Raw genomic sequence first — 144,179 nt, forward strand, 5'->3', positions numbered from 1 at the left:
GGCCCGAAATTCTGATTTCTAAATCTAGTTTAGTAATAAACTAGGTAACTTTTACAATTAGATATACATGTTGTGAGGCCGGCGCAGTGGCACACTTGGTTACTCCTCTGCCTGCGGCACTGGCATCCCATATGGGTGCCGGGTTCGAGTCTTGGTTGTTCCTCTTCCAGTCCAGCTCTCTGCTGTGGTCTGGGAGGGCACTCTAGGATGGCCCAGGTGCTTGGGCCCCTGCACCTGCATGGGAGACCATGAGGAAATATCTGGCTCCTGGCTTCAGATTGTTGTAGTTCTGGCCAAGGCAGCCACCTGGGCGGGGGGCGGGGGGGGGGGGGTTAACCAATGGAAAAAAGACTTTTCTCTATGTCTCTCTCTCTCTCACTGTCTAACTCTATTTGTCAAATAAAAAAAAAAATAGATATGCATGTTGTGTAGGGAAATACAGAGAAACATTTGACAAACATAAAACATACTTTTTAATTACCTACTCATAGTAGATTGAGAGCAAGTACTCCTTATTGAACTCAGACTTTCCAACCATTTGCCTCTGGTTTTTTTCCTCAATAACTTTGTTATAGTCTGCTGCATTTGAATAGCATCAGATTCCAGTGAGAATTCCAATAATGAATGACTTTATATTTGGACAATATTTTTTTTTTTTTTTTACTTGTCAGAGTTAGTCAGTGAGAGAGAGAGACAGAGAGAAAGGTCTTCCTTCCATTGGTTCACCCCACAAATGGATGCTAAGACTGGTGCTGAGCTGATCCAAAGCCAGGAGCCAGGTGCCTCTTCCTGGTCTCCCACGCAGGTTCAGGCGCCCAAGCACTTGGGCCATCCTCCACTGCCTTCCCGGGCCACAGCAGAGAGGTGGACTGGAAGAGGAGCAGCCAGGACTAGAACCCAGCGCCCATATGGGATGCCAGTGCTGCAGGCGGAGGATTAGCCAAGTGATCCATGGCGCCGGCCTGGACAATATCTTAAAGATCTATCATTATAATGTTTTTCAGGGAAGAGAAAAATATTGTAAAAACTAGATTTTGAATGTTGTATTTTTAAATGCTGCCATAATAAATCTATTTAAAGGAATAAAGTATGTTCTGCTGTTTTTGGCCACTATTCACTTGTTTTGCTCATTCATGCATTACATGCCTATGGAATTTGGCATGGATTTAATATTTAATGAAAGAAGCGATTACAAAATACTAAATAGTCAGTGATGTGCTTATAAGGTTTAACAGCCAATTCTATGGGAAAGCGGCTGATTTGTAGTATTTACTGAAATTTCTGATGATATGATAGTCACTGTGGCCAGTGGGAACCTACCAATGTGACATCAACCAGCTGATACCTGATAAAATTTATCAATCAGCTATCACAGGGTTGTCTAAGCTATATGCAGCTAAAATTTATATCTGTTCATACTTGGTTGAAAGTAAAAAACAAGGGGAAGAGTTTGGTATACCTGTTAAGATGCCACTTGGTTTACCTGTGTCCCAAATCAGAGAGCCTGGGTCTGACTCGTTGCCCTGCTTTCAATTCCAGATTCCTGCGATTGCACAGGATGGGAAACAGTAGGTGATGGTGTGAAAGCGTGGGTCCCTACTTTCTATGTGGGACATCTGGATTGACTTCCAGCCTGTTGGCTTTGGCTTGGCAAAGCCTGAGCTATTCTGCTCATTTGGAGGAGAACCAGCAAGGAGATCTGTCTCTGTTTGTCTCTCTCTCTCTGTTGTGCGTGTGTGCGTGTGCGTGTGTGTGTGTATCTTTTGCTTTCAATTAATAAATGAAAATAAATAAATAAAACTTTTAAAAGATGTCAAAAATAGATGCCACTGTTTATTTAGAGATTCAAATTATAATTGTAAATGTTGCTAGACTATACACCTTCCAACCAGGAAGTCTCAATTTAAAGAATAAAAATTTTCTTGAACAGTTAAACTTAATGCTCATAGCAAACCAGTGAGGTATGTTCCAAAGTTTTGTCTATTTTACAGATGAAGAAACTAAGGCATAGAGTGGTTAATTGATTTGCTTTATGTCACAAAGCTAATAATGATTAAATTGGAATCTCAATCATAGTGTCTGGCTCTAAAGTCTGAACCCATCATCATTAAGTCATGTTGCCTCTTCAATGAGTGATAAAATATACACTATTGTTTCTGTTCAATCCTACACACAACAGTGAAAATCTGACTGTTGATAAACACCTTGTTACTTTAATCTGTCTTGTATTTAGTTAGTTTTTGATGTTGTTGTTAAAATATATTAATAATTAGGTGATATAGTCAGAGCCAAGAGGAAAACTAGAGGTAGTGGAGACTTTGGAAAATCGACTCTGAAAATGTTGTAATACTTTCTTGTCTAGTGGAGAATCCAGTTAAATATCTAGCAGCCTAGTAATATAGTATAAATTGATTTTACAGACTGAGAATTCAGTTATATCATAGGCCAATTAGCTTTTTGACAATTCTTACCTAATAACCAAACGTCTCACATATACAGGGGAAGTTTTTCATCTCTGTTACTCAACATTTAATTAAAGGGAGCTTATAATAAACCTCCTGCAATAATTACCAAGTTCTAAATTTAAAATTTTTAAACATGCTCTTTCAGATTCTTCTCTTTCATTTTGCCTTTCTGGTAAGTGAATGATAATTTTTTCCACATGCCTTAAATCTGACTCCTCTTTAGAATTTCTGTTCTTCTATACTGAACTGACTTTTTTATCTGTTAACAGCCTGAGAGAACTTACTACCCACGCATTTGCAGAATGTTCATCATAAAAAAGACCTTGGTAGTTTGGGGAAATACAGTAGCTCGTGAAAAAACATATATGTTAAGCTTATTAGCTTGATTCTCCAGAGTCTCTCTCTAGCTTTATAGTAAAATTCTTACTGCTAGTTAATATCATTTCATTGCCTCAAATTAATCATAATAGAAGCTTTTTTCCACATTACCACCTGGTAAGTTGCAAATCCTAATATATGATATCCTAATATATGATACCAAAATGGTTGAAACTTTAAATGTCTGTAATATACTAGTTGTTGTTACAAGAGCATCTACACACTTACAGTGGAACCCATGTGTGAGTGGCCTTCTCAAGATTGCAAAGGTACCAACAAACTAATCAAACCTTGCACAGTATTATTTGTGAATGCATCTCTTACATTCTCACTGTCTGATTCATTTTGCTAAGAAGTCTGTGAGCAGAGGGGAGAGGGGTTGAAAAAGCAGACAGAGCCAGGCAATTGCCTGGAGATGATTCAAAGGTACTTAGAATTCAAATCTTGGCAGGTTTGCTAAGGTTAAATTAAGCTGGAATCAAATCCCAAACAATATGCCAAAAGTATAAATATGAGAGTGGAGGCCAAATATTCTAGAACAGAGATGTGAGAGAACTAGGAAGAAGCAAAAAATTAAGAATAGCATAGCACATACCTGGGCATTTGTGAGATCCTCTGTGAGATATTGTCTAGGATGAGGTAGGTATGTGGAAAAGGGGCAACCTTCAGCAGACACCGTTCTCAGCAAAGACTCAGGGTAGAGGACAACAGCATGTACCTGAATATGTGTGGGGCAATAAGATTTCCAATGGGAAGATGGTAATGTGAATCGACGTCTTTGCTTCTCCCTCCCTAGCTTCGAAGGTTAACTCTCCCTGGAAGCTCGATTAAATCTGATAGCAGTGTCTGTAGTTTGTTCCTGGTGAACGAAGTTTTCCTGGGATGCAGATGGAAAGGGCCAGTCGTCAACTCTTGCCATCTCAGGGTTGTCGAGAGAGCTTTGGCCACTTAGGACAACCTATCTCTGAGAGATTGAGAGTGTCCTCTCTGAGGACAGGTTGGTTTTCAGTATTTGGCTAAGTTCTAATTGATAAAAATAGAAATTCATGTACAAGTATAAGTTTTATCAGCAGAGCCTAAAAATGGGAAAGACAGGGAGAGCAGTGTTGTAAAATTTTCTGAAGTTCTGCTGGAGAATTTCATGGAGAAGAAAAGGAAATCAATTATTTTAAAAGTCTTATCATTTTGAGGATTCCAATGAGAGAAGAGACCACTGCAGTGCTGGTAGAATTTCTCTCTCTCCCTCATCTGCTCTGTCTCCTTATCTCTCTGTTTCTCATTTGCTGCCTGTCCCATAATGGACTTCACATTATCAAAATCATTCTGCTGACCAACAAGGAAATTATGCAGAATTTCACTGCCAGAGTCCCTCTCTGGAGAGAGACAGTTTTCATGCAACTACAGAGAGATATGTATTCACATTTACATGTTGAGAATATGTGGTTAAATACCAGTGGAATTGAAATTACTATAGAACATACAGGTCTACAAATTTCTATTTTACTTTCTCAGAGAAACCCGTTTGAAGGAAAAACAAAGAAACAAACATGAATATAAAACACTAATCACTAAGTAAGAATCAAAACAGAAGGGGAGCCAGATTCTGAATGATTAAACTTAACTGCCCCAGTCAATGAGAACTTTAGACTGTAGAGAACAGCGGATGGCAGAACTGTTTGACCAAGGAGTCTCCTCTCTTTTAATTATCAATTTGCTCTCATCCTTGTGTTTTACCTCAAATTAATCCTGTTGTTTCTCACCTCCGGCTGTGTAAATTTTATTCTCCTTTCAATCTACAGTTCTATCTGGATTAAAATTATGTCATGGCAGTAAGAATACAAGTAAGGCTATCTGAGTTTCAATATTTGTTCTAGTAGTGGATAGCTATCTATCCTAGCTAAATAGCTTTGAATCAAATGAATTATTCAACCACAGTGTTTCTCAATTTCCTCATATATTGTAGGTGGATAATTATGAGTTGATATATGTGAGATGTTTTGAAGAATGTTTAGCACTGAGTATGTGCTATGTGTTAACTATCAATCTTAATCTCATTATTACTGCTGTTAGCACACCACTTCCTCTGGAGATTGAGATGAGAATTCATAGTTGATTATTGTATGTCTGCTTTCACTGAAGAATCATAAGAGAAAAGATTCTACAGGTGTTAGCTGGTTGAAAGTGCCCACATCCCTAATGCTTTTTAACATATTGGGCTGCCCTGGGTGAACATCACTGGCATAAGCATGTGTCTTGTAGGGTTTTATTCATGCATTATGTTTTCTCTGAATAACAAGTTCACACCACACGACGTGACACTTAATTCTTTCTCTCTTATATTGTCTATTGTTATTTTGCATATTACAATCAGTGAAAATTACTGTTTATGCTTTTTAAACTAATTGTAAAGATTTCAAGTGCAGTGCTATATTTAATGAAATACATCTCACTGCTTGAAAGAAGTGAGAATCAGAGATGCAGATTAATGGGCTCATGATTCCTAAGTGGAAAGGCAGGGGAGGCAAAGTTCAAGTCTGCCTGGCCAATGAAAGCTTTGTCCAGCACTCCTGGCAAGATCACTGTGTCCCAAGACCTAAAGTTCCTAATTGGGAGCATGCCTTCTAATTCACAACTTTATTGACTGAAAAAGTCAGGCAATGTTTACTAATTTAGTTTTTAATCCATGTATGTGTAACATTTACCACGATCAATTCTCTGCCAGTTGAAGAACTTCAGCATCTGAAATGTATTCTTACATGAAGATACAGAGTTGTATATCCTCAGCTGCCCTCTCTAGGAATAAATTTTTATGAACCTGGGGTTGTTTAGATATGATCTGAAGGCATACACCAACAGTTACAGAGAAAAAACAGTTTCTGTGAATTCACTGCTTGCTTGACATGATCATCATCAAAACAGAAAAGTGCTATGCAGTGCTTTCTTTCATTCTATGTATTATCGTCATGCCTAGAGGTGCACCTAGAGGTACCCATCTGATGACCAAATAGAGCTTGTGTCTCTTTGCTTAATATCTGATCTGCTGGTTCCCCACTCAATTTCCCTGTGGACACGCTCACAGTCCAATGCTCCAGCACTGATTCTCCACCCACCAGATGACTCTCCATTGATGTCTTTATGTGTCCTTTCCCTAGGCCAGGTTGATTCTCCTTTGCTTTGTTCACTCTTCAGCTTGCTTCCATATAATTTGTATCCATGGACTATATGAGGCATAGAGATTATTCTAAAATCAGGTGAATATTTTGATTTAATATTCTTGAAACTTAATTGTGCATAGCCATTTATTTTGACATTTTTATTAAGGTGGAAATTTTTCTCAGCACTGGCTAAGAAAGAGGTTTTTGCTTTCCTATGAGATTCACATTTTTTCTCCCAAAGAAAAAGGTGCTGAAATTATCTACAATATGCAGTTTCTGCAATTTTGCTTAAATCCACTGAGAATTACATTTCTCACAGGTATACTTTTTGCCTGTAATTTTAAATATAGTCAATATAGACTTTTTGTTTCTGCTGAAGAGGCTGATTTCAAAACCTCAGTTATTTCCAGGGAATATGTTGAAAATATTAGTACAATCTGTACTCATGTCCCATCCAGATCAGTACAGGAGAGCCAACAGTTATTAGTCATGGACTACAACCCTATATTTGTCTTTAGTAATTTAAATGTCATATTCTCATTTACTCCAAACAACATATTATTCAGGTACGCTTATCACTGGGGTCATTGTTTTAGACCACTCCAGTTCAAGATTCCACATAAGCATTAATTTTATTATACCTCTAGAAATAATTCATTAAAAAATGGTTAGTTGAACGTTTTTGCACAAGTGATTCAGGTTTACCCATGATTTTGGAAAGTAGAATAATCTTAATCCTTGATTTTTAGTATCTAAAATTCATCATAAATATCAAGTGAAGTTATTATTTTAAAATTTTATTTAATTAACTGCAATGTTTATTCTTTTGCCTTTCCTATTTGATAAACATATACTGTATCAAAAAAGGCAAAAGAAGAAAAATATAGTGACAAAAATTTCTACACTATCATTTATATGCTTTAGTTGTGAAAAAACCAAAAACCAAAATACCATAAAACAAACTTAATTATTTATAACATTTGTCTAGTTTAAAAAGAAAGAAAATTAGTTTTATCCTGATAAAGGATTATATCTATTGATTTGTTTCTACGGTATGTACAATTCAAACAAAATAGAGGCGTGAAAGAACATTCTAAAAAAGAAAAATTATTTAGGAGCAAAATGAAAATATGGTCTTATTTTCCTAATGTCCTAATATTCAAATTTTTCAAAAAGTTTTTGCTTATTTAAATGGTAGTGTGACTGAGAGAGAGAGAGAACTTTCCATCCATTAGTTCATTCCACAAAGGCCTACAACAGTGGCAACAGGCTGGGCCAGGCAGAACCCAAGAGCCTGGAATTTAATAGGGTTCTCCCATGTTGATGGCAAGGACTCAAGTATCTAGTATCTAAGCAGTCACCTGCTGCCTCCCATGGTGCACATTAGCAGGAAACCAAACGGAAAGCAGAAGTGGGGTTTGATCTCAGGCACTCTGATATGCGATACAGGCATTTCAAGCCATAGCATAGTCTCTGCACCACAATGCCCACCAGATCCTAATTTCTAATGGGTTAAAAGATGCAATAAGAAAGGTAAATTTTCATTACATAACACATAGAAAGCACAGGAAGCAACAACTTAATCACAATTGTTATTTACTTGCTGTTTATTCTTTTTTGCAAATATTAATAAATAAGGAAACACTTTAGCCCTCACACTTTTAATACCAATGCCTTATTTTGGACTGTTTGATCTTGCTCTTTAACATTTGTCATTATATAATGTAATACATATTTTATTTATGCACATTTTTATTGTCTATTTTTCCACTAGAATGAGGTTTTTTTTTTTCTGACTTACTACTGGATTCTAATGCAGGTATCTATAACAAAGTCTGGCCCTCATCAGATGATCAAGTGGTCAATAAACAGGAACTGAATGAATGGATGTGCTTACATCAGGAATCATAAGTTTAGAAATAAGTTTTTAAATATTACAAAAATCAGAATAAAAGAAATTGTTTGTGTCCTTGTATATATAAAGTAAAATGAAGACTATGAATAGAGATTCATGAATAAAAATAAAGCATTTTAGTGATAAAAAAGCACAAGGAGGCCAATTTGTATGTAAAAACAGTTCTTAGCTGTCCAACATTCTGGGCAGTTTATAGGGATTCCCCATTGCTTCACACTCTTCCCTCAGGAACCACAGGGGGCCAGCTGGTATCAGCTGTTTTATCCAGCAAGTGTGAATCAACAGCTCTTTCCTGTAAGGCATGGGCAACTGAGATATTTTCTTTTTTATTATAAGAAATTTGAATTTAATTTGTATGTGATTTTATTTACAAAATTTTAATGCTTGGATCTATCATGCTGATCATCATTGCTATCAATGCAGTTTTTTGAGAGGAAAGGAGCTTTCACTATCATAAATGTCCCTGTTACTGAAAAGAAAAGTAGAAGGAGCATTCAGTTCTGATTGTCTTTCCTCCTGTTATCTTTAATTTCCTATTTAATTATAATCTAATCTAAATCTAATGAGCCCTTAAATGTGTATAGTTAACTTAGGAGTGTTGCTTTTGGAATGGAGAGAGCTTCAGTTTAGATCTAGCTATGCTGATTATTGCCATGTAAAGATCATCTCTAGTGATCAAAGTCTGTGCTTGCTCCCTTCCCACCCTTCTCAGTGCGCCTAGAATCTGAGTTCCATGGAATGCTCTCCAAGGTCCAGTCAGGTACCCTCAATAGGAAGCACTGGATGAATCCTGGAGAGTGCTTTAGCTCTTGCCCAGCCTCACAGCAGTTCTGATAGTAGCTGTGTTCCTCTGAGTCATTCCCATCACGTAGGTATCCCCTCTTCTCAGGTTCACAAGGTTCAGGTAAATGTGTTTCCTCCCCTTGCTCTTTCGGAATAAGACAGCTTCCTGTTATTGTTGCTATTTGGTTCTTAAACAATCATTTATTAGTTCCCTTAACCACGTACATCAAGCTGTAAATAGTCCCTTCTCTAACAAATGACAGACACCAACCAAAGCATGTTTTTTTTGTTGTTGTTTTGTTTTGTTTTGTTTTGTTTTGTTTTTTTGACAGGCAGAGTGGACAGTGAGAGAGAGAGACGGAGAGAAAGGTCTTCCTTTTGCTGTTGGTTCACCCTCCAATGGCCGCCACGGCTGGCATGCTGCGACCAGTGCACCACACTGATCCAAAGGCAGGAGCCAGGTGCTTATCCTGGTCTCCCGTGGGGTGCAGGGCCCAAGCACTTGGACCATCCTCCACTGCCTTCCCGGGCCACAGCAGAAAGCTGTTCTGGAAGAGGGGCAACCAGGAAAGAATCTGGCGCCCCGACCGGGACTAGAACCCGGTGTGCCAGCGCCGCCAGGTAGAGGATTAGCCTATTGAGTCACGGCGCTGGCCAGCATGTTTTCTTTAACAGTAGGTGGAAGGCAGTGTTTATATTTTGGTTTACTATGTTCATAAAATGGTGTCACATATGTAACTTATCTAACACGGTGCCTGGAATATACTAGAAAATCTTGGTTGTGTCCATGATGGCCAAGCTAGTAATATTGGTAGTTGTTATTATCTACCCTAATTAGTAATGATTTTCTAAATTCTTCTTATTATATGCATTTCTCAAGTATAGAACACAGATGAGCTGGATTTGATTTCAAATGAAAAAGGAACCAGATTTTTTGTAGCTGTTCTTATAATAACAGCTACTGTTACAAACACAACATCTTTACTCCTAAGGAGAGTAACACAGCAATCTATGTCCACAATGTCACACAGCACCTTTCTGAGCTCATTGATTGTGTCTATGCTTCTCATCACTGATCATAATGACAAATATTTTCTCCTGAAGCTCCTTGCATCTGTATATGGTCTCTTAAAACTGGACTAGTACGTGGGCTGGCACTATTTCCTGAAATGTAAATTGATGCTATGGCTTCTAAAGCCACTCTGGCACTGAGGACACTGAGTTGATCACTCTTCAACTCAAGATTCTTGCACTTAGAGAAGGACAGTCCACACAACAGGCTACTGAATGTCAGCAATGTTTTCTTCTGTGTTATCCAATGTCTTCACTTTTGTGATCTGGGTTAGGGTGTTGATATATTTCCATCAGAATTGCTATTGAAATTAGGCTCTATGTTCACAGCCATCAGAACATCCCTGGGTCTGTGGACTTAAGTAGCGAAATTTTTGAAAATGGCAATTATAAGTTTAAGTTTAATTTAGAAATTGATATATTTTACATAAACAAACTAAAATTTGAAAATTTCCACTTAAGTGGAAACAGTGTACCCATAAGAATTGACATATTAAAAAGAGCACAGTTGTGATGCAAAAATAATGAGAAAGGTAAATGCATGAAAAGGCAAGCAAATGAAATAAGATGTTTCAATAAACATATTGGCACATAGACAATCAACTATCATTTGCATCCTATTTTAAAAAGCAATGATAGTGACTCAGTATTAGAGATAAAAGCTACTTTAGAAAATAGATTTGCAAATGAGTTTCAAAATTCTCCCTCTTGTAATAGAAGAAAGGATATATTTTGAGAAAATTTGATTTCTTATGTAAATAATCATTTTTGACCAGGTGCGACAAGAATTATGCCAACAGTTTTTGCCAAAGAAAAGAGGCAAAAACTGCAAAGATATTATCACAATATAACAAGGAGTCTTCAAAAAGTTCAAGGAAAATATACCTTGTGAAAATGCTATCCATGGATTTCCTAATTTTTCTACACCAAAATAAACTTAATGTTTAATTCAATTTTTCTTGAACTTTTAAATACTCTCATAGAAGTCACACAGTTTAGCAGGAATATTTCTTAAGTAAAATTGTACTTTCTTACCATGTGAATGATTTTTCTTTAATTTATTTCTGTTTTTAGCCACAAAACATGGAGGACTTTTTTTCCTCTTCCAGAAGGGCACGATAGGTGATGAGGTCAAGATGAAAGGAGTAAGACTAAATATTGCATTGCCTCGCATATCCACAGCTTACAGAGTGATGTGCTCTTCTGTTTTCATAAAGGCTAGATGCAAGGGAATTTAGGACAATATTCACATAATTTAATAGAAATATAATTAAGCAGAGATTTTTTTAACTTTTATTTAATGAATATACATTTCCAAAGTACAGCTTATGAATTACAATGGCTCCACCCCCATAATTTCCCTCCCACCCGCAACCCTCCCCTTTCCCTCTCCCTCCCCCCTTCCATTTGCATCAAGATTCATTTTCAATTCTCTTTATATACAGAAGATCAGTTTAGCATATATTAAGTAAAGATTTCAACAGTTTGCACCCACATAGAAATACAAAGTGAAAAATACTGTTTGAGTACTAGTTATAGCATTAAATAACAATGTACGGCACATTAAGGACAGAGATCCTAGATGAGGAGTAAGTGTACAATGACTCCTGTTGTTGACTTAACAAATTGACACTCTTATTTATGGCCTCAGTAATCACCCTAGGCTCTTGTCATGAGTTGCCAAGGCTATGGAAGCCTTTTGAGTTCACCAACTCTGATCATATTTAGACAAGGTCGTAGTCAAAGTGGATGTTCTCTCCTCCCTTCAAAGAAAGGTACTTCCTTCTTTGATGACCTGTTCTTTTCACTGGGATCTCACTTGCGGAGATCTTTCATTTAGGCTTTTTTTTTTTTTTTTTTTTTTGCCAGAGTGTCTTGGCTTTCCATGCCTGTAATACTCTCATGGGCTTTTCAGCCAGATCTGCGTGCCTTAAGGGCTGATTCTGAGGCCAGAGTGCTGTTTAGGACATCTGCCATTCTATGAGTCTGCTGTGTATCTCGCTTCCCATGTTGGATCATTCTCTCCCTTTTTGATTCTATCAGCTAGTATTTGCAGACACTAGTCTTGTTTATATGCTCCCTTTGACTCTTAGTCCTATCATTATGATCAATTGTGAAGAGAAATTGATCACTGGGACTAGTGAGATGGCATTGGTACATGCCACCTTGATGGGATTGAATTGGAATCCCCTGGTATGTTTCTAACTCTACCGTTTGAGGTAAGTCAGCTTGAGCATGTCCTGAATTGCACATCTCTTCCCTCTCTTATTCCCACTCTTATATTTAACAGCGATCACTTTTCAGTTAAGTTTCAACACTTGAGAATAACTGTGTATTGATTATTGTATTCAACCAAAAGTATTAAGTAGAATAAACAAAAAAAATACTAAGAGGGATAATGTATTAAGTTGTTCATCAACAGTCAGGGCAAGGGCTGATCAAGTCATCATTTCTCATAGTGTTCATTTCACTTTAACAGGTTTCCTTTTTGGTGCTCAGTTAGTTGTCACCGATCAGGGAGCACATATGGTATTTGTCCCTTTGGGACTGGCTTATTTCACTCAGCATAATGCTTTCCAAATTCCTAACAGGGATCACTTTTCAGTTAAAATTTAAGCTGAGATTTTAATATCCATCTAAAGTGTAAATGTCAAAAAATCACATCTTATGTTGGTGAGTAACCTTTTTTTAAAAAACTTTTATTTAATAAATTTAATTTCCAAAGTACAGCTTTTGGATTACAGTGGCTCCCCCCCCCCTCCATAACTTCCCTTCCACCCTCAACCTTCCCATCTCCAGCTCCCTCACTTTTTAAAAATCATTTTCATTAATAATAATCTTAAGTATTATACTCCATTTATTAAAAATTAAATCTAAGATGTAATTACATAGAAAAAAAGATGGAATAATGTCACATACTCAATATAGACGTTTTCTGCTATCTTATAAACAAAGTTTTAATTAATGTAAATAAATGAACTTTGGATATTCTAAAATAAAATTATTCTGCAGCAAAAGAAGTTCTAGAAAACTGAATCTCTTTCCTTTTAAAACAGTTCTGGAATGGTATTTAGCATAATGCTTATGATGTCTATTGGAGCTCCCTCATTCCATGTTAGAGTGCCAAGTTCCAATCCTAGCTCTGCTCTTGATTCTGGCTTCCTCCTGTTAATTCACACTCTGGGAGGCAAAAGGTGTTGGCTCAGTACATGATTCTCTTGACACCTTCCTAAGTGAATTGTGTTCAGTTCCAGGTTCCCTGCTTCGGCCTGGCTCAGCCCTGCTTTTGGGAGGTGAACCAGTGTTCCTTGCTCACCCCCTCTCTCTCTCTGCACCCCTCAAACCCTCAAAAAATAGGTACAAATTTTAAAAATGGTTGTAATTATATTCGCAGCTATCAGTACTAGTGTAGCTTTGTGAAAGTTATAACTTAAATGTTTCCTTTGTGTTCAATTTCATTTTATTTACTGCATCTTTAAAAGACATGTAGAAATGTTCTGTTTCTCAGAATAAAGTGCAACTAGTAGTTTATTTATTTGTTTTTAAAAGGTTATTCAACTTACAAAATGTGACTTAAAACCTATTTATATGTGCAATTCTCCTCCTATGAAATAAATCTTATAAGACTGTGTGCATGCTAATTTCTTTGTGTGTTGCAAAGTAATTTGTCCATGAAATTAAAGAAAAATGCTTTAAATCTCTTTCAGTGCATTTACTTCTAGAATAAATGAGTTAAACAGTATCAAGCACCTACTCCCTAGTAATAATTCATTTCCTCTAGAAAGAATTAGAATTCAACTTCTTACAAAGTTTAAAACACATTTTCTCAGCTCAGTAGAGTTTGAAAGAACAATGGATACTGAAACACAGCAATATAACCCTAAAAAATTAAGTTATACGGCTGCATGTGACTGGACAGATTCCACAATTTCCCAGAATAAATTTTTTATTAAAGATTTATATTATTTATTTGACAGAGTTACAGAGAGAGGTAGACACACACACACACACACACACACACAGAGTGAGGTCTTCCATCTGCTGGTTCATTCCCCAAATGGTTGCAATGGTCAGAGCCATGCCGATCTGAAGCCAGGAGCCAGGAGCTTCTTCCATGTCTATCCACGCGGGTGCTGGGGCTCAAGCACTTGGGCAATCTTCTACTGCTTTCTCAGTCCATAGCAGAAGCTAGATAGGAAGTAGAGCAGCCAGGACTTGAACAGGCACTCATATGGAATGCCAGTGCTGCACACCAGAGATTTAACATGCTGCGCCACAGTGCCAGCCCCAAAATAAAATTTTAAATTTTTAAAACATTACAAGAACACTTTAGTTATTTTAATAACTCAAAACAAGATACCCCCCCCCCTTATTTTTAGAGAGAGACAGAGAGAAAGGTCTTCCTTTTCCATTGGTTTACAACCCAAATGGCCACTATGGCCGGCACACTGCCAATCCAAAGCCAGGAGCCAGGTGCCTCCTCCTGGTCTCACATGTGGGTGCAGGGCCCAAGCACCCGAGCCATTCTTCACTGCCTTCCTGGGCCACAGCAGAGAGCTGGACTGAAAGAGGAGCAACCAGGACAGAATCCGGCGCTCCAACCTGGACTAGAACCCAGGGTGCCAGCACCGCAGGTGGAGGATTAGCCAAGTGAGCCGCGGTGCTGGCCCACGATATTTCTAATTGACATAAACTGATACTCCAGTTGCTTCATTGATATGAATTTGCAATAGCCAAAGGTATTTTTGTAAACTATAATCAAACCATTTCTTCCATGAATAAATAACATTGAAAAGCATTATTTTTTATAGTCACTAGGTTGGAGCACAATATTTTACTCAATATGGCAAAGATATGACACATGAATTTCTGAAGATTAATAAAATCTTTTTTCTTACACACATGGCATTTGAACACCTTCTGCAGCAGAAAATGTCAAAAATTTCATTTTTCTACTATATTGCAATACTCTGCTTCTTGGATAAAGTACATGGTTGGGAATGATTAATGTAAGATTTTCACTGAATATTTGTATATATATTTTGAAATTAAAATTAAATCAATATATTGTTGATCCAAAAAATTTAAATCCTCAATATTTTCTTTTTAAAGTAAAAAAAAAATTACCTATTTGAGAGTAAGAGTGATGTGAGCTGGAGCTCATATCTGCTGATTTCTTCCATAAATGCCCACCACTTCATGGGTTTGGCAAGGTCAAACAGGAGCCAGGAGCCAGGGACATAATCCATATCTCCCATGTGGGTAGTAGGTACATAATTACTTGGACCATCAATGCTGACTTCCCAGGCCTGGGTTAAGAAGCTGGGGTCAGTGACTGGCGCTGTGGCTCATTGGTTAATCCTCCACCTGCGGCACTGGCATCCCAGTGGGCAACGGGTTCTGGTCCCGGTTGCTCCTCTCCCAGTCCAGCTCTCTACTATGGCCCGGGAGAGCAGTGGGGGATGGTCCAAGTGCTTGGGCGCCTGCATCCATGTGGGAGACCAGGAAGAGTAACCTGGCTCCTGGCTTCTGACAGGTGCAGTGCTGGCCGTGGTGGCCATCTGGGGAGTGATCCAACAGAAGGAAGACCTTTCTCTCTGTCTCTCTGTCTCTCTGTCTGTCTCTCTCTCTCACTGTCTATAACTCTACCTGTCAAATAAAAAAAAAAAAAAGCTGGGGCCAGGAGCCACAGCCAGGAAGTTAGACAAAGCACTATGATGTGGGGCTCCGTCTTAATTGCCAAGGCAAACACCTTCTCTTTTGAATACATTTTTTAAGCATCTGAAACAGTCTGAAAATAAAAATTCTGAGAACTGCTACTCTAGAAAATCTCAGTTGAATATTGTACCATTGGGCTGGTGCTGTGGTACAGTGGGAAAAGCCGCTGCCTGCAGTGTCAGCATCCCCTATAGGCAATGGTTTGAGTCCTGGCTGCTCCACTTCTGATCCAGCTTCCTTCTGATTTACTTGGGCGAGCATTGGAAGATGACTCAAGTGTTTGTGTCCCTGCAGATTCATGGGAGACCTGAAAGAAGCTCCTGGGTTCCAGCTTTGGATCAGCTCAATTATGGCCTTTGAGGTCATTTGGGGAGTGAACGAGCAGATGGAAGATCTTGCTCTTTTTGTCTCTACCTCTCTCTGTAACTCTTTCAAATAAATAAAATAATACATCTTTAAAAACTGTAATATATTTGAAAATAACTATCAAACTGAAATTGTCCTTACAATAAATCAATCATTGTACATTAACTGATAAAGAACAGGCTATCTCTGAAATTCAATTTGCTTAAATTTAATGAACTGATATTTGCTAATTTCTTTGAAAATATAAATAGGGCACATAGCTCTAATATTATTCCATATTAATTGAAAAATGACTATTTTCCCAGAAAACATTGGTTTATCATCATTTGGTGGTGTTATTAACATTGTTACATTTCTGAACTTCATTATTGCTTTTTTCTTTCAATGTTAGAGAAGAATGAAACTATTAATTTGCATGTTTGCATATACTTGTACATAGTGCTTCAAAAAATCAGTCCCAGTATGGTAAATTATAAGAAAAAGATAAATGCAACTTACGTGATTATATTCATGGCTGGTGTTCTGGCATCTGTAAGTTCTTTTAAGATTAAGTAATATAGAATTTGAAGATGAGAAAAGTGGACATGTATACGTATTTACTTATTTGAAGGCAGAGTTACAAAGATAGATAGGGAGAAACATAGAGAAAGAGTATCTTCTTCCATCCTCCATCCTCTGGTTCACTCCCCAAACAGCCACAACAGGAAGAGCTGGGCCAGTTCACTTCCAGGAACCATGAACTTCTTCTGGGTCTCCCATAAAGGTGCAGGTGCCCATGCAATTGTGCCGTCCTTTAGTGCTTTCCCAGTCACATCAAAAGGGAACTGGATTCGGAATGGAGCAGCTGAGACTCAAACCCTTCGTACGGGATGCTGGTGCCCACAGGTAGCAGGCTTTATTTGATTCACCAGAGCGACAGCCCCAGATATGATTTATTTGTTATATATTTTATGGTATATAGTATAATACTTCAGTACAGGTATACCACATGTAATAAGTAAATCAGACTAATTAGCATTTCCATCCTTAAATGTTTTCCATTAATTTTTTATAAACATGTAATAGCTGTGTATATATATATATATATATATTTATTTTTCAATATATGTGTGCAATGTGCTATTATCAAATCCAAGCAATCACCATTTCTATCTGCTTATCACACTTCATGTTTGGATACTTTGCTTTTCCCTCCTCTAGACAGTCATAAAATATATAATAGGTTATTGTGAGCTGTAGTCATCCACTGTATGTAAAACAATGGAGCGGCTTTCTTTCATCAACTTGAGTTTTTCTACCTATTATCCAGCTTTCACCTAAACCTCTTCTTCTCCAAACTTCCCAGTCCCTAATAATTACTGGTCTACATTCTGATTGCAACCCCTATCCGTTTTTGACAGATTTCCTTTTTTTTAAAAAAAATTACTGATGCATTTATTTGAATGCCAGAGTTAGAGAGAGAGAGATCTTCCACCTGCAGGCTCACTCTCCAGATGGTCACAACAGCCAGCACTGAGCCAGACCGAACTCAAAAGCCAGGAGATTCCTCTGGGTCTCCCACATGAATGCAGGAACCCAAGCACTTGGGCCATCCTCTGCTGCTTTCCCAGGTACTTTAACAGAGAGCTGGATTGGAAGTGGAGCAGCTGGAACTTGAACTAGTGCCCATGTGAGATGCCAGTATTGTAAAAGGTGACACCCCTATGCTGCAGCGCTGGCCCTAGGATTCCATTTTTTATTACTGAATAATATTCCATTGTGTATGCATATACCACATTTTTCTTACATGTTTTTATTAATATAAAGAGAATGGATTTCTAGTTTCAAAATTATATGTATTTTGTGGTACTATGTGATGTTTCATACACATATACACTGCATCATTTTCAAATCAGGATCTCTTCAAACATTCATTGTTTTAGAATTATTATATATTAATTTATTATTTGAAAGGCGGAGAGATAATGAGAGAACAGGGTCAGAGAGAATTCTTTCACTCACTTGTTTACTCCCCAAAGTCCACAACAACCAGGGTTGAGTTAGGCTGAAGTCACAGGCCAGGAGCCCAGAACTCCAAGTCATGCAAATATGTTGAGGAAACCCATATATTCAAGCCATCATTTGCTGCCTCCCAAGGTGTACATTAACAGGAAGCTGGATCAGAAACTGGCAGCACCAAATCCAGGCACTCTACTGCACCAAAGTCTCACCCCAATTTATAATTTTTTATGGTAAAAATACCCAGAACCTTTTTTTTCTAGCTTTCACTAAAATATATAGTTCATTATTACCTAGATACAATTTTAACATTAAAAAATTACCCACTTACAGTGCATAATTACAAATTTTTGTTATGGAAAATTATCATGACTTTTTAAGGAAATCCAGTACCCAAGAGAGCCTTTGTATAGAATGGCGCAAAGGTAAACCACTGATCTACTTTCTTTCTCTATTGATTCCAGATTTTTATATAAATGAAGTCATACATGATGTATTCATTTGTGATTGACTTTTTTATAAAATTATTTATTTTAATTAACTTATTTACTTCTTTAAAAATATAAATCTTTGGAAATATATAAAGAAGGTACTAGACAACAGATAGTTTGAAAAATATTATTTTCATAAACATTTATATATTATCAAGTGGTTGATTAACAACTGGATATTTAGGTAATAATTAGAAGTTTTTTAAATCTTTAGATACGTGATTAAAACCAATCTTACCACTTTGTACATTTGAATTTCAGGTAAGTCTTCAGAAACCAATGACAGGTAAGGAGACCCAAGAAGGCCAGTCCACACCTAGGTAGGACCTGTTATTGATGTGGAAAGCCAAGGCATTGCTCAATTAACTGTTGTGACAGAGGCCAGTTTCCAAAGAAGCCCTGTCTGCTCGGTCAAATCTGGCCACTAGAAATAGACTTGCCCTAGAGTCGAAGGACTCTCAGGTCAGAACCACAGAGCCTGTTGGCCCTAAGCTAAACGAAGCCTTTAACTTCTCCCAGCTTCCAAAAAGTAACCTTCACTATTCTGAGCATGGCCTAAGTTCAGTGACATTCAAGTAGGACCATAAATTTACTTTTAGAGACATTGTCCATTCTGTACTAACTTTCTATTCTGGCCAGCCTTCTTCTCAGTTCAGACAGGTGATGGGAGTCAATAGGGTGCCTTCCCTAAGGAGGGTCTCACATTGTAGTAACTCTTCCAGGACCCCATGTAAGAGATGGATAAGTCTATGCTTCATGCATTCCCAGCCAGGCCTTAACACCTACACAAATATTATGAAGTTTAAAACCAACTCTTGTCCATTCTGATTTACTTTTTTAAAAAAAAGATTTATTTGTCTATTTGAAAGTCAGAGTTACACAAAGAGAGGAGAGGCAGAGAGAGGTCTTCCATCCGATGGTTCATTCCCTAGTTGACTGCAAAGGCTGGAGCTGTGCTGATCCGAAGCCAGGAGCCAGGAGTTTCTTCTGGGTCTCCCACGTGGGTGCAGGGGCCCAAGGACTTGGGCCATCTTCTACTGCTTTCCCAGGCCATAGCAGAGAGCTGGATCAGAAGTGGAGTGGCTGGGTCTCGAACCCGCATCCATATGGGATGCTGGCACTTCAAGCCAGGGCATTAACCCATTGCGCCACAGAGCTGGCCGCCTAATTTACATTTAAATGGATTAGCAAGCAGGGAATAAGTTAACAGCTAATTTGGACAGTATTTCCAAACAAGGAGTTATAGGTAACTCTCACCTATTTGGACCAGTCCTGTAGGACCAGAAGGACCAATTTCTTGATGGATGTAGACAGATGATTTAAAAATGTAGATTGTTTACTAGACTGTTTCCACCTGAGACTCCAATTTTGGGCATTTGACTAACACTTTTTTTTTTTTTTTTTTGACAGGCAGAGTGGACAGTGAGAGAGAGAGACAGAGAGAAAGGTCTTCCTTTTGCCGTTGGTTCACCCTCCAATGGCCACCGTGGCCGGCGCCTTGTGGCTCGCGCACCGCGCTGATCCGATGGCAGGAGCCAGGTACTTATCCTGGTCTCCCATGGGGTGCAGGGCCCAAGCACTTGGGCCATCCTCCACTGCACTCCCTGGCCACAGCAGAGAGCTGGCCTGGAAGAGGGGCAACCAGGACAGAATCCGGTGCCCCGACAGGGACTAGAACCCGGTGTGCTGGCGCCGCAAGGTGGAGGATTAGCCTAGTGAGCCACAGCGCCGGCCTGACTAGCACTCTTAACTTTCTAGTGCAGCATGGCTACTGAGTATCCAAGAGAAAGCACAACTCATCTATTATAAATTAACCTATTCTAGGAGTTGATCAAACCAGATAGGCGCAAAACCAGATTTGTGCTTTCTTGGACAAGAGCAGATAATTCCAGGACCAGCCTGAATAAGGCTGGAATTTTTGGCCTAATATCAGGTCATGGAACTCCTAGCTATTGCCCATCCTTGATTCCATACCTTCCATATTCTTGGTGCTTCTCTGTGGGCCATGTGTCATTAATGCTCTCACACATTTTTGTCTCTAACAGAGTATAAGCTATCCAGCTCCAGATGATCATGATGCAGGGTTTCTAGCCTTTCCTTCTGGATGATATGATCAGTTCTCGGACTGCATAAGACTGCATAAGTGATGTCCCAGGCCTCCTCCTAACACCATATGACAGACAGCAAGAGAAGTACATCCATAACCAGCTCTATACCCCTATGTTAGCTCTGAAGAAAATGTAGAAGATGGACCTTCACACATGCTGCCCCGTAAGATTGTGAGTTACTTCTCTTGAGGGAAAATATTAGGGTATATAGGTAGACATATGTGCTCGAGGTTCCAAAGAAAAATTGGAAATTCTATGCAGCAGAATGAGGAAGAATATACACACAAGACATCAAATTGCATATCTAAAATATAGCTCTCTAAGTAACCTGGTTGGGTGAATCCCAGCTTTCTCCCTAGGGAGAGCTTAGGGGAATCTCATCTGCCCTCCACCAAGGGGTCAAGTACGAAGTTCTGGAAGGGATTCCACACTCAGAAAGCCCTGCATCCAAAAATATTTCAGAAAAGGTGTACTGGGAGGAGAAAGAAGGCCCACACACAATATCCATAAAACTCCATTCTGAATAGAGACTGGGCTGTCTGTACTTTACTGAGATGCCTGCCTGGTCTGTCAGATGTACTTTCTGTGTTATTTCCCTTCATTCAACTTCCTAGCATGTTTACTGCTAAAAACAATAACAGCAACCAAAGAAACAAAAACCCAACCCAACCAAACCAAACAACAACAACAAAAAACCCTACTAAATGGATGTTTGCAGGCTGAGAGGGTGGCAAATGACATAGCTTCTATGATAAATTCCTCCTCCCTCATAGCACTAATTATGCAAATGTTTATCACTAAAACTGATGAGTCATTCTAATTAAAAGTGTGTACATAGTAGTTTTTTCTGGATTTTTTTAAAGGATTTTGTTTGCTCTGATAAAGAAAGTTTGCTCTTTTAAAATATGTCTAACCACATTTATGTGAAGGGCTTCAAGAGTTCATGGAAAATGGACTTTAATGACTCATTTATTTTGGCACAGATTCTTTAAAATCTGTATATATACACATACATATGTATATATGGTATTAAAAAGTTCATGGAAAATGTGTATTATGAAAAAACAACTCTTTGTGGATTTAAACTTTTAATTACATTTTCCATGAACTTTTTTGAAGTACTTTGTTACAGACAACAGAGCAAAGAAAGCAAACATCACTTGGGACTTTTGGGAGGAAAGGCCCACAGTTTATTATTACTCACGTGGACTTACAGGACACCTGTCCCAGTGTCAAGCCCTGAACCTTAACTCTTCTTTTTTATAATCTCAGATCAGAAAATTATGGTGACAGGGCTGTTCCATGAGACACCTAAGTGTATAGATAACCATCTTAAGCACGTAGCTGGACTTTCTGTAAAAACCTCCTATTCCAGGAATTGCTGATGTGCGGGGCTGAACAGCGAATCAACAAAAATATTCCTAAAAAGTCCCAGAACAGGCTGGCGCCGCAGCTCACTTGGCTAGTCCTCCACCTGCGGCGCCGGCACCCCAGGGTTCTAGTCCCAGTCGGGCTCTGGATTCTGTCCCGGTTGCTCCTCTTCCAGTCCAGCTCTCTGCTGTGGCCCGGGAAGGCAGTGGAGGATGGCCCAGGTGCTTGGGCCCTGCACCCGCATGGGAGACCAGGAGGAAGCATCTGGCTCCTGGCTTCAGATCAGTGCACGGCTGGCTGTAGTGGCCATTTGGGGGACGAACCAACGGAAGGGAGACATTTTTCTCTGTCTCTCTCTCACTGTTTAACTCTGTCTGTCAAAAAATTTTTTAAAAAGTCCCAGAACAGACATTCCTTGAAGTTGGCTGTATCCTGTCTGAGCTGATGTGGGTAGAAGGGGGCTGGGGCTCCACCCCTAGTAATGGGCACTGTACCCTTTTAATGCTAACATGTAGGAGCATGTCAAAGATAAAACAAACAAACAAAAAACAACTCCTATTGCAATTAGCATTAGCAGGATATTTCACATAAAGCCCATAGCAAGCCTCCAAAACTTTCATGTCATTTTTTAATGTATTACTTTTTAAATTTTTAAATGTATTTATTTATTTGAAATTCAGAGTTGCGTAGAGGGAGAGGGGTAGAAAAAGAGAAGAGAGACTATTTTCCCAGGAGCCAGGAGCTAGGAATATCTTCCAGTTCTCCCACATGGGTACAGGAGCCCAAGCACTTGGACAAACTTCTGTTGTCTTCCTAGGCTCCTTAGCAGGGAGTGGATCAGAAGGAATTGGCTCCCATAATGCATAATAAGACTTCTTCAACTAAACTTCTCTCTTCATTGAAAGCATAGATTTTTGTTGACTACTTTTGAAACTGAAATGACCATATAATTTGGGCTCTTTAAATGCAACTACAAATACTTTAAGAATGTCATGGGGACCGGTGCTCTGGCATAGCGGGTGAAGCCTCTGCATGCAGGGCCTGCATCCCATATGGGTGCTGTTCACATCCCGGCTGCTCCACTTCCGATCCAGTTCTCTGCTGTGGCCTGGGAAAGCAGTGGAAGATGGCCCACATCCTTGGGCCCCTGCACTCACGTGGGAGACCTGGAAGAATCTCCTGGCTCCTGGCTTTGGATTGGCTCAGCTCAGGCCGTTGAGGGCAATTGGGGAGTGAACCAGAGGATTGAAGCCCTCTCTCTCTCTCTCTCTCTCTCTCTCTCTCTGTGTGTGTGTCTCTCTGCCTCTCCTTCTCTCTGTGTAACTCTGACTTTCAAATAAATAAATAAATCTTTAAAAAAAGAATGTCATGATTTTTACTTTACTGAAATTATATTATTTCTATAATATAAGCAAGGTATATTAAAACCAATGTTGAAAGTTTTTAATTAAGAATGAAATGAAACAAAGCATATCAAGAATATTTATCAAGGTCAAAGCTTATATTTGTATTATGAAAATATAATTTTGATTCTATGCATATTTAGATATGAAATATCTTTTCTGCAATGTTAAACAAATTAAATGCCCTACTAAAACCTTAATAGTCACACTTCACAAAGACTGATCAAAGCTGTCAAAAGAAAACAACAGGAGATTTTGAACTGATTAATACACTGGGTCAGGCATTGTGTTGCAGTTGGAAAAGCCACCTCTTGGGGCACCCACGTGCCATATCAGAATGTGTGATTTGAGTCCCTGCTACACCACTTTCAATCCAGCTTGTGGTTAAGGGTTACTAGGAGACATCACAAGATGATTTTTATACCTGAGCCCTTGGCACCTATGTGGAAGACAGACATGAAGTTCCAGGCTCTCACCTTCAGTCTGGCTGTGGGAATTGGGAAGTGAACCAGAAGATGGAAGAGTCTCGCTCTCATTCTCTCTGTCTCTTTCAAGTGATAAGACAAAATAAAACATTTAAAAAAATTTAAATGTGCTTCAGGTTACAAGAAGACAAAGATTCACTCTGAAATTATCTTATAAAGAAAGCTAGCCTTTCCACAAGGCTTAAAAGCTTCAATCTACTGGGCATATGGAGAAATCTTTAAACTCTTCAGCATGAGCTATTTTTATTGATGTTTTGCTTTGGTCATGCCAATTAACTATCTTTTCCTCAGGCTAAACTTTACATAAATAGTTAATTAAGCCTAAATTACTGTCACATGAGGTTTTTTTTCCATTATTTGCAGACATTTTTTGTTATTACTCAAGAGTGGGCTAAATAAATAGCCCAATATTGTTTAGTTTGGTAATAATATATTTTAATTATTTTTGAAGACTCTGCAGTTTCTGAAATTTACAGGAACATTACAGAACATGTAATGGTATCTTCTCTGGTCATACATATATCATTGAATTATTTGATCAATACAATAATGGCATAAAATGTGTTAGATATACATATATGCTAAACACTGCTTATCAAGCAGGAAAAAGGAATATTTCTTACTAATTTTAGGAAAATAGAACAAAAATCTATATGTAATTAGATATTTTTTCTCCATAGTCTTATCATCATCACAGTTATTGCTCTGTTGGTTCTTCACTATCTATCAGAAATACTTTAAAAAGAGATGAAACTTTACCTGCTACTCAACTACAAATATAGCCACTCCAAATTCTAATTTGCATTTCTAAGTTTTGGAAGAATCAGATTTTTCTCCCTGTATCTTCCTTTCTCTCTCTCACTCTCTTCCCACCTTCTTCTCTCTCCATCTACCATCTATCTATATCATTGACAGATTATAATGTACACATATGGAATCCTAAGAAAAGGCAAGTCCTCTTTCCTCCTGCTAAACAACTATTCAGCTTCTTTATCTCTATCTTTCCAATTAGGAATTGAGATTTAGAGCCTCTTTCAGAGATACTAATTAGTAGCAAGAACCCACGTCCTGCTGATGAAAACTGAGAGCCCTGGATGGGGCCAACAGGGCACGCTATGTCATAAATTTTCCAGAGAAGGGCCAGCACTAGCAGGAACTGGAGTATCAGCATCCCATGTGGATGCCTTTTTTTTTTTTAAGATTTATTTATATATTTGAAAGGCAGAGTTACAGAGAGACAGAAGCAGAGAGAGAGAGAGAGGTCTTCCATCTGCTGGTTCACTCCCCAGATGGCTGTAACAGCTGGACCTGGGCCGATCTGAAGCCAGGAGCCAGGAGCTTCCTGCAGGTCTCCCATACCGGTGCAGGGGCCCAAGGACTTGGATCATCTTCTACTGCTTTCCCAGGTCATAGCAGAGAGCTGGGTAGGGAGAAGAGCTGCTGAGACTCGAACAGGCGCCTGTATGGGATGCTGACACCACAGGAGAAGGCTTAGCCTACTACGCCACAGTGCCAGCCTGTAAACAAGCCTCTTTTCTAGAATTGTGTCCCACATTTTCTGCAGAAGAGAAACACCACACCCTCTTTAATCAAAAGTTTGTATCCGCCATGGGTCAGAAGTAAAGCCTAATTTTTTTCATTTACAAAGAACATGCATATATATATATATATATATAAGATTTATTTTATTTTTAAGGCAGAATGGCGTGGGTAGAGGAGAGACAGGGAGGTAGGAAAAGAGGAACAGAGAGAGAGAGATAATTTTCCAGAGATCTTCCATCTACTGGTTCACTCCCAGAGGGTAGCAACAGCTCATAACTCCATCAACATCTCCTACAAGGGACATCATCCACTGCCTTCCCTGGCACATCAGCAGGGAGCTCATTCAGAAGCAGAACAGCTTGTCCCTCCAGCATGGGATGTTACTGTTTCAAGTTGCAGCTTAGGCTGCTGTGTCACAACACCAGCCCCATAATGATACCACCAGCATTGCATAATGATACTTCAGTCAATGATAGAAAGTCCTGTAAAGCAACCTGAAATATTCTTACTGACTTTCTACATTTAGAAAACTGCATTACTATGTGTTAGTGATGATGGTGCTGTAAACCTAGCACGCTGCCAATCTTGTGAAAGTATAGTATATACAATCATGTATGGTACTTAGTACTTGATAATGATAATAAATGGCAACATTACTAGTTTATGTATTTACTATACTAATCATTATTTTAGAATGCAGCCTTCTGGAAACTTCCTAAGGTGGTGGCATTCCACTGTCAGCAATGTCCATATTTATCTAAAATCCACTTTTTATATGTGTAGATGTATTATGCTGATAGAGTGTCTCTCAAGCAGAATCAACTGAGAACCATGGCTGGTAACCTGTAAAGAGAGCAGAATAGGACTCTTTTTCAACACTACTGGTTTTCAGTAAAGTCTCACACTTGTGTCATGATTGTTTCTGTTGGATGAGGAAATGTATGTCAATTACAGAGAATTGAAAAGGACCTGAAATAACGAAGCCAAAAAGATGTGCTTAGGGATTGGCTCTGTGGCGTAGTGGGTAAAGCCACCACCTGCCATTCTGGCATCCTATATGGGTGCTAGCTCAAGTCCTGGCTACTCCACTTTTGATCAAGCTTCCTGCTAATTTGCCTGGGAAAGCAGTGGAGGATGGCCCAAGATCTCAGGCCCCCACACCCATGTGGGATTCCTGGAGGAAGCTCCTGACTCCTGGCTTCAGTTTGGCCCAGCTCTGGCCATTGTGGGTATTTGGGGAGTTAGCCAGAGGATGAAACAGATCTCTCTCTCTGCCTCTGTTTCTCTGTAGCTCTGCTTTTCAAATAAAAAAAATAAATCTTAAAAAAAAAAAGGATGTACTTAAAGTACGTAATCAGTTTAATTAAGAGTTCATATTTGTTTTATGTAAATAAGCAAATCTCTTTTTTCCAAAAATATCACACCCTGCCCTTTGTATTTCATTATGATTCAGTGAATGCATCCATTAAAGTATTATTTACCGTGTTCGTAGAGACTGATAGAAAGCTAAAATAGCTAATGAACTAAGGGTTTCTAGTGTTCTAGGGACAACCCAAAGTGCTTTCCATGTATTAGTTTATTTAATCCTCATATCAACCCTATGACTCAGGTATTAACAAAATCCTCTCTCTACAAATAAGAAAAATAAATCTGAGAAATTATGTGTCCTCTTCAAATATCAGTGGTGAAGCTAAATTTAAAAGAGATCTTATTCTAGAAAGCAAGCTGATCCCAAAGTATTACATTGGAAAGTTCATTAGGCTTAAGAGAGTTATAAACTGTTCCTGGGTAATCTATATTAATTAATTATAAATTTACCAATAGGTACTTTAGAAAATTAGCAAAAATCAATCAAATTTAATTTTTTAACAAATAACCATATGTGAGTCACTAAAACAATATAGCAAACAATATACCCTACTTTTTTGTCTCTTATTATTACTTTGCTATTTTAAATAAAGATTACATAAAATTTACAATTTTGCCTTTTAAGAACTTAGAAACAATCTAAAATAGAAAATTATTTTTCTTTTAGAAAAAGTAAATGTACAGAGAAGATGAAAAATCACAGCCTTGTACTCCTCAGAACAGTTTGCTAGGATATTCTTATTTTATTTTTAAATGCTAAGCATATTCCACAATTACTTTTTGACAAAGCTACTTATCAAAAATGCTAACAGCAAATACTTTGCTCTCAGGAAAGGAAAAGGAAAATTTTATTTTAAGTGCTCAGAAATTTGCTTAAAGTAATTCTCTCTCTCTTGATTCTTTATCTCTATAGTTTTATATAAAAATCACTAACTATTTTGATGCCAAATGGAAGAAATTCAACTTAAAGTCAATGACAAAGACATAAAAAAGAAGTGTTTTAGAAAATTTATGTAATTTCAGGATATGATGGTGCAGTGGGGAAACTTTTCTTTGAGTTCACCTATTCTCTTTCTGTTTGTGATGTGATATTGCGAGCTGATGAAAAAAATAATTACAAGTGTAACAATTACATTTCTGTGCATTTCACTCTTTTAATGAGCTCTGCTGGATGAGGGAACAATGAGATCATCAAAATATTTGTTTTGGGATATTTTTTAAAAAATAAATTCCATTATTTTACATTTCTATAAAAGAGAATCATCAATGTTCCATTTCCATCAATCACTATTGTTTCTAAACATGCTTATTATTCTGTGTTTAGTGCAGAAACCAACTGTATTTGTAAATAATTGTATTCAAAATATCTATTGTGGAAAATATTATTCTTCTACATTGTGAAGAGCTTAGGGTCTTCCTCTTACTGAGTTACAGTATTTTGCCAGTTAAAGTAGTGCCTATTAATCTAGACAGTATTGATTTTTTTCAACATCTATAGCAGACCCAAAGCAAAATCCTTTGTCTTGAATATCTACTACTGTCTTATGAATATATTTAAGAATCATATAACTAAATATCATCCAAGGTGGACATAAATATAAACACTTTTTACACTACCAAGATAACTTAGTCTATTATTTTTTATTTTATTGAAATTATTGCTACCAGTCACACCATGTCCTCAAAAATTCTGTCTTTATTAAAATCTTATTTGAAATACATTATCACCTCTGTGCCAAGATTTTATTAGTTTGTGAGACTGTAATTCCAGATCTGCTTTAAAAAGCATAGTATCAACTAAGTACCCTCTGGTTTGCATCAATTTATATGTTTAATTGCACCACATGCTTTTAAACAGGAAAACATTTCCTCACAACCCACAAGCTTCTCTGAGGAGTAAATTTGTGAAACCAGGTGTGGAAGTCCTACTGTTTCTATCAGCTTCATTTAGATGAATGATTTAACCAGAATTACTGAAAGGATATGATTACTGCAATATCACTTCTTGTAAGCCTAGGTCCCTAGTGTAAATTTCATATTTGTTTTGTAAAGATTAAGAGTCTAATAAAGCGCTATGTTGATGAAAACGTTTAGCCTCTTTTATGTCTTTATTTGATGTCTCTTACTTCAAGTAATATAATCCATCTACTTGGAATATGGCATATTTCCAAACATAAGATTGTTTCAATAATTCTTTTCACTGTTTGCATATTTAATAAGCATGCTTCCTGATTTTTAAATTGGATTTTAAAATCAGGTTACATAGGTTATTGGTTATTGCCATAAAACTGCCTTGATTGCTCATGTTTTTTGTGTGCTATCATTTATGCTAGAAAATACCACTAGAATGAATGAAATAAAATTGACTAAAACATTCCAGTGTCCTGTGCAGAAATAAATTTGCAGTATAAGTTAACAAAGTAATGTCACAAAGATATACATGGATCTATAAAATACGTCAAATTTAAGTCTCCATCCTTTATATGTCGTTTGCTTCCTTTTTGTTTTTAAAATATGTAAATGTTATAAATGCTAGCTATCATTTCCATTTACCAAAGAAAATTATGATTGAATATTATTTGTATTTTTTGTTTGTGTGAAAGGTAGAGAAACAAAGAGAGAGACAGAGACAGAGATAGAGATAGAGATACATATCCCATTCCCTGGCTCATTCCGTAAGTGTCCACAAAAGTTAGCACTGAAGCATCCTGAAACCAGGAAATCAGAGCTTAAACGGTTTGTTATGTAAGTGGCAGGAAGACATCAATTTGAACGATCATCTGCCTCCCAGATCATCAGCAGGAAACTGGAATTGGTAGCAGAGCTAGGACTTGAACTCCAGCATGGGAACCAAGAATTCTGAGCAGTGTCCAAATCACTGCTCTAAATGACCACCCCAATATGGCTTTTAAATCCTAATGTTATCGAGTTATTTAAAATTTATTTTTCCAAATTTTCTTTTTCTCATTGATATATTTTTCTTTGGAAAGAAATAAGACATATTAAATTACAACTTGAAATAAGTCTATAGCTGAAATATAATTTTACTGATCCCCCAAACTCCGCCACCTTGCTCTCTAGGATGGAATATGATTTGTATTCTAGAACTATGATGGGGCACAGTAAAGTTGTTGAATATTATGGTTAGCAGTGAACTAAGCCTGTTAATATAGAGTGCATTAAAATGATGTCTCTGCAAAAACCAATGAAAGGAAGCAAAGGGAGGGAGAGAGGGAGATTACAGTGAAGAGGGGTAGGGAGGAAAATGTGGGTGTCTTCCTGAAACTGTGCCTATGCAATGCATGAAATCTGTTCTCTTTATGTAAATACTTTTTTTTAAAATGTAGTTTATTTTCATTTAATTTGAAAAATATAGAGAGAGGGAGGTGGAATGTGGAAAGAGCAAGATCTTCCTTCTGCTTCCATCTGAGAGATCTCCAAATACCTGCAAAAGCCAGGAGCTAGACAGTCAATCTAGGTATCCTGTGTGGATTACTGGGATCCAACTACTTGAGCCATCATCTGCTGCCTCCCAGTGTGCGTATTAGCAGGAAGACAGAAACAAAAGTATAGATGGGACTAGTGCCGCTGTGGCAAGGGTCCCTGGTGCTGCAACACCAAATGCCAGCCCCAGAGGTACATTTTTGATGTTAAAAGACAAATGGGTCTTCCAGAGTTAGTCTTGTTTAAAATGATCATTCAGTCTCTTTTTAAAAGAAAAAAAAACAGAATTGCAATCTATCAAGAAAAGGCTGCATTGAAACATCTTTATGATATTCAGTGCAAGTTTCATATATCTTACAATATATTCAAATCAGTAATATATTCCCTACTTCTTACAATATAAGCGCAAAATCTTTCCTCTGAACCTCACTCTACTGGATTCCCAGCGGTGTGTTTCAATGGAATTGGGATTCAATTTAATTAATTCCTTCTCTGTCAGGATGTTTACTCAGCATTTGATTGAGACTGAACTTATAAAATGCAAAGATATTTATTTACTTCATCAAAATTTTAAATGATCTTTGTATTTTCTGGTTTTTTGGACTGTATTTGCGGGGCATTAGATTAACAATTTCTAATTAGGAGTTCTGGTTGGACAAGTGTGGCTGCATAACCAAGGGCCTATTATATGACAATTTGAAAGAACCATGTTAAGCACCATTAAGATCTCAGCCCACAAATTCAAATGGAAACCTGAGTTACTTTATTACCTGTACCTGTCATGGGTCCTATAGACTTCATACTTGAAACGGGAAGATACAAAAGTAAGGATTGTAGGTTCCCAAAACTTGACACATGTACAAATATCATATTTCTCTTTAAAACAGCTGTCTGTTCTTATATTGAGTGAGAACCTGCAGGAAAATAACGATTTGCTTTTGTCTGGCCTGAAATAGGGAAATAATTTGTTCCCTCTCATTTACCACATTTTACTCTACCACAATTAGACTTGTAACAGCAAACAGGAGGCAGGTTGTGGTACAGTGAGTTAAGTTGCTGCCTGCAAAGCTGACACCCTACATAGGTGCCAGTTGGTGTCTTGTCTGTTCTACTTCTGAACCAGCTCCTAGATGGCGTACCTGGGAGAGCAACGAAAGATGGCTCAAGTGCTCAGTTCACTGTCATCTGTGTGGGAGATGGGGATGAAGCTCCTGGCTCTTGGCTGTTGTAAGCATTTGGGGAGTGGCCAGTGATAGAAGATGTCTCTCCCTCTCTTGTGCTAACTCTCTGTCTTACAAATAAATAAATCTTTAAAAATAAACAATAAGCAAAGCACTGAAATACTTAACTATGTAATTTAATCATTACCTGAAAATTGTGAAAAATAACATAACACATATTCTCAGATTCTAACTAATTTATTTCATTTTCATTATAACATTTCTAATATCAATTCAATTTCACTATCTAAACACAATTTTTCTTTAAATCCTTATAAGAGAATTGGTGGTTACGTGACTGTTTGGGATACTCTCATCTCATATTAGAGTTCTGGATTCAAGTCTCCAGCATTCTGCTTCCAATGCAGCTCTCTGTAGTTTATGATCTGAGAGTCAATAGATAATGGCTCAAGTATTTGCATTCCTGCCAGCCATGTAGGACACCCGAATTTAATTCCTGATTTCTAACTTTGATCTGTCCAAGCCTCAGCTCTTGAGAGTATTTAGGGTGTGAACCTCTCTCCTCTGTCTGTAAGTCTTTTAAAGAGGATGAAAATGAAACAATAGTAATAAATCCTTAAAAGAATATTTCGTTTGTGTTCCCATACTATGTATTCACATACTTTTAAAAATAGTTCATGTGTCTTCTTTACTTTTTAGAGATTTATTTATTTATTTATTTGAAAGTTTGAATAGTTCATGTGTCTACTTTTTAAAGATTTATTTATTTGAAAGTTTGAGTTACAGAGAGAGGACTTCCATTCAGGAACCTGGCCCATATAAGATGCCGACATTGCAGGCAGCAGCCTCACCCACTAAGCTACAAAGCCAACCCCATGTGTCTTCTTATTTTGTTACAATGAGAAGATTTCTTACAAATAAGCATATGAAATTTCATTAACCTATGATTTTTCTAGGTCAGTTTAAACATTGCTATTTATAAAACGGTACACATGAAAAATGATTATTTCAACAAAAAGGACAATAGAATAAAATGAGCTTGAATAACAACTTAGTCTATTAATTTTCCCAGTCTTTGAATGTAACCATTTTCTGTACAAACACTGACAATAATATAAAGTTTAGAAACATATGTTTCCAACAAATTGACAAAGAGCCTAAAACCTTTCCAACTTAACAAAACCAGAAACATTAGCAGTCCTCTAATTCTTCATATTTTTGTAGGAAATAAATAACATAGGTAATTGGGGGAGGGGGAAAACACCTGGGTTATTTTATGGTTGTCATCTACTCTTTCCATTCAAGAAAGCATAATTTCCTCCTGAAAGGAAGCAGATTTCATGCCTCAGGCTGGGCATAAATCAAAGAGAAACGCTAGAGCATAGACTATAATTTTATAAACTATCATGTTGTGGAAAATAGAGTTAAGCTGTAATCTATGAGGCAGTTACCATCCCTCTGAGGAATAATTGAGTAATGGGCATGCAGCTTTAAAGAGCTTTGGGTGGTGTGGTCTTTTGTCACCTCCAGAGAATGACTAAGCTCCTTCAGCTAAATGATATGGAGGAAGTTTTCACAGTGCCTTTTATACTACAAAGGTTGTTTAGACAGATTTCAGCAAAGCCTTGCAATATATGGGTGGATTTTTAACTTATTTTTTTTTTAAAAGTGTTTTCTTCCCAATGCCAGTTTGTCTTAAATATAATAGTTATTACATTAGCAGTTCTGAGAACTATGAAACATTCCTTGAAAGGGTTCGATTGTTTTGAAAATAAGAAAGAATTCATTACATTTATAAATATAATTAACTTCAACGAAGTAGGATACATAGGTAAAATTTAGTAGAATTTTTAAATAGCATTGTTTTAATGATAAAAACATATTAAGTCACCTTGAATCAGTGTAGGCAAAACTGATCAGTTAGAACAAATACTGGGATACTAAATAATGATTTTTATTATGTGTTCCACATTTTTTTGTATTCAAAGAATCATTGACTGTCAACAGTCCAGTATGCCATAGCTTATATCTTTCTCTTTGCGGTCTGGTCTCTGCTGCTTGCCTTCAGGGTATCTTAGCAAGTCATTAGGCATCTCCATCATAGGCAGAGGAAAAAGAATAAGGAGACTTTCAAGTCAGACACTTTTATTTTTTTATTAACAGACCAGTGGAGGATAGTTTGGAATCACTGCCTAACTCAGAGATGACATTAACTTCATCTGTCTCTTATCCATATTGTGTCACTTGAAATTACAAATATTATTCACTTTTGACAACTTGAGCACAGAATGTGGAGTTTTAAAGATAGGTTTCTGTGTTTTATACAAACTACACTACGATTTACAAAGGCTTGGAAAATTATCACCCATTTATACAGTCACTCTCTGTCAGATATTTTAATCTTCAAATTATTATGTGTTTATTTAGGGACCAAATCATGATAAAGGATATTATTCTCCCATTTATAAGACTAAATATTTAGTTTCATACTCCGCAAGAAATTTTAATGAACTTACATTGATTTGTAGTGTTTCAGAATTTCCTTTCTTTTTACATTTCAAATAGGAGCTATCATGTGTTCTATTGTCAAGCTGATTAATTTTTGAATAAAATAACAAAAATGAATCTTTTTTCCATTTTGACTCATAAATCAATCTCCTCATTTTCAAGAGCTGAATATTATTGAATTGGTTGCATATGTATTTTCATCTAATAAATCTTAAATAAAAATGGCATTAGGATGCAACTTTCTGTATGTGTCTGAATTCTTTTTTAACTGTTGAATTTTTAAATTTTCTAATTATATAAGGGGAACAAATTTTATTACTTCATATATACAGTTATAAGAGCAAAATTATAAATCCTACCCTACCCTCCACCTAAATTCTTAGAAGTGAAAATATTGAGTCAAAGTAATGAATGTTTTAAGCTTTAACAAATGATCTCAAATTGTTTTCAAAATACTCATATTTACCTTTAAGTTGTTACAGAATGCTTTGCATACTTTTTTCTGGGTAAAAAATAATAAAAAAGAGCTTGAAGGAATAACTATGAGGCAAATAATTTTTAAAATCACTGTTAAAAATATTTATATTTGTATCAACTTCTCAGAATAAAAGCACTTTGAAACTACCAAAATTTTTCATATATATATATTCAAGTCCTCCTATCTATATTTGTATATAGGCTTGTGTGTGAGTACAAGGATATATGTGGCTGTATGTGACAGAGGTCTTCAGAAATGTTCATGAGAAATAGATGTGAAAAACTATGGCATAAATTTTAAAAAATTGCACTGAAATAAACTTATCCTTTAATTCTATTTTTTCATAAATCTTTTGAAATACAAGAAGAATCTGGTTCCAATATCTCAAAGCTCCCCTTATTTATTTGACTCGAATAATGTGCAAAAATAAATTATAATCTTGGCCGGCGCTGCGGCTCACTAGGCTAATCCTCCGCCTTGCGGTGTCGGCACACCGGGTTCTAGTCCCGGTCAGGGCGCCGGATTCTGTCCCAGTTGCCCCTCTTCCAGGCCAGCTCTCTGCTGTGGCCCGGGAGTGCAGCGGAGGATGGCCCAAGTCCTTCGGCCCTGAACCCCATGGGAGACCAGGATAAGTATCTGGTTCCTGCCTTTGGATCAGCCCGGTGCGCTGGCTGCAGCAGCCACTGGAGGGTGAACCATTGGCAAAGGAAGACCTTTCTCTCTGTCTCTCTCTCTCACTGTCCACTCTGCCTGTCAAAAAAAAAAAATAATAAATTATAATCCACTGACATTTTCTAAGCAGTGCTGAGTCTTTTGAAATGGACAAGAATCACATATTCTTTAAAGAATTGTAAATGTGGATCAGGTAGTATAAATGTGAAATACTGGCTGAGAAATATGAGTAAATCATCCCAAACTTAGAATTGTAATTTACCAAAACTAATAATGCATTTATTCCAGTTTTCATTTGTTCAAACATTTATTATCATCTTTTTGTATGCTAAATTTTGTAAAATAACTCAGACTCTACCTGTGCACAAGAACACAGTATAATGGACAAAGCATTCATGTAAATATCTAAGTTAGCACAAGTCGTATAATGGCAATCATTAATGTACGACCAAAAAGATTTGGGAGCCTAGAAGAGAAGAGACATGATGATTTAGTTTGTTACATAAAATAGTACTTTTGAATTTCAACATCCAGACACAAAAACTAGTACACAAACACAAATGCACGTGCATGTATAATGACTTTCTCTTTACCACAAATTTAGGAATCACTTTTGCATGCTTTATAATTTTTTTAGCTCTAACTCCTTTTAATCTTATTTTTAATCATACTGCAGAATCTTTCCACTGTATTGAACTTAGTCACCATGTGCTTCATAAATACTAGAGTGTATGCCCTTCAGTGAACATATCCTTTAGGAAGGTGCCACCACTCTTTATGCATCAAAGACACATGTGCTGCCAAGGCAAGAAAAGTACCACCTTGTCTAAGACAATAACACCCTGAACGCGCCCAATCTCATCTGTTCTTGGAAGCTAAGCAGGGTCGGGCCTGGTTTGTACTTGGATGGTAGAAAAGGGCCACATCTATTTTAACCTAAATCCAGTTAACCCTTTTTTCTTTGGCATTTTATTCTTGCCTCTATACAGCATTATTCGGTCTGATAATTTATTTTTAGTATGAAGCAAATATGCCTTAGTCTAAACTTTCTCAAAGTTGAGATTATGTGTTTCTTTAGTTAAAAAGCCCTTGATATTTAGTGGAAACTAGAACTTATTTCAAAATAACAATGAAACATAAATGATAGTCTATAGGCATTTTATAAAGTCAAATTGGCTCAGTTAAGGGCTTAGTCTATGGAAGCTTACGTTGATGGCTCTGCAATTTCTCATAAGGCAGAATGCAATAGCTTTGAGAACATTAAGTAATAATTGCTTTGATCACCATCACCTACTATTGCCTCTGTTGCAGAGCTTCTCAACTTTATCATTGCTGGTCTTTTGTATATTTTGAAATAAATTATATAGGAATTGACACATATAATGTCCCCTAAAAATTAATAATGTTGACTGTGAAATAAGAATATTTTTCAGTGTGCAAATAATCGTATATAACTACATTAGAAAATCTAATAAAGTAGTTGAGTGTTTGCATTTGTATGCATAAATGCAACAGATGCAACATACACTGGTATGAGTTGTTTTGACTACTGACATTTCATGAACAATATTGATATTGGGGATATGAGAAGAAGAGAACTATTCTTGACGATGTGCTGAGTTATACAAAGTGATTTACATAGTACATGTACTTTCCCTTAAAAATGTATTTGCAAATACTTCATGTTTATATGGAACCGAGAGTAAGATTGTAGACTGACAGAGTTATAAGTACATTTTTTACACATACAGATCTTGTACATTTGGGAAATATGGAAGTCATATGAGATACGTCATATGGGTAATCTTGCATAAATTTTCCTAGATAGAAAGCATCCTTGGCTAACTGCCTTGCAAAGTGCAGATCAAGGGCAGGCATTGTGCAGCTGGTTACGCCACTGCTTGTTACATCTGCATCCTTAGGAATCCTGGTTCCAGTACTGGCTTCTCTGTTTCTGATCCAGCTTCCTGCTAATGTGACTCAGAAAATAGTGGATGATGCGGCCAGTACCTGAAGGGTCCCTACCACCCACATTGGAGACCTGGATAGAGTTTCTGGCTCCTGGCTTTGGTCTGTCCCAGCCCCGGCTATTGCAGGTGTTTGGGGAATGAACAAGTAGATGGAAAGTTTCTTCCTCTGTCCATCTCTGTTACTGTTTTTTTCAATAAATAAATATTTTTAAATATATATGTATATGTATATGTATATGCATATGTATATAAGGCAGATCATCTACCCCAAAGTCTCTCACACAGATTTCCAAAACATTCCAGTAAGGTATTATTATTATCATCACCTTTTAAAAACAATGTTCTAAATGAAGATTTCTACGTATCATTCTAGTTAATTTCTCTACTTTTATCTATTCCCAGAATAGCATCCTCAATGACAGAATTGTGAGAATAGTAAAGTATAATAAATTGCATCAATATTAAAGCGTATTAGTGATTAGATGAAAGCTTGACCTAGTGGTTAAGATGTCTGAATTCATGACAGTCCTTCAGGGCAGTGTTTAAGTTACTAGCTAGAATATCTGCATCCAATTTCAGATCCAGGCTACTCTTCTTCCAATCCAGCTTCCTGCTGAACATGCTCTGGGAGGCAGCAGATAATAATAGCTCATGCTTGTTGGTATCTACCACATACGTAGAAGATGTGGATTGAGATCCAGTTTCCAGGCTCTGCCTATGCCCTATGTACCTATCTCTCTGACTTTCAAATAAAAAGTGAGCATAAGTAAATGAAATTTATTGTAAAAGTTACTGAATTCCATATTGGAATAACCATGCTTGATATCCGCCTCTAACTATTGGCTCCAGCTTTCTGCTAAGTAGACCTTGTGAGGCATTGATGATGGCTGAAGTTATTGTGTTCATACCACTAATATGAGAGACGTGATTTCAATTCCTAACTTGTGGTCCTGCCCAGCTTTGGCCTTTGGGAGCATTTGAGAACTGAAACTCAAATTGTTTCTTTCACTACCAGTCTTTCTCTTTTTTTCTCTCTGCCTGTCAAATAAAAATAGATTGAATAGCTAATATCTGACTTTTTACAATATGAACCTATGGGAAAATAGAATTAAACTGTTCATTTTTAGTGCATTTTTGGAATCATGCACAGTTTTTTCTTTTTTTAAGATTTAATTTTTAGTTTTTATTTGAAAGACAGAGTTACAGAGAGAAGGGGAGACAGAGAAAGAGAGATCTTCTATAAGCTGGTTCACTGGGTAAATAGCCCCAACAGCCAGAGCTGCGTCGTTTCAAAGCCAGGAGCCAGGAGCCAGGAGCTTCTTCCAGGTCTCCCACAGAGGTGCAGGGGCCGAAGCACTTGAGCCATCCTCTGTTGTTTTCCCAGGTACATTATCAGGGAGCTGAACTGGAAATGCAGGAGCTGGGACTTGAAAGGGCACCCATATGGAATGGTGGTGCTGCCGGCTGGGGCTGTAATAAGCCTAGCTACAGCACCAGCCCTATAGTTTTTCAAAACCTGCATTTCCATGAACCTTGGGACCTCCTTATATGGATTTCAAGTATTTTGCACCAAAATAAACACCTCTTTTATTTCTATTTTCCACTAAATTTTTGAAGTACCCTCTTATTTGTTTCTTAAGGCAATAACATTAATAATAATAATTTGATGTTCTGAATTGATATTGGAGAGAAATCTGTTTCTAATATTGCAGTATATAAATTAAACATTAAAAGAAAACATTTTAAGATAAAAATATAGAATTTATATCCTTCTTAAATTTCAGATATGGAAACCTATCCTTAATGTCATGATATCTGGTGAATTGATGACAGTGGACCTGTTGTCATTTTTGAGTGGAGCCCTTAAGAATGGACTAGTGCCTTTATAAAGATATCACAGAGCTAGATGCCGCCATGCAGTGGGTTAAGTTGCTGCATGGAATGTTCACATCCCATATCAAAGTGCCTGGTTCAAATTCCAGCTATTCAACACTTTCAATCCAGCCTCCTTTTAATGCACCTTGGAGGCAGTGGATGATGGCGCATGTGCTTGGGCTCCTGCTGCCCATATGTGTCTATCTTTTGTTGTTCCAGGCATTTGGAGGGTGAACCACAGAAAGGAAGATATCTTTCTCTCTGTGTCTCTTCCTCTCTCAATTATTCTTGCTTTCAAATAAATAAATAAATAAATATTTTTCAAAAAGAGATAGACCAGGAAAAACTCCCTCACTCCTGCCAAGTGAAGACAAAGCTATATGGTGCCAAAATGTACAGATTCTTTAATATTGTCCTTTACAAATCTGGAAGAAATAAAATTTTGTTTGTAAACCTTCATTCTATGTTCTGTGCTAGTTAACTGCACAAATAGACCAATGAATTACATAAATGTTAGGCTGAAGCATTAGATTACACTTCACATGTCTTCTGCAATTTAAGACTACCTATGTCTCAGATTGAATGAATACATTTCTGGCCATTCAAGAGTCATAAAATGTGTCCATTGCAAATTAATAATCTTAAAATCACTAGAGTAAATCTCTTGAGTATCCATATTCTAAAAATTATTTACGCTAAATGGGCAGAATACCAAAAGCAACATTACTACACATATATATTAACTTATAGTTCAATTAAATGAACCATATTCAATGCATTAATTGCACACACCAGTATGTTTCTAACATGATTTTCTCTTTCATATGTTTTCATATTTATTTATTCAATGAATAAATTATGAAACTGGAATATATTATACAAGAAACTACTGAAGTTTCAATTGACAAAATTTTCAATCCAAATCTATTTTCTTCTACTTAAGAAGAAAAAAAAGTACAAGTAGACTGCCAAATACCTCATACATATAAACCAAATTTGTCATTAAATAATTATTGTCTATTTTCTCAACAGCTACAAATTAAAGTCCCCTATATAATATAAACATTCTAAAGACTTATTTCTTTTTTGAAAGAGTTACAGAGAGGAAGAGAGATTTTTCCATCCACTGTTTCACTTCCCAGATGAGTGCAACAGCCAGGGCTGAGCGAGGCTGAAACCAGGAGCTCGACGCTTTACCCAGGTCTGCCACATGGGTGTAACAAACCAAAACACTTGATCTATCTTTTGCTGCTTTTTTCAGGCAATTAGCAAGAAGCTGGGTCCAAAATGGTGCAGCCAGGAAATGAACTGGTGCCCATAAGGGATGCCAATGTTGCAAGTGGCTGTTTAACCTGCTATGCCACAATGCTGCCCCCTGTTCTATGAACTTTTTAAGAAACATGATTCATTCTCATATTAACATTTGTAAACTTATGGGTATTAAAATGGTACCTTATTCTGGCCTTAAGTTGTTTTTTTTCCTGATTATCAATGAGTTTAGGCATATATTCACACATTAACTTGTCATTAGAACAACTTCATCATGTGAAATAAGAAAATTTATCTGTTTTGGCTATCATGCCTTGTTTCCACATATTCTTCAACCTTCACCAAACAATGTACCTTCTTTCTCTATAAATTTTCCTGTTGAAGACACTTGATATCAATAGAATCACAGAATATTTGGTCTTTTGTGACTACCGCCTTTTACTTAAGAAAGGTTTCAAGACTTATCTATATTGTGACGTGTGTCAGTATTCCATTCCTCCAATTGCCATAGAATATCTCATTGTTAGTCTATACCAATTTTGTCAATTCATAAGTGAATGGGCATTTGGATTGTTTATCCTTCTGTTTTTTTGTGATTCATATTATTGTGAAAATTCTTGTAAACATTTTTAAGTCTATACATGTTTTCAGTTCTTTTGTGTTTTTTTTTTTTTCTGAATATATTGTCTTATTTTCCTGGTAGGTTTCATACTTTCACACTCTTCCACTCTTCCATGATTCAGGATATCTTTCTTTCTGCATGAATGTAGTATACCTTTTGGTGTCTTTGAAAGCGTGAATGGTTGATGATGAATTCCTTCAATTTTTTTTGCTTGTCTTGAATTTATTTCATCTTAATAAATGAAATAGAGCTACACTAAGTAAAATATTCTGGGTTAGCATTTTTTTAATTTTAGTTGTTTTACTATATTTCCCTTCTCTCTTGGCATGTAAGGTTTTGGTAGGGAAATTTACCACCTATCTATTGGGAATTCCTTTCAATTTGACCTGGCATTTTTATTTTACAAATTTTAGAATTTTCTTTTCCTATTTTACTTTTGATAATTTTACTATAATATGTTCTGGTGACATTCTTTTGTATCATGTCTATTTATTGCCCTATTAGGTTTCCTGTATTTGGATATCCATATCTTTATCCATATTGGGAAAGTTTTCTGTTATTATTTCTTTGAATACATTTTGTAAGAGACTTTTTTTTACTATTACTTTTGGTAACAGTGGTGCTCCAAGGGGCATGGTACACAACTCCCAGCCAACACCCATATCAAGAGCTGGAGTTGTGAAATCATCATTGGCTCCAAGGAGTGGGGTGGGATTCATGGAATCTCAGGCACTGTCTGACTCCAGAACCCCCAGGAAAGCACTAATACTTAGTGAAGGAGATGCACACACTAGATGTATGAGAGTGGCTTTGGAGCTGGAATAACAGATCAAGAGTTCCTAAGAAACCTACCAGAAAAAGAAGACAGGATATTCAGTAAAAACAAAACACAAACAGATCAAGAAATCTCTGTGGACCACATGCTGAACTGGGTGAGGTATGAGTACACCAGGCTAGAGCTGCAAACAAGCAGAAGTGCAACATCTGTGGCAAGGGCAGGGGCCAAAACCCTACAGTGGGCATGCATAGGGCATAAAAACTCTAGATCAGAACCCCAAGCAACTGAGCAGTGTCCTGGACTAGTTGAGAGCACAGAAAGCAAGTGGCTTTTAACCTGAGTAAGCATGCTCTGTGTGGCCTACAAATCCCGTGCAGCTGTTTATGGAGGGGAAAAGAGCCCAAAATAATGCCTTGGATGGGTGGGGCCCAGAAACCTCAGTTATATTCAGTGTGGGAAACTTAAGTTCAGCACTGCAGAGCTTGCTCTGAAGACACTTACTATGCTGATGTTAGATAAGTCTGGGTGCACTGTCAAGAGAAAGCACACTGTTCCAGGCTGTCCAACCTCCCAAATGTGCAATGTCCAGAGTGTCTGAACACTATCTGTTATGTGCTCAGGACCTACAGCAAGTACTGCCTCTAGTGTGTGGCTGCTCTTAGCCTCAGGTAAGACTGGAAGGAGCTAGGGAAATTGAATGAATCATGGTGTGCACAAGTTCTGAAAGCAACGAGAGATGTTTTAGGTGACTGGGGGAGGGGAAACAGTGAGAGGGACAATTCCCAAGTCTGAGGTTACAAGTACACATATTTCAAGGTCACTAGAGACTGGATCGCCCATATGCTCTGCTACCACTATCTCCTGAAACACAGAAGACTTCGTGGAGCAGGATGCTGGGGTTGTTTGTGCTCCATTGGGGCCAGTCACACCTGTAAGGCTCGTTTTTCTGGTTAGAGTGTAGGAATCGCCATGGGGTCTCTGGGAAGAAGTTAGACAAGGGTGTCTGTATACTAGCACAGTATGGATTTCAACAGTGACTCCTTTCTCAAACACACTGCCACAGCATATGGTCTCAGTTTACTTAATGATCATAAGTTTAACCCCACACTAAGTAAAAGAAAAACAAAATCTTGTTCCTCAACAGAATAGACAGCACAGTAACAGTCATTGAATCTCAAAATTACCATTTTACTCCATTACATTACATTTTAGGAACTCTATTAGTTGCCACACATCAGGAAAAACATATGAGATCTGTCTTTTGGGGACTGACTTGTTTCATTAAGTACAATGGCTTCCAGTTACATCCAATTTTGTTGCAAACAACAGGACATTTTTTTTACAGCTGAGTAATATTCCATAGTGTATATATACATCATACTTTCTTTATCCAGTAAACAGCTGATGGACATCTGGGTTGACTCTAAATCTTAGCTATTGCGAATTAATTAGAAATGAGTGTGGCAGTACAGATCAGTCTTTCATACACTGATCTCTTTGAGTTTGGGTAAATTCCCAGGGGCGGGCTGGTTGGATCACATGGTAGGTCTATCTGCAGCTTTCTGAGATATCTCCATACTGTCTTCCACAGTGGCAGCACCAGTTTACATTCCCACCAACAGCAGATAAGAGTACCCTTTCCCCTACATCCTCATCAGCTTTTTGTTGTTGTTGTTGTTGCTGATTTCTGTATGAGAGCCATTCTAACTGAGGTGAGGTAAAACCTCATTGCAGTTTTGATTTGCATTTCCCTGATGGTTACTGATCCTGAGCATTTTTTCAAGTGTCCATTGGCCATTTGAATTTCCTCTCTGGAAAAATCCCTGTTAAAATTCTTGGCCCATTTCTTAACTAGATTTTTTTTTTTTTATCATTGTTGAATCAGTTGCACAGGTTGAAATATTTTTTCCCATTCTGTTTCTTCACTTTGCTGACTGTTTCTTTTGCAGTGCCGAAGCTTCTCAGCTTGATGTAATCCCATTTGGCAATATTGGCTTTGATTACCTATGCCACTGGGGTCTTTTCCAAGAACTATACCCATGCCAATGTCTTGAGGGGTTTCTCCAATGTTCTCTAATAATTTGATGGTATTGGGTCACAGATTTAGGTCTGTGATCTACTTTGAGTGGGTTTTTGTGAAAGGTGTTAAGGTAGGGGTCTAGCTTCTCACTTCTGCACACAGAGCTACAGTTTTCCCAGCACCAATTTATGAAGAGTCCTTCCTAGATTGATTTTAGCAGCTTTGTCAAAAACAGCTTGAATGTAGATGTATGGATTGATTTCTGGAATTTCTATTCTATTTCATTGGTCTACACATCTATTTTTGTGCCAGTACCAGGCTGTTTTGGTTATAACTGCAATGTAGTATGTCTTGAAATCTGGTATTGTGATGCTTCTGGGTTTGTTTAAGTTGTATAAGATTGTTTAAGTTATTCTGGGTCTCTTTTGTTTCCATATGAATTTTAATATCAATTTTTCTATATCTGAGAAGAATGCCATTGGTATTTTGATCAGGTTGCATCGAATTTGTAAATTGCTTTTGGTAGCACTGACATTTTGATGATATTGATTCTTCCAATCCATGAACATGGAAAATTTTTTAAATTTTAATGTCTTCTACTATTTCTTTCTTTAATATATTGTAATTTTCATCATAGAGATTTTTTACATCCTTAGTTAAACTTATTCCAAGGTATTTAATTTTTTGTAGGTATTGTGAATGGGATTGATCTTAAAAGTTCTTTCTCAGCCATGGCATTATCTAGGTATATAAAAGACTATTTATTTTTTGTGTTAATTTTATATCCTGCCAAAACTTACCAAACTCTTATGAGTTTCCAATAGTTGCAATGAGTGAAGTCTTTTGCATCCCCTATATTACTCATGTCATCAGCAAATAGGAATAGGTTGACTTCCTCCTTTCCAACTTACATCAGTTTGATTTCTTTCTCTTGTCTTATGAGTTTGGTTAAAACTTCCAGGACAATATTGAATAGTAGTAATGAGAAAGGGCATCCTTGTTTAGTTGGGGATCTTAGGGGCAATACTTCCAATTTTTACTCATTCACTAATGTTGGTCATGGACTTGTCATAAATTGCCTTGATTGTGTTGGAGAATGTTCCTTCTATAATCAGTTTGCTTAAGGTTTTCCAACTTAGAAAGGATACTGAATTTTATCAAATGCTTTCTCTGCATCTCTTGAGAAAATCATATGGTTTTTGTTCTTCACTGTGTTAATGTGATGTACCACATTTATCGGAACTCCCTGGTTGCTTGGTGCAGGTCCTTGCATAAGGATTCATGCTCAGAGTCAGGACTGTGCAGATCATTTGTGCAGTTCAGAAGGCAGTGCAGATGAGTGTTGAACCCACCGGGGGCTAAATATTGGGCATTAGTCACCTTGGGGACAGGAGGTGAGGGTGTTATCCTATGAACAGAGGTGACCATTTCCCCTCTCTGTTAGTAAGAGGACCTACCTCTACCATGCCCAACTTGGGTGTTACCCTGGATACTTTCTCCAGCCTGAAGCACTGACGAGAGCTCCCTGGCCACACTCAGCGAACACATTCAATGAATAATTTAATCTTTTCATTTTAAATGTATTATTGACATATTTGGTATCTGGGTGATATTTTTTTCTTTTTGTTTTCTACAATTCTCATGTCTTAATGCTCTCCTTGACTGCACTATTTTTATTATCTGAATATTTTCTAATTCCTATGAAGTTTTTTTTTTCATTATTTCTTCCATTATTTCTTTTGGTAGATTTACAATTTACTATATATAGCAGAACTTGTAAAAAATTACTTTCAGAGCTGAACACACTTTTATCCAGTGATATACAAAAACATTCCTCAGTATAGCTCTGTTCCCCTTCTCCTCTTCTTGTGGTATTATTATTGTATATATTTTAAGTGTTAAAAATCCAACTTGATGTGAATGGAAGGGGAGAGGGAGTGGGAAAGGGGAGGGTTGCGGGTGGGAGGGACGTTATGGGGGGGGAAGCCATTGTAATCCATAAGGTGTACTTTGGAAATTTATATTCATTAAATAAAAGTTAAAAAAATCCAACAATATATTTGTGCAACTATTACATTAGACAAATTAACATCTTTTAAGAAATTGTATGGCCGGCGCCGCGGCACGATAGGCTAATCCTCCGCCTTGCGGAGCCAGTACACCGGGTTCTAGTCCCGGTCAGGGCGCCGGATTCTGTCCCGGTTGCCCCTCTTCCAGGCCAGCTCTTTACTGTGGCCAGGGAGTGCAGTGGAGGATGGCCCAAGTCCTTGGGCCCTGCACCCCATGGGAGACCAGGAGAAGTACCTGGCTCCTGCCATCGGATCAGCGCGGTGCGCCGGCCGCAGTGCGCCGGCCACGGTGGCCATTGGAGGGTGAACCAACGGCAAAGGAAGACCTTTCTCTCTGTCTCTCTCTCTCACTGTCCACTCTGCATGTCAAAAAAAAAAAAAAAAAAAAAGAAAGAAAGAAATTGTAAAAAGAAAGGAGAACAAGTGTTTATCTATTGCCCTTGTTGTATTAATCATTTTGTCATTTACAGTTCTCTTTATTTGTTGTGCATTTTTGTGGAAATTAATTCTTTTTATTTTTAAACTTTTATTTATTTGAAAGTCAGAGTTATAGTGAGAGAGGGAGAGACAAAAACAGAGAAATTTTCCACCTGCTGTTTTTTTCCATATATGCCCATGTCAGAAAGGGCTGGGTCAGGCCAAAACCAGGATCCAGGAACTTCATAAACTTCTTGGACATAGGTGTCAGGGGCCCAAACACTTTGGCCCTCATCCCTGCTTTTCTCAGGCCATCTGCAGGGAGATAGCAGCCAGGATAGGAACCAGTGCCACATTGAATGTTGACATTGCAGGTGGTGGCTTTACCCAAGACAATACAATGATGGCCCTTCTTTTTATTTTTTAAAAGAATTTATTAATACAATAGATTCTCAGGGTCACAGTAAATGCATGATAATTACTACAACACAATTATCATGTTAATGTAGTATTAAGAGCACAGATTCCATTTAGTTCATAGATACAATTCTATGAACATAATACTTCCTTTCCTCCCTCACTCTTCTCCCCGCCTTCTACTTCCTCCTTTTCCACCTTCCTTTCCTTCTTTCTTTTTTTAATTTTTGAGATACTGTGTTTTCAATTTATCTTATAGTGAAAGGCGTAATGTGTTTCTAAATAAAGAGTTCAAAAAGTATAAAGTAAAAGACAGTATTTCAGCAGGAGTATAGGCAAAGGCTATAAACACTAATCAAATGAAAAGATGTCTATTTCATTCATATATAGTAATTTTAAAAAAATCACAGGTCATTATAACTGTAGTACTATATTTTTCCAAGCCATTGGCTTGACAAAGATATAAAACAAAGTTTGACAAAACTACATTTATAGTAACGCTGATACTCACAGGCATGTCTTTCATTTTTACTTTTATTTTTTCTTGTTTTTTTTAAAATTTTAATTCCCAAAATTATGGGGAACATGCAGTGTTTGTCTTTCTGTGTCAGGTTTATTTCAGTCAACATTATGTCTTCCAGTTTCATCCATTTTGATGCAAATGGTAGAATTTCATTTCTTTTGTTATAGCTAAATAATCCAGTTTCTTTATCCATTCATCTGATTATGAGCTCACCTTGGTTGTTTCTTTATTTTGGCCTTGTAAACAGTATTGATATAAACATCATTGTGAAGATATCTATTTGATACATTCTGTTCATGTATTTTGGGTATACAGTCAATAGTGGGATTGCTGGATCATATGCGAAGTCTATTTCTAGGTTTCTTAAGAATTTTCCATACTGTTTTCCACAGTGGCTGCCCTAATTTACATTCCCATCAACAGTGTAAAGAGTTGCCCTGTCTCTACCTCTCACCAGCATGTGGTATTTTCTGTCTTTTGGATAATAGCCACTCTGCCGGGATTGAGATATCTCATTGTGGTTTTGATTTGTATTTCCTTGATGGTTAGGATATTGTGTTTTTCTTTTTATATATATTTGTTAACCATTTGTATTTCTTTTTTTGAGAATTGTCTATTGGGGTACGTTGCCCATTTCTTCACTGGATTGGTTGTTCTTTTGTTGTTGAGTTTTTGAGTTGCTAATGTATTCTCGATATTTATCTTCTGTCAGATAGGTAGCTTATAAATATATTTCTCATTCTGTTGGATGTATATTCACTGTATTGATTGGTTCTTTTGCTGTTCAGAAGCTTCTGAGTCTGATATAATCAAAATTATCTACTTTAGCTTTTTTTTTTCCTATGCCTTGGGGGTCTTATCAAAAAGTCATCAGCTGCATCAGTATCTCCCCCTTCCTTTTCTTCCAGCATCTTCCTAGTCTTAGGTCTTAAATTTAGGCCTTTGATTCATCTTGAGTCATATATGCTGAGAGGTATGTACCTAATTTCACTCCTCTACACATTTACATCCAGTTTTGCAAGTGTCATTTGTTGAGGAAGTTATCCTTTCTTCAATGGATGACCTCGGCACTTTAGTCGATCATATTTTTTTAGTTCACTGATTGAAGTTTTCATCTCCAAAATTTGTACTTCATTCTACTTAATGATTCCTATCTCAGTGAATTTTTCATTCATTTCACCCATTGATTTCCTCATTTCATTAAGCTTAAGCTATCCATATTTTCTTTCATCACCTTGAATGTCCTTACAATTTTTGAGTGGCATGTCTAGGATTTCATAGATTTTCTTCAGGTCAGGAGCTAATTCCTGAGAACTATTGTGTTCTTTTGGAGGTGTCATGTTACCTTGCTTCTTCATGTTTCCTGTAGTCCTATGTTGGCATCTTCACATAAAGCAAAATAACCCCTTCTTCTTTATGTAATTGTTTTATTTGAGGAGAATCTGCATTATAGATAGAAAACAGAATATCATTTGGCTGGTTATTTTTCTTTCGCTCTACATGAACCTAGAAGTGTAACCTCTGAGTGGTTTCTTTTGCATTAATTAATGTCAGTTGTGTCTATGAGTGACACAGGGGTCTAGTTTGCTGCTTTTTTGCAGGGATAGAAGTGCTGATTTGGGATATTTTAGCCTTTCTAGGTGTGCATCTTCAGTCCCCAGAATCTGGCATCAATTACTGCAGTGCTTATGATAGCCAGGCCCTTGTTCTTCATGCTGAGGGACACAAATGGGGCTGCCCCCTTGTCCCTCTGGCAAATGCCAGTGATGCTGAAGCTTGTGGTGCCAGCAGCTGTGGCTTTGGGGCTGTATGATATGTATGAGCCCTTCCTCAGGTCCTGAATGCAGAGTGCTACTTGTGCTTAATCCAAGGGCTGGGAGATGTCTGTTCTTGTCATACAGGGTAGCTACAATGTCTACAGATGTTGCATTGGCAGGTATGGATCCAGAGAGATGAGAAAATATTTCCATCTCCATTTTAGGGTAATTTTGTTGTTTATAATTTTATTGCATATAGGGTTTGTATTGTAGAGTCCTTTTCTTGAAGATTTTGAATGCATTATCCCATTACGTCTGAACTCCATTGCTTCTGATATGTATCAGTTTCTGATACTATCAGGGTTCTCTGCAAGTGACTGCTCATTATTCCGTTAACGTTTTCAAAATTCTTCCCCTGGCTTTGGCTTTCATCCTTTTATCTTGAGGATTCTGAATCTCTTCTCATACTTCTGATTTGTTGGTTTCGTTAATGTATAGGTAAGTATTTTTCAATGAATTTGGAAAATTTCAGTCTTGTTTCTCTAAAGTTTTTTCTACTCCTTTCCCTCTCCTCTTTCTTGATTCTTATGTTACATATACAGCGGTACCTTTAATGGTGTCCCACACTGCTTTAAGGCTTATGCTCATTTTTTTCTTTTTTTAAATCAAATAATATCTATTGTTTTCTCTCAAAATTTATTCATTTTTAAAAACTTCGTTTATTAATTTGAGAGTGATAGAGAGACCAAGCAGACCCCTACTCACTTCTTATTTCCCAAATTATCCCCATAGGTGAGGCTGGGGTGTGGTCAAATCTGAGCACCGAGGAATGTAATTCAGGTCTCTCACATATATAGAAGTAATCTAATAATTTAAGCCATCATAGCTGCCTCCTGGTGTCTTCATTACCACAAACGTAGAGTCAGAAGCTGGAACCAGGAATCAAACCCAACTACTTAAAGGTGGGACATGGATATCTAACTGCTAGGCTAAACACCTGGTCTAAATCATTTTCCATTTTGCCAGTTCCAAATGTACCCTTATGCCCCATCTAGTAATTTTTATATTTAATTATTGTACCTTCCAACTTTCCTATTTGTCTTTAACACGTGTGTGTCAGGGTGTGTGTCTGTGTGTGTGTGTTTGTGAGAGAGATTTTAAAGGAAGCGTACTTGGAAGCATCAGTGAGCAATCAAAGTGCAGTGCAGAACCACAGTGTTGAAAATCCCAGAAAGGAATAGATGGGTGAACGTGGGAGTCATCAGTCTCTTCTAAACTGCACATATATGGGATGAGGAAACAAAAACCTAACACTCAGTCTTTCAAGAGTACTGGAGCATAAAAACTGATAATCTCTTGAGATACTGTGTCAAGGTGTTGATTAAATCTAAGAGAAAAGAAGAAATCCTGTAGCCTGCTGTTTATACCAGCTGAGGAAATAGGGATTCTGAATACTGCTGGACAAAGGATAAGAGAACAGAGAATTTCCTTTAGATGATCACACATTTAAGCAACAGGCTTCAGGAGCTGCAGAAGGAAAAGAAGAGCTAACAGACCAGGCATATATATGCTTTAATTCAGTCATTACTGTTCTCATGCCCAACACTGGAAGAGACCTACAAAACTAACAACAGATAAAATACCAATCAAACAAGATGACATATATGCTAGAATTATCAGAAGTGACTTTACAATGCAATATCACATACATTAAAGGATTTATGGTAAAACATGTGTAATATGAATGAACACATGGAAAATTTCAGCAGATAGAAAGCAACTATAAAACTATTATAGCTAAATGGAAATGTTAGAAATGGAAAAAGTAATATCAAAAAGGAATTATTAGATTTATGACTTTTGTTTGTCATACAAATCCCTTATAAGATACACTTATTTATTCCTTAGCATCATCTTCCAATCGATTCCTCTGCTTCTATTTCTAATAAATTCTGTGTTCCTGAAAAACCGAACATAGCCAAATTTCTAAAATATACCAAAGGATTAATAAATTTGAGCATTTGTCAAAACTATTCTCTCTACATGTAGTTTTTGTAAGAAAAAAATTGAATCTTGCTCATCCCTGCATTTATATCAGATTTATAAGTTACTATAATTTCATACAAAATGTTGGTTATTTTAGTAGATTCTTGAGGAATGAGAAAAATCTAAAGAGAACAGGTAAAATACTCACTGAAAGCAAAATACTTATTAAAATACCCAGAAAGAAATTAAAAAGCATATTTCATAATTGTCAACATAATTCTGAAGTCTTGAAATCCACAAATAGTTAAATATGAAAAATTATGCCATGTTTATGAAACTCCATAATTAGAAATCACTACATAAAATAAACAAGCATAATTGGAAGTCTCTACATAGTCAACCCAAAGTTCCTGGGGCACATCTTTTTCTTCAAAAACATCAAATTTTCTTGTGATCTGCTTTAGTTTAAATTGTGATTCTTTAGAGTATTGTGGTTGGCCTTAATTTCTTTCTGGAGTAAGGGGAAGCCTAATTTACACATGGCTGGATGTGGGAAGAAAAAACTATATATTTTTAACTGGTTAGGTTGAGTTGTGGCAGGCTAAGGCAACAAGGCTGAAATGATTCCATTATGCTATCTTTCCTGTTTAAATGAGGCACCTAGAGCATGTTTACTGGACCTCCAATGTTAAGAATTAGCTCCAGACTAATATAATCTCAAGTATACAAGAAACCCATTTATTGAATGAAGAATAAAATGACAATCAAATCCAAATTTCAGATATAGTGTATCAATATATCTTATTTTGTGATTTTTACTTGAAACACTGGATTTCCTCTATTTCACAATGGTTGTGATTGACTGTATGTAGGCTGCTCAGGGTTATAAGCAAATTGAGGTATGCCATGCTGAATCAATTGATTCAAATTTCAAATCTTAAAATAATGTTTTCCTGAGGAATAGAAGGACATTTTGTATAACCACCATATCATTATCTGGCCTCTAATTTTGGTTAACTCTCTCCATAAACTTTAAATTCATTTGATTTAATCCACTTTGGGTTTTCATTTAAGTAGTATATCCATTTTGAAATATTAACTTTAGATTCTGCCACCTCTTTCTCATGGAGATTTTTTTCCACCCAGGGAATATTATTAAGATGGAGATAGCACCTCATTCTTATAGAGATACTAGTTCTTCTGGTATTATAAGAACTGAAAGAGTAAGGCAAAATAAATTGATTTCCATTGCCATGTCTTTGTCCTGGACTTCTGGGAAAGTGAGATATAGAAAAAAACAATTATGCCTGAAAGTACCTTAAGCGTGGGGTAGAGGCCGGTGCCGCGGCTCACTAGGCTAATCCTCCACCTGCGGCGCCAGTACCCCAGGTTCTAGTCCTGGTTGGGGTGCAGGGTTCAGCCCCGGTTGATCTTCTTCCAGTCCAGCTCTCTGCTGTGGCCCGGGAAGGCAGTGGAGGATGGCCCAAGTGCTTGGGCCCTGCACCCACATGGGAGACCAGGAGGAAGCACCTGGCTCCTGGCTTTGGATTGGTGCAGCACCGGCCATAGTGGCCTTTTGGGGGGTGAACCAATGGAAGGAAGACCTTTCTCTGTCTCTCACTGTCTAACTCTGCCTGTCAAATATATATATATATATATATACACACATATGATCAACTGATTGAGATGTATCTCATAGTGTAGTAGAAGACAGATAATATGCAGTACATAGGATAAGTTGAGCATTGATTATGTAAGAAGTTGGTAAGAGCTGTATGAAAAGAACACACAGAGATAGAAAGCAGTGTTTCTAGTGGACATGAGTTGTCCTGACAAGCTCGTCGGCTTTCTGAAGCATGAAAAAGGAAGTAGGTCTTAGAGACCTTGTTTAAATCAAGGAGATTCTTGATCCAGATTTGGTCAACTAGGGGAATTCTTCCAATGACTCCAGAGACCTTGCAGCACTCTGAAACTAGACCCAGGACATTAGAGTTCTGAGCCACCTAACAGGTACAAGAGTTTTGTAAACCTTTCTTTATTAATTCCCAATATTTTCTCTTCCTAATCGTCATACTTATGCATTTTCATATTTATTCCATATAAAGAAAGTATTTAGGAAAATTACCACTGATGCTAATTCTATGTTTCTGTTCCACTTACACTTTGCATGAAAATCAAGGGCCAAGAAAAGTCATCTGATTTTTGGAAAGATTTTAATTTACTTGACACATTTTCTTTCAAAAATAGAATATGGAGCTGGCATGTGGCACAGCATGTTAAGCCAACGGTCGGTATGCCTGCATCCAATATCAGAATGTCGATTTATGTCTGGGCTATTGCACTTCTGATGCAGCATCCTGCTATGCACCTGGAAGGTAGCAGATGATGACAGAAGTACTTGGGTCCCTGCCACCACAGGAGGACCTGGGTGAATTTCCACCTCCTGTGTTTAGCCTGGCCCAGGCCCAACTGTTACAGATATTTGGGGAGTGAGGAAATTCATGGAAGATCTGTCTTTCCGGCAATTTATGGAAGATCTGTCTTCCTCTCTGCCTCTCCTTCTCTCTGCCTTTCAATCAAACAAACAGAAAACAAGCAATCTTTTAGAAGTAGAGGTGTCTAGGAATTTTTAAGTAATTAAAAAGTAAGGAAAGCAAGTATAATTAACTGCTGGTATAAATAATTGAGTTTCAGCAACAGGCCAGACTTGTTCCATTACAACTCAATCCATTTTTTTTCATCCCTCTTCACAACAGAGTTTTGAAGCTAACATTTTATAATATTTTCATCCTTCAGTTTTCAATATATATTTGCTATCATTCAAATAAAATCTTTTTTGAGATGAGATCATAAATCAGGAACTTTAGTATGATGACAAAGATGACTTAATTTTAATATAATAAATTTCAAAATAAGATTAAAATTATCCCAGTTACTAAATAACTACATTTTTAAGGTGCTTTGTTTGCTGAGCTGGCATTGTGGCATAATGGGGTAAGTCATGGCCTGCATCCATTATGGGCACCACTTCCAGTCTCAGCTGCTCCATTTCCCATCCAGCTCCTTGCTGATGGACCTGAGACAAGCAGTGGGAGATGGCCAAAGTCCTTGCTCCATGTAGGAGATCTGGCTCCCTTGGCTCCTAGCCTTGTCCTGGCCCAGACCCAGCCATTGTGGCCATTTGGGGAGTGAACCAGTGGAAGGAAGATCTCTCTCTCTGTCTCTCCTTCTCTCTCTTAACTCTGTCTTTCAAATAAATAAATAAATAAATCTTCTTTAAAAATGTACTTTGAACAATATTATTTGAACAATAGCTAAGCCAAGCCCATTTAATTGAGCATTTTAATGATATATCTCTTGGGCTAATTTTAATCATTACGCTCCCTCACCGTCTTTACTTTTGTCCTTTTCAACTCGTTCATCAATAAAACCTGGTTAATTTTTCCATTATCTGGATTTTTCTATGTGCATCTCTGAGGGGTTTTTGAATGTGTTTCTCTCTCAATATGTATTTCTTTTAAACTGATGTTTAGACTGAGTGACTTATTCTGACTCAGACTTGACTTTCTTGTCCAATAAACATAATAGGTTACATTGTGTACTTTCATCATAGAAACATGAAATGTATCTTCTTTGTTGTGATACTAACACTTTATTGTGATGTTGGTGGAAAAGCAGTAGGTCCATTATTTCACAGGTCCATTGTTTCACTAAGGTTTTACAGAATGGCATTTAAAAATTCCATCATCCTTTTTCCTAGTCCCGACCGGGACTAGAACCCGGTGTGCCGGTGTGCAGGCAGAGGATTAGCCTATTTAGCCATGGCGCTGGCTTCATGTGTGTAATCTTAACCAGCATCTTAACTTCCAGGACAAATGTTTTCTCTGAGATTATATTATAAGGCAGAAAAATATTTACTTTTCTGAAAGTCCAATTTATTTACATATTTTCCTTTTATTACTTATGTCTTGTGTTATATTTTAGAAACCATTGCAAAAAAGATCATAGAAATTTATTCCTCTTCTTAATGCATATAAAAAGACAAATATTTCATTTAATAAATAACCTTAAGACTCATTTTCCTTTTTCAGTAATTCCCTTCAAAGAGAAATGCAAAAGATAGTGAAATCATACACTGTAGGAAAAGAAATTTAGTTATTAAAAGAGTTACTTTCCATGTATTTAGACACTAAAAAAGTATTCCAAACATTCAAGTGCCCAAAATGTATAGTATGGACATAAACTTCTGCTCTGAAAGCATTACTTGAGAGTACATGATGGTAAACTGGGGAATCAAGAAAAAGAAGGAACTTAATAATACTAGAAAGATGACATAAAATATTCTTGTGTATTCCTTGAGTGCATTTAAGTAGGAATAAATCTATGCAATTTTGTATGTATGATTGTTGAGCAATTCAAATGTTATAATAGAATTTGAAACAAATGGTTAATATCATAATAATTAAGCTCATAAACCCTAAACCATTTTCAATCTGTTAATATATAGTGAATATTATAATTCACACCAAACTTTCACCAACCTTTGATCTATAGACATAAATATAAATGCAATCCCCATTCAGATAGTTTATAAGCTAATGAGGTAAGAGACAGGATAATAAATAAAATCAGTAATGTTAAAAAACTTGTTCAAAGAACACACAAAATGTGACTGAAATAATTGGTTAGAGTATCCAATTCCTCAAAAAATTACTTCCTTTTCAAGCAGCGGAGTGATGAGAAAAAATACATAGGGCTTGTGATATCTCTGTTGAATTTTGAGTCATAATTATGGTTTTTTTAAGAAGCAGAAAGACATCTAGGCAGAGAAATCAGCATGTGAAGAAAGCATGAGGGTGGGACATGAGAAAAATATTTTGGGGCAATAGAAAGTATCCAAATCGGAAGGCAGTGCCTGCTGCAGGACATGGCACTGATTATTGTTCCCCTTCATCTCTTTCTAATGCACATATCACTTTCTGAAAAGGTCTTACACACTTATGAATACAGTTTCTTCGATCTACCAGTAGATAAGCTTAGTATTTATTGAATGAAAGAGTGAATGAATGAATGACCAAATTAATCCATGATATGGTTCACTAAGCATGAAAGACTTCTGGGGAGTCCCAGAGGCCAAACATTGTCACCACCTATTCACACTGTGTCATACCTAATAAATTTATTCTGAATCATGCTTGTTTTACTCCTTCCAGACTGCATATCATTTCCCTTACTAAATATGATAAACGCTGAAGAGTTGAAAAGTCAGTTTAACGTTCACATAGTATAAGCATCATAACATCCACTTTGACCAAGATATTTCTTCTAGCTACAAATATACTTAAGTTTCTTCTATAGTTTTGTCTGGAGTTCTTATAGTAGCTTAGGTCAAAAGGAATCAAACCCACCTTATCCACTTACCCAGCTGCTCAGATATCTGTGGTCAATAGTTTCTGTCTCAATTTGCAACTGACAAGAGCAAAAGCTGGAGATATGAAGTGAGAGTCATCCATGATTTAGTTAACTTTGATTTTTCCAAATACACACAAACCATAACTATAAAACTGTTCAATGTGAAAGACTGGATGAGAGTGAGTAGACAAACCTAGGTTAATTTATTCTTAATTGGAAAAAACAACTTTCTGAAGAATGTATAATATAAATTAAAAGTTATATATTATGCAAATATATAAAGGAAAAGGAAATACCATAGATTATCATTATTTTGAAACCTAATTGTGATTAGTCTATTAAGCTAATGCCTTGGATTGTTTTGAAAGTGACACTTCTAGAAATTTTATATTATTGATGATCTAGTTATATATTTTTATGATTTTTAATAAAAACTATATTGGTACTATATTGGTAGATGTTTTTCTAACTACAAATGAAATGTTACATGCAGTCACCATTTATTTAATAGAATTGTATCTTTGATGCATTTAACAGCTACATTTTACTTTTATCAAGAGAGAGATTTTCTTTTGTTCCATCTGCTTGTTAATATTACCTAATAAAATTAGATTTACCATTTTCTTATGCAATTATCAAGTTATGTTTCTCAATGGAAAAACAATACTTTCTTGTTTCTTACCTATTCTGGGACAATTTTATGTTATGGTAAACCAGTCACACAAATGAACTGTGATTTTTTATTTTCAAATAAGTTTGTTTCTTTTTGAAAAAAGATCAATCAAATTCCATTTTAAATTACATAACACATGCTTTAGGGTACAATTGGTCACTTACCTGTGTTTATTCACAGACTTATTCCAGATGAAACAAAGCTGGATACAGGATTTTTAAGATTTATAGAGGCAATCCAAATATTTGAGAGTTGTTTATTTTTTTTGTGTGTGAGATTATTCAAAGTTTAAGGGAGGAAGAAATATATAATAGGGTTTAACATTTAAAGTTCAGTGTAAAAATACTTCACAATAAACAGAGATTTTTTTGTTGACCTATTCAGTGTCCTTACACTTCTCAGAAAGTGAGAGAATTGGAGTGTTGTGAAATAAATGTGAGGCAGAAATTAAAAGACAAAAAAAGATTTGGATAAGTATAAATCAATATGTGAACCTTCTTACATCAGCAAATGTCTTCTCCCAGTTGAGTGTTTTGCTCTATCTTTTTTATTCTAAAATTTAGGATTCAAGTTTGCTCATTAGCTGGTACTGAGAACATTTCAACAACAGTACCTTGCCAGTAATACCTGGGCAAGTGGTGGGGTGATGCATATATATGAAGGAGCCTTGTGTTTGTTTGTATATTCTTTTGGTAAAAATGAGTTTATTCAAATTTATGAATAATTTGATCTGCATATAGTATGGTGATTACCAGAGACTGAGAACCATGGACGGTTAGGAGGAATTAGGGGAGGGAGTTTGATAATGAATACCTAAACACAGTGAGGATGAAAATAGTAAGTTCTGGTGTTCTACAGTGCAATGGGGTTACTGTCGCTTACACTAACCTGTTACGTATTTTATGAATGGCTGGAAAAGAGGAGATTCAAAACTCCAGATATAGGGTAGTGCTGAGGAGATTATGTTAGTTCCTCTGATTTTATCAGTTTACATGTGTACTCAATAGTATATTGAATCATTACATTATATCCCAGAAGTTTATATCATGAATTCAATGTAATCAAAAGTGTACAAGTATGTGAGGAAACAGAAATAAAATACCCTGGTTGATCATCACATTTTGTATACATGTGAAAAAATACTGCATTCTAACAAAAACATGCAATTAAAATACAATCAAAGAACAAAAATAAGTTTCTACATTATTTATGTAAAATAGTTTTTAGACTCACATTTTTCCAAGGATATTTCAAGCAGGCCATTCAACAATGATGAACTGATGTTTTTGACAGTTTCTTAAAGATTATATTTAAAAAAAGCTTTGAAAAAATACTTGTTCCAGATAGAGTCCAAATTTGTCTATATATAAATTTTCAATATATATATATATATTAACGTTCTTTTGTGCACTTTTTGCCGCAAAATCTAATACTTGGGCAATGAACAGCCACTCCATGTTTGATGATGGCCACTGCAATTTAACAAGCTTGTGTTCTTTCTTTAATTTTTTTTTATGTTGGTCAATATAATTAAACAAATTCGGTATATACTGCATAAATATTTTGAATCAAATTCGGTTTTTGGCTAAAAGATTCAGAGCTGATCAACAGTTCATTAATATATTATTTGAAAATATGGCAAGGAACGCTCTAGAAGCTGCCTGTGAAATGTTTCAGAGCTTTTGGACAATTAATGGTCATTTGGTTGGTTGGTCGTATTTTAATAAGGTACTTTCATTACTAGATCTACTATATGATCTTGTTAGTAAGAATTCTCATTCTGAAATTTAAAATACTCATTATTACTTTTATTTACTTATTTGTTTAAGTATGCATCATTGGGAAGACTTCATCCTGGACACACATTTCCTTAATACCACACCAGAGAATAGTCTCTAAGTACATTGAGAAATTTAGATAAAAGGCACTTTATCAATTCAAACTGTGTTCCTATACAGTTACTGAATGAAATAAAATGAGAACTATTTTGTGAATAAAGGCTGCAGTAATTTTCTCACATAGTTAAAGGACTCCGTCTACACCTACAGAGTTCTACAATGGTTGATTTTATTTTTCTTTTCAGTGTGAAGTAATTATGCTGTGGTTTCATTCCTATGTGATATTTCCAGATGTCATCAAGATGAGAAAACCAAAGTCACATCACTGCAGGCAGCAGAAAAAGGCAAACAGTTCATCAAAGTGTGGCTGTGATTAGCAGGATAAAACGTGACAGTCTCGAGCAGCTCTGCAGCACCTGCATTTCTTCCTAAACCAGCTCCGGAGCAAGTATGGTTGATTCAGCAAATTCCAGTACCATAATTAAAAAGAATGTAACATATTGTAGAGAAGATTAACAGAAGAGCAAAATGCAGACTACAAGAAAAACAGTATTTAAAAAAATGTGTAAACTTGTAATTTTGTATATAAAATGGGAAATGTCTGTAATTAACTTAGGAAATCATTCTTAAACTGTGAGAAAGACAACAATTTGAAAGTCACAGTAATGTTGATGATCCTGCAAAATAAAGTGCCAGCAAGGAAAATAGGAGAGGTGGAGATTCCTGTAGTGCATCTAAAGAACATTAAGTGTGGATTAAGGTTTTATTAACATAAGGAAATAACCATTCATGTTTGAAAAATGAATATTGCCCTTTCACAGTTTCTAATAATTATCTCATCTAGCAGCAGGCATTCTCTTGTTTACATTACATATCTCCAAAATGTGATGCCTATTATCTTTAACTCCTAAATGTGAAAACTAGAATGCGGTGTTGTTCATTGCAAGTTTTGCATAGAGGTCTTTGAAGGTCTCTATAGAACTCTTGAGAAATGCAAATGATCAAGGTTTTGGTGAGGAAATGAAGAAATATATTATTTCTGCCCATATTTGAACAGAGCAACATAGGGGGCCAACAAATTCATAAAAATGTAAATCAGTCTATGGTATACAATTTTCTGTTACAAAACCATCATTGTTTTATGGAAATTTTCTTTGTTCATGAATGAATATTGTGAATTTTAATATATATTGGAATTTTAGGTACTGAGTTTGCCTAGCAAGGAAATTGAGATAGTCTACTACCCTGATCCGTTAGCTATAGCTGTTCAGCAGAGTTTCAGGCCCTTCAAGAGTTTCACAATAGAATATTTATCACAAACCAGCATCAATACTGTCATTTAGTGGCTCAAAGAACCAAAGAATTGCTATACCTGGGTTTAAAGTTTCAGAGGTCTACAAACATTTTTTTTTTTTTTTTTACAGATAAGCAATATGACAGGTGATCCCTAAGAATTGAGGCTAGAAACTGGATCAGGAGTCACTGAGAGAGAAGTACCTGATGGTTAACTGAGGGTAAGCTCACCTACTAAGTCTCTGAGGTTCCTAGATCATACTTGCTTATTATAAGCCCAACTGAGTTTAGTAATAATATTGATCTACAAGAAGAACGTTACTAAGCCGCAGTCTACCTTCTTATTTGGTCTAAAAAACAAGCACTCAAAAGTCATTTAGGAAGAAAGAGAGAGATGATTGAAAGACTAGGGAGTGTTACTGGGGAAAAAAAAAAAAAAAAACCTAAATGAAAGATCTCCGTGAGTGAGATCCCAGTGGAAAGAACGGGTCATCAAAGAAGGAGGTACCTTTCTCTGAAGGGAGGAGAGAACTTCCACTTTGACCGTGGCCTTGTCTAAATATGAGCAGAGTCAGTGAACTCAGGGGGCTTCCATAGCCTTGGCAGCTCATGACAAGAGCCTGGGGTGATTTCTGAGGCCATAAACAAGAGTGTCAATTTGTTAAGTCAACAACAGGAGTCACTGTGCACTCACTCCTCATGTAGGATCTCTGTCCTTAGTGTGCTGTACATTGAGATTTAATGCTATAACTAGTACTCAAACAGTATTTTTCACTTTATGTTTCCGTGTGGGAGCAAACTGTTGAAATCTTTACTTAATATATGCTAAACTGATCTTCTGTATATAAAGAGAATCGAAAATGAATCTTGATGTGAATGGAAGGGGAGAGGGAGTGGGAAAGGGGAGGGTTGTGGGTGGGAGGGACGTTATGGGGGGGAAGCCATTGTAATCCATAATGTGTACTTTGGAAATTTATATTCATTAAATAAAAGTTAAAAAAAAAGAAAGACTAGGGAGTGTTAATCACACCCAAAGTAGTGTAATCAGTTAAATAATGAGAAAGTTTCATCAGAATTCTCTTAGGATATATATATAGTAGATGCGGGCTTTATCTTTATTGTCAAGTATGATTCAAGAAGGTAAAATGGTCACTGAAATTGGGAGTCAGAAAAAAAATCAAGAATCTTTTGCTCTGATTTTACTTCTAGCAAAAATTTAAGTATATAACTCTAGATTATCTATACTGACCAGAGTATTGCTTGACTAGTAACATGGTCCTTCCATACTAATGTAGGCTGTTATCAAAATAAATGGTGTCACTGATGAGAAGGAATTTGCAAAACTTGAGTGTGACCACAGTCTAAATGATTTACTTCCCAAACACTATATTTTAATGAGAGTTTCTTGATATACCACAGTTTTTCTTATTTATTTATTTTTATTTTTATTTTTTGGCAGGCGGAGTTAGACAGTGAGAGAAAGAGACAGAGAGACAGGTCTTCCTTCTGTTGGTTCACTCCCCTAACGGCTGCTATGGCCGGCACTGTGCCGATCCGAAGCCAGGAGCCAGGTACTTCCTCCAGGTCTCCCATGTAGGTGCAGGGACCCAAGCACTTGGGCCATCCTCCACTGCCTTCCCAGGCCATAGCAGAGAGCTGGACTGGAAGAGGAGCAACTGAGACTAGTAGCCGGTGCCTCAACTGGGACTAGAACCTGGTGTGCCAGCGCCACAGGCGGAGGATTAGCCAAGTGAGCCGCGGTGCTGGTCCACAGTTTTTCATTCACTAGAATTTATATGCTTTTCGTAAACTCAGGATTAAAAAAAAAAGGCTTAAAAATTGTGGCTGGAGGTTGCATTAAGATGGTGGATTAGTGGGGAGCTTGCTGCTCAAGTTTAGGAGAAACAGTTTAAAAAGAGTGGAATGAGTGTAGTCCCAGGGAAGAGTTAGGGAGAAAATAACAGAGCCTCCACACCAACATTGGAAGGCAAAGTAAGACCAGATGGCAGCAGCCCAAGCCACAAGTGAAAAAGCTGCAAAGAGCTTAGGGGGAATTCAGCTTGGACTGCCATAGGGGATAGTGTACCTGTCAAAATAGAGGAGAAAAAACAAAGGGGGCAACTTTCCTCTGTCTTGCTGATCTTCCTGCAAGGCATCCTATAACAAGCTGCCAGAGAGCAGACACCATTTTGGATATACATAACAGCTGCGCCAACTCATGTCTGCACTCAGCAACCAGCCAAGTGGAGACTCCTCAGTGTGGTGGGAACAGACAGGGGGCAGGGTGCTTATGACTGTGAGAGGCTTGTGGGACAGAACTGTAAAAACACCGAGGCTGTATGGGAAGACTCAGGGTGGGGCTGGGACATTGAGTAGTCACTATGGGAGGCTCCACATGATCTGGACTTCCTGGTTAACTACAAGGGACATTGCTGGGGAATTTGTGTTTATACTGAGGACTACACAGATTCTTTGTGCGGTCTTTGTGAAAGAGTAGACAAATAATATACTCACTGGGCCTAGTGTACAGGCACTGGTCTCCTTTGAGGAGAGGAGCTCAGCTGAATCTACACCAAGAGACAAGAAGAAACCTCCTCTTCAATTAAAAAAAAGGGAAATTTACCACGCCAAACCTGGGTGTGTCACCTCAGACATGTCCTTTACCCCAGAAGACTGAAAAGAGCTCCCTGGCCACTGCCACCACATGCCTCTAAATATTCCATGAAAGCAGACACTGCACTAATCCAATGAGTATCCCCACAAATGCTGAATAACAAATGTACCAGTCCAAGAAATAAGGATAAAGAAGAAAACATGACACTCTCACAAGAACACAATGCTTCAGTACTATATTGTGAAGAAGATGAGATTGCATAAATGCCAGAATTGGAATTCAAAAAATTGATCATAGGATTACTTAGAAGTATTCAGAAGCAAATGCAAGAACTAATGAAATCCATACATGACATGAAAGAAAATTTCTCCCACAAAATCGAGAGCTTAAAGAGAAATCAAAATGAAATCTTGAAAATGAATAATTCAGTAGAACAAATAAAAAATACAATGGAGAGCATTATGAACAGAATTGGTGAAGCAGAAGAAAGAATATCCAACTTAGAAGACAGAGTAAAGGAAATTATACATTCAGACCAAACACAAGAAGAAGAAATTAGAAAACCAAAAAGCACTTTTGAGAACTGTGACAGGGTGGCTTGAAGTTTAAAATTTTCCCACAGGACATAGCATGCCTGGGTAATTATAGGTTATCTTGCTTAGTTGCTTCAGAGCAGGGACTGTTCCTTAGAAAGACACATGCTGTAGATATCTGTCTGCTCATCTGGCTATAAGCAGCATATTACTGGCTTCTGTGCTTCTGTTTGCTTGCTTACTTAATAATGGCCAAGGCCAATTAACTGTGGTTTCTGCCTTTAAAAATGCTCCAGCGCTGCAACTTGGGGCTGTCTTCTCCAGGCTTGTTCTGTGAGTAGGGCAGCCTACGACCTGGCCTATAGGTTCTAGGATTTCCTGAATATGTGGAAAGAGAGAAAGGATGAGAAGGCCATTTTAGTGAAATAATAACAGAAAAATTCCCCAATTTGGAGAAAGAAAGGGACAACCAATTACAGGAATCACGTCGAACTCCTAATAGATATGACCAGAAAAGTTCTTCACCACAACACATTGTAGTCAAACTCTGCACAGTAAAATATAAAGAAAAGATTCTAAAATATGCATGTGAGAAATGCCAGATTACTTTCAGAGGATCTGCAATCAGATTCACAGTGGATTTCTCATCGGAAACCCTACAGGTTAAGATAGAATGGCAAGATATAATTCAAGTCTTAAGAGAAAAAAGCTGTCAATCCAGAATACTATAAACCTGAAAGCCCTCATTTATGAATGAAGGTGAAATGAAGACCTTCCATGACAAACAGAAACTGAAAGAATATGTCACCATCCATCCAGCCATGCAGAGAAGGTGCTTAAGAATGTGCTGCACAAACACAAAAGCATAGTCATGATTATGGAAGAAGGCAACGGAAGGAAAGCTCCCAGTGAAAGTACAAAGGAAAAAATACAAGATAAAAAATAGGAATATTTATGGAAAAATGGCAGGGCAGATTTGTTACTTATCCATAGTCACCTTGAATGTAAATGGCCTTAATTCTCCAGTTAAAAAATCTCAGACTTGATGAATGGATTAAAAAAAACAAAATAAGACTTTCCCAAAGGGACAAATACCATATGTTCTCTTGACCTGTAATAACTATTAGAGCATCTAAATGGAAATCTGTAGAAATAAAATTGACACTTTGAGAAGCAATAACTTTAACATCCCTTGTGTTAACTCTTGAGAAACAGTTTTTTTTTTCATATTATTTGTTGAACTCTACTTAACATAGAGTTAAACATATTTGTATAAAGTCAATTGAAAATGTATCTTAGTGAAAAATGAGTGGGAATAAGAGAGGGAGGAGGAATAGGTGGGAGGGTGGGCATGGTCGAAGAATCACCATCTTGCTATAGTTTTAATTATGAAGTATATGAAATTTGTAACTATAAAGCTGTATATCTCTGCATACATTCTTATAGACTTACTTCTAAGAGTACAGTTTATAAACTTGCCATGGGACTCCAAATCCCCTTAACCTGGGTGGTAAAAATACCATCTTAAGTTTAAAGTGATCATTTGAATATGATTAAGTGTCTGGTAATAATAACAGAGTTGAAAAGGAGTAAATGCTCCAACATGGGAAGCAGTCCACACATCAGACTCATAGAATGGCAATCACTTGAAGTAGCACTCTGACCTCAGAATGAGCCCTTAAGGCCTTATGGTCTGGATGAAAAGCCCACAAGAATACTTCAGGCATAGAAAGCCAAGACACTCTGGCCAAAAAATGTCCTACATGAAGGACCTCAGTGGGTGAGACCTCAGTGGAAAGAAGTGCTCATCAAAGAAGGAGGTACTTTTCTCTGAAGGGAGAAGAGAAATCCCATTTTGCTTATGGCCTTGTCTAAATACTGACAGTCTGTGGATTCAAAAGGCTTCCATAGCCTAGGGAGCTCATGTCAAGAGCCTTGGGTGATCACTGATGTCATACATAAGAATGTTAATTGTTAAATTAATAAGAGAGGAGTCACTGTGCACTAACTTCCCATACAGGACCATTGTCCTCAAAGAGTAGTATTATAATTATGTCTAAGTACTTGCAGAAAATGTATCATTCTTGGGTGTTTTTTTAAAGTTAATTAAGATTCTTGAAAAAAATAAGTGAAATTAACTTCAAGATGCAATGATTTTGAAGAGCCCTTGTCTGAACTGTTGATGAATAGTTTTTTTTCTTGCAAGTTGTTGAACTCTTTACTTAGTATAGAGTTGGTCTTCTGTGTATAAAATTAATTGAAAATGCATCTTAGTGGAGAATGGATTGGAAATGGGAGAGGGAGGAGGAGGAAGGGTGAGTGGGTGAGTATGGTGGGAAGAGTAACTACATCCCTAAAGTTGTACTTTTGAAATATATGAACTTTGTATTCCTTAAATAAAAGGTTTCAATGTAGAAAAAAATGTACTCATGTGTCTGTACCCATGTGTTTGTGTGTGTGTGTGTGTGTGTTCTATAGTGGAGGAATGCCATTGTTAGTGAGGAGTACCAACAAGAAATAGCATTATTGCATTGTTATTGAAAGAATTAATAGTAGAATCCACTATTTTATATAGCTTATAGATTTTGCTTTGCATTTATTTTAGAACACTAACAATTAATTGTCAAATAATAATGTTTAGGGATTTTACTTTTTATTGTGACAATTTTAAACACAGATTTATTTAAGGCATTTCATTTTCTTATGAAGTGCAATGTTATTTGTTTTCCCTGTGTACATGTTCCATATTCAAGTATTAAGAATGCTCAGTAGTTTGCTGCAGGAGCTGAACTTTTAAATTGCCACATAATTTGCTGCAAATTTGAGACCTTCCATTTTTCGCGGTGCATTTACACTAAAGTGGCTTACTCAACCTGTTCATTTGTGGGCCCTGAGAAAGCACTGCCAGTACGAGGAGCTTCTCCATCAGGGAAGCCCCCAGAATATAAACCTTAAAATCATTTAAATGTCAAAAATAATTTTAGCCACAAGTATAACCATGGTGAATTTCCTGAAGTTTATACTTTTGGCTGATATTTCAAGAATTATTTAGAATTTTATTCTTTATAAATTCTATGTTCTATGAAAAGTTGCCTAGTGTTAGGCATGGTGCCATGAGTGAGGGAAAAGGAAATCATATTTAATATTTCCTAGCCACAAAGAATTTGGTATCTAGTAATATAAATGCTGCGAACAGGTAACAAAGGATTTGCTGTTTTTTGGAAATGTAAACAGAGGATCTATGGTAAGAATATTTACTCTAAATGGAAAAAACAAGACAAGGTCTCTAGAAAAAGCTACAAGTATTTTAATAGCTTTTTAAAGGTTAAATTGATAAAAATTATATATATATATATATTCAAGGTATACAGTGTCATGATCACATATATATGTATATATATATATATATATATTTATTGTGAAATGATTACCATAATCAAGGTAATAAACACATCCGTCACCTCACCTGGGTCACCATTTATTATGTACATGTGTGGAGTGAGGATATTTCATGTCTTCCTTAGAAAATTAACTATATTCGCCATGCTTGCCTAGGTTCCCCAGATTTATTCATCTTATAAATGAAAATTTCCACCCTTTGACCAACACATTTAATTTTTCCCACCTCCAGTTATTGACAACCAATATTTGTGCTCTGCTCCTATGAATCTAATATCTTTAGATTCCACATATGATATTGATCTTTTTATTTCTGGTGTATTTCACTTAGCATTATCTTCTGGATTTATCCACTTGGTCGCAAAAGGCATTATTTCCCACTTTTATGCTGAAGAATATTTCACATATCACATATATGGACATTATATTTGAAAATTGTGCATGTACGCACATGTAAAATTACATTTTCTTTGTTGAATCATCAGAAGACACTTATGTCGCTACCATATCGTGTTTTGAACAATTTTTAATGAACACAGGAATGCAGAAATCTCTTTTCTGATGTTGATTTCACTTCCTTTAGATATATACCTTTAAATGTGATTGCTAAATAATACAGTAGTGATAGTTTCATTTTTTGAAGAAGTGCCTGATTATCTTCCATAATGGCTGAAGCAATTTACATTTGCATGAACAGTGTGTGGGGGTTTCTGTTTTTCCACATACTTGCAAATGTCTATCTTTTGTTTCTTGATAATAATTACCTCAATAACTGTTGGGACAATTATGAACATTTATGTGCCAATAAATTGGAAAACCTGAAAGAAATGCTTATATATCTTGCCAATAGATAAGTGACAGCATAACTCTTGTGTTGTCAGATAAATAGGAGACATTTTATATGTACAGAAATTTGCCAAGGAAATTTAATTCTAATATATTCTATTTGCACTAATGATGGTAACTATGAAACTTGTTGGACGTCAGAGAAGTATACTCTTGGCAGCTTAGTAGAGCAATGTGGACCTAACCATCCTGATTAGTCTAGGAGCCACCATTATATAAGGTTGTGCAAATTGTTTCTCCTGAAGACCTTAGATTTTCCACTTTTAAATGAAAAAATTCTGATTTCAGTATTTTTACACTACCAATTCTAGTATTCAGTGATTCTTATAAGCATCACTTTCTTGCAATATTATCTCCATATTGTTGTCATACAAGACATTAAGCTAGAAGCATTTTGGTTGAAACAAAATTACAATACAATGTGATCCAGAGAAGGTAGTAAACCTGAGAAAATAATAATGTGGTCTAACACAGACAATTCTGAGATTACCAGTTCATATAGGATGATCATTAAATTCAAGTTGCACAAAATTTTATAAAACATAGTATGCAGTTAATAGTTAATTATTTAAGTAGTGAGATAAAAGGAGGTTGATTTGAATATAAAATATATGTTGGAAATTCTGCTAACTGTAATGATGAACAAAAATGATATTGACTTTCTTTTTTTTTTAAATTTATTTGACAGGTAGAGTTATAGACAGTGAGAGAGAGACAGAGAGAAAGGTCTTCCTTCCGTTGGTTCATTCCCCAAATGGCCGCTACGGCCGGTGTTGCACCTATCTGAAGCCAGGAGCCAGGTGCTTCCTCCCGGTCTCCCATGCTGGTGCAGGGACCCAAGCACTTGGGCCATCCTTCACTGCCCTCCTGGGCCACAGCAGAGAGCTGGACTAGAAGAGAAGCAACCGGTGCCCATACAGGATGCCGGCGCCACAGGAGGAGGATTAACCAAGTGAGCCATGGCGCCAGCCCAACATTGACTTTCTTTTTTTTTTTTATCTTTTATTTAATGAATGTAAATTTCCAAAGTACGACTCATGGGTTACAATGGCTTTCCCCCCCATACCGTCCCTCCCACCCCAACCCTCCCCTTTCCCACTCCCTCTCCCCTTCCATTCACATCAAGATTCATTTTCGATTATCTTAATATACAGAAGATCAGCTTAGTATACATTAAGTAAGGATTTCAACAGTTTGTTCCCACACAAAAACATAAAGTGAAAAATAATAGATGATTTTTTTTTAAATGATGATGAAATCAGATCAGACCTATTGTCATGTTTAATCCCAGTGAGAGTCAAGTTGGGAATTGATAATTTCTTTCTTTCTTTTTTTTTTTTTTTACAGAAGATCAGTTTAGTGTACATTAAGTAAAGATTTCAATCGTTTGCACCCCCATAGAAACATGAAGTGAAATATACTGTTTGAGTACTCGTTATAGCATTAAGCCTCAGTGTACAGCACATTAAGGACAGAGATCCTACAATGAGGAGTAAGTGCACAGTGACTCCTGTTGTTGACTTTACAAATTGACACTCCTGTTTATGGCATCAGTAATCTCCCTATGCACCAGTCATGAGTTTCCAAGGCTATGGAAGCCCCTTGAGTTCTCCGACTCTTATCTTGTTTAGACAAGGTCATAGTCAAAGTGGAGGTTCTCTCCTCCCTTCAGAGAAAGGCACCTCCCTCTTTGAAGACCTGTTCTTTCCACTGGGATCTCACTCACAGAGATCTTTTTGCCAGAGTGTCTTGGCTTTCCATGCCTGAAATACTCTTATGGGCTTTTCAGCCAGATCCGAGTGCCTTTAGGGCTGATTCTGAGGCCAGAGTGCTATTTAGGACATCCACCATTCTATGAGTCTGCTGAGTATCTCACTTCCCATGTTGGATCACTCTCCCCTTTATTTATTCTATCGGTTAGTGTTAGCAGATACTAGACTTGTTTATGTGCTCCCTTTGACACTTAGTCCTTTCATTATGATCAATTGTGAACTGAAATTGATCACTTGGACTAGTGAGATGGCATTGGCACATGCCACCTTGATGGGATTGAATTGGAATCCCCTGGTATGTTTCCAACTCTACCAATTGGGGCAAGTCAGCCCGAGCATGCCCCAAATTATACATCTCTTCCCTCTCTTATTCCCACTCTTATGTTTAACAGGGATCACATTTCAGTTAATTTTCAACACTTAAGAATAACTGTATGATAATTACAGAATTAAACCAGTCATATTAAGTAGAACAGACAAAAAAAAATACTATGGGGGATAATGTATTAAGTTGTCCATTAGCAGTCAGGGCTATGCTGATCAAGTCACCATTTCTCATAATGTCCATTTCACTTCAGGAGGTTTCCTTTTTGGTGTTCAGTCAGTTGTCACCGATCAGGGAGAACATATGGTATTTGTCCCTTTGGGACTGGCTTACTTCACTCAGCATGATGTGTTCCAGATTCCTCCATTTTGTTGCAAATGACTGGATTTCGTTGTTTCTTACTGCGGTATAGTATTCTAAAGAATACATATCCCATAATTTCTTTATCCAGTCTACCATTGATGGGCATTTAGGTTGGTTCCAGGTCTTGGCTATTGTGAATTGTGCTGCAATCAACATTAGGGTGCAGACCGCTTTTTTGTTTATCAATTTAAACTCCTTTGGGTAAATTCCAAGGAGTGGGATGGCTGGGTCGAACGGTAGGGTTATCTCCTGGTTTCTGAGGGATCTCCAGACTGATTTCCATAGTGGCTTGACCAGTTTGCATTCCCACCAACAGTGGGTTAGTGTCCCTTTTTCCCCACATCCTCGCCAGCATCTGTTGTTGGTAGATTTCTGTATGTGAGCCATTCTAACCGGGGTGAGGTGAAACTTCATTGTGCTTTTGATTTGCATTTCCCTGATTGCTAGTGACCTTGAACATTTTTTCATGTGCCTGTTGGCCATTTGGATTTCCTCTTTTGAAAAATGTCTATTGAAGTCCTTGGCCCATCTCTTAAGTGGGTTGTTGGTTTTGTTTTTGTGGAGTTTCTTGATCTCTTTGTAGATTCTGGTTATTAACCCTTTATCTGTTGCATAGTTTGCAAATATTTTTTCCCATTCTGTTGGTTGTCTCTTCACTCTCCTGACTGTTTCTTTTGCAGTACAGAAACTTCTCAATTTGATGCCATCCCAATAGTTGATTTTGGCTTTGACTGCCTGTGCCTCCCAGGTCTTTTCCAGAAATTCTTTGCCTGTGCCAATATCTTGAAGGGTTTCTCCAATGTTCTCTAATAACTTGATGGTGTCAGGACGTAGATTTAGGTCTTTAATCCACGTTGAGTGGATTTTTGTGTAAGGTGTAAGGTAGGGGTCTTGCTTCATGCTTCTGCACGTGGAAATCCAGTTTTCCCAGCACCATTTATTGAATAGACTGTCCTTGCTCCAGGAATTAGTTTTAGATCCTTGATCAAATGTAAGTTGGCTGTAGATGTTTGGATTGATTTCTGGTGTTTCAATTCTGTTCCATTGGTCTATCCATCTGTTTCTGTACCAGTACCATGCTGTTTTGATTACAACTGCCCTGTAGTATGTCCTGAAATCTGGTATTGTGATGCCTCCGGCTTTGTTTTTGTTGTACAAGATTGCTTTAGCTATTCGAGGTCTCTTGTGCCTCCATATGAATTTCAGCATCATTTTTTCTAGATCTGCGAAGAATGTCTTTGGTATCTTGATTGGGATTGCATTGAATCTATAAATTGCTTTTGGGAGAATGGACATTTTGATGATGTTGATTCTTCCAATCCATGAGCATGGAAGATTTTTCCATTTTTTGTTATCCTCTTCTATTTCTTTCTTTCATTTTTGTAATTTTCATCGTAGAGATCTTTAACGTCCTTGGTTAAGTTTATTCCAAGGTATTTGATTGTTTTTGTAGCTATTGTGAATGGGATTGATCTTAGCAGTTCTTTCTCAGTCATGGCATTACTTGTGTATACAAAGGCTGTTGATTTTTGTGCATTGATTTTATATCCTGCCACTTTGCCAAACTCCTCTATGAGTTCCAATAGTCTCTTAGTAGAGTTCTTTGGATCCTCTAAGTAAAGAATCATATCGTCTTCAAAGAGGGAAAGTTTGACTTCTTCCTTCTCAATTTGTATTCCTTTGATTTCTTTTTCTTGTCTGATGGCTCTGGCTAAAACTTCCAGAACTATGTGAAATAGCAGTGGTGAGAGTGGGATTCCCTGCCTGGTGCCAGATTTCAGTGGAAATGCTTCCAACTTTTCCCCATTCAATAGGATGCTGGCTGTGGCTTTTTTATAAATTGCTTTGATTATATTGAGGAATGTTCCTTCTATACCCAATTTGCTTAGAGTTTTCATCATGAAAGGGTGTTGAATTTTATCAAATGCTTTCTCTGCATCAATTGAGATAACCATATGGTTTTTCTTCTGCAGTCTGTTAATGTGGTGAATCACATTGATTGATTTGCGAATGTTGAACCATCCCTGCATACCAGGGATGAATCCCACTTGGTCTGGGTGGATGATTTTCCTGATGTGTTGTTGTATTCTATTGACCAGAATTTTATTGAGGATTTTTGCATCTATGTTCATCAGGGATATTGGTCTGTAATTTTCTTTCAGTGCTGCATCTTTCTCTGGCTTAGGGATTAAGGTGATGCTGGCTTCATAGAAAGAATTTGGGAGGATTCCCTCTTCTTCGATTGTTCTGAATAGTTTGAGAAGAAATGGGATTAGTTCTTCTTTAAATGTCTGGTAGAATTCAGCAGTGAATCCATCTGGTCCTGGGCTTTTCTTTGTTGGGAGGGCCTTTATTACTGTTTCAATTTCTGTTTCAGTTATGGGTCTATTTAGGTTTTCGATGTCTTCCTGGTTCAATTTAGGTAGGTTGCATGTGTCCAGGAATCTATCCATTTCTGATAGGTTTTCCTGTTTGCTGGCATACAGGTCCTTGTAGTAATTTCTGATGATTCTTTTTATTTCTGTGGTGTCTGTTGTTACGTTTCCTTTTTCATCTCTGATTTTATTGATTTGGGTCTTTTCTCTTCTTTTTTTAGTTAGTTGGGCCAATGGGGTGTCAATTTTGTTTATTTTTTCAAAAAACCAGCTTCTCGCTTGGCTGATTTTTTGTAATGTTTTTTTTGGATTCAATCCTGTTAATTTCTTCTCTGGTTTTAATTATTTCTCTTCTCCTACTAGATTTGGGTTTGGTTTGCTGCAGTTTTTCTAGGTCCTTGAGGTGCGCTGAAAGCTCATTTATTTGGTACCTTTCCAATTTCTTGATATAGGCACCTATTGCTATAAATTTGCCTCTCAATACTGCTTTTGCTGTATCCCATAAGTTTTGATATGTTGTGTTGTTGTCTTCATTTACTTCCAGAAAGTTTTTGATTTCTCTTTTGTTTTCTTGAATGACCCAGTGTTCATTCAGGAGCATGTTGTTCAGTCTCCATGTGTTTGCATACTTTCTGGGGTTTCCTGAGTTGCTAATTTCCAGCTTCATCCCGCTGTGGTCTGAGAAGCTGCATGGTATGATTCTAATTCTTTTAAATTTGCTGAGACTTGCTTTATGGCCTAGTATGTGATCAATCCTAGAGAAGGTTCCATGTGCTGCTGAGAAGAATGTGAAGTCTGTAGATGTAGGGTTGAAAGTTCTGTAGATATCTGTTAGATCCATTTGGGCAATAGTGTCAATTAAATCTGCTGGTTCGTTGTTGATCTTCTGTCCGGATGATCTGTCTATTTCTGAGAGTGGAGTATTGAAGTCCCCCAGTGCTATTGTATTGGAATCTAAATCTCCCTTTAAGTCCCTTAACATATCTTTTAAATAGACCGGTGCCCTGTAATTAGGTGCATATACATTTATAATAGTTACATCTTCCTGTTGAATTGAACCCTTAATCATTATATAGTGTCCCTCTTTGTCTCTCTTAACAGTTTTTGTATTAAAGTTTATTTTGTCTGATATTAATATGGCTACACCTGCTTTTTTTTGGTTTCTGTTGGCATGGAATATCTTTTTCCAACCTTTCACTTTCAGTCTGCATGCCTCTGTGTTAGAGAGATGTGTTTCTTGTAGGCAACAAATAGTTGGGTTGTGTTCTGTGAGCCAGTCAGCCAAACGGTGTCTTTTAACTGAAGAATTCAGACCATTAATGTTCAATGTGACAATTGATACGTAGTGACTTTGCCCTGCCATTTTCCCGGAAATATTTTCTAGTATATGCTTTGAGCTTCCCATGCTCTTTTACTGGTAGGTGTTCTTCGTTTCCCTTCTTTCATATTGATGGCCGTGTTTCTGTGTTTCTGAGTGTAGCACATCTTTAAGTATCTTTTGCAGGGCCGGACGAGTGGCCACAAAGTCTTTCAATTTCTGTTTGCTATGAAAGGTCTTTATTTCACCTTCATTCACAAATGAGAGCTTGGCAGGATATAATATTCTGGGCTGGCAATTTTTCTCTCTTAGCACCTGTGCTATGTCTCGCCATTCCCTCCTAGCTTGTAGGGTTTCTGATGAGAAGTCAGCTGTGAGTCTGATTGGAGATCCTCTGAGAGTAATCTGACGTTTCTCTCTTGCACATTTTAGGATCTTTTCTTTATGTTTCACTGTGGTAAGTTTAACTACCACGTGTCGTGGTGAGGATCTCTTTTGGTCATGTTTATTGGGGGTTCTATGAGCTTCCTGTACTAGGATATCTCTGTCCTTCTCCAAACCTGGAAAGTTCTCTGCTAGTATCTCACTAAAAAGGCCTTCCAATCCTTTCTCTCTCTCCATGCCTTCAGGAACTCCTAGAACTCGAATGTTGGTTTTTTTAATAGTATCCTGTAGATTCCCAACAATATTTTTTAGGTTTCTAATTTCCTCTTCTTTTCTTTGGTTTGACTGTATGTTTTCCTGTGCTCTGTCTTCTAAGTGCGATATTCTCTCTTCTGCTTCACCTATTCTGTTTTTAAGGCTTTCTAATGTGTTTTTAATTTGATCTATTGAGCTCTTCATTTCATTTTGATTTCTCTTGACTATTACACTTTCCTGTTCTACTAGTTTCTGAGTTTCATTTTGACTCTTCCTTAAAATTTCATTTTCACGAGAGAGATTTTCAATCTTGTCCATTAAGGATTTCTGTAGTTCAAGGATTTGCTTTTGAAAACTTCTAAATGTTCTTATCATAAATTTTTTGAAATCCGTATCTTGCATTTCTTCTATCTCATCATCTTCATCCTCTTGGCTTGGGGTGTTTTGCTTATTTGGAGGCATCATAGTGTCATCGTTGATCTTGCTCCCTCTATTTCTGTGTTTGTTACTCGGCATAGTTAATTCTTCTTGCGTCACTGTGCGTTTTTTTTTTCTTTTTTTTTTATACTGTGTCCGTGTTAAGTGGACTGCCTGCTCCAACATTGACTTTCAATATCTACTTGATAACTAAAAAATTGTAATTGTAAGAAGCATTTGAAAATTATTATGCCAACATAAATAATTCTTAGAATATATCACAGTGTCAAAAACTGTGCTTTGTATATAGCATTTGTCTGTAAATACTTAATGGATATAATAAGTTCCTGTTATAGGAGCAAGATTGAGAAAATGATAGAAGGTGGGAAGGAAGTATGGTTATTTACAAAAAATTGTCCTTATGAAAATCATAAAATCATGCTTGTCTTTTCATCACCATATGTTTCATATTTCAAAATTCATTTTGAGTTTTTCCATAAGTATAAATCAATAATGCCAAGGGCTCATATTTTAATGGATTATAATCTTCCTGTTTTAGAAAATACTGAAATTCAGACAAACAAGCATGATTTGTATCCAAGCACGTTATAATAAAACCTGATGTCAAAGACTGGTTGGTCAGAACTTCCTTATAAATACATTTTTTTTTTTGCCTTGGGATTTTGTTTGTCAGCCCAATGTAATTTAACTAAATTCTTTGAAATATGAATATAAAAAGAATTTGAGGAAATCATTATTTTTTGGTATTGTTTCCAACCAAGAATGCGTGTTTCATTGAAATTTTTTTTTCATTTGTATAGTAATATCCATTTGAATTTAATCATTCGTTACATTTTTTAAATGTGAAATAGATTATATTAGCTATGTTTTAGTTTAAGTCAGGCATTGGGAATGCATTTTTTTAGAAAATTAAACTCACAGAGATTAAAAAACACAGCGGGATAAGCATTTGGCATAGTGTTTGAAACACTAATTAGAATGACCATACATATATCAGAATGCATGCATTTGAGTCCTGGCTCTGCTCCTGCTTCCTGCTTCCCAATAATGGACATTCTGAGAAGCAGGAAGTGATGTCAAGCAAGTAGGTCATTGACAATCATGTGGGAGATGTGGATTTAGTTCCCAACTCCTGGTTTGAGCCTCACACAATATAGGTTGTTGCAAACAGGCTGTGGAATAGCAAGTGCAAATCTCACTTCTCTCTCTCTCTCTCTCTCTCTCTCTCTCTCTCTCTTACTCCCTTTATAATAAACAAACACTTTAAAAACTCTATAGATCTTGGGGGCTGGCCCTGTGGCTTAGCGAGTAAAGCTGCTGCCTGCAGTGCGGCATCCCATATGGGTGCCGGTTCAAGTCCCGGCTGCTCCACTTCCAGTCCAACTCTCTGTTATGGTCTGGAAAAGCAGAAAAAGATGTCCCAAGTCCTTGGGCCCCTGCACACACATGAGAGATAAGGAAGAATCTCCTGGCTCCTGGCTTCAGATCTGCACTGCCATTGTGGCCATTTAGGGAATGAACCAGACGATGGAAGGCCTCTCTCTCTCTCTCTCTAACTGACTTTCAAGTAAAATAAATAATTTTTTTGAAAAAACTATGCTCAAGCAGACTTACCTCAAACAGTAGAGTTAGAAACATACCAGGGGATTCCAATTAAATCCCATCAAGGTGACATGTACCAATGCCATCTCACTAGTCCCAGTGATCAATTTCAGTTCACAATTGATCATAATGAAAGGACTAAGAGCCAAAGGGAGCACATAAACAAGCTAATACTAGCTGATAGAATAAAAAAGGGAGAGTGATCCAACATGGGAGAAGAGATACACAGCAGACCCATAGAATGACGGATGTCCTAAACAGTACTCTGGCCTCAGAATCAGCCCTAAAGGCATTCGGATCTGGCTGAAAAGCCCATGAGAGTATTTCAGCCATGGAAAGCCAAGACACTCTGGAAAAAAAAAAAAAAGACCTAAATGAAAGATCTCTGTGAGTGAGATCCCAGTGGAAAGAACAGGTCTTCAAAGAAGGAGGTACCTTTCTCTGAAGGGAGGAGAGAACTTCCACTTTGACCATGGCCTTGTCTAAATATGAGCAGAGTCCGTGAACTCAGGGGGCTTCCATAGCCTTGGCAGCTCATGACAAGAGCCTGGGGTGATTTCTGAGGCCATAAACAAGAGTGTCAATTTGTTAAGTCAACAACAGGAGTCACTGTGCACTTACTCCTCGTGTAGGATCTCTGTCCTTAGTGTGCTGTACATTGAGATTTAATGCTATAACTAGTACTGAAACAGTATTTTTCACTTTATGTTTCCGTGTGGCAGCAAACTGTTGAAATCTTTACTTAATGTATGCTAAACTGATCTTCTGTATATAAAGAGAATCTAAAATGAATCTTGATGTGAATGGAAGGGGAGAGGGAGTGGAAAAGGGGAGGGTTGCAGGTGGGAGGGACGTTATGGGGGGGAAGCCATTGTAATCCATAAGGTGTACTTTGGAAATTTATATTCATTAAATAAAAGTTTGAAAGCAAAAAAAAAAAAAAAAAAAAAAAAAAAAAAACAAAAAACAACAACAAAAAGAATATAATTGTTAAGTCAACAACAGGAGTCACTGTGTACTTACTCCTCATGTGGGATTTGTCCTTAATGTTTTCTCCAATGTGAAGTAATGCTATAACTAGTACTGAAATAGTATTTTACACTTTGTGTTTCTGTGTGTGTGCAAACTGATGAAATCTTTACTTAACATATAATAAATCGATCTTCTGTATATAAAGAGAATCGAAAATGAATCTTGATGTGAATGGAAAGGAGAGAGGGAGCAGGAGATGGGAGGGGTGCGAGTGGAGGGAAGTTATGGGGGGGAAGCCATTGTAATCCATAAACTGTACTTTGGAAATTTATATTTACTAAATAAAAGTAAAAAAAAGAAAAAAAACTATATAGAGCATTTTTTTTTTTCTGGAGACAATTTTGTCTTCAGAAGACATTTTTGTTTGTCACTATTGGAGGAAGATGTGATATTTGCATCCTGTGAATAAAGACTTGGAAATATTTGGAAACTAAGATGGCCAAATAGAGATTATTTGCACCCATCTCAGCCAGAAAGGAGTACAAGGACAACAAAGAAAATGTGTATAGATGGTAGACTGACTAAGAAAGTTTTGGTAAAGAAGTAACAGGAGCTTCAGAGACTCTGAAAGTCAGCAGAGAAAGAATAAAGCATAGTAGAACACCTAGTCTAGACCCCAGCTGAGGAGACACCATTTTTTAAGAAAAAAACCAAGGGGACCTACACTATAGGACACAGGGGAAAACATACCTGCATTTTACCGATCCACATCCGTACCTTCTAGTGTTATAAACCCCAGTGTAACCTGTATTCGCCACCTAAGACTGTGTTAACATGCATAATGTTCTCTGTGAGTAGGTTGTTAGGTTCCATTAGCTATAGTTTCAGTCAAGCCCACCCAACAGGACCTGGAAAAAGTCTAATACAGTCTAATACACATCACACCTTTCTATGGCTATATCTGTTGGAGCCACAATGCCTAACATCACTCAGGCTTGTCTGGAGTCCTCTCGGTGTCCTAAATACCAAGAATGTGTCTAAACAAATAACAAATCTTTTTTTTTTTTTTTTTTTTTTTTTTTTTGACAGACAGAGTGGACAGTGAGAGAGACAAAGAGAAATGGCTGCTGCAGCCATTGCACTGCGCTGATCAGAAGCCAGGAGCCAGGTGCTTCTCCTGGTCTCCCATGCGAGTGCAGGGCCCAAGGACTTGGGCCATCTTCGACTGAACTCTGGGCCACAGCAGAGAGCTGGACTGGAAGAGGAGAACCGGGACAGAATCCGGCGCCCTGACCAGGACTAGAACCTGGGGTGCCGGCGCCGCAGGCAAAGGATTAGACAAGTAAGCCACGGTGCCAGCCCACATCACAAATCTTATTATAAATTTTCTGATAACTAAAGACAACTTTGGAAGCCCATTCCCACTTCAAAATCCTATTACTAATTCCATGAACTTCTACAAACTAGACAACTGAAGTACTTACAAATACTGTTCATATTTGTTTAGATCTGAAGAAATCATTTAGCAGTGGCATACCTAGAACGAAAGCCAAAGCAACAATAGAACTGAGACTCTGCATTTCATTTTAAATATTTATTTTCCAATAAAACATACTTCATAAAGAAGGAACCATTATACCAGATGTGTAGAAGTTATTACATGTATGCAAGAAACATGAAGAATAAGGGAATCATGACATCTGTTTTCCAGAAATAGATCCTTATTTTGAAGGAAATCTGTAGAACACATGAAAGCAATTCAAAGTAATGCTATTATAGGAACTCAATGTGATGCAAGGGAATATAGACAGATGAGTCAAAGAAATGAGGAAACCAAAGTGTGACATGAATAAGAAATTCAACAAAGATAGCAATCATTAAAAAGGCTACTCAGAAATTGTGGAGATAAAAACTCTAATCACTGAAATAAAAATAATTTGAGAGCTTCAACAATAGAATTGACCAAGCAAGAGAATTTCTGATGATGGGCATAAGACCTTTGAAATTACCCATTCAGCTCAAAATAAAGATAAAAGAATTAAAAAAAAGACTAACAGAGACATGGAATATTTTATGTGAGCAAATATTCATATTTTAGGGATACCTGAAGGAGAAGAGCTGGAAAAAGCATTGAGAACCTTCAGAATGAAATATAGTTCAAATTTCCAGGTCTTCAAGAGATATGCATAGATAGATAAAGAAACCTCAAAGGACCTCAATCAGATTCAGCCAAAAAAGGCTTTATCTAAGGCCCTATATAGTCAAATTGTCAAAAGTTAAGGACAAGGAGAGAATCCTAAAGATAGTGACAGACAATGTTAAGTTACATGTAAAAGAAGCTCATTAGATCAATAGTAGATTTCTCAACAGAATCACTATAGGGCAGAGAGAGTGATGCGATATATTTAGGGTTGAAAGAAAAAACTTCCAACCAATAATGCAACATTATATCTAGAGAAGCTATCCTTTAGAAATGAAGGAGAAATAAAATATTGCCAGACAAGCAAAAAGTGTGAAAAATCATCATGACCAGAGCAGCCTTTTAAGAAAATCTGAAAGAAGTCTTGCACTAGAAGTAGCAATCATTAAAACTCATGACAGTACAACATTCACTAACAAAACAGATACAATGTGTAACCAGCCTACGAAATGGCAGGAATTAGTTCTTACCTATTAATATGAACTTTGAATGTAAATGGATTAAATTGACCAGCCTAAATAAATAGATTGAATGAATGGATTGAAACAAGATTCAATTATATGCTGCCTATAAGAAATTCACTTTACAAGTGAAGATACACATAGACTGAAAGTGAAGGACAGGAGAAAGATTTACAATACAAGTGGAAAACAAAACAAAACAAAAAAATTGGAGTAGCTGTATGCAGATCAGATAAAGAGACCTTAAATAAAATACTGTAAAAAGAAGCATTTTATATATTGATATGATCAGTTCAAGAAAAAGATATGATAAAAACACGCACACATACACAAAACAAAAGAGCACCCAAATACACAAAGTGTTATTAAATCCAAAGTGAGACATAGACTCCACTACAGCAATAGTGGGTACTTCAATATACCTCAGTACCATTAATGTACAAAGCATCCAATTAGAAAATCAAGAAAAATAAATTAGACTTTAATCATACTATAAAGAAAACAGATCTATCAAACATGTAGAGAATATTTCACCTTCAAGCTAAATAATATGCACGTTTTTCATCAGAATGTGGAATATTTTTAGAAGAGAACATATACTAGGTCACAAAGTAAATTTTAAAATGTGAAAACATAACATGTATTTTCTCAGATCACAAAGGAATAAAAGTAGAAATTAACAAGAAAAACAAAACATCTACAAACACATGGAAATTGAGCAACATGGTTCAGAATATCAGTGATTCATTAAAGAAATCAAAAGGGAAATAATTTTTTTTTCTTGAAAGCATGAATTTCTGGGTTCTCTATTCTGTCACATTGATCCGTATATTGGTTTTCAAGCCAGTGCCAGGCTATTTTAATAGTTTCAGCTTTGTAGTATGCTTTGAAATCAGATACTGTGATGCCTCTAGCTTGGTTTTTCTGGCTCAAGATCTTTGTGCTATTTGGAGTCTTTAGTTATTCCACATGAATTTTAGGATTGCTTTTTCTAACTCTGTGAAGAATGCCTTTGGTATTTTGATAGTGGTTGTATTGAGTCTTTTTTTTAAGATTTATTTATTCTATTTGTAATTCAGAGTTACACAGAGAGAGAAGGAGAGGCAGAGAGAGAGGTCTTCCATCTGCTGGTTCACTTCCCTACTGGCCGCAACAGCTGGAGCTGTGCCAGGAGCTACATCCAGGTCTCCCACATGGGAGCAAGGGCCCAAGGAATTGCACCATCTTCTGCTGCCTTCCCAGGCCATAGCAGAGAGCTGGATCGGAAGTGGAGCAGGTGGGATGCGAACTGGCTCCCTTATGGGATTCTGACATTGCAGGAGGTGGCTTTACCCACTATGCCAAAGTGCCGGCCCCTGCATTGAATCCTTGAACTTCTTTAGGTAGTACAGACATTTCGATGAACAGGATTATCTTTCCAGTTTTTGTGTCCTTGATGATTTCTTTTATCAATATTTGATATTTTTTCTTGCAAACATCTTTTACTTATTATGATAAATTTATTCCTAAAAATTGGAGGAGGATTAAGGGTGGGAGTAAGAGTAGGAGGGAGGATAGAGTGGGAAAAATCATTATGTTCCTAAATTTGTTTTACAAAATGCATGAAGTTTGTATACCTTAAATAAAAGGTTTCTGGGAAAAATATTTGATTTTTTGGTGACTATTTTGAATGAGATTTCTTTCTTGATTTCTCTGTCTGTGATTTCATCATTACAATACAAAATAGTATTGTTTTTCTGTTTATTTTATAACCTGACACTTCATTGAATTGGTATTATCAATTCTACCTGACACTTCATTGAATTGGTATTATAAATTCTAATAGCTTTTTGGTGAAGTGTTTAGCATCTTCCATGTACGACATCATGTCATCTGCAAACATGGGATATGCTTTCTCTGCACCATTGAGATGCAGTTCTTATTCTATTGCTGCGATTTAGGTTGTTTATTGATTCACAAATGTTGAACGACCCTTGCATGGCATAAATGGGATAAATCCTACTTGGTCCTGATGGCTGATGTTTTTGATGTAGTTTTGGATTTGTTGAGAAGCTTTACACCTGTATTCATTAAAGATATATATGTCTATACTTTTCTTTTCATGCTATGTCTTTGGTTTTGGTATCAGAGTAATATGCTGGCCTTATAAAAAGACTTTAGCAGAGTTCCATCCAGTTAAATATTTTTGAATAGATTGAAAAGGATTGAAATTACTTCCTCTTTGAATGCTTTGTAGAATTCAGTAGTAAATCCATCAGGTCCTGGGCTTTTCCTGATGCAACACTTGATTATTGCTTCCACCTCATTGCTTGATATGGATCTGTTTAGATTGTCTCTATCTTGATAGGTTAAATGAATATGGAAATTGATTCATTTCTTAGAGGTTTTCCAGTTTATTGACATATGATTCTTCATAGTTGTTTTTATGTTACTTTGTATTTCAGTGGTGTCAGTTGTAATATCTCCTTTTTCATCACTACTTTTAAATTTATTGGAGTTTCCTTTCTTTTTTGTTGTCTGGCTAGAGGTTTATCTATTTTGTTTATCTTCTCAGAAATCAACTTTTTCTTTTGTTGATCTTTTCTATTCTTTTTAACTTTAATTTTAATTTTTTCTGTTCTGATCCTTGTTGTTTATTGCCTCCTGATTACTTTAAGTTTGGTTTGTTTTTTTTTTCTAAGTCTTCAAGATGCATCAATAGATATTTAATTTTAGACATTTTGCTTTTTTAATGTAAGAACTTATATGCTATAAACTTCCTTCTTAATACTGCTTGTGCTATATCCAACAGGTTTTGATATGTTGTGTTTTCACTTTCATTTTTTTTTTTTTTTTACATCTTATTTTACAGAGTCTCTGTTTAAGGATTTTGTCTATATTATCGGTTGCTCTTTTACTGTTGATCTTAGGAATTCTTTACATATTATGGACATCAGTGCACAAATCCCTCGTGAGATATTTGAATGATAAATATTTTCTTTCAGTCTAGGACTTACCCTTTGCTTTTATAATGACGTCTTTGGAAAAGCAGAAATTTTAATTCTGGTAAAATTCAGGTAATCTTTTTATTTTGTATTGTTGGTGCGGCCCCGAGACCTTTGAGTTTTCATATGCATTTTATAATCAGCTTTTCAACACTTATTTTAAAAATTTAAATGGAGTTATGTTAAATCTACTGTTAAAGTTAGGGAGAATACCTGATTTATGAACATGGCATATATTTCCACTTATTTAAGTCTTTAGTTTTTTTTTTCCAGCCATGTTTTGAGATTTTAAAAACCTAGGTCTTGCATTTTCTGTGAATTCCTAAGTTGATGCCACTGTAAAGTACCTTTAAAAAATTACTTTCTTGGGGGCCGGTGCTGTGGTCAGCAGGTTAATGCCTTGGCCTGAAACGCCGGTGTCCCAATATGGGCGTTGGTTTGAGTCCCGGCTGCTCCTCTTCCGATCCAGTTCTCTGCTATGGCCTAAGAAAGCAGTAGAAGACGGCCCAAGTGCTTGGGACCCTGCACCCGCGTGGGAGACCCAGAAGAAGCTCCTGGCTCCAGGCTTCTCTGCACAACTCCGGCTGTTGCGGCCAATTGGAGAGTGAACCAGCGTCTAGAAGACCTCTCTCTCTCTTTCTGCTTTTCCTCTCTCTGTGTAACTATGACTTTCAAATAAATAAATAAATCTTTTAAAAAATTACTTTTTTGGGCAGGCATTCCACACAGCAGTTAAGATATCCCTTGAGACACCCATTTCCCATACTGGAGTATCGAGGTTCAAGTCTGGGCCACACTCTGAATTCCAGATTCCTGGAAGCATTCGATCTTTCTCTTTTTTTTCCCTCTCTCTTCCCTACCTCCCTTTCTGTCTCTCTTTCTCTTCCCTACCCTGTCACACTCTTTCAAATAAAATGAAAATGAAAATTTAAAAATTATTTTCTAAATAGCTTTTGCTCTTAGTTACACAAAACTGATTTTTACATTGACCTTACATCCTATGATCTTGCAAAACTTTCTTATTAGTTCTAGTATGTTTCATAGATATTTTTGAATTTTCTACAAATTTACCATGTTATCTGAAAGTAAAAAAAAAAATGATTCAACTTCTTCCTTGACTCAATTTCTTAACTTCTTACATTAGGCACCATCACGGTTTCAAACAGATATGGTCCAACTAGGTATTTCTTCAACATGTTTGCAATCAAAAAGGACAAGCCTCCAGTCTCACTACTCAGCAGGCTTTTCATATATGGCTTTTTTCAGATGGAGGGAGTTCTGTTCTGATTTTAAAAATTGGCTTAATTTTATCTAAGATGCAAGGAGAGAGGGAGAGAGAAGAAGAGAGAAAAAGAGAGAGAGAGAAAGAGAGAGAGAGAGAGAACATGCTGTCATTCACTGCTTCACTTCCCCCAATGTCCGAAACAACCAGGACTCGGCCAGGGGCCAGGCCAAGGCTGGGAGCTGGAAACAACCCAGGTCTCCCGTGTGGGTGGCAGGGACCAAACAACTTGAGCCATCGCCTGCAGCCTCTCAGGGCCTGGAGCTTCCTTTGAAAAGTGTGTCACTACAAATTAAATTTCCACTTCATTCTGTATCTGTTTTGGTGAGTAGAGGTCTTGCTGGAACAAAACTGTACAAACTATTCCCCAATAGTCATTTAATATATTTAGGCTCTTTAGGAATAGGTACATTTTATTTTCTGATGCTGGTAATTGGTACGTTCTCTCTCTCTCTCTCTTTTTTTTTTTAACTTTTATTTAATGAATATAAATTTCCAAAGTACAGCTTATGGATTACAATGACTCCCCCCCCCCATAACGTCCCTCCCACCCACAACCCTCCCCTTTCCCTCTCCCTCCCCCCATTCCATTCACATCAAGATTCATTTTCAATTCTCTTTATATACAGAAGATCAGTTTAGTAGATATTAAGTAAAGATTTCAACAGTTTGCTCCCACACGGAAACATAAAGTGAAAAATACTGTTTCAGTACTAGTTATAGCATTAAATCTCAATGTACAGCACATTACGGACAGAGATCCTACATGAGGAGTAAGTGCACAGTGACTCCTGTGGTTGACTTAACAAATTGACACTCTTGTTTATGGCGTCTGTAATCACCCTAGGCTCTTGTCATGAGTTGCCAAGACTATGGAAGCCTTTTGAGTTCACCGACTCTGATCATATGTAGACAAGGTCGTAGTCAGAGTGGAAGTTCTCTCCTCCCTTCAGAGAAAGGTACCTCCTTCTTTGATGACCTGTTCTTTCCACTGGGATCTCACTCAAGGAGATCTTTCATTTAGGTTTTTTTTCTGTGTGTGTGTGTGGTTTTTTTTTTTTTTTCAGAGTGTTTTGGCTTTCCATGCCTGTAATACTCTCATGGGCTTTTCAGCCAGATCTGTGTGCCTTAAGGAATGATTCTGAGGCCCGAGTGCTGTTAGGACATCTGCCATTCTATGGGTCTGCTGTGTATCTCACTTCCCATGTTGGATCATTCTCTCCCTTTTTGATTCTATCAGCTAGTATTTGCAGGTACTAGACTTGTTTATGTGCTCCCTTTGGCTCTTAGTCCTATCATTATGATCAATTGTGAATAGAAATTGATCACTGGGACTAGTGAGATGGTATTGGTGCATGCCATCTTGATGGGATTGAATTGGAATCACCTGGTATGTTTCTAACTCTGCTGTTTGAGGTAAGTCAGCTTGAGCATGTCCCGAATTGCACATCTCTTCCCTCTCTTAATCCCACTCTTATATGTAACAGCGATCACTTTTCAGTTATGTTTCAACTCTTAAGAATAACTGTGTATTGATTATATTCAACCAAAAGTATTAAGTAGAATAAACAAAAAAAATACTAAGAGAGATAACGTATTAAGTTGTTCATCAACAGTCAGGGCAAGGGCTGATCAAGTCATCATTTCTCTTAGTGTTCATTTCACTTTAACAGGTTTCCTTTTTGGTGCTCAGTTAATTGTCACTTAGTTGTTTTCATTTTCATTTATATCATGAAAGTTTTTGATTTCCTTTTAATTTCTTCAATGAACCATTGATCATTCAGGAGAATGTTGTTTAATTTCCAAGTATTTATGAATGCTATATTGTTCTTATTGTTAATTTCTAGTTTTATTCCCTTATGGTCAGAGAATATATGTGGCATAATTTCAATCATTTTAAATTTACTGAGATTTGATTTGTTGCCTAATATGTGGCCTATCGTAGAAAATGTCCCACGTGATGATGAGAAGAATGTGTATTCTGTAGCTATTAGGTCCATTTGTTCAATAAGTATGTTTCAATTCCATTGTGCCTATTGATTTTCTGTCTTGATGATCTGTCCATTGATAAGAGTGAAGTGTTGAAGACACCCAGTATTATTGTATTAGAGTCTGTCTTTCCTTTAGGTCTAGTAGAATTTTCTGTATATATCTAGGTGATCTTGTGATGGGCACATATATACTTAAGATTATTATGTCTTCTTGCTGTACTGAACCTTTTTTCAAAATATAATGTTTTCTTTAGCTCTTCTTACATTTTTTGATTTAAAGTCTTTTTTATTTGATATCAGAATAGCTACACATGCTCATTTTTGGTTTCCATTTCCCTGGTATTTCTTTTCCCACCCTTTATTTTCAGTCCATCTGTATCTTTGTGAAGATTTAATTTTTGACAAATGTGAAGTAAGAATAATCTCTTGAACAAATGGTGCTTGCGAAACTGGATGTATATATGTAGAATGAATTTAGATCCATACCTTTCGTTATATACAAAAATCAACTCAAAATGGATTTTAGGTTTTTAACTGAATTTTAAGACATGAAAGTATGAAAACCTGAGCCTAGAAGAAAATGTAGAGGAAAACCAAGACGTTGGTGTAGGGGATGCCTTCTTGGGTAAGACCCCCAAAGCACAGGCAACAAAGCAAAACTTAACAGATGGTATTATATCAAGTTCAGAAGCTTTTGCACAGCAAATAAAGCAATTGAGTGAAGAGACACCCAACAGATGAAAAAAAAATATTTACAAACCACCTGACTGACAGAGAATTAATATTCCAAATATATCAGGATCTTAAAAAATCAACAAAAAAAACCCAATCCAGTTGAGAAATTGGCAAAGGACTTCAATAGACAATTCTCAAAAGAGGAAATACAAATGCCCAACAAATATTTGAAAAAAATGCTCAATATCACTTTCCATCAGGGAAATGCAAATCAAAACTATAATGAGATATCACCTCACTCCTGTAATAATATTTAAAATCCAAAACACAGAAATTAACAAATTCTGGCAAGGATGTGGAAAAGGAGAAATACTTATACATTGTTGGTGGGAATTAAATTAGTGCAGCCACTGTGGAAACAGTGTGGGGATTTATTTAAAATTTAGAAATAGATTTGCAGCTGGCGCCGTGGCTCAATAGGCTAATCCTCCACCTTGCGGTGCCGGCCCACGGGGTTCTAGTCCTTGTAGGGGTGCCGGATTCTGTCCCGGTTGCTCCTCTTCCAGACCAGCTCTCTGCTATGGTCCAGGAAGGCAGTGGAGGATGGCCCAAGTGCTTGGGCCCTGCACCCCAAGGGAGACCAGGAAAAGCACCTGGCTCCTGCCATTGGATCAGCGCGGTGCGCCGGCCGCGGCGGCCATTGGAGGATGAACCAACGGCAAAAGGAAGACCTTTCTCTCTGTCTCTCTCTCTCACTGTCCACTCTGCCTGTCAAAAAAAAAAAAAAAAATAGGATCCAGCTATCCCACTACTGTGTATCTACCCAAAAGTTTTGAACACAGTGTATAAAAGAGATTTCTACAACACCATGTTTATATCAGCACTGTTCACCAACCAAGGTGTCTATCATCAGATGAATAGATAAAGGATATATGGTATATATATGCAATTAATATTATTCAATTATAAATAGAATAAAATTCTACCATTTGCAAAAAATGGAAGCAACTGCTGGATATCAAGTTGAATGAAATAAGCTAGACCCTGAAACAGAAATACCACAGTTAGCTCCCTTACATAAAATATTAAATAAAAAAGAAGGAAAGAAAGGAAAGCACAAAAATGTGTGTATGTGTATCAGTATTGCTGCAAATATAGGTTTGGAAAACTTTGTTTTATACCTTTTCAAACCAATGGTTAAGAATGTTATACTACTATAGTTTTAATGATCTGCTATTACTTTAAAATTTATTATATATGAGTGAAATAATTTTTCATTCAATTTTTACATTGATAGCCATTCTCTATAATCCCGTTAAACTAGGGTCTTTTGCTTTTTACTTCTTAAACTTTTGCTTGGTGAAGTATTAAGCCTTTTTACTGTAAGCTAATTTTAAAATATGTTATCTCCAAAATAAAATTTAAAAAAAGAATGAAAGATAAGGAGAAGGAAAGGGGGTAGGAGAGAGCAAAGGGGGAGGGGTGAAAGCAATATATTATACTCAGAATTGTATTAAAAATCACTTGAAACCTGTTAAAAACTAATTAAAACTAATTAGAAGAAAAAAGAAAAAAATTCAAATGATAGCACACCGTATTGAAATCTGTGGGATACAGATAGTCTTTCCAAAAATGTTGCTGACAAAATTGGACATATATTAGATCCTGATATCTCACCATATAAAAAATCAGCTTGTGATGCATCAAAGACATAAATGTAAGACCTGAAACTATGAAATTGCTAGGAGAAAATATAAGAGAAACAATTTAAGATATTGGTGTAGGTGATTTATTTCTTAGATAAGACTCCAGAAGCAAACTAGACATATTGGACTATATAAAACTCATAAACTTCTGCATGGAAAAAGAAAGAATAGTGTGAACATATATCCAACAGAATGGGGGAAAATTTTTCAAGCTATTTATCCAGTAAAGAATTAATATCCAGAATATATCAGGAAGTCAGAAAAAAACTCAACAGCAAAAAATAACTATCTAGTTAAGTAATATGCAAGTAACCTGAATAGACAGTTGTTATCAAAAGAAATACAAATGACCAAGGAATATATGAAAAAATGATCACTATAAATAGCCATTTGGTATATGTAAATTAAAAAATGAGCTAATACCTCACACTTGTAAGAATGACTACTATCGAAGACAGAAAGGAAAAAAGTGTTATTGAGGATATGGAGAAAGGGAAACACACACTGTTGATGGGAATTTAAAGTAATTGTACTCATTGTAGAAAACACCATGAATACTTTTTGGAAAAATAACCTAGAAATAGAACTTTCATATGATCCAGCAATCCTATTATTGACTATATATCCAAAAGACATGAAGTCATTGTATCAAAAAATATTGCTCCAGCATGTCTACTGTAGCACTGTTCACAACAGCTAGGGTATGAGATCAAATAAGATGCCCATCATCAATTGAATAGATGAAGCTAAGGTGGGATATATACACAATGGAATATCATTCAGCCAAAGAAAATGGGAATCTAGGTATTTTTCCCATAAAAATGTATGAAACTGGAGAACATGATGTGGAATGAAATGAGCCAGACACAGACAAATACTGCATGGTCTCCCTCCTACACTTGGTCTTAGCCAAAAGGCCGAGAAGCAATGGTCTCCCTCCTAAATCGGTGTGAAAAAATGTACCCTCATTCTGAACGGAGGCTGTTGATGACTAGAGTTAGGCAGTACACGCACACACTTTCTCTCTCTCTCCCCTTTTTATTATTCATTCTACCTTTCTCTAATGAAAACTCTGATGATTTAATTTGCTCTGAAATGTTTTGTATTGTTGACCATAAAGGATAACTGCTTGTATTTAGAAGTTGGAGCTGGAAGTCAAGGACTCTAAAATGAGATACAATAGTCCTCCATTATCCAAAATCTCAGTTTCTACAGTATCAGTTCATCTTATTGGACTAGAGTCTACTAATATTAAATGGAAAATTCCAAAAAACAACTTTAAATTGTATATTCTTTTGAGTGGATTGATGAAATTTCATAGCATTGCATACCTTCCACCAGGGAGGAGAACCGTGTATTCCCAGAATATCCACTCTGTACCACCTCACCCATTAGTCACTTAGCAGCCAGGCTGTCTATCAAACCTACCATTGAAGTAGCACAGTGACTGTGTTCAAATAGTTTTTATTTTACTCGCTAATGGCTTGAAAGTAGAATTGTAGTGACACAGAAATTTAGATATGACAAAGAAATTGTAAAATATTTCTCTTAAATGAAAAGTTGAAACTACTATAAGATATTTTGAGACAGAAACCACTTTCAGATAATTTTATTATAATATATTCTTAAAACTATTTTGCTATAGTTTGTTATTATTATTGATCTATTACTATTCCTAATTTACAAAATAAACTTTACCATAGATGTATACATTGAGGGGACAAAAGCATAGTTTACCCAGGGGTTTACTGCTATCTATAGTTTCAGGTGTCCACTGGGGGTCTTGCACCACAGACCCCAAGGATTAGAGTGCACTCTATATTCTAGAGTCATCAAACAATTCTGCCTCAGACTACAAACAAAAGTAACAGCTGTCAGTGAGTACAGAGACTTTACATTTGTATAAATCTTGCTCTTTTAAATAGTTTGCTCTCAATTTTTCAATTAAGCGTTTTTGGGGAAAAAAATGCTGGATTTCAATCACTCACATTACTTTGTCTTTGCTTCCGTCATTTATTATGAAAAATACAAAAATGTACTTTCCTTTATATTTACGATTCTGTGTGATCCTTCTGCTGAATTCCACATTTTATTTTTTATTATGAAATATAGTAAGTGAATGATATTCTTCTAACATTTTGAAATAAATTATACAAAATAAAATATGATAATTTTGGTCAATTTTATGAATTTCTTTTACTTATTTAAATTCTATCTATAACTTTTCCTTTGAACCTAATTGTTTTCTACAGAAAATTTCTCTTAAATTCTCACTCATTTATAGCATTAATTAATTGAAAACCAGAGAATAGGAAAATGAGGAAAAGTCTCATTACTGAATTAATTGAATGGGGAAGTTGAGATGTGAAATAATGAGAGTATTTCCACAAGCAATTGATCATTTTATATAATTCTCTACTTACACCATCTCATTCTTTTTATTAACTATTTTATTTACTTTCCCATGTAACTTTTCCTTGTTTCCTGTCAGATTCAAGCATGCGAACTTGTAATATTCTGTTTTTTAACACCCACACTGTCTTCCCCAACATAGACAAGGCTATATATGTATCTCTTATTTCTTGATCCTTATGACTTGTCACAAGGTTTGGGGAAGAGGGTCAGATACGCATATTACTGAAAGGTGGAATTTATGAAAATTTCCTGGTATTTGGAACCCAGTCTGAATACAGAGCATCTTTTAATAAAGAATAGTGAGGATAAAGGAAGTTTTTTAAAGAAAGGCTGGTACAATTGTGCAGCATCTAAACCATTGTTCTAAGCAGATACACACATTTTTCTGCATAGACCATACGAATACAGGTGGTCAGAATTCTAAGATAACACCAGTTGTCCTTCGAAATAGATTGTTTAAAAATTCCTGAATCTTCCACCTTTATACTTTACCTTAGTTTTATGGTAACAAAAAAAGTCTGTCAAAAATTTTAAATTTAATTGCAAAAGCTTCTCTCTCTGGATAGCATATCATTTTTTTTCCTGTTTTTTTTTTTTTTTCTTTTTCTCACGTCTAAGAGACTTTGGAAGCACCGTATCTGCTAAATTTTATTTCTCTTTTTAATTCATAACAAACTTGATAAATGCTTATCTTTTTTATTTTATTTATTTATTTATTTATTTATTTAACAGGTAGAGTCACAAACAGTGAGAGAGACAGAAAGGTCTTCCTTCCATTGGTTCACCCCCCAAATGGCCGCAATGGCTGGAGCTGCGCTGATCCGAAGCCAGGAGCCAGGAAATTCTTCCTGGTCTCCTGTGCGGGTGCAGGGGCGCAAGCACTTGGGCCATCTTCTACTGCCTTCCCGGGCCACAGCAGAGAGCTGGACTGGAAGAGGGGCAGCTGGGACTAGAATAGGTGCCCATATGGGATGACGGTGCCGCAGATGGAGGATTAACCTAGTGCACCATGGTTCCGGCCCCGATAAATACTTATCTTAACACAGTATTCAATACTTCAACATATATATTAAGTGTGATGGAATCAGTATTGTTCTACACAGTGTTCTCTAGATAAACAAAACCAAAGGATATCACAAGGGTACTTCAGAAAGTTAGCAGAAACATGGAATTAGAAGTTCCATAAACTTTTTGAAGATTCTTGTAAATAGGTATGTAGGAAAGGACTTCTTATTATGGAAACTGACTCAAGATATTATAGAGGTTAAGAATTCCCAACATATAATGTCTGCAAGAGGAAGACCCAGAAAACCCAGTATAATAATTAGATCTAAATTCAAAGATGTGAGGATTAGGGATGCCAATGATATAGATCCTTGTGCAAAACTGAAGACCTGAATAATTGTACATGGTTGGAAAGAACACTGATGTATAGCTTGAGTTTGAAACACAGACTTTGATATTAAAAAGCAGAAGCAGCATGTCTGAACTCATGGAAGGAGAATGGTCCCTTCTTCCATTTTTCCCATTTCAGGACCTCAACAGGTGGAAGGATATCTTTTCCCTCAGTCACTGATTTAAATGTCAATCTATTCCTGAGACACTGAAAACCAGAAATACTACGTTAACCTAGCATTCCATAACCCAATCACTGGACACGAAATGAACTATCATGAGTATGTTTTTATTTGAAATATTTGTTTACCTATTTGATATGGCTGTCATTACAGTCTACTAGGTTAAGGATCCACCCACAGCACCGGCATCAAATATGGGCATCCTATGGAACAGTGTTCTATTTTTTTGTTTCTATTTTACCTTTTTTGGTGTTTTCTACTTTTTTTGTTGAATACTATGTTTTTTGGAGTATTAAGTCTGTTATTATGAAGTAAATTGAAGTATGTTATTACAAAAATTAAAAGAAAAAAGACTGAAAAGAGTATGGAAGGAGGCAAGTATACTGATGTTCTTAGAATTACATCTTTGAAATACATGGAATCTGTTCTCTTTGTATTAATAAAATATTAAAAATGCATGGAAACCTGATTTACAGAAGAAGTGTTCTACAAAAGTTATTCAATTATTAAAACTCAAAATGAGTAGCTTGTGTTAGTGTGAATTCCTTAAACTGCAATCTGCAGCACTAGCATTCCATATGGGTGCTAGTTCACGACCTGGCTGCTCCACTTCCAATCTTGCTCCCTGGCCTGGGAAGAGCAGCGGAAGATGGTCCAAGTGCTTGGGTCCCTGCCTTCCATGTGGGAGACACATATGAAGCCCCTGGTTTCTGACTTCAGCCTGGCCTAACACCTGCCGTTGTTGCTATCTGGGGAGTCAACCTGGAGATGGAAGATCTCTCTCCACATCTCCCTCTCTCTCTGCATCTCTTTTGAAAAAAGAGCTCAAACAGAAATTTGACATTTAAGTGAAAGCTATTTTCTTCTTTAAAAAAAAAAACAGGTAAGAATTATACTTTTGATCCAGCTAATGTATCTGGGATGGCAGCAGATGAAACTCGAAGCGCTTGGACCCCTGCTGTCCATGAGGGACCCCGGATCTAGTTCCTGGCTTGTGGTGTCAGCCTGGCCCAGATTTAGCTGTTGTGGCTCTCTGGGGAGTGAACAATGGTGGAAGATCTCTCTCTCTTGCTCACTCTCTCTTGCTCTGCGTGTGTGTGTGTGTGTGTGTGTCATGCACTCATTTAAAAGGAAAAAAGAAAGATGTCTTTAGGGGTGGATGTTGTGGCACAGCATGCTAATGTCACTACTTGGAATGCCTGCATCCCATATCAAGTCCTGCGTGGGTTCAAGTCATGACTCTGCTTCTAGTCTGACTTCCTGCTTACGTGTACCGTGGGAGGAGGCAGAAGGCTTAAGTTTTTGGATCCCTGCCACCCACATGAGAGACCCAGATCGATTTCCTGGAACATGAATTCAGTGTGGCCCAGCCCTGGCTGTTGAATGCATTTAGAGATTGAGCAAGAAAATGGAAGGTCGCTCTGTTTCACTCTGTTTCTTTCTCTCTTCAATGTTCTTTCAAGTGAAGAAGATAAATAAAAACAAAGACATGAATATAAAAAACACAAATTAAGACTCAAAACAGATACAAATCTGTTTAATTTATTATTTACATGAAGGATTTTGTAAATGTTACATTTGTTTATGGCAAATGTGCATTTCCCTGACAATTTGTTCAGTCTATAATTTTAAAAATACAGAATTTATCTTATATTTCGGAGTTATTCAGATTTATCTGCCTACAATGTATATCTTAACTAAATATTTGAAGTCACATGCATCTGTGTGTACAAATACTTTCTCTCTCTTTCCTACTCAATCTCAGGATAGCTTTAAAAATTTCCTGGAGCAAGGATCTATTTTTACTTTTTTATTTCAGATAATTATAGCTAAAATGATTTTCAAAGGGAATCTAAAGTTAGGTTGCATTAGCAAGGGTATACTTGGTTCTCCTTGAATCGATTCTCCTATAAAGACTCAATTTCATGTCTTTAAATGGAAATGTAATGTATGACTGGCCTTTATTTCAAATTCCAAATTTGTCAATTTTCTTTTGGTTGCCTCCGGTAAGAAAATTAATCAAAACTTAAGAAAATAAATTATTCAACTTTTATCATCCTGTTAACACTAAAAATAACATAAAAATGTGTTGCTACTGTTAAGTGTATGTGGTTTCTCTTTGTCTATTTTGTATTCCTCTCACACAAATATCTTCAGCTACTCATGAGCACTGACTTTTTATATTAAGCAACTGCTGTCAGTCACATACATAGTGATTTAATTATTAATTGAAACTTTATAATCTAATTTGAAATTCCACTCTGTAAGTAATGACATCTAATTTTTTATATATCCTACTTCTAGTTTTCTATTGAACCAGATATTGATATTTACCAAAACGTAGATCTTCAGTTGTCTGGTCCCAAACTTACACTTCCTTACTTCCTAAAACTGGCATCACTGGCACCCCTGTCAAGTTACTATCTCAGAAGCAACCATTAACACTGAACTTTAGGAACTATTGTTTCGCCAATTTTGCCCACTTGCCAACTCAGTTTTTTGTAACCCAGTTATGGAAATTTATTTGATTTTGCTGTTGAAGAGAATATTACAAAAAGTGAAGAACAACAAATGTATCAACAGCCCACACTTTTATAATATTTTATTTATATAAGGAGAAAAGATTTAATATATTTCATACATGCAGTTTTAAGAACATAATGATACTTCCCACCCTCCCTCCATCTCTTCCTCAATGCCATCTTTCCTTTTTAATTTTCATTTAAATTTTGTGATAAATATATTCAATTTACTTTATAATCATAAGCTTAATCTTCCTCTAATTCACTGAGTATTAAGTAGAAAAACCACTGTTGCTTGGGAAAAGGGCTACAACCAATAATCAGATGTCAATTTCACTTACATACATTACAAATTTTTGTTAGTATCCTATGGATTATTTAACAGAAATCAAAACATATGGTTTTCAGTTGTATACATATTGTTGCAAAGGACAGGATTTCATTCTTTCTATGGCAGAACAGTATTCCATGGTGTATATATACACTACATTTTCTTTATCCAGATATCAGTTGATGTATATCTGGGTAGATTCTTAGCTATTGTGAGTTGAATTACAATAAACAAGAGGAAGGGGATGCACAGAAAGCTTTCATGTGATGATTTCATTTCCTTTGGGTAAACTACCAGAAGTGGGATTACTGGGTCATATGGTAGATCTATTTGCACATCTCAGGAATCTCCATAATGTCTTCCACCATGGCTGCACCAGTTTACATTCCCACCAACAGTGCATTAGGGTACTTTTTTCTCCACATCCTAGCTAGCATTTTTTTTTAATTTATTTTTGAGTGACAGACATCCCAACTGGGGTGAGGCGAAACCAGCTGTGGTTTTCATTTGCATTTCACTGATGAGTAGTGATCCTGAGCATTTCTTCATGTCTATTGACATTTTGTACTCCAACCATTAAAAGATACCTGTTCATAACCTTAGCCCATTTCTTAACAGGATTGTTTTGTTCTCGTTGCGTTTCTTGAACTCCTTATATATTTTGAATATTGATCCTTTTTCAGACATATAGCTTTTTTTGTCTTTGTCAAAATAATTTATTTAGTACCAGAACATAATAGGAACTCAGTAGTTTTATGTTAGAGAACAAAGGGTGCTAAAATTTTATTTTATTTTATTTTTCATTTTCGATTCTCTTTATATACAGAAGATCAGTTTAGCATACATTAAGTAAAGATTTCAACAGTTTGCTCCCACACAGAAACATGAAGTGCAAAAGACTGTTTGAGTACTAGTTATAGCATTAAATCTCAATGTACAGCACACTAAGGACAGAGATCCTACATGAGGTGTAAGTGCACAGTGACTCCTGTTGTTGACTTAACAAATTGACACTCTTGTTTATGGCCTCAGTAATCACCCTAGGCTCTTGTCATGAGCTGCCAAGGCTATGGAAGCCCCCTAAGTTCACTGACTCTGATCATATTTAGACAAGGCCATGGTCAAAGTGGAAGTTCTCTCCTCCCTTCAGAGAAAGGTACCTCCTTCTTTGATGACCTGTTCTTTCCACTGGGATCTCACAGAGATCTTTCATTTAGGTGTTTTTTTTTTTTTTTTCCCCCCAGAGTGTCTTGGCTTTCCATGCCTGAAATACTCTCATGGGCATTTCAGCCAGATCCGTGTGCCTTAAGGGCTGCTTCTGAGGCCAGAGTGCTGTTTAGGACATCTGCCATTCTATGGGTCTGCTCTGTATCTCACTTCCCATGTTAGATCATTCTCTCCCTTTTTTATTCTATCAGCTAGTATTTGCAGACACTATTCTTATTTATGTGATCCCTTTGAACTTTTATTTAGTAAATATAAATTTCCAAAGTACAGTTTATGTATTACAATGGCTTCCCCCCCATAAATTCCCTCCCACCCACACCCCTCCCATCTCCCACTCCCTCTCCTATTCCATTCACATCAAAATTCTTTTTCAATTATCTTTATATACAAAATATCAATTTGGTATGTATTAAGTAAATATTTCATCAGCTTGCACCCACACATAACATAAAGTGTAAAATATTGTTTCAGTACTAGTTATAGCATTAACTCACAATGCCATCTCACTAGTCCAAGTGATCAATTTCAGTTCACAGTTGATCACACTGATAGGTCTAAGAGTCAGGGATCACACAAACCAGACTAGTGTCTGCTAATACTAACTGAAAGAATTAAAAAGGAGAGAATGATAAAACATGGGAAGCGGGATACACATCAGACTTATAGAATGGCAGATGTATTAAACAGCACTCGGGCCTCAGAATCAGCCCTTAAGGCATTCAGATATGGCTGAAGAGCCCATGAGAGTATTTTAAGCATGGAAAGCCAAGACACTCTGGCAAAAAATAAATAAATAAATAAATAAACCTAAATGAAAGATCTCTGCAAGTGAGATCCCAGTAGAAAAAACAAGCCATCAATGAAGGAGGTACCTTTCTCTGAAGGGAGGAGAGAACTTCCACTTTGACTATGACCTTGTCTAAATAAGATCGAATTCGGCAAACTCAAAAGGCTTCCATAGCCTTGGAAACTCATGACAAGAGCCTAGGGAGATTACTGATGCCATTAATGAGTGTCAATTTGTTAAGTCAACAACAGGAGTCACTGTGCACTTGCTCCTCATGTAGGATCTCTGTCCTTAATGTGTTGTCCAGATATATAGTTTGCAAACTTTTATTGGACACTTTGAATCAATGCAATCTCATTATCTCCCTACTATTACATTGGAAACATTTCTGTGAAGGACAATGTATTAGCATTTTTTGTTACTTTCACTGAAGTACCTTAGAATAGATTCTTGAGAAAGAATAGGTTTATTTCACTTATAATTTGGAGCTTACAGCATGTGGTGGCTCCATGGTCTAAAGTCTGATAGAGATTCGTCATGATCATTTGGAGCCAGGAAAGACAGACTGAATACTGAGGACAAATTTAAACTTAAGTATTCAAATTTCTTGCAAGAACTGCCCTCTGAAGGCACACCCACAGTGACTTAAGACCTCCAACCAACTTCATCTCCTAGCTCCTACAATTAGATCAATTACTACCCTTAACCCATCAAATATTAACAATAAGACATCAACTAGGAACATCAACGTGGTGTAACAGACATCTATATTGAATGTCAGAGTGCCATTTCAAGTCCCAGCTACTCTGAGTTTCTGACCTAGCTTCCTGCAAATGCTGACCCTGCTAGGCCGTAGACGATGGTTCCAGTGCTTTCACATCTGCCACCCATGTGGAAGACTCAGAAAAGTTCCTGGCTGCTGGCTTCAACTTGTTTCATAATGGCTTTTGCAGGTATTTGTGGAGTGAACTATCTGTTAGGTCTCTATATCTCCCTTTCTGTCACTCTGTCTTTCAATAAACAAATAAATCATTTTTTTACAAAGCACAAAGCAAATCATTAGGGATGACAGACTTAAGCTGATCATCATTTTAATAAGGAAACTGAAAACATAATAAAATTAAATATAAATATATATATATATAAGCTCAATCAAAAAACATTGCAATCTGGGCTACACTGTTGTGTAGCAGGTAAAACTGCCACCTGCAGTGCCAGCATCCCATATGGGTGTCAGTTCAAGTTCCGGCTGCTCCACTTCTGATCCAGCTCCCTGCTACGTTCTGGGAAAGCAGTGGAAGTTGGCCCAAGCCCTTGGGCACCTGCACCTGCATGGGAGACCTGGAAGAAGCTCCTGACTCCTGGCTTTGGGAAGCCCATCACTGGCCATTGTGGCCATTTGAGTAGTGAACCAACAGATGGAACACTCTCTTGCTCTCTCTTCCTCTGCCTCTCTGTAACTCTCTTTCAAATAAATAACAAATGAATCTTAAAAAAACAGTACTAATTTTGTGAAAAGGCAAGTCACAAACCGGTTGAAAACATTAACATTGCATACAACTGAAAAAATTAATTGTACGTAAACAGCATGTGCAGATGAGTACAGGATATGAGTACTTTACTAATTCATAGCACAGAACACCCCAATGACCAATGAACATATTAAAAATGTTCATATTGTTGATAATGAGGGAAATGAAAATTAAAGTTATAATATGAAACTATTTTATATAAACATTAGGTTGGCAAAAAAATAAAGTCTTTGATATTACTAAATTTTGTGTAGTACTTACAATAGTAATTGACCTCAGAGTTTGCTGTTTTGAAACACAGATATACTTGTTACAATTTGGAGAGAATTTCACAAACACATTGATAAGTATGATCTATCTACTTAAATCTCAGTGATTCAACTTTTAGAAATACTATAATCCATATGCAAAAAAGATATTTGCAAAAGTATCCTTTATAGCATGAGAGAATTAATCCAGATTAGTGATATAATAAAATGGATAAACAATGCTTGACATTCATAGGGTGGGATATTTATTATGTTGTGATTAAAGTGCATTAGGACCTTGTGAACCAATAGGTGTCGGTCTCAAAAATACGAGTGTAGAAGACACAGATAAAGTTCATTCACATAAAATCTTAAAAACATGTGATTATACAAATGTGCATAAAATGTGAGGGCATTTTTTAAGTTTCCTTCTCAAAAGATGACATAATACACACAGCAATTTTCACACTAGTCATTACGACAGTGTTAGCAGGATCAGGTCTACTAGAGGACCAGAAAAGAGAAGAAAATTTTAACTGAAAAGTGATCCCTGTTAGGAATTTGGAAAACATTATTCTGAGTGTAATAAGCCAGTCCCAAAGGGAAAAATACCACTTGTTCTCCTTGATAGGTGACAACTAACTGAGCACCAAAAAGGAAACCTGTAAAGTGAAATGAACACTAGGAGAAACGGTGACTTGATCAGCCCTCACCCTGACTGTTGATGAACAACTTAATACATTATCCCTCTTAGTATTTTTTTGTTTGTTCTACTTAATACTTTTGGTTGAATACTGTAACCAATACACAATTCTTCTTAAGTGCTGAAACTTAACTGAAAAGTGATCGCTGTTAAATGTAAGAGTGGGAATAAGAGAGGGAAGAGTTGTGCAATTCAGGACATGCTCAAGCTGACTTACCTCAAACAGTAGAGTTAGAAACATACCAGGGGATTCCAATTCAATCCCATCAAGGTGGCATGTACCAATACCATCTCACTAGTCCCAGTGATCAATTTCTGTTCACAATTGATCATAATGATAGGACTAAGAACCAAAGGGATCACAGAAACAAGAATAGTGTCTGCAAATACTAGCTGATAGAATAAAAAAGGGAGAGAATGATCCAACATGGGAAGTGAGATAGATACACAGCAGACCCATAGAATGGCAGATGTCCTAACAGCACCCTGGCCTCAGAATCAGCCCTTAAGGCATGCGGATCCGGCTGAAAAGCCCATGAGAGTATTTCAGCCATGGAAAGCCAAGACACTCTGGGGAAAAAAAAAAAAAAAAAAAAAAACACAAAACCTAAATGAAAGATCTCTGCGAGTGAGATCCCAGTGGAAAGAACAGGTCATCAAAGAAGGAGGTACCTTTCTCTGAAGGGAGGAGAGAACTTCCACTTTGACCATGGCCTTGTCTAAATATGATCAGAGTCGGTGAACTTAGGGGGCTTCCATAGCCTTGGCAGCTCATGACAAGAGCCTAGGGTGATTAGACGCCATAAACAAGAGTGTCAATTTGTTAAGTCAACAACAGGAGTCAATGTGCACTTACTCCTCATGTAGGATCTTTGTCCTTAGTGTGCTGTACATTGAGATTTAATGCTATAACTAGTACTCAAACAGTATTTTTCACTTCATGTTTCTGTGTGGGAGCAAACTGTTGAAATCTTTACTTAATGTATGCTAAACTGATCTTCTGTATATTAAGAGAATTGAAAATGAATCTTGATGTGAGTGGAAGGGGAGAGGGAGTGGGAAAGGGGAGGGTGCGGGTGGGAGGGACGTTATGGGGGGAAGCCATTGTAATCCATAAGGTGTACTTTGGAAATTTATATTCATTAAATAAAAGTTTGAAAGCAAAAAAAAAAAAAAAGAAAAGAAAACAAAAGAAAATTGAGAGGATTACATTTCTCAATTTATCTCTGTTAGACAGTACAATGTCTTCCATGGCAGTTTTATTATTTTTGTGGTGAATCTTGCCATGAATGATAATTATTTCACTGCAGCCATTGACGTTTATTTGAACATATGTTGGTATTTTTGTTTTATTTTGTGTTTCGCATCAACTCGATCTTTATCTGCAACTCTGCATGGCATGAATTCTAAACTACAAACAAGTAGTCCTGTGTTAGATTCCATGATGATCCACATAGACACCAAGGCCTCCAGGTACCTTTCTAGAAATGTTGCACACCTGTGGTGCCTGTAGTCCAGAAGATCATTTGTAACTACATGTTAACTCATTTGTAGCAGTGAAAAATAGGTTAAAGTTTAAACTGTGTATACACATTTTATATTTCCCCAAAATTCCATTTATTTGATACAGTGAGCAGAAGTGCCCTCAAATACCTTAAGGTTCCAGTTGTTTTTCCCATTTCAACGTTCATAAATGACAATGGTAAATACTGTTGGATTTTTTTTTTTATTCTGTGTTTGACTAACTGGTCAGATGTCATGGGCCAGATAGCGCTTAAATTAATTTTCCAGGCTCTTGCATTTTACTTAGAAAGGAATTCTAAATACAGGCCCAACCACAGCATGCATGTGGTAAACTTTATTTACAACGTGAGAAAAATATACAGATTCATTAGGCTTTATTAAGGGAGAGTGGGCCAAAGAAAGAGAATTATCATACTCTGCTCTGCTCATCCTGAGTCCATGTGGTGGAGAGATAGAGAGCTTCCATTCTTCCTAGCTTTTTATGAGCTTTAGAAAAGCAGAAGTGTTTACCTGATACCACCCTCACATCCTGGGTAAGAGGAAGCACATTCTGGGCAGGGGTACCCTGGTTGACAGGTGGGTGAATATAGAAGCACAGAACAAAGGAGGTGGGGCTTCCAGCTCATGTACTTAAAATGATCTATCTAAGCTTTCCCACATCAAGATGTGTAATTTCTGATAGGAGAGTAGCAGTGATTGAGCAGGTGACTAACAGCCGTAAACAGAGACCTCTCCATGAAAGAATCAAATGTGTTTTGGGGCTCTGAACTTTAATTGCAAGTTAGATGCAATGATACATGCTGGTGAACATTGCTTTAAAGTCAGCTCTGTCTGGGACTAACTTTCCATGACAAAATGTGTAACATACTCATGGATTTTGCCATATTTTTAAAATCAAATAGGAAGATTTTTTGTTTTCTGTTTGCCCTTGTGCTTCTTCCCTCCACTACCCTGAATCTATATTTTCTCTGCTTGCCCTGGAAGGTAATTATACTTTGGTAAGCACATACAGTTTTTTAAAATGACAAGTTGTATTAAGTCATCAGTTTTAAAACTCTTTCTGTATCATCAGTTGATTAGTTCTAATTGCTACAGAATTCTTGGAGTTTCCAAGAGCTGTGCCAACGACGAACAGACCCGCTCCAGAATTCTCCCGAAATACATTACTTCAAGGTATCGGACAAGGTAGAAACTCTAGCATGGTATTCCTTCCTCTTTCTTTCTACAACCACATAACAAAAGTTAAACTTTTCTTGATGCTGGTTCTTTTATCTTTTCTACATTGTTCTTTTCTTTCCATTCCACAGCTTCTTCCCTAAGGCTGACCCTCCTACCTATTTCTCTTCACTGTTGAACAATTTGGGAATTATTTGTCACCTTTTGCTTCAGTCTATGCCCTGAAATTCAGCAATCAACTCTTTACACCGTTCCACAACACTAAGTAAACCCAAACACCTGCCAACAAAATTAGGACTTTCATTAAATAATGAGTTATATGTTTACAGATTCTGCTGTATAATGCTCAAATACATTTTATGTAGTAACATTCTGTCTTGACCAATATATTCCAAAAAGTAAACCTGACAGAAATATTTGAACCACTTATGTATTATTCCATTTTCATGCCTTTCAAAAGGTTCTATTTGTTTATTTACTGAAAGGGGGTGAGATTAGAGAGAGAGAGAGAGAGAGAGAGAGAATGTGAATCTTCCATGTAGTGCTTCAGTCCTGAAAGGTCACAGATTACAACAGCCAGACTTGGGCCAATCTGAAGACAGGAGCTAGGCTCTAACCCCAAGAGTCTCACATGGGTGGCAGCAATACAAGCAATTGACTCATAACTTGCTTCTTTCCAGAATACACATTAGCAGGAAACTGGAACAGGAAACAGAAATAGTACTGGAATCCAGGCTCTGAGATATTGGATGTGGACATTCCATGTGGCATTTTCTAAACCAAATATATGCCTCCATTTTATTTTTTAGCATGTCTTCAAAAAGTAATCAGTTCAAATATTAACTGAGGTCATTTATAGTTTTACTCAATTTTAAAATTAAATATTTGTAGCATTCATTCACAAAATATAAAGTACAGTTTATGTCAAAGGAAAATAAGAAAACAAATGTCAATTTAAATAATTATAGATATCAAAATTATAATTCACCATATTGTCCTTAAATCGTTAAAACAAAAAATACATATAAGAAAACTTTGAATTTTACATTTTTCTACTTTGCTTCTATAAACATTATCCAGAGAATATTCAATATTATAAAATCCTTTTTAATACAGTGAATGGCAAATTTTATTTACCAATTTATTTACCAATGCAAGTGACTATGCAGAATTCTATTAATATCTTTAACCTCTTGAGCTCATTCTGTATCAAACAGCAGTAAGACATTCTAACATGATAAGAAATCCTTTACTTTCATAAATGTGTAGGCATTATTTAATTTCTCTTTTTCAGTCTTTTTTTGTTAAAACAGATATGCTTGTAGTATAGGCATGTTTTCATATCACTGATGTAATTGGGAAAGAAGAAACTGAATTGTCTCAGAATCCTATATGATTTATTGTTCTAAAGAAAGAGCAGAATTTGAAGGTAGCTCAACGTTTGTAAAATATAAAATTTTCTGCTTTCCATCAAGTCATGGATTGTTTGTGGATTCATGCACTTTAGTGAAATCTCACTCAGCTTTAGTATGGTTGACCCATGGACCATGAAAATTCTTACTCTGAACATTTAACAAAATATATGAAGTCTTTACAAGATTCATTAATAAACAACACAATTCTTTTCTATCGTCAGTGTTTACTGATACCTCAGTGTTAGTTTTAGTGGTGATATTGTTTTACTCTAATAGAGTCAGAGGTATCTATGAATTATTTCAGATTTGATTTATGTTGACAAAATGGAGAAATTTCATTTGAAGTTGTCCCCCCAACCATGTGTTTGTCTCTCTACAGTGTCCCTTTAAAATAGTCTTCCAGAAAAATGTGGAGCAATTTATTTAAGTATGTTTTCCTCTGTAGCAACTACAGAAACCATCATTAATTCTTTCCATTGATTTAATAATACATTCATAGATGTTACCTATTTGAATTTACGAAGAATAGAATCACGTTATATTTTGTAGTAAATACTAGAAACCCATGCATAGAACTATTCTTCAAAAATTAATAGAAACATCACAATTTATGATAACTATGCATAGATTTCAGTAATTTTTCACCAAAATGATTATCATTTAATTCCATATTCCATACATTTTTTGATATATGATATATATGCCATATATCAAGTTTTGTACTTACATTGAACACAGATAACTCAGACACAAAAATGACCATGATAATGGACCAGATATTACAATCCTTTCTTCCAAGTGAAAAGTATAGAGAAATTTAAATTGTGAAATGAACATCGGGGCCGGCACCGTGGCTCACTAGTTTAATCCTCCACCTGTGGTGCTGGCATCCCATATGGGCATCAGGTTCTAGTCCCAGTTGCTCCTCTTCCAGTCCAGCTCTGCTGTGGCCCAGGAAGGCAGTGGAGGATGGCCCAAGTGCTTGGAAACCTGCACCCACGTTGGAGACCAGGAAGAAATACCTGGCTCCTGGCTTTGGATCGGCATAGCTCCAGCCCTGGTGGCCATTTTGGGGGGTGAAACAACAGAAGAAAGACCTTTCTCTCTGTCTCTCTCTCAATGTCTAACTCTATCTGTCAAATAAAAAAAAATTAAAAAAAAAAGAAATGATCATCAGTATTTAAATGTGAATGTATTTTTGGCATTAAATAAAGCTCTAAGTTAACTCCAAAAAATGACTAATACATTGCTTAGTCTTCTGAATAAATTGCAAATTTGAAGTAGACATTTTAATTCCACTGCACCATCCATCGTTAGCAGACAGGGTATATGTTATCATGTGCATTGAACAATACACACATGCTTTGGGGGAGTGATGAGCAGTGATGGTTAAGAAGGATTCTAAGGGAAGTCAAAAGTCACTCTCACTCCTTTGCTGGAGTCCAGCTGTAAACTCTGTAGGCAATTCTTCATATCACCAAGCTTTGTCACCATGACTTTGACACATTCTAGTTACCAATAATGATTTTTGAAATCATTATGCTGTAGATCAATATGGAGCCAGCTAATACAAGTGTACTTAAAAAAGTTCAATGAGCAGTAGGATTTTTCCCCTCTGTCTCCATTGGTGCTATGCAAGATCCCCTAATCCCACCAAATGTCATTATACAATCTAGGTAAAAACAGTATAAATAGGACATTTTGACAAGTCTTCTAATTCTCCATTATAATTGGATATCTATTCCAAGGGCTCTTCTGTTATAAAAAAAAAAAATGGGGCACCATTCATGTTTTACTTTTTCCTTGGCATTAAGGAAAAGATCAGGGTAAATTTCTTCATTGCGTGTGAATGAAAAAGAAGTTTACTTTGTAGGTACATGAAAAACACTTTAATTTATATCATCTGTGTTTTATTGCAGGCAAAGAGAAAATGCATCACAGATTAAAAAAAAAACAGTAAATCATACAGTATAATTTGTTGCATTCTGTTTCTTGGCTTGATTCCTTTTATCCTTTCCTTGAGATAATCTTAATAGTCTCTCAACCCAAATTTGATTATATAAGGATACTCATGTTCTAAAATTCAGGATAAACATTGCTTCCCTATGAAAGCCCTACTTATTGCACATCCTCCTCAATACTGTGGTACTTTATTAACACTCCTTTGAATATCTTTGTCCTTGCACTTAATCTGGTGTATTATAAATGTAAATACTGGATTGAGAAAATTTAATTCATTGGAGTTTATCAGCATAAAATTATTTTAATTTTTCTAGCAATGCTTCTAATTGTGCTCTATTGGATCCTTATTTCTCCATCAGGTTTTCTTTTTTAAAGATTTATTCTATTTATTTGAAAGACAGAGTTACAGAGAGAGGTAGAGACAGAGAGAGAGGTCTTCCATCCTTTGGTCCACTCCCCAGATAGCCGCAACGGCTGGAGCTGCGCCAATCTGAAGCCAAGAGCCAGGAGCTTCTTCCGGGTCTCCCACATGGGTGCAGGAGTCCAAGGACTTGGGCCATCTACTACTACTCTCCCAGGCCATAGAAAGTTGGATCAGAAGAGGAGCAGCTGCAACACAAACTGGTGCACATATGGGATGCGGCGCTTCAGGCCAGGGCTTTAACCCACTGCGCCATAGTGTCAGCCCCTTCCCCCAGGTTTTAAATTCCACCCCACAACTTCCCTCCCAACTGCAACCCTCACATCTCCTGCTCCTTCTCCCATTCCATTCATTTCAAGATTCATTTTCAATTATCTTTATAAACAGAAGATCAATTTAGTATATATAAGTAAAAATTTCACAGTTTGCACCCACACAGGAACACAAAGTGTAACATACTGTTTGAGTACTAGCTATAGCATTAATTCACAATGTACAACACAGTAAGGACAGAGATCCTACATGGGGAGTAAGTGCACAATGACTCCTGTTGTTGACTTAGCAAATTGACACTCTTGTTTATGGTGTCAGTAATCACCCTAAGCTCTTGTCACAGGTAGCCAAGGCTATGGAAGCATTTTGAGTTTGCCAACTCCGATTTTATTTAGACAACGCCATAGTCAAAGTGGAATTTCTCTCCTTCCTTCAGAGAAAGGTACCTCCTTCTTTGATGGCCCCGTTCTATCCACTGGGATCTCATTCACGGAGATCTTCCATTTAGATTTTTGTTTGTTTTGTCTTCTTTTCTTTTATTGCCACAGTGTCTTGGCTTTCCATGCCTAAAATACTCTCATGGGCTCTTCAGCCAGATCCACATGCCTTAAGGGCTGATTCTGAGGCCAGAGTGCTGTTTAGGACATCTGCCTTTCTATGAATCTGTTGTGTATCCCACTTCCCATGTTGGATCGTTCTCTCCTTTTTATTTCAGTTAGTGTTAGCAGACACTAGTCTTGTTTGTGTCATCCCTTTGACTCTTAGACTTATCAGTGCGATCAATTGTGAACTGAAATCGATCACTTGGGCTAGTGAGATGGCATTGGTATATGCCACCTTGATGGGATTGCATTGGAATCCCCTGGTATGTTTCTGACTCTACCATTTGAGGCAAGTCAGATTGAGCATGTCCCAAACTGTACATCTCCTCCCTCTCTTATTCCCACTCTTTTATTTAACAGGGAATACTTTTCAGTTAAATTTCAACACCTAAGAATAATTGTGTGTTAATTAAAGAGTTCAACCAATAGTATTAAGTAGAACAAAAAAAATACTAAAAGAGATAAAGTATTAAGTTGTTCATCAACAGTCAGGACAAGGGCTGATCAAGTCACTGTTTCTCATAGTAACCATTTCATTTCAACTGGTTTCCTTTTGGTGCTCAGTTAGTTGTCACCAATCAGGGAGAACATATGATATTTGTCCCTTTGGGACTGGCTTATTTCACTCAGCATGATGTGTTCCAGATTGCTCCATTTTGTTGCAAATGACCGGATTTCATTGTTTTTGACTGCTGTGTAGTATTCTATAGAGTACATATCCCATAATTTCTTTATCTAGTCTACTGTTCATGAGCATTTAGGTTGATTCCAGGTCTTAGCTATTGTGAAATGAGCTGCAAGAAACATTAGGGTGCAGACTGCTTTTTTGTTGGCCAGTTTAAGTTCCTTTGGGTAAATTCCAAGGAGTGGGATGGCTGGGTTGTATTGTACGGTTATACTCAGGTTTCTGAGGAATCTTCAGACAGACTTCCATAGTGGCTTAACCAGTTTGCATTCAAACCAACAGTGGGTTAGTGTCCCTTTTTCCCCACATCCTCGCCAGCATCTGTTGTTGGTAGATTTCTGTATGTGAGCCATTCTAACTGGGGTGAGGTGGAACCTCATTGTGGTTTTGATTTGCATTTCCCTAATTGCTAGTGATCCTGAAAATTTTTTCATGTGTCTGTTGGCCATTTGGATTTCCTCTTTTGAAAAATGTCTGTTGAGGTCCTTGGCCCACCTCTTAAGTGGGTTGCTTGTTTTGTTCTTGTGGAGTCTCATGATCTCTTTGTAGATTCTCGTTATTAATCCTTTATCTGTTGCGTAGTTTGCAAATATTTTTTTTTTCCATTCTGTCGGTTGCCTCTTCACTTTCCTGACTGTTTCTTTTGTAGTACAGAAACTTCTCAATTTGATGCAATCCTAATAGTTAATTTTGGCTTTGACTGCCTGTGCCTCTGGCGTCTTTTCCAAGAAGTATTTACTGGTGCCTATATCTTGCAGGGTTTCTCCAATGTTCTCTAATAATTTGAAGGTGTCAGGTCATAGATTTACATCTTTAATCCATGTTGAGTGCATTTTGTGTAAGTTGTAAAGTGGGGGTCTTGCTTCATGCTTCTGCACATGGAAATCCAGTTATCCCAGCACCATTTATTAAATAGACTGTCCTTGCTTCAGGAATTGGTTTTAGATCCTTGATCAAATATAAGTTGGCTGTAGATGTTTGGGTTGATTTTTGGTGTTTCTATTCTGTTCCATTGGTCTATCCATCTATTTCTGTACCAGTACCATGCTGTTTTGATTACAACTGCCCTGTAGTATGTCCTGAAATCTGGTATTGTGATGCCTCTAGCTTTGTTTTTTGTGGTACAAGATTGCTTTAGCTATTCGAGGTCTCCTGTGTCTCTGTATGATTTCAGCATCACTTTTTCTACATCTGAGAAGAATGTCTTTGGTATTTTGATTGGTATTGCATTGAATCTACAAATTGCTTTGGGAGAATGGACATTTTGATGATGTTGATTCTTCTAATCCATGAGCATGGAAGATTTTTCAATTTTTTGGTATCCACTTCTATTTCTTTCTTTATGATTTTGTAATTCTCATCGTAGAGATCTTTAACATCCTTGGTTAAGTTTATTCCATGGTATTTGATTGTTTTGTGGCTATTGTGAATGGGATTGATCTTAGAAGTTCTTTCCCCGCCATGGCATTGCCTGTGTATACAAAGGCTGTTGATTTTTGTGCTTTGATTTTATTTCCTGCTACTTTGCCCAACTCTTCTATGAGTTCCAATAGTCTCTTAGTAGAGTTCTTTGGGTCCCCTAAATAAAGAATCATATCATCTGCAAAGAGGGATAGTTTGACTTATTCCTTCCCAATTTGTATCCCTTTAATTTCTTTTTCTTGTCTGATGGCTCTGTCTAAAACTTCCGGAACTATATTGAATAGTAGTGGTGAGATTGGGGCATCCCTGTCTGGTACCAAAACTCAGTGGAAATGCTTATTTACCTTTTATAAAATTATGACCTTCTTTGTCATAACACTGTCCCCAGTATGTAAACCCAGAGATGTTAGGGCAAATTGATTTCTCATCTTTGTTTCTCAGATGACATATGATAGTGTAGTTTGTAAAATGATTCTTGAGTAAATGACCTGACTGAAGTTACTCTTATATGGAATTTCCAACCCTGTGATATCTGTTTCTATAATAATCTGAGGATATTAATGCTACTACACATTATTTTGTTGTTTCAGTACACCTATCTTGAAACTTCAAACAACTCTACTAACAAGTTTTGATCACTAATTTTTCATCAAATTGAGGCTCAGAAAAAATAAGATGCTTGAAATAAAACTTTTAAAAGCAAAGTCTGCACATCCAGTTTATATCATTTCTACTATAATATATAGTTTCCAATGAAATGTCTACATGGTGCTTATGTTCTGTAAACTGTTCATTAGTATATTTTGTATATATACACGAAAGCATTATATTATATATTATGCTAATAATATACATATGATAAACTTACGCTTAGCTACACTAATTCAATATAAAATCTTCCTTTTTTATTTTTTAACATTATCTTATTGAAACTGTATGAAAGTGCATGAAAATGACCATAGGATCTCAATCTGGGTTGTCCAGACAGTGAACCACCACAAATTATTTCATTGTCTCAATGGGAGGGGATACACCCAAGCTCAGCTTCTCAAGAGATTAGAACTTTGTCTTTCTGTCAGGCTTGATGACAACATGCTATAGATCTCAATGTCTATAAAATCTTGGCTACTGTCATTGCCATTAGTCTTCTGTAAACAGCTGACACCACAGAAGTATGCTTCCTGGCAGCTTTTTTGTTCTTTCAATGACAGGAAGTATTTGTTACACTTTCCCTAGAAAATGAGAAACTCATGGGAACAATGATCTGTTCACTTGAATGGAAGCCATGCTATATTTAGCAGATGTCCTGTTGGGTGTTACCATAAGGAGATAGGAGGCTGGAAGACAGGTGTGCACCTCCATCCTGCTTAACTTGCCGTGAGAGATGTCCTGTCCTAGATAACATCAATCACTTAACTCATGTTGCATGATGCTGTGATATCATTATGCCTTGGTGTGTGATCTGCTGTAATATTGAGAAATGATTGCAGTGGGAAAACAATTTCTAACAATAGAAAAATGATTGCAAAGGCACTTATTTACCAAGATTTAAAGATGAAAGAACCAGACAAAAGTTCTTTCTTTATGTTTCCTATTCATAATTAATCTTACCTTAAAAAAAAAAGACAGGCTGAAACATTGGCTTATCTTCTTTTTCCATCCCATTTGAAAGGCTGAAATCTTGAGAAGTGGGAGAAAAAAGGAGAGAGGAAACAAAAGGGAGAGGGAAAAAAATAATTTAAAGAACTACTGGAGTTCCCTAATAAACATGGCTCACTACTGTTGTCAGTGAGAATTCAATGACCATTAACATCACCATTACAAAAGAAAAATTGCCCCCACTTCATCTATCAAATCAATATCTACACAGAAGAGAGAAGTATTAGAGATTGCAATCAGCAAGCAGTTCAATAAATTGTCTGAGGTTCCCAAGCCACATTAATCAGATCCTTGTTTTAATTGATATTAATGCAACATAGCACAAACTGTGCAGTTTTCACAGTGGTTAATTCACTTTTGGAAATTGCCTTCCATTGTAAGTGTATGGTTTATAGTTAAATGGAGGTGAGTGGCTAGGGTAGGGAGGCATTACTTACATATTTTCTAAGTGATGTTTAATGTTTATGCAAAAGTTTAATGCATGAATTGAATAGGGAAATTGAATTATATTACTATCATGAGAATGATTCAGCATTGTTATGTCATACTGGGTAAATAATTTTTCTTTCTTATTAATTATAGCTCTGTTATTGAAATATTTATGTTTCCTGTACTTCTGTTATTGAATGCCTTTAACACATTTAAAAGAAAAATCTCATTTTAGTCACATGATTTTTCATGCAAGTTATCAATATTTTCCTAGAAGATACTGATAGGGAGTTCACTGAGTATGAAGCTACTATTATCTTAACAATCTGGGCACCATGCTAGATGAGGTAGAGTGATTTGACCGCCACTCCTCCCCATATCCCCATATCCCCATATACCTGCAAGTGAAAAGCTTGAATTTCTCTGCAATAAGTCTGTGCTCACACAATGTCTTTCTTGAGTGCATTTTCTTCTCAGATAAACTCACCTTTGATAGGGGCCCTTTGTATTCCTGTTGAGTTATGGGTATAATCATAGAAAGAGCAAGTAGAGAAGGCTTAGCATTCTGGAAGTGCTTTATAAATACTGAACAAGGAGATGAGATACAAGCACTGAAATGCTGAATAAACATCACAGAAACTAGGCATTGCAAAGATAAAGCTGTTTTTCAGCCAAGGACATGATCTGTTTAGAGCTAGGTTATTATATTGTGCTAAGGGATGAACAATAGTCTCTCCAAAGTCTCTGTGGTTAGAGCTTCCCTTTGGTTCTGCTTTAAGTATCCCCAGAAGCCTAGTTGCTCAGGAGTCAGATGAGGAAGCACTGAGTGCCATAATTGGGTATCAAGCACTGGGCCTAGTGAAACAATCGATAAAGTATACATGCTCTCTCCTTTATGAATCTTTGAGTGTGAGAAGGAGAAAAAGCCATTAAACAATCAGGGAAAATAATGATAAATCATAAGGGATTAAAATCTCATCCCTCCCAGTTTCTAAAGAGGGGGGAGCTAAAGTGCAACTGGTGATTGAGCAGATGTAATTGTTATCTAGTTTTTATATATTTTATTTTTTTCAGTATACTGAGATTGGCCTCTCAATTGGAAATGGATGACGTGAGAAGGCCTAGTAACATTTAGTACTTAAACAGTTGTGAAGAAGTAAGAAAGGGAAATAGAAATATAGTAAAAGCATAATACTGTGGCATGTACTAGATTTCATGGCAACCATAAATGGTGTCTTGAAAAAATTTATTTACCCTGACACCTCATTCATAATTAAGAATTTGTGAGGAAAAGTATGGAGGTAGGGACAGCAGTTCCACTGAGAAGATAGGTAAAGGCCCAAGAGTGAGAAGTTCTGCACACAGGAGGAATGAAAAGTAGTTCACTCTTCCATGGTTAGAATTTACCATATATTGAAAGGTGGGATGGGAGATGACAGATTATATCAGAGTTAATACTAGGTCATCATACTACAACATTTACACCAAAGAGCTTGTATTTAAAAATGCTGCCCCGTTGGTACCTGTACTTTGGAGTTTTGAGAAGGTGTCTTGCAAAGTTATGACTCAGATTTCTGGGAAAGCACTACAACCCATATTGTGTCCATATCTCTATGGACATCACAAGGAGACTGGTTCTAGAAGTGTTCTCTAAAGGAAACTAGAACCAACCCAATGTCAGGATAACAAGCTCCAGGATACTAAGTGACACAGATAATAATAGCCAATAAACATCAGTGACTGCATCCCTCCTATTTTCTCCTGCCTTCCCCTCTACCTCCATTGACAGAATCTAATAGAAAGACAACTGGGTGGCAGTATCATTGTGGGCTTAAAACTGTACATATGAAATACAGGAAATTTGTTGTCTTTATATAACTAAAAATTAACATTGAAAAACACAAAAAGACAATTGGCAATGGAGAAACATAAATTTTGGTATCTTATCTCTATGTTTAGAAAGTAGATAATTGGGGGCTGGTGCTGTGGTGTAGCAGGTAAAGCCACCATGTGCAATGCCAGCATCCCATATGGGCACCAGTTTGAGTACCAGCTGAACCACTTCCAATCCAGCTCCTGCTAATGTGCCTGGGAAAGCAACAAAAGATGACCCAAGGGCTTGGGCCCCTGCATTCGTGTGGGAGACCCGGATGAAGCACTTGGTTCCTGGCTTTGGATCAGCTTAGCTCCAGACATTGCAGCCATTTGGGGAATGAACCAGTGGATGGAAAACCTTTCTCTCTCTCTCTCTGTATCTATCTCTCCCTAACTCTATCTTTCAGATAAATAAAATAAATCTTAATAAAAAATTAAGAAAGTAGATATTTGTAGCACACATCAGGGTCTGAGACAATGCCTTACTGATTAGCCATCTTGGCTGTTCAACATCAAATGAAAAGTCTAAGAAATTCATGGAATTCCAAAAATTTATATCCAAAATGCTTTTAATGCAATTTTCATGAACTTTTTGACATGCCTTCATGTTGCCCTTCTGCATATACTTGTATTTTCATTTAAAATTCCAGCCATATATTCTTATTTTATTAGATGAAATACCCTAAGATTAAATCATTTCCCCAAAAAGGCAAAAATGTATTCTCCCCCTCCCTCCTCCTTTCTTTCTTTCCTTTTGTTATTTTAACTTTTTGCACTAGCGTACTTTCAATGTACTTTAAGTCAAGGCTCAGTGCTCTTCTAAACAAAGAGCTCTACAAGTGAAAGGTAGATAGACCATTATTCCATAGGAGTATAGTCAAAGGTTGTAGACAACAATAAAATGACAAAATGCCAGTTTAGTTTGACATACAGTAAGGTGTATTTTTGTACCATATATATTAGCTGCAACCAATCAGAGAAAACATAATACTTGTCTTTTGGGAGGGTCTTATTTCACTAAGCATAATGATCTCCAGTTGCATCTATTTTGATGCAAAAGATAAGATTTTATTCTTTTTTTATGGTTGAGCAATATCCCATGATGTATATGTAGCACAAAAAAATTAAAGCTTATTAGTTTGGATAATTGACATATTGTAAAATTCAACTAATGAAAGACAACTAACTGAGCACCAAAAAGGAAACCTGTTAAAGTGAAATGAACACTATGAGAAACGGTGACTTGATCAGCCCTTGCCCTGACTGTTGATGAACAACTTGATATGTTATCCCTCTTAGTATTTTTTTTTGTTTGTTCTACTTAATACTTTTGGTTGAGTACTGTAATCAATACACAATTCTTCTTAAGTGCTGAAACTTAACTGAAAAGTGATTGCTGTTACATATAAAAGTGGGAATAAGAGAGGGAAGAGTTGTGCAATTTGGGACATGCTCAAGCTGACTTACCTCAAACGGTAGAGTTAGAAACATACCAGGGGATTCCAATTCAATCCCATCAAGGTGGCATGTACCAATGCCATCTCACTAGTCCCAGTGATCAATTTCTGTTCACAATTGATCATAATGATAGGACTAAGAACCAAAGGGACCACAGAAACAAGAATAGTGTCTGCAAATAAAAGCTGATAGAATAAAAAAAGGGAGAGAATGATCCAACATGGGAAGTGAGATACACAGCAGACCCCTAGAATGGCAGATGTCCTAAACAGCACCCTGGCCTCAGAATCAGCCCTTAAGGCATGTGGATCCGGCTGAAATGCCCATGAGAGTATTTCAGGCATGGAAAGCCAAGACACTCTGGGGAAAAAAAAAAAAAAAAAAAAAAAAAAAACCACAAAACCTAAATGAAAGATCTCTGCGAGTGAGATCCCAGTGGAAAGAACAGGTCATCAAAGAAGGAGGTACCTTTCTCTGAAGGGAGGAGAGAACTTCCACTTTGACCATGGCCTTGTCTAAATATGATCAGAGTCAGTGAACTCAGGGGGCTTCCATAGCCTTGGCAGCTCATGACAAGAGCCTAGGGTGATTACTGAGGCCACAAACAAGAGTTTCAATTTGTTAAGTCAACAACAGGAGTCACTGTGCACTTACTCCTCATGTAGGATCTTTGTCCTTAGTGTGCTGTACATTGAGATTTAATGCTATAACTAGTACTGAAACAGTATTTTTCACTTCATGTTTCTGTGTGGGATCAACCTGTTGAAATCTTTACTGAATGTATGCTAAACTGATCTTCTGTATATAAAGAGAATCGAAAATGAATCTTGATGTGAATGGAAGGGGAGAGGGAGTGGATATGGGGAGGATTGCGGGTGGGAGGGACGTTATGGGGAGGAAGCATTGTATTTCATATTCTGTACTATGGAAATTTATATTCATTAAATAAAAGTTAAAAAAAAGAAAGTATACAGGAAGCATGTGGTATTAGGATGAAGGATTACTGATAGATTAACACTGACAGAGGCAACCAAGAACACTTTATAGTAAATTTATAGTTACACAACTATCAATATAGTCCAGTTTAGGAATTTGTATTGTCTCAAAAATTTTCTTCAACCCATCTGTAGTCAATTTCTTCTGTTCGTACCCAGATGCAAAAACCACTGATTTGTTTCTGTTTCTGTTAATCAGTCTTTTCCAGACAATTCATATAAATTCAACCATACAGTATATAGTCTTTTTTATCTACTTGTACTTTATAGGTTTTGAGAAGTATAAAAATTTTTCACATTTTTATTACTATATATACTATATATTGTATGCATGTATGATATTTCATTCTATGTTTTTTATTTTTGAAAATTTTTTGTTATACAAGTTTCATGTATTTCATATAGAAAGATTTAGGAACATAGTGATGCTTCCTACCCTAGCCTACCTCTTGCCCACACTCCAATCCTTCTTCCTCCTCCCTCTCCCATTCCCACTCTTACTTTGCAAAGATCTACTTTCAGTTTACTGATCATAAAGTTAACCCTCCAGTAAGTAAAAGAGTTCATTCAAAAAATAGTATGAAATAAAAAGCACTGTTTCTCAACAGAAGAGACAAAGGCTATAAACAATCATTGAATCTCAAAATGGCTGTTTCATTCCAATACATTACATTTTAGGTACTCTTTAAAAAAAAAAAAAAAAAAAAAAAAAAAAAAAAAAAGGGTGAGGCGGCGTGGTAGAAGAGGCCCTTGGTTGATTGTATCACTCCAAGATACACCCCGCCTCAGGTCTTATAGAAATATTACAGTTTTACATGATTACCAAAATGTGACAAAGAAATCAAACTTCTGTATGTTGATTTATGTGATTTCAAAAAGGAAAAAGCCAACAACTGTATTAATTAGAATGGACTCAAAGCTGTTTCATCCTATCTATCAGTTAATGAACATAGTAGCTGTCTCTAGTTTTGGAATGAATACTACTGCTGTGAAAATACATGCATAAGTCTTTTTTGTCCTCGTGGATAAATTTCTGGGTGATCAATTGGGTTATAAGGTAATCAGTGAGTTTTTCACTTCTACAACTGAATATTACACAAACTGTTTCTGGAGCAGGAGGTATATTTTGACTCACAATTTTGGAAGTTCCCTGTCCAAAATTTGATGGTCCCAAATTTCTGGGATCTCATGAGGATGATGAATTTCAGAACTCACATAGAGGAAGCATCATGTGGGCAGTCTAGAATCAGAGAGAAGTACACTCAGTCTGTGGTATCTCTTACAAAGCCACCCTGATTCCTACTTGGGAGCGCTACCGCAGCAACTCAGTCCTCTCCCATCAGGATCACTCCCAAAAGACCAACTTTCACACCTCCTAATTGGATTAAATTTCCACTCATTCTCTTGGCAACATTAACATGAGACTTTGAGGCCTAAATATCTGCACGAATGGGAGATAGAAACTGTGTTCAAACTATAGTATATGGAAAGCGAACATTTAATGCTTTAAGAAAGTGATATTTTAGAAAGTAGTTTAGAGTTTTACACCCATTCAGCAATAAACAGGAATATCTGTTTCTCCACAATATTGCAAAGAATTAGTATTGCTAGGTTTGTTAAAGCGATTATTATTGGTGCTCAGTTTTCTCTCATCCTGGTTTTCATTTGCATTTTTAAGCAGGAAAAAACTTTATTTTTATCAAATTGAAAAGTATGACTCCATCTTCAAGCATAATCTTAAAATAATCATTAACACAATTAAGTTAGGATACCACATACAGATTAGACTACAGGTTTAGACTCTTGAAATTAAGAAGCACAGACATTACGACTGAGAGGACCAGCAACTGTCACACCAAGGAGTAGGCTGGGAAACACATGACTGCTGAGAAACCTGACGCCCCACAGGAGAGCAGACCAAACAGACACTGCCACTGGGTTAGAAAATTGATTTGAGCTTCAGAGGGATCGCAGTGGAATACCATTGCCGCTCAACAATTCCCCCAGAGACCTGTTCAACTCAAAGCAAGAATATATAAAAATCAGTAGTACAAAGTCTCATAAAACTAGAACAGCCCTCCAAGCGCTAACATCCTTGGAAATTACATAAAGACTGAATTTTTCATTTTTTCTTCCCTTTACTCTTCTCTGATATAATACAAAATAATTTTTATTTAATACATTTTGTTTCACTTGAAATCCAAAGTTGAAGAATGAAGAAAAGAAAGGGTTCATACAACGAAGTAGACACACACCAACCCCAGGGACAATCTTCTAGGTGGGCTGCTCCTTTGAATAATTTTAAGCAGAAATCTTTTATTTAAAGAATGACTCTGTGCTTCATGGAACAGCCTAATTATTACCAGAGAAGGGATTCATATCCATGCCCTATAAAAGCTTTCACTCTTTGCAAATGTTCTCCCATATCTCTCTCACTAACAACACACACTTATACACATGATCATACTGAAGCATTCCCTGAAGCATAGAGATACTGGCAATTATTCCGGCAAGAATTGTGCAATTGTTACAAGAGAGATAAGTTATGGCATTGAGGAATAACCTTAATTACACTATTTTCCATTTGCATTTCTTGATGAATAAGGGTATTGGGTAGTTCATGTTCTTATTTAGATTGTTAGCCTTTTTTGGTAATGTGTCTCTTCAAAACTTTTTTATTAGATTCTTTATTTTCTTATTTTAAGTTTTGAGCATTTTTACTATTTTGGATACAAGTTCTCTGTCAGATATAAAAATTTTACAAGAATTTTTCCTTAGTCTGTAGCTATTTTTTATTCCAGTATAGTTCAGATCAGAATTAGTTTGAAACACAGAACATGCATATAATATTTTCTGAACATATAAATATAAGTATTTCATTTCTTGGAAGCTATTTTAACTGGTACTATATGCTACAGTTTTGAATTATAATATAGGTACATTTTGTAATTTGATTTTTTAATTTCTTATGTTGCTAGTGATTCTAATTAGTTCTACATAAATTGAAAAATTCACCAAAAAGTATTATTTTTTGGTTTTAATTATAATAATGTATATCAGAGAAAGTAAGAGGAAAATTAGGGTTATTTCAATAGCCTAGAAATATATACCACATCTGTTACTCTTCCTTCCTTTCCTTTTTTAAGGTTTCTCTTCAGTATAAAGAAGTTTTTCAGCATTTCTTTTGGATGAAATCTGCTGGCAATAGAATCTCTTAGTTTTCCCTCATTTGAAAATGTCTGTTTTCTTTTTCCTAGAGATGTTTTCAATGAATATAGACTGCTGTCTTGGCATTACTTTTGTTTGAATACTTTATAAATACTGTTGCTCTGTGTATTCTTTTCTCCATCTTCTATTTCTTTTGGAAAGAATTCCAAATGAAGTCAAATTACAGTCCCCTTATATGTGTGTGTCATTTTCTTTGACTGCACTCAAGACATATTCTTTATCTTTTTGTTTCTAGCACTTATAATTTAATGATTCTGAATGTGATTTTCGCTAACTGTATCCTTTTGAGTACCAGCCGGGCTTTTTAATCTGTACATGTTTATTGATTGCCAAATTTGGAAGATTTTCAAGCCCTGTTGTTTCAAGCATTTTTTCTGCACCGGTATTTTCCTAACATTCAATGAGTCAAATGTTAGAACTTTTTTCCCACACTATAACTTTTATTTATTTATCTTTATAGATACAATTCTAGGAATATAATATCCCCAACCTCTCTCCTTCCCATCTCCTATCTCCCCCTCCCATTCTTTCTTCTTTCTTTCTTTTTTAGTTTCTTAGACAATGTGGTTTTAATTAACATTACTTGACATTTAATGGGCCACCAAAGAGATCATGTTATTGTCCCACGGTCTCCTGATCTTTTATTCACTTAAAATTGTTTTTGTTTGCTTCATCTTTTCAGGAATGTTAATTTCTATTATTCTATCTCATATTCACTTATTTGAAGTGAACTTGTTTCTCCTCAAATTAATTGAATCCATTAATTAAATTTTTATTTTGGCATTCTATTTTGTTGGTTATGTAACATCAGCTACTTTCCATAACCTTCTCTCTTCCCTCTCTCTTGCTCTGTGTGTATGTTTATCTATCTTTCTGAAATATGTTCACTTCCATAACTTTACAAATCTTCATTTTTATAGCATAATGCACAGTTACAAGGACTGCTTTCAAAAATTTCTGGCTTTGACTTCAATTTGTATTCTTTTTCCCTTCAAACTGAGGACTTTTTTCTCCATCTTTGGACACAGATATTTATAATGGTGTGGAATTCTAAGTCTTCTTAATATCCTCTGGGGAATGTGTGTTTGAGTCAATGTGTATGTGTGTATGTGTGTGTGTGTGGTTGCACGCTGTCTAAACCACTTGGATTTAGAGTACAAGTCCTGTTACCTTCTATGTGCAGTGGCTTGGATGTTAAGTTCAGCTTTCAAATCCACGGCTATGCAATTTGTATCTACAGTATGCATGCACCGCTCTGAGGGTCACATAAGACTTAGGGGTCGGATATCAAAGCCTATGTTCTGTTTCCTCCGGTCTGTTATACACAAGTAGAGTTCAAGTCTTGGAGCATCTGTGAGCCCAAGATTTATCTTGCTGTATACACAAGTAGAGGGTGAATTTTTAAAGTTTTGTTCTTTTGGGAAAGAAAAGATTTATTTATTTATTTCAAAGCAGAGTGATGGGTTAGGGTGGAGAGGAGTAGAGATCTATCCTCTCGTCACTGATCAAATGCACTCCACACTTGGGGATGACACAGGAGCCAAAGCCAGGAGCCAGTAACGCCTAGTGGGCCGCTGCATAGGTATCAGAGACCCCTGTCCTTCAGTATCATCTCCTGCCGACCCAGGCTTATTAGTAAGAAGATGAATTGGAAGCAGAACAGCCAGAACTGGAACAGGCACTCTCATATGAGATGCGGGAGTCACAAGCAGAGACTTAACTTGGTGTTGCGCACTACCTGACCCCCAGGGCTTTCCTTTTTAATTTCCATATAAGCTCTACCCTCAAGAGGTCCATGTTCCAGTTCACCAAAGTCAGAAAAATTGATTTGTGCTATGGTTTTAATCCTTGTGTTCTTATATTATAATGTGCAAATAGAACTGCCCTGGAGATAGTGCAGTAAGAAAAAAGAATTAAAAAAATGCTTCCTTATGGGCACTATTTGGTCCTTAGATCTTTTTCCAAGAAGAGCTGATTCCCCCTTTGGATTTTAGGAACTTACACTATTGTTTATGTTGGGGTAGAAAAGGTAAATAAAAGAATTAATCTCATATTAAGGCAGAAATTAAAGAAAGAAACTTACCACCTATTTTGTTTTTAAAATTTTGACTCACTTCCTCTCTCCTATTTCTTTTTATTTTTCATGTCTTCACTAACTTACTTTTCATACTTGAAGTTTAAGTAGAGATTAGAGGAAAACAGGTATAATGGGCTTACTGCATCTTGGCTACCACTGGAAATACAAAAACCTGATTTTAAAGCTTCTATGAGAGATTCAAATGATCATTTCTAGTTAAGTATGTGAATCTGGATCTCAATAGCTTTCATTGTATGAATTTTGTATATAGATATAAATATATTGTCATTAAATCTATAACACTGACTTTGAAATTCAGATTGTGGGTGGAAAATGAAGGAAAGAACATAATCTTAGTACTAGCAGCATTGAAGTGATCTTTGATGGAAGGGATGCGAGCAGCCAGACTGAAAGGGAGAGAGAGGTAAATGCACACTACAAGGGGATTGCAGAGTATGTGTTCTTAAAGTCTGTAATATTCTGTGCCATAGAAGTTAAGAAAAACAAAGTTTTGAAAATAAAGAAATCAACAATTTTGAAATTATTCTCAGAGAACAGGGATCCATTTGACATTTGACTTAGAGACAGTGGTAACACAGGAGACCTTTGCAGAAGAAGTTTAAATGAAGCTGTCGGAGTGAAATAATAATTATTTCACTGATGAGTATGAGGTGAAGTAGGCATCGCAAATTTATACAATTTGGCTGTAGAAATTTGGCTGTGAAAGAGAGGAGCTAGGGCAGTAGCTAGAGGAACAACTTGCTGTTGGGGAGTTGGAGAAGCTTTTGTTTTATTTTTTAAGTTTTCCCTCAGCGGATTTTTTTGCCTAAATGAGATGTGACCATACTAACTTAAAATGCCAATGAGACAGCCAGTGCTGTGGCTCTGTGGTGTTGTGGCACAGTGAGGAAAGATGCCACCTAGGCACCAGCAACCCATATGGGCCCCAGTTTGAGTCCTGGCTGCACCACTTCTGATCCAGCTCCCTGCTAATGTGCCTGGTAAAGCAGTGGAAGTTGGCCCGAGTGCTGGGGCCCTGAACCCATGTGGGAGACCTGAAAGAAACTCCCGGCTCCTGGCTTCAGACTGGCCCTGTTCCAACTGTTGTGGCCATCTGGAGGGTGAAACAGTGGATGGAAGATCTTGCTATCTCTTTTTCTATCTCTCTCTGTCTCTCTGCCTCTGCCTCTCCCTCTCTGTAACTCTACCTTTCAAATAAAATAAATAAATCTTTTTAAAAAGATATCAATAAGAAGGAATTAGTAAATAATAAAAGGTTAAATGAAACAGAAAAAATAATACGAAGAATAAAATATCTAAAGTGATGGCAAGGAAATGGATTCCATCTTTAGGGGCAGATAAGAATAAAGGGCAATTTTTCAAAATAACAGTAAATGTTTCCCACCAGAGTTCCCAATGGAATTTCTTGTCCTTAATCACTTTCCTACCGCCTTACTGCTTTGTCTTGGGAGCACTTGTCTAATGAATTAGTAGTACATAAATTGTCACTCTAGAGTCTGCTTCTGGAGAATCCAAAGCAAGACAACTTTAACTTTATTATCTGGCCTTGATTTCAAATTCTTCACAGAATTCTAAAGCCATATCTCTCCAAATGCCTATTCTGTGTGTTCATATTTTTGCATAAGTGCCTCAATTTTAGTATGTTGAAGATGGATCTTAATTTTATTTCTAGTATTGTTCCACCTAGTCTTCCTCCTTTTGATAAATGAGAATTGCCTCAAGATAATAACCATCCACTAGTTCATTCCAAAAGTGTCCAGAATGGTTGGGCTGGGCAAGAGCTAAACCTGGTAGCTGGAAACACAATCCAGGTGTCTCAGACAGTTAGCAGGGATCCAATTGCTTAAGTCATTGCTGCCACCTCCCAGGATCTGAATTGGTAGGAACTGGAGCCAGAAACTTCAACCAGGAAGAAAACCCAGGAACACCAAGGCAGGCTGTGGCATCCTAACTGATAGTCTAAATAACCACTTAGAAATATTGGTCAATATTTGATATTTTCTTCATATTTCAGAAATAATGCCTTTTGACAGAACTCTTTCCAGCAAGGCCATGACATTTTTGTTAGAAGAACTCACAGATAGCACATCATATGAAACAAAGGATTACAATTTGTTTTCTTGGAATCTGAGGGACTTTCATAGCAAATCCAGGGCTGCTGTCACTGGGGAAGTGTATGGGCAAGGCCGAGTAGACGGAACTCTAGCCTGCACTAATGCTTCTGTCAGTCTAATTCTTCTCTTACTTAATTTTATGAGGGGCATCTACATGAATATTCTATTTTTATTTTTTAACTTTTTTCATTTTTATTTTTAAACAATTTTTTAAATTTATATAAGGCAAACAAATTTCATATATTTCATGTGTACAGATTTGGAGCATTTGTAGATCAAATTAGTTTTGGTATATGGCTGGGAAGAAAATAAAGGCCATTGGAAACTCACTCCTTAGCTCAAATAAACAAACAAAGCACATTATTTCTTATGTTAATTTTCATCTTTTCTAGTGAAACAATAGGGCTACTCTTTTTTTTAATTTATTTATTTGACAGGTAGAGTTTACAGACAGTGAGAGAGAGAGACAGAGAGGAAGGTCTTCCTTCCGTTGGTTCACTCTCCAAATGGCTTCAACGGCCGGAGCTATGCCTATCTGAAGCCAGGAGCCAGGAGTTTCTTTCTGGTCTCCCATTTGGGTGCAGGAGCCCAAGGACTTGGGCCATCCTTCACTGCTATCCCAGGCCACAGCAGAGCTGGACTGGAAGAGGAGCAACTGGGACTAGAACCCTGCACCCATATGGGATGCCGGCACCGCAGGCGGAGGATTAACCTAGTGTGCCATGGCGCTGGCCCCAGGCCTACTCTTAACTGAGGTGAATTCTTTCACATACATGTTAGACATAATTTTTAACCTCTTCTATTAAGGGCTTACAAAGTTCATGGAAAATGAAATTAAATATAGTATTTTCTTTCTCTCTCTCTCTCTCACTGTCTAACTCTGCCTGCCAAAAAAAAAAAAAAAAAAAAGATAGTATGGAGTAGGAACCAAGAGGGCACCTGGGTAAGGTGCTCCGGTGGCTGATTTCCCACAGAGACACAAATATGAATAGGTATACAGACAAAAAGTCAGCTTTACAAGAGCTTTAGAAACCACTGGGAGTCAACAATGCCTCATCTTGTTATAACCATAAGAAAAGAAGCATCAAAGAAAGCGAGGATGAGAGTTGCCCATGTCACAATACCTAAGCTCCACGGAGCCTCCAAGGAGTGGCTAGATACGCTTCAATGCCAGGTAGAATCTTGTGGGTCTTTTTGATCAGTCTTATACCCAAGCCAGCATCATCAGTAGGCATGGTAGGCATGGCATCAGACATTGAATTCAGCTCAGCAGTGGACAGACCACAGCTAGTTGAACTTTGTTCCTATCCCTAGGGTGCACTGGTCTTGTAGTGCTGTGGAGTCAAGATGTGATTTAGTAATGTGGCATTGGTAGACATAGCACAAACAGTGTATTTGTCAGCATTCTCTATGGGCACCAATTTGTGTACTGGCTGCTCCTCTTCCAATCCAGCTCTCTGCTTAAGCCTGGCAAAGCAGTGGAAAATGTCCCACATGTCTGGACTCCTGCACTCATGTGGGAGACCTGGAAGAAGTTCCTGGTTCCTGACTTTGGCCATGGTGGCCATTCAGCAAGTGAACCAATGGGTGGAAGAACTTCCTCTCTGTCTCTCCCTCCCTCTTTCTGAAACTCCACCTGTAAAGTAAATAAAGATGCAATAGAATACATCAATAATAGAACAGATCAAGCTGAAGAAAGAATTAGCAAGCTGAAAAACAGGTTACTTGAAAATACACAGCTGAATGAGTGAAAAGAATAAAACTAATGAAGAAAGCTTACGGGAAATGTGAGTTAGGATGAAAAGAACAAACATCCAAATTATTTGGGTTCAGGAAGGACTTGAGAATGTCACAGATATAGATTGTATATTCAACAAGATAATGACAGAAAACTTCCCAAACCCTGCGAAGCATACAACTAATCAGGCATAGGAAAGTTCACCAATGAGATTCACCTAGTCAAGTCTACTGTGAAGCTTACTGTAATCAAGCTCTGAAAAGTTAAAGATAGAGGATTATAAAAACTGCAAGAGAATAAAGGAACGAACACCTAAAGGAGTACCACTTAATCTGAATGAAGATTCTCAACAGAAACCTAGGAGGCCAGGAGTTAGTGTGTTGAGATTTTTATATTATTGATGGAAAAAATTTGCCAGTCATGATTAGTGTACACAGCAAGCTGCCCTTCAGATATGGAGGAGATATGAGGACATTCCTAAACAAAAGCTGAACTAATTTATCTGTCTCACAGGAAATGGTAAAAGTATCTCTTCAAGCTGAAAGAGCTGAAAAAAAAAAAAAAACAGTTGCTAAAGTGTAAGAAGAACCTTTGACAAGAAGAAAACTCACTGATAATAATAGCTATACCCACATATTCAGGATGCTCTAACATGGTAAACATGGTGACTAAAGCATTTATATCTATGTTAGGAGGACTAAAATACATTACTACATTAAAATACTAAAAGATAGGAAGTATAGAAAGAAGTAAAATGTAAACATCAAATTTCAAAATTGTGGGGAGGAATGAAACAAAAAGTTTGAATTTTTTATTAGGATTTCTAATCTTTGTTTTCTTGTTTGTCTCTTCTTGATCTTTATGATCAATATTAAGTTATTATTTCAAAATATCTCATGGTAGCCACAAAAACCTCATGGTAGCCACAAAGCAAAATGCTATAATATTCTTGACAAAAATTAAAAGCAAGAATCAAAATACACCAGTAGAGAAAATCATTTAACCACAAATGAACATCGTAAGACAGGAAGAAAGCAAAGTAGGAACTACAATGAAAGTCTAAACATATATCACAGTGGCAGTTGTAAAAGCTCACTTGTTTATAGTTACCCTCAATGTCAGAAGACTAAATTCTCCAATTAAAATAGTCAAATGATATTTTTAAAAAGATGCAACTATATATAAGAAAGTAACTTTACCTCTAAGGACACACATAGGCTGGAAGTGAAATGGTGAATGAGTGATTGAATTGAAATGGAGCGCAAAAGGGAGCAGGAATAGCCATACTTCTATCAGATAAACCAGATTCTAAATCAATTCAGTAAAAAGAAACTGGAAATGTCATTATATAATGACAAAGAGTTGATTTCTGCAAGAGGTAACATTTATAAATATATATGCTCCCAATATTGGAACACCAAATATATAAAAGAAAAAACTAATAGACCTAAAGAGAGAGAGAGAGAGAGACTCCAAAGTAATTATAGCAGGGGACTTTCACATTCCACTTTCAGAAGTGGACAAATCATCTAGACAGAAAATCAACAAAGAAACAGCAGAGGTAAATTGCACTCTAAATTAATTGGACCTAACAGGCATCTACAGAACTTTCCATCCAACAGCTGCAAAATACACACTATTCTCAACAGCACATGGACCACTTCCCAGAGTAGAGGATATGATAGGTCACAAACAAAGTCTTAATGAATTAAAAAATTGGAAATCATATTGAGGATTTTTCTTGAATATAATGCAATAAAACATGAATCAAGAAACAAATTTGGGAAAATACACAAACACCTAGAAGTTAAACAACTTACTCCTGAAACACCAATGGATCAATGAAGAAATCAAGGAGAAAACTTAAGAATATTCTTGAAATAAACACAATGGGAATACAACGTACCCAAAGGAATGGGATCTAGAGAAAGCAGTAGTAAGAAGGGATTTTTATAGCTATCAATGCCTCACAAATAATAGTATGATCTCAGATAAACATTCTATTGCTGTACCTCAAGAAACTAGAACAACAACAGCAAATAAACGCAGATTTGGTAGGTGGAAGGAAATAATAAAATGTAGAGCACAAATAAATGGTATAGAGTCTTAAAAAACACAAGAAATCAATCAAATGAAGAGCTGCTTCTTTGAAAAGATTTTAAAATTAAACAGCATGGTATTCTCATTAAAAAAAAAAAAAAGATCCCTAAGCCAAAGGAACAGAATACAGACTCTACAAGTTAATGCACGTGTCTATAACTAGCTTTTGACAAAGGTGTTAAGAAGATGGATTTGGGCCGGCACCATGGCTCAACAGGCTAATCCTCCACCTTCGGCGCTGGCACACCGGGTTCTAGTCCTGGTCATAGCACCGGATTCTGTCCTGGTTGCTCCTCTTCCAGTCCAGCTCTCTGCTATTGCCCAGGAGTACAGCGGAGGATGGCCCAAGTGCTTGGGCCCTACACCCGCATGGGAGACCAGGGGAAGCACCTGGCTCTTGGCTTCGGGTCAGTGCGGCGCGCCGGCGGCCACAGCGGTCATTGTGGGGTGAACCAACGGCAAAAAGGAAGACCTTTCTCTCTGTCTCTCTCACTGTCCACTCTGCCTGTCAAAAAAAATGGATTTGGGTAAGGATAGTGATTTAAATAAATAGTATTAGGAAAACTGGATATTCACATGCAGAGGAATGGAACTAGACCCATGTATTTAACGATGCACAAAAAAACTCAACTCAAAATTTATTAGAGACCTAAGTGTGAGAACTGAAACTTCAAAACCAGTAGAAGAAAACATAGGGGAAACATATCAGGACATTTTAAAGGGCAAAGATTTTCTCGCTCAGACCCCAAAAGCAGGAAAATAAAAGAAAAAATAGACAAATGGGATTTCAACAAACCAAAAACTCCAGCATGGCAAAAACAGAAGCAAAAATACAAAGCAAACTGTCATCAGAGTGAAGAGACAGACTACAGAATGGAAGGAAGTATTTCCATGGTACATATCAGGCAAGGGGTTAATATTCATAACATATAATGAAATCAAGCAATACAATAACAAAGAACAAATAATACAATAATACAAAAAATAATAATATAAAAATGAACAGTAGAGCTAAGTAGACGTTTCTCAAGGGAAGATATAGAGAAACCCAGTAGGTACTTGAGGAAGTACTTAGCATCACTTATTACCAGGGAAATGCAAGTCATAACCATAAATGAGATATTGTCTCATTGTAGTAAGACTTTATCAAGCAGACAAAAGATAGAAAGCACTGTCAAGAATCTGGAGAAAAAGGAACCCTTGCACACTGTTGATGGGAATGTAAATTAGTATAGCGATAGGGCGGAGCCAAGATGGCGGAATAGTGAGGGCACGCACCGATAGTCCGGGAAAATTTAGTTTAATAAAAGGGGAGTTACGGTAGCCTCAGAAAAAAGAACCAGGAAAATATTGCAGAGGAAACTCTTCTGGATCGAGGGGCTGTGAATCGGAGGACCTACTGGGAGAACAAGGTCGTCCACCGCGCAGAAGCCGAGCAGCGGAGGCTGTGGGTGCCACGGAAGCCGCAGGGTCTGTGCGCCAGTGCAGGAAGGGGAGTGCATGTCACACAGACAACAGCGGGGAGAATTGGGACGTCCTGGGATCCGAGTCCACACATCGGCGCTGGAAGGGGAGGTGAGCTCAATAACCCGAGACATTGGCGGGGAAACGGGGGTCAGAATCTAGAGGGGGGCCGGAAAGTGCAGCAAACTCACTACCGGAAAGAAGGAAAAAAAAAAAAGCTTGGGGGTTTCTCTTTCCCCTAACCTTCCAAAGGTTGCAAGGCTGCAAGGCTTGAAGAATTCGCGAGAGACAAAGAGCAGGCCCCCTTTCTGGATTTACATATCAACGGGAGAGCTAAGGAACTGAGTCACTACAATTCAGTAGCCTAGGCAACCCAGTGGGAGTCCAGAGGAGCCTACACAGACTCTTTGGGTAGAAGCCAGAGACTGGAAGCTAAATACCATCAATTCTGCACAGCCGTGCTGTGCGGTATTACTTACCCCCTGAATAAAATAAATAAATAAATAAATAAAGAGAGAGAGATTGACCACACATAACCTGAGGGTGTCACCTTTGCACACCCTTAAACAGGAAGAAACAAGCAGAGCTCTCAGGCCGCACCCATCTCAAGCCTCCAAGGTTCCTCCAACAGCAGGCAGTCCACTTAACATGGACATAGTATAAAATAAAAAAAAAAAAAAATTAAAAAAAAAACACAGTGATAAAAGAAGAATTAACTATGCCAAGCAATAAACACAGAAATTGAGGGAACAAGATCAACGATGACACTATGATGCCTCCAAATAAACAAAACACCCCAAACCAAGAGGATGAAGATGATGAGATAGAAGAAATGCAAGATACGGATTTCAAAAACTTTATGATAAGAACATTTAGAAGTTTTCAAAAGCAAATCCTTGAACTACAGAAATCCTTATTGGACAGGATTGAAAATCTCTCTCGTGAAAATGAAATTTTAAGGAAGAATCAAAATGAAACTCAGAAACTAGTAGAACAGGAAAGTGTGATAGTGAAGAGAAATCAAAATGAAATGAAGAGCTCAATAGATCAAATTAAAAACACATTAGAAAGCCTTAAAAACAGAAAGGGTGAAGCAGAAGAGAGAATATCAGACTTAGAAGATAGAGCACAGGAAAACATACAGTCAAACCAAAGAAAAGAAGAGGAAATTAGAAATCTAAAAAATATTGTTGGGAATCTACAGGATACTATTAAAAAAAACCAACATTCGAGTTCTAGGAGTTCCTGAAGGCATGGAGAGAGAGAAAGGATTAGAAGGCCTTTTTAATGAGATACTAGCAGAGAACTTTCCAGGTTTGGAGAAGGACAGAGACATCCTAGTACAGGAAGCTCATAGATCCCCCAATAAAATGACCAAAAGAGATCCTCACCACGACACGTGGTAGTTAAACTTACCACAGTGAAACATAAAGCAAAGATCCTAAAATGTGCAAGAGAGAAACGTCAGATTACTCTCAGAGGATCTCCAATCAGACTCACAGCAGACTTCTCATCAGAAACACTACAGGCTAGGAGGGAACGGCGAGACATAGCACAGGTGCTAAGAGAGAAAAATTGCCAGCCCAGAATATTATATCCTGCAAAGCTCTCATTTGTGAATGAAGGTGAAATAAAGACCTTTCATAGCAAACAGAAATTGAAAGACTTTGTGGCCACGCGTCCGGCCCTGCCAAAGATACTTAAAGATGTGCTACACTCAGAAACACAGAAACACGGCCATCAATATGAAAGAAGGGAAAGGAAGAACACCTACCAGTAAAAGAGCATGGGAAGCTCAAAGCATATACTAGAAAATATCTCCGGGAAAATGGCAGGGCAAAGTCACTACATATCAATAGTCACATTAAACATTAATGGTCTGAATTCTTCAGTTACAAGACACCGTTTGGCTGATTGGCTCAAAGAACCCAACCCAACTATTTGTTGCCTACAAGAAACACATCTCTTTAACACAGAGGCATGCAGACTGAACGTGAAAGGTTGGAAAAAGATATTCCATGCCAACAGAAAGCAAAAAAAAGCAGGTGTAGCCATATTAATATCAGACAAAATAAACTTTAATACAAAAACTGTTAAGAGAGACAAAGAGGGACACTATATAATGATTAAGGGTTCAATTCAACAGGAAGATGTAACTATTATAAATGTATATGCACCTAATTACAGGGCACCGGTCTATTTAAAAGATATGTTAAGGGACTTAAAGGGAGATTTAGATTCCAATGCAATAGTACTGGGGGACTTCAATACTCCACTCTCAGAAATAGACAGATCATCCAGACAGAAGATCAACAACGAACCAGCAGATTTAATTGACATTATTGCCCAAATGGATCTAACAGATATCTACAGAACTTTCAACCCTACATCTACAGACTTCACATTCTTCTCAGCAGTGCATGGAACCTTCTCTAGGATTGATCACATACTAGGCCATAAAGCAAATCTCAGCAAATTTAAAAGAATTAGAATCATACCATGCAGCTTCTCAGACCACAGCGGGATGAAGCTGGAAATTAGCAACTCAGGAAACCCCAGAAAGTATGCAAACACATGGAGACTGAACAACATGCTCCTGAATGAACACTGGGTCATTCAAGAAAACAAAAGAGAAATCAAAAACTTTCTGGAAGTAAATGAAGACAACAACACAACATATCAAAACTTATGGGATACAGCAAAAGCAGTATTGAGAGGCAAATTTATAGCAATAGGTGCCTATATCAAGAAATTGGAAAGGTACCAAATAGATGAGCTTTCAGCGCATCTCAAGGACCTAGAAAAACTTCAGCAAACCAAACCCAAATCTAGTAGGAGAAGAGAAATAATTAAAACCAGAGAAGAAATTAACAGGATTGAATCAAAAAAAAAAAAAAAAACTACAAAAAATCAGCCAAGCGAGAAGCTGGTTTTTTGAAAAAATAAACAAAATTGACACCCCATTGGCCCAACTAACTAAAAAAAGAAGAGAAAAGACCCAAATCAATAAAATCAGAGATGAAAAAGGAAACGTAACAACAGACACCACAGAAATAAAAAGAATCATCAGAAATTACTACAAGGACCTGTATGCCAGCAAACAGGAAAATCTATCAGAAATGGATAGATTCCTGGACACATGCAATCTACCAAAATTGAACCATGAAGACATAGAAAACCTAAATAGACCCACAACTGAGAAAGAAATTGAAACAGTAATAAAGGCCCTCCCAACAAAGAAAAGCCCAGGACCAGATGGATTCACTGCTGAATTATACCAGACATTTAAAGAACTAATCCCATTTCTTCTCAAACTATTCAGAACAATCAAAAAAGAGGGAATCTTCCCAAATTCTTTCTATGAAGCCAGCATCACCTTAATTCCTAAGCCAGAGAAAGATGCAGCACTGAAAGAAAATTACAGAGCAATATCCCTGATTAACATAGACGCAAAAATCCTCAAGAAAATTCTGGCCAATAGAGTACAAAAACGCATCAGGAAAATCATCCACCCAGACCAAGTGGGATTCATCCCTGGTATGCAGGGATGGTTCAACATTCGCAAATCAATCAATGTGATTCACCACATTAACAGACTGCAGAAGAAAAACCATATGGTTATCTCAATTGATGCAGAGAAAGCATTTGATAAAATTCAACACCCTTTCATGATGAAAACTCTAAGCAAATTGGGTATAGAAGGAACATTCCTCAATATAATCAAAGCAATTTATAAAAAAGCCACAGCCAGCATCCTATTGAATGGGGAAAAGTTGGAAGCATTTCCACTGAAATCTGGCACCAGGCAGGGAATCCCACTCTCACCACTGCTATTTCACATAGTTCTGGAAGTTTTAGCCAGAGCCATCAGACAAGAAAAAGAAATCAAAGGAATACAAATTGAGAAGGAAGAAGTCAAACTTTCCCTCTTTGAAGATGATATGATTCCTTACTTAGAGGATCCAAAGAACTCTACTAAGAGACTATTGGAACTCATAGAGGAGTTTGGCAAAGTGGCAGGATATAAAATCAATGCACAAAAATCAACAGCCTTTGTATACACAAGCAATGCCATGACTGAGAAAGAACTGCTAAGATCAATCCCATTCACAATCGCTACAAAAACAATCAAATACCTTGGAATAAACTTAACCAAGGACGTTAAAGATCTCTACGATGAGAATTACAAAATCTTAAAGAAAGAAATAGAAGAGGATAACAAAAAATGGAAAAATCTTCCATGCTCATGGATTGGAAGAATCAATATCATCAAAATGTCCATTCTCCCAAAAGCAATTTATAGATTCAATGCAATCCCAATCAAGATACCAAAGACATTCTTCGCAGATCTAGAAAAAATGATGCTGAAATTCATATGGAGGCACAAGAAACCTCGAATAGCCAAAGCAATCTTGTACAACAAAAACAAAGCCAGAGGCATCACAATACCAGATTTCAGGACATACTACAGGGCAGTTGTAATCAAAACAGCATGGTACTGGTACAGAAACAGATGGATAGACTAACGGAACAGAATTGAAACACCAGAAATCAACTCAAACATCTACAGCCAACTTATATTTGACCAAGGATCTAAAACCAATTCCTGGAGCAAGGACAGTCTATTCAATAAATGGTGCTGGGAAAACTGGATTTCCACGTGCAGAAGCATGAAGCAAGACCCCTACCTTACACCTTACACAAAAATCCACTCAACGTGGATTAAAGACCTAAATCTACGTCCTGACACCATCAAGTTATTAGAGAACATTGGAGAAACCCTTCAAGATATTGGCACAGGCAAAGAATTTCTGGAAAAGACCCGGGAGGCACAGGCAGTCAAAGCCAAAATCAACTATTGGGATTGCATCAAATTGAGAAGTTTCTGTACTGCAAAAGAAACAGTCAGGAGAGTGAAGAACAACCGAAAGAATGGAAAAAAAAATATTTGCAAACTATGCAACAGATAAAGGGTTAATAACCAGAATCTACAAAGAGATCAAGAAAAAAACTCCACAAAAACAAAACCAACAACCCACTTAAGAGATGGGCCAAGGACCTCAATAGACATTTTTCAAAAGAGGAAATCCAAATGGCCAACAGGCACATGAAAAAAATGTTCAAGGTCACTAGCAATCAGGGAAATGCAAATCAAAACCACAATGAGGTTCCACCTCACCCCGGTTAGAATGGCTCACATACAGAAATCTACCAACAACAGATGCTGGCGAGGATGTGGGGAAAAAGGGACACTAACCCACTGTTGGTGGGAATGCAAACTGGTCAAGCCACTATGGAAGTCAGTCTGGAGATTCCTCAGAAACCTGAAGATAACCCTACCGTTCGACCCAGCCATCCCACTCCTTGGAATTTACCCAAAGGAGTTTAAATTGGTAAACAAAAAAGCAGTCTGCACCCTAATGTTTATTGCAGCACAATTCACAATAGCCAAGACCTGGAACCAACCTAAATGCCCATCAACGGTAGACTGGATAAAGAAATTATGGGATATATATTCTTTAGAATACTATACTGCAGTAAGAAACAACGAAATCCAGTCATTCGCAACAAAATGGAGGAATCTGGAACACATCATGCTGAGTGAAGTAAGCCAGTCCCAAAGGGACAAATACCATATGTTCTCCCTGATCGGTGACAACTGACTGAGCACCAAAAGGAAACCAGTTGAAGTGAAATGGTTACTATGAAAAATGGTGACTTGATCAGCATAGCCCTGACTGTTAATGAACAACTTAATACATTATCCCTCTTAGTAGTTTTTTTGTCTGTTCTACATAATATGACTGGTTTAATTCTGTAATTATTACACAGTTTTTCTTAAGTGTTGAAAATTAACTGAAATGTGATCCCTGTTAAACCTAAGAGTAGGAATAAGAGAGGGAAGAGATGTATAATTTGGGACATGCTCAAGCTGACTTGCCCCAAATGGTAGAGTTAGAAACATACCAGGGGATTCCAATTCAATCCCATCAAGGTGGCATGTACCAATGCCATCTCACTAGTCCAAGTGATCAATTTCAGTTCACAATTGATCATAATGAAAGGACTAAGAGTCAAAGGGAGCACATAAACAAGTCTAGTACCTGCTAACACTAACCGACAGAATAAATAAAGGGGAGGGTGATCCAACATGGGAAGCGAGATACTCAGCAGACTCATAGAATGGCAGATGTCCTAAATAGCACTCTGGCCTCAGAATCAGCCCTAAAGGCATTCGGATCTGGCTGAAAAGCCCATGAGAGTATTTCAGGCATGGAAAGCCAAGACACTCTGGCAAAAAGATCTCTGTGAGTGAGATCCCAGTGGAAAGAACAGGTCTTCAAAGAAGGAGGTACCTTTCTCTGAAGGGAGGAGAGAACCTCCACTTTGACTATGACCTTGTCTAAACAAGATAAGAGTCGGAGAACTCAGAGGGCTTCCATAGCCTTGGAAACTCATGACTGGAGCATAGGGAGACTACTGATGCCATAGACAGGAGTGTCAATTGGTAAAGTCAACAACAGGAGTCACTGTGCAATTACTCCTCATGTAGGATCTCTGTCCTTAATGTGCTGTGCATTGAGATTTAATGCTATAACGAGTACTCAAACAATATATTTCACTTTGTGTTTCTGTGTGGGAGCAAACTGCTGAAATCTTTACTTAAGGCATACTAAACTGATCTTCTGTAAAAAAAAAAAAAAAAAAAAAGGAAATAAGGAAATTAACAACTCCCAACTTGACTCTCACTGGGATTAAACATGACAATAGGTCTGATCTGATTTCATTATCATTTAAAAAAATCATCTATTATTTTTCACTTTATGTTTCTGTGTGGGAGCAAACTGTTGAAATCCTTACTTGATGTATACTAAGCTGATCTTCTGTATATTAAGATAATCGAAAATGAATCTTGATGTGAATGGAAGGGGAGAGGGAGTGGGAAAAGGGAGGGTAGTGGGTGGGAGGGACGGTATGGGGGGGAAGCCATTGTAATCCATAAGTCGTACTTTGGAAATTTATATTCATTAAATAAAAGTTAAAAAAAAAAGTAAATTAGTATAGCTCTTGTACAGAAAATTATGAAGGTCCTTAGAAAACTTAAAGTAGAACTACTATATAATCCAGTAATCAAACTCCTGGATATATATCCAAGGGTAATATTCATAATAGCCAGGAAGTGTAAAGAACCTAAGTGTCCATCACTGTTGAGTGGCTAAAGAATATTGGAGTACATAGACACAATGAAATTTGGCTGAGCCACAAAAAAAAAAAAAAAAAAGTGTTAAATCTTGTCATTTGGGGCAACTTGGATGAAGCTGAAGTTTACTACTTTAAATGAGATAAGCCTATCACTGAAAGACAAATCTCATGACCTCACTCACACATGGAGTCCAAAATAATAGCTGATCTCATATAAATCAAAAATATATTGGTAGTTACCAAAGGTTGGAGAGCGAAGTAGGGAGGGAAGTTGATTCATGATGCCATAACAAGATAGCAGTAAGAATTTCTAGGGTTCTGTTGCACAGTAGAGTGACCATAGATAGTGCTAATGTATAGTATACTTTTCTATAAAACTACAAATTAGGATTTTGAATATTTTTAGTATAGAGAAATCTCAAATGCTCAGAAACATAAATGTATTTATTCCACACATAACACAATGTATATATGTAATAAAAACCCCTACATACTATTTATTAAAAAGCAATATACATTTCCATAAAGTTTTTGAAATTCTGCATACTTTGTGTCATCATTTTTTCTCTATGACTTACATACTTCTCACTCCTCCCTCTTAGTTGTATTCTACTTTCTGTTCTTAGAAAGCAAACCCAAGCCTCTGCTATAATAAATATACACAGCCAAAAATAATCATCAACAAATTAAACAAATAAAAATTTTCCTAATAAAGCAATATCCCTTTCTCCTTTTATAGCTATTTTTTTCAAAATTAACTTGCCAGTTAACCCCACTTTATCATAATTCATTCTTCACTTCAGAATTTAGATTCCTCCTTAACCACTGTACAGCGAATTTTCTCTCAAAGTTTCCCAAGGTTTATTGATAATTCTACTGAAATTGTTTGAAGGATCATAGATGAAAGACAAGGGCCATGATGACACTCACTTTGTATCTACCTAAGCTACACAAATGCTGTTGTAAAAATGAGCATGCCTGAGAATGTTGACCTTTAATTAACATGTACTGAGGCGGATGTTGTGGGGTAGCAAGTTAGGCTGCTGCCTGGGACACCCACATCCCCATATCAGAGTTCCTGAGATCAAGTCCTGCCTCTGATTCTAATCTTGCTTCCTTCTAATGCACCTAATATGAAAAAAAATGATGGCCCAAGTATCTGGGTTCCTACTACCCATAAGGGAACCTAATTTGAGTTTTGGCATCCTGAATTTGCCCTTACCCAGCCTCACTTTTGCAAGCATTTTGGGAGTGGACCAGCAGATAGAAAATCAATCTGTCTCTCTCAAGAATATTTGAAAAATTGCATAAAAGAAAAATGAAGTAAAAACATTTCCTCTCATCAATTTTATATACATTTAAGAATTTGCCCTTTTTAATTTGATTCTAGAATAAAAGCTCAACAATTAGATTGAGTAGTCCTTATGTGTAAACTTGTTTAAAATTGATATGGCTAAAGCAATCTAAATATAATGGAGAACGAGACAATGCATGGATAACTACTTTTGACTTGTAAAATCACAGGCAATTTATGCTTTCATGTTTGTTCCTTTGATAATTATTTGAACAGATATTACTTTTGATATTTGTAAAAATTAAGAAAGTACAAGTATCAGGAAACAAAGGTGGCATGGGATTGAGAGGAGAGCCATGAGATACAGTTTCAGAGGCAGATATTGCACTGGTATTTGGATTCTACTGCAGGACATCTACATGGGCTATCAGGGCAGCAGGAGTGCCCAGGTAGCAGGAGAGAGCAATGCTAATAAGCAATTTGTCAAATTTGCACCATTAATATATTTATTTCTAATTGTCGTATATTATTCATACACACAGATACACACATGCTCATGAAGATATTTCAGAAGGTTTATGGAAAATGTCATTAAAAGTTACGTTTATCTTGGAGCAAAATATTTAAAAATTCAGTCATAGACGTTTTATGAAAAATATTTTTCTTAAGCTATTTGAATATCTGTTGTATGCATGGACTGCAAAAAATTTACACCGAATAACTTTATCTTCTAATTCGTTTTTTCACAAATGTTTTGGAGTATCCTGTACATCATTCTCTTTTGTGAGAAAATGGGTTTTCGGTGGTATAACATAATATAAACCTATGAATTCGTGAGTTAGAGGAGTATCAAATATGTCTAAACTTCAGAATTGCCTGTGAAACTTAAAAACTAATAGATCTAAGCTACAAATACAGATACTACAAATCACAAAGTCTGGTGGTGGGAATCGGACAGCTTCATCTTTAACAGTGTTTACTATTGTTTTTGCATACTTGGAGTTAGAATCATTGAGAATGGAATGTAAGCTTTTCACCTATAGTCCAATACTATAATATTATGTTCAAAAATCGCTGTAAAACATTTCAATGTTACCAGAAGTATACCATTCAATTGATCCCTGCAAACTCTGTCTTGGTTTTCCAGTTATAATGATGTGATACGTAAAATCAAATGTTTCATTTTCTGAATGGAGCTCTCCTCAATGGTGCCCAACAACAGCTTCTAACAAAATTAACTCTGAGCAAGTTTAGAAATGTCTGCCTATGTTTCAGGTCAGGACATTGGGTGTCTCGTTTGGTAAAGCAAGTACTCTGCCCGTTACCAAAGGTTCTGTACCTTTGTGTACACTGGGATTTCCAACACCTGTAGGCTGTGGTTAGACTTTCCTCCTTGTAAGTAGGAATGAAATAATTCATGAGTCAGGAACTTAGTATACAGTGTTTCAGTTAGTTTGAATTTGTTTCAACGTGTATTCATTGATTTTTAACTTCAGGAGTAATAGTAAAAAATTAAAACGGAGGATTCCTGTGAGTCTCTAGGAAGATGAGACAAGGTCATTGGCTCGTCCCACTCCTGGGATTCGCATCTTCTCTGCCTGGTAGTGTTCTAACACATGCAACGCTCTTCCGACTTTGCATCATCTCCTGTGGGATGCTTCCTTAGGGTCTCCAGCGAGATCCACCACCATGCTGCATGCTCTGTTTATTGCAGAAATAAATGAAGCATGCCGGGCAGCATCTGAAAACAATTAAAAATAATTGAAATGAGCTGTGGACTTTACTAGTCTCATTAAGTCTTTTATTTCATCTTCCGCACATTGAGGGATTTGATCTGAACACTAGTTCCTTTGGCTTCACGCTGGCAGAAGGGACTCCTTTCCCAGGGCAGATAAATGGCTGTTGGTTGAGGCTGAGGCTATGCGCTTTTCTAAACAGCCAGGCAGGGAAAAGGCCTGATGGCTGCCAAGAGGCTTCTGTGGGAGGGGCTTTCTGCAATAGCTGCCTTTGAGCAGCTGCTTAATGAATTAATAAACATCACTATGAATATGCACACGTACTTATTAAGAATTCACAAGCACATTAATCAGGCAGCTCACATGTAACTCAGGATATTAAAGTTACTTTTCTGTAGCCTTTCTTTGAGAGAGACAAAAAGAGAGGAAGGATGGGAACAAGAAAAATACAGACACAGAGAAGACTGAGTGAGGAAACTAGTTTCATATACATGGAGTGGAGACGATAGAAATATTTGAGAAAGTTACTGAGAAGAGTTGACATTTCAAAGTGTCCCAGTAAAGTCATTTGGATACAATAGCTTAAATGTCTTAAAAGACATAATTGAATACATTTGATGGCTTAATTATGTCCAAATAACATGTATGCTCTTCTGAAGAATATGAAAATAGCTATAACAGGAGGTACTCTCAGTGAAAAGGAAGAAAAATTTTTCTTTTTCCTTTTTATATTTTTTGTAACCAGAAAGCAGGGAAATTTAGCTGTGAGGTAATTATTCTTAGAGAGATATTTAACATGATTCAGTGACAGGCATGAGGAAATGAGATTAGCTCTTACTATGAAGAATGACTTAGATATGAGGCTAGACTAATGTGTGTATAAGAAAGATAAAGATAGGTATTGTATTAAAGTGTCAGTACTTGTGACGATCACTCTATAGGCAGCACTGTGGATTTCATGTTTGACAAAAAAGAGCATCGGGAGCTTCAGAGAACAACTGATCTTTTAATTTTTAAAATTGTTTCTTAAACATCTGATTATCCATAGCCCCATCCTAAAATATACTTCCCCTGTCAATTGCAGAATACTGAATCTAAAATTTATTCTAAATAGTCATATTGATGAGGCTTATAGAGTTATATCTTTAGTTGTTAAGTTTTAGAGTAAATTAAGCACAAGGATAACTCCAGGTTTTCAGATATATGATCTTTTTCCCATAATATATGATTACTGCTCAAAGTTATGTAAATATGAAATTTAAAATGTTATTATGGTGGAAAAGTTTTGAAATGGATGAGTAAGATTTGCACAATATATATTTCAAGAATTTTGAAAATCCTTTATGTCTATGGATTTCAAAAATTCTGTTTGAAAATAAACTTATCTTTTAATTATATTTTCCATAAAATGTTGGCAAAATCATACTTCCTTCCAGTCTTATCTATGGTCAAATGAGAACTTTTCAATGTGTTTTCCTGTCAAATCATGCTGCTTATGATAATAACCGTCATTTACTAAACACTGACTCTGTACCAATTATTGTTCCTAGTGCTTTACATGCACTTTCTTATAGCAAACAGTAGGTCTATGAGGTAAAATACTTTTGTTAGTTTGGTGTTGACATGTAGAAAAATGGCAGCTAAAGGAAAATGTAATTTTTTGTTTAGCATTTAAAGGCAGACCTTGGACTAAGAATCTGACATTCTGTCCCTGTTAGGTATGTTCTTAGCATTCACACCTAATGCTGTTGTGGATCATATCTGTGCCCACCAGTCTGAATTGGATACAAAATCCAAAAGAGAAGAAGAGCAGGCCAGCCTTGAGGAACTGATTAAAAATTCTGAAGAGTCTGAAAAAGAGGAAGTATAGATTATGAAGTTAGTGGCATGAGATGAAGACTAACTTGGAGTCTGGATTGTCCTCGGTCTTGTCATCCTTGGTAAGAAGATGAACTCTATCTAAAGGCAATGAGAGAATTCTAGAGAGTTTCAATCATGGCAATCATGGTAGTTGAATAATCAGAATTGACAGTTCAAGTGAACATTGATTGAAACTAATGAGGAGAAGCAGAGACTGGATTATGAGATTACTGTCATTATGCATTCAGAGATATGGTTATATTTTATTCACCCTGTACAGAATGATGCATATGTAGTTACACAAAATTTTTTGATAGATGGAGTCATAGGAAATAGCAGGTGACACATATGTATAAATTATAGTAAGCCCTATGTATACTTCAGTTTCTTCACCTCTTTTTTCAAAGTTAAATGAATAAATTTCAATAAATCCATTGCATACTTAAAGTGTTATGTAGATATTCTAGTAAGAAAGTACTAGAAGCCCAGTAAAAGATTATTTGCTGTAGGGGATTCAGTTTGAAATGCTATTAGTACATTTAGTAGTTCTCAGTGTACATTTTTCTAGTTGTAGCTTTCTTCTCCTTGCTAGGCCTATAGCCAATTCTAATTTACATGACTATGTGAAATTACAACCCCCTATTGAGGAAAATGTGAAAATGATTTTGGGATTATTATAGCTGTATCATTATGTTTCTTGCATTACAAATTTAAGATTTGTTATTAAAATAGTTTAAAGGAAAGACAGCAATAAAACCAAAATAATATAAAACACAAATTCTTTAAAATTACGTTGACCAAATTCCATTCCACACAATCTCCAGAACAGCTTCACTAGCTCATTTCAGCTTTATAAGCTCTCTGGCATATTGTTTTGATGTATTTGAGTTCAATTGCTTGTGGATATGACCCTTATTGAGATTCTTGTATTCTTATAAGTAAAGAATTTCAAATGTGAGACAGAGTATTGGTAAGCAAGTACACAAGGTTTAATGAGGTAAAGGGGAGGAGAACAGAGAGGAGACAGGATACAACCTCACAGCCAAAACCGCCCTCCTTTTTTGCCCTCTCTCACCATCTACAGACTGTTGGCTTTCCCCCACCTGACGATAATCCTTTCCTTTAACTCGGTGTTTGGTGTGTTTTGTGGTAGCCTTACATTGGTGCCCTGACTTGGATCTAGGCTCTGCCATTGACCTTGCTCTCCCCTCAAGAATTTTAGCTGTTTCACTGTGCACTTACTCCCCATGTAAGATCTCTGCCCTTAATATGTTGTACAATGTGAATTAATGCTATGACTAGTACTCAAACAGTACTCTACACTTTGTGTTTCTGTGTGGGTGCAAACTGTTGAAATCTTTACTTAATATATACTAATTGATCTTCTGTATTTAAAGATAATTGAAAATGAATCTTGATGTGAATGGGATGGGAGAGGGAGCGGGAGATGGGAGGGTTGCGGGTGGGAGGGAAGTTATGGGGAGGGGGGAGCCACTGTAGTCCAAAAGCTGTACTTTGGAAATTTATATTTATTAAATAAAATTTTAAAAAAGTCTTTCTCTCCAACCAGAGGGATGTCCATCTACTCTGATGGGTGCCCTCCCCCATTCAACCTAACATAATGGTAAACAATCTCCAGTGGAAAACTAGACTCAAATCAATTAAAATCTTAAAAAGATGTCTTTTGTAAATAATAGTCTTGTGCAAGAAAATTTGGTTCAACTGTAACTGAACATTGGGTTTAAAGGAATTTCTCTCTTTTGAATCTAGGAAGATCACCGCCTTTAAAAAAATTGCTTTGTAACTTGCCAAACTTATTTTGCAATTTGTTTTAGCAGTTTTCTGATGATATAGCAATGAGTAATCAGTACTGTTCATAGCCCCTAAGGTGGATTTTGCAGTCTCAGGTTTAATGTCACTGATTTACAGCCAGAGTCTTATTAGAAGGAGCAGAATTCCATATAAATGTAATCTTGGCCTTAATTCAGATAGAGATATGATATAATATCAGCATCTTCAGTCATCCAGATGTGGTTGCTAAATGTAAAGTGAGTAAAGGCAATTGAGATAAATGTGTCTAAATGTAAACATTGGTACTCTTAACACCTTATATTCTACAGGAAAACTATTTGAATTTACTAATATGTTTTCATAAATTGTCCATATGAAAATAGTTCAATACCACTTGAAGGTAACTAAGGTTTAAATCCAATGTATTTTCTTATTTAGAACATGTTGTCTTAATTTGGAGATTTTTAAAAGGTTATTTCAAAATGTAAATCAATGCAATCAGAAGATGGGAAAGGTTACAGGTATAGAAACGTGTTCTTGATAAGGAAGTCAAAGAATGTTATGGAAGGAAGAAATTTTTTGATACAAATTTTATTAATCTATTTTTCTTTGACATAGAATTAGAATCTGATCCTCTGTTAAAACAGTGAGGTTTTTGAAATACATATAATTTAGTAAATATTTAAAAATAGCCTTAAAAATCTGTTTAAAAACTATAGCATCTCCTCTTACGGTTTTGTTTAATTGGTGACTCTGTCAGTTTTCTAGCCAGCTCCAGTAAGCTATTTTCTCTTCCCTAGTTCTGACTCTGTTAAAATTTTCGAAGTTATGGGATGATCCCATGTGCTAATTTAAGTTTTTATTTACGATTCTCAAAATTACCAAAGAGACAGAAATGGTGTTCTGTTAATTTATTGTGTTCCCTATTGTTTAGGAACAACTGAGTTTTAAAGGAGTTAGTATTTATTTGAATATATATTCATTCTAAAACATTTGAGTAATCACTTTGTATCAATAATCATATCTGGTCTATATTCTGTTATGTTGTTAAGAGATCCTATTTCAATCAAATATCTTAAATCTCCTTGGTATCCTTGACAAGTATTCAAAAAATTGAAGTTCCAAATTCTTTGGACTTTAATATTTCCAGTAGGGCCCTTGGAAATATCACAGTGTATATGTCTCTCATTTTGTAGAGACACTAACCAATAAAGCTATTTATATTACATTATAGGTACTGTCAAGATGTGAAGTGGTGCTAAATTTTAAGTTATGGTAATGCAAAATGCTACTGATATGGAATGTCCAAAAGTTAAAAAGTCTAATGATCTTTTGTCACCAGACATGATGGTTATCTTAGTGAGAAAGGCCCAAAGGGCTAATAGGGATATTTTATAAAATCCTACAGGCACTTTCAAAACTAATGTGTGGAGTAAGTAGATAAATAAGTGCCTCTTGTTGGTTAATGAGTTTATAATTTTAACCATGGCTGTTTAAAGTCTTTTGTCATCCACAGTTTTTATTCTCCAAACACTAAAAATCAAATTTTCTGCTCATGAAATCTAAAACATTGTTTATTCTGTGTTTAAATGTGTCATCCTATAGTTTCTGAAGGATTTTTTCCAGTGACTTCTATTGTATCATTATTTTATGATAGCTCTGTAAGAAGATGAAGCCAATAAGGGACTACAGGTTCCAACTGAGCAAAAGTATGGTTTATTGAGGTTACTAAGAGTAGAAAGTAATTCAAATCAAAGGGCAATTTAAACAGTTAAAAGATTTTAAGAAGTTATTACTGAAACTGCTTTATTTTCTATCTTGTATGTTATATTATACGTGTATACATATTGTATGTCTACATGGGAAAATTTATTAAGAAGTCTTTTTTAATTGGATTATAGGTAAAGATAACTCATCAATCTAAATTTCTAAATTAATGCAAGGTACATTTCTGGTTTGTGTGACCTAAATCTCTGTATCAAATGTTTTCAACTTGTTGGA

Source organism: Oryctolagus cuniculus, chromosome 5 (assembly GCF_964237555.1).
Source record: "Oryctolagus cuniculus chromosome 5, mOryCun1.1, whole genome shotgun sequence".
Lineage (NCBI taxonomy): Eukaryota > Metazoa > Chordata > Mammalia > Lagomorpha > Leporidae > Oryctolagus > Oryctolagus cuniculus.